We start from the raw sequence: 141,121 nt of genomic DNA, 5'->3' as shown, positions 1-141,121 counted from the left end.
TCTTCTTCTTTACCGCCCGTGTGTCGCTTTCCACGCAAAGCACGTCGGCGGAATGGCTTCGTGTATACGCAATATGTGAGACGACAATGCCAGCGTGTGGGTTCACATCTTTTCCTTCCAGAGTCCAAGAGGTTGTCAGTGGATGCCAGTCACCTGGAGCAGCCGCACAGAGGAATTCCTTCTTCTTTGTGGGCTTGCAGGCCTTGTTGCGTCTTTCAACCCGCAGCTTGGCCAGGATCTCCGAGGAACAGAGCGTCCGTTGACAGCAGCCGCTCCTCCAAAGACATGCTTCTCATGCCCCGCCGAGGCCCCCCGTGTGGGGGAAACGACTCCCCCTGACCCCCCCCTCCACTCCTCCCCAACCATGCTCCCACCCCCCCAGGCAAACAAAGACAGCTTCATCACCTGCCGACTAATTTTTGCTCTACTTCCAGGTAGCGGCGGACCTGCGTGCTTCCTCCCCTGCAACCTCTCATCGTATGTGGAGCCTCAACGTGGCCTTCGCCAGCAGCCCAACAAAGGCTCCTCTGAGGGGCACCGAGAGAAGTGAAGGGGGCGGTGTGGGGGGAGGGGGGGAGCAGAAGATGAGGAGGTGTGGGGGAGTTAAATGTTGGATGGGCTGCAGCAGGAGAGGAGCCAGCGCTGGGACGGGCGGCGGTCACACAGTGTTTTGAATGCGGCCGAGCGGGGACACACCGTCGTGCCTCTCCAATTAAATTATCCCGTCCACAATGGCGAGGCCCCGAGAACTGACACCTCCATTGAGAGTGTGTCAGCCGCTTTTGTGGAGAGCCACAATTTCCATCTCTGCAGAAATAGATTTGCTCCCAAAGGGAAGCAACAATAGCAGGGCAATCCTTCTAATGCGTGATTTTTTTTTTTTTCTTTTTTTGGGTGGTGGTGTTGGGGGGGGGGGGTTATAGGAAAATAGGGGATGAGAGCCAGGGATTTAGAAGGTTTACCTGCGGGGACCGAGGGAATTCTCCTTAGGAGGTGATAATGCATCCCAAAGTGTCTTTGGCAACAACACAAAAAAAAAGCAAAGTGGCAAAATCGTGTCGTTTCGGGTGTAAAAAAGCCGCCAACAAGGGTGGAACACTTAGAGCGACCAATCAGCTGCTGTTCCTGGAGGAGGCAAAGCTGAGATCTGAGCAATTTAGCAGCTTGTTCCCAAAGCAGCAGCAGCGCTGCAGAGATCTGGAGCTTTTATTGTCTTTGTTTCTAGTGCCAGCGAAGACGACGACGACAACTTCAAAATTAGTCTCAAATTGGGATGAATTTTAATTTCAATTTTGAATCTGATCCCTGCTGGACGAGAAGAGAACCACTTTTCTACTCCTGGGTGACAAGCGAGCGACAGCACGTCCACATTTTGTGTATGAAAATGCTGTTGACAGGACATGTCTTCAAAATCAACAACCTGTCCAAGACAAGACCACTCACTCTCTCTCTCTCTCTCTCTCTCTCTCTCACACACACACACACACACACACACACTCACGCACACGCACACACACACACACACGCACACACACACGGCCAATTGAGCAGCTGCCAAATCCCTCCGGTCGACTTTTGAGAAACACATAATCTGACACCTTCAAAGTGAACACAACCCGCCAGATAGTTGCTCACTGTCGCCACCTGCTCGCTGAGAAACAACAGCGAGTTTGATTCTGATGACTGGTCGCCTCCAGGGGGCGTCACACTCCTCGGTAAGACTCCACGTGGTAGCGGCTACGGTAACATTACGCTACAATACATCAGAAATTCGAGAACTTAAAGTTCTGTTTCCCGAAAAAAGAAAAAGAAAAAAACTTTAGCCCATACATGGCACAATATGTCCAGGATTAAATGAATCAAGAAAGTGATTTAGGCCCAGTGAGCCTCAGCTCCCCTCTCTGTTCCCTCTCCGCTGTGATTTATTGCTCTGCAATCTGAGTCATTTGTCAGAATTTCAGTATTTCTGTTTCTCTTCAGACTCTTTGCAGAGAAGTGGCTGAACTTCTTCACTGCCACCGACGGTCAGCAACTCTCGGCAGCGTAAAAGCCTGCTCAAATGTTTAAGGTTTTTTGGGAAATGTAATTTTCAGGGTGTCCAGTTAATCCTAAATCCAGCTATTACCAACAACAACAAAGGTCATGATGAGTCTGCGGCAGGAGAATCGAGTCTGACGCTGCGCCGTCATCAAACCTGCCGTCAACACGACTTTTCATCTCCTCCTCCGTCAACCGGCGGAGGATCCTCGGCCGGCCCTTCGCCTCCCTCCCCACAAAGACTCGCTTGTTCCGTCCGACTCGCTCGCTACAAAGTGAACAAAGTCACGTGGCCGATGAATGTCTGTCTGACTCCCGGGGCACTAAAGTGGATCCTGCTGAAAAGGTGATCCACCGTGTCTGACCCCCAGAGGTCTGTGTGTGTGTGTGTGTGTGTGTGTGTGTAGGCTGCATGACAATCCAGATATTTGCCTCTTGTGAATGGGATTGAAACTCGTGCAAAAACAACAGGAGTTATTTCTATTGTAAACTGTGTTTCTTTGTGTGGAAATAAAACAAATTCAGATTTTTCGCGTGTGTTTAGTCTATTTGCAACATTTAAAAAAAAAACACACACACACACACAACCCCTATATCCCGAGAACAGAACTTTTTTTTTTTCCTTTCTTCTTTTGTTCTCGCTACAGGTCACGTTTTAAAAATAGACGAATGTATAGCAGCGCCGCATGCAAACCATCCCCTTAAAGAGAAACCTCAGAGGATTCTCTCCTGTCCAATCAGAGACACCGTGGGGTCCAAGCAAAGCCACAGAAGAGCCAGAGGAAAGAGAAGAAGAAAATAATTCCATCCCTTTGTCTCGGTTTCTGGGTCAAGGCCTAATTGATTTCCTGATTAGTCGTCCGTCAACCTAAATCACAACCTGCCCACGCACCTGCGACGGGAGTGTGATTTTACAGTTGAGAGAGTCATTAACGTTATTCATCCACTTTACAAGTCAATTGTGGGACTTTCAGGTCTGACATGTAATGAAATGTGCAGCACGGCGAGGATGGAAAAAAAAACGCGTAACGCTAACTCAAAGGTTTAAATTACGGAAATTTAATTAGATGTAAAAGTCTCTCTTTTTTTTCATCCCTTCACAGCAGCTTCGCTAACACAATAATTTGGTTTGTGATTTTTTTTTTTTCCCCCTCCCCTCCCTCGTAATCATCAGGGGAAAATATGCCACAACTTACACAATGTCATATACGAGCGGCGCCGAAAATATACACGTGAGCTCGTTAGTGACACCCATGCGTTTAATTTGCGCGAAGAGGTTGGACCCTCGGCTGAAACGTGTACGGCTTCGACCCCGCAATTATCTTCTCCCCGCGTAACTTGGGCGTCATTTCCCCAGACTGCACAATTAACCGCCAGTTGGATGACAAACCTGTCAGACGAGTTGAAGGAGCGAGTAGGAAGTAGAAGTAGGTTACTTAAGTCAGTGTTTTTCAACCACTGTTCCGCGGCACACTGGCGTGACCGTGAGACAGTGTCAGGCGCGGCGTCGGAAAGTTACGCGTTGAACTGAATTGGTGTAAAAAAAATAAATAAATAACAACAGTGCATTTAAAATGAATGTGAGCTTGTTTTCCTCCCAGGATATCAGCTCTGTGTGCATTTAAACAGGTTTCACACACTGAGTGTATGTCTATAAATTATGAAACTATATTGTCTTTATTAGGCTAAAAAGTGTAATTTTATGATATTTATGGACGGTGGCGTGCGATGGGATTTTTTTTTTTAAATGTAAAAAATGTGCTGTGGCTCCAAAAAAGGTTTGGAAAACACTGACTTAAAGCAACTCGTCACTTCCACTCCGTCAACGGAAGTTTGTTTTAAGCGATGATAGAAGTCGATGATGATGATGAAAAGTCCAGAAAAGTAGTTTAGTTTTTTTTTTTTTGCGAGTGTGTGTTTTTAACTTCTTTTAAATGGCATGTATTGTGACAGTGGGAAGAGCAGTTGTGGTATTTTGACGACCCTTTAATGATTGGATCACACACATGTGGAATTATTAATGTCTGGGCAGAATTTTCCTTTAGCAAAATAAGCAAATATTTTCATTTTCTTGCATTTTCACGTAAAACATTTTCCAGATGACTGAAACATTTGCTATTTTAATGAAATTGCATGGAGCCAAAATGCAGCTCTGAGCAGCCACATTGTAGCATCAGCTTTTGAAAGGGATGTAAGCAATATTGCGAGGGAATGTGGAATTTATTGCAATTTAAAATACATGAAAAAAAAAAATGTATTGGAAATAAAAATTCCCACATGGGCCCTGAGTTTAGCCTTTTTCTAGGTGAAACCCACAAAACAAGGGCATTCAGTCTAGTTGGTGTGTTTCTATGTCGGGACCTTCACAGGTTCGATCGTATTTAAAATATAATATCAGTGGGCTTCTGTTTGATCTGGGCTCAAGTCGACACTGGATCCTCCAGTTAGGTCGTCATTAAGGGAGTATTTTGGTGTGTCCACGGTAACCTGACGCTGTTTGCTCGCCAAAGGGCCTTTCTCTCGCTATCCCTCTCCCTCTCTCCTTCTCCCTCTCTCTCTCTCTCTCTCTCCTTTCTTCTTTTTGCTCCCACAGCAAACGAGACGAGCACAGCAGCCGCAATTATAATACTTAAAATAATTCCACTAAAGTGGAGCCATCATTGAATAATTCAGCCTCCTGGCCTTGTCAACTGATGACATCATCCAGGCTGAATGTCCCCAAGAGCCAGAAAACAATCAAACAAGAAAAAAATCAACTCCATTTTTTAAAAAAAAAAAAAGAAATGTTTGCCTCTCCGTTGAAACGCCGCATGACCCTCCGAGCAGCGGAACTCACTCCCTCTCACTCTTTGCAGACCCCGATCAGGGGGCTTTTTCAACAAAGCCCCTGGAGTGTTTCTGATTAGCGCGGCTGTGTAAACAAATCGTCTTTAATTTTACATGAGTGTTTGCTCGGCGCTCTGAGAGCTCGGCCGCCTCCTTAATAAGGCCGACTCGCTCGTCAGGCCGTAAGTGGCCCTACTTCATGTTTAAAACATTGCAGTTGGCCGCTGCGCTCCCCGGTTCTGCCTGGAGGGGGCGCTGCGTGTATAGCAGGCCGCGGCCCGGGTCACTTTCAGTCGGGCTGTGACCGCAGGAAACGTGCAACCTCGGCGTCCCCACGGATGACAAAACAGGAAAACACTCTGGCGTCGAATTTCAGCGTTAATCGGGAAATATGGGATCTGCGCTGCTTTCTCAGGAAGTGCCACCGAGGCGCGATAACAACCGACAGAGCCGTCGGTCCACGTCGGCCGGCGGGCTGATGGTTTCATTTCGAATCCTGCATCAATACGCAGAACTTGAAAAAAAAAAAACAAAACAGGGCACCAAACATTAATATGTTGCTCAAGTGCTTTTGTTGCTCAGATCGAATCAGCTGCTGTCTAATCAAATCACCGCTTCCTCTACAAATGTAATCATTCCTCTAAATGGAAAGGAGGGGCGGCGGTATGGGTGGGGGGGTTGGAGGGGGTGCATTCGGCAATGAAAACAAAATAACAACTTTTGAAATATGTCCGTGCGACCCGACTGCTGGGAGAGGAAGTCCAGCAGATGCAGGTTTTGGCTGAATTTACACTCTTTGTTTTCCAGTTACGCAGCGGAGTTCGTCGTCCTCCCATGTCGACCTCAGCGTTTACATTACGCCCGCGCGAGATGCAAACAGCAAATGAAAAAAAAAGAACTCTGCACTCTGGCGCTGAGGTCATCCGAGTGTTTACAGCTCGGCGAGGGACGCACACATTACATCATGTGTTTTAAGACGGCGCTGCGTTGATGGTGCATCAGACCGCGTGGCGCCGCCGCGCCGCGCAGCACCTGCGAGTCTGCGCGAGGCCCCACAACACGTCGATACGGCCGGGCGAGGCGGGGGAGGCGCGGGGGAGAGGGCTGGGGGGGACGACTCGATGGCGAAGACTCACAAAGAGTCCGACAACTTTGTTTTCAAAAATAGATTTTCTGATGCTCGCGCAAAAAAACTTTTCAACCGTTTCTTTTGGTCACTGCTGCTGCTGAACGCTGCCTGGTGATGAGGGTGTTTTTTATGTCATGGCTCGCTTCACTTCCACCACGCACGCACACACGCACACACACACACACACACACACACACACACACACACACACACACACACACACACACACACACACACACACACACACAGGCTGCAGAACGCACTACACCCCCTGCGGTTTTGCGTCAAAAATAAATGGAATATCTCGGTACTGGAGCTACTTAATACGTCTGCAGTGTCACGCGACGCCGCTTCGGCCTCCCAGTTAGCACGGCATTAGCACAGCGTTAGTACGGCGCTAGCACAGCGTTAGCACAGCGCCACTCTCACTGGCGTTTAAGACACAAAAAAAAAAGGTGCAACAATAAGAAGTGACTTTTGAGGGGTTGGTTTTCATGCACTTTCCATCCGTCTCTGCTGTCAGGACGTCGTCAGTTCTGCACTTAAGGAGCACGAGTGCAACACTGAACAACACATTCTCTTTGATCCGCGAGGTTTAATCCCATGAATACCTCAGCAAACCTTCATGAATCAAGTTGTAGGGCCAGTTTATGCGTCGGGCACCTCAGATAACCTCGACTCCTCCTCCTGCTCCTCCTTCACCTCTTCCTCCTTTTCCTAGTCCTCATCCTGCTCCTCCTCCTCCTCCTGCTCCTCCTCCGCCTCCTCCTCCTCCTCCTCCTCCTCCTCCGCTGACTTTCCCTTGGTATCGCGGCACCACCGGAGGTGAAATGCACTTAGATAAGAAAAATGAGAGCGGGGCCTCATTGGCTATTCAGGTTGGCTGTGTACGTCATTGGCCGGGAAGATTGAGAGAGTGAGAGGTTGAGAGAGTGCTCATTGTTCTCTGCATTAGTGGGATATTCATTAAGAGTTCACAGAGGACAACTGGGGGGAGAAAGACAGCGCAAGAAAAAAGAATCTACTCTAAACTATCTGAGCCAAGTTTAACAAGAACTTGTGTATAATTCTGTGCAAGCAATGTTGACTTTTGCATTTGTGTGCGCGCGCGTGTGTGTGTGTGTGTGTGTGTGTGTGTGTGTGTGTGTGTGTGTGTGTGTGTGTGTGTGTGTGTGTCACAGTAGTGCACTGCAGCAGCACACAGCCAGAGGGCTCAGTGTTTGATCCCTGGCTGTAAAATGGATTATCTGGTGGCAGGAGGGTGAAAGGATCGCAGTGTGTTATCAGTGTGTGTGTGTGTGTGTGTGTGTGTGTGCGTGCGTGCGTGTGTCCCAGCGGCCCCCCTGAGGACACCTGTCTTAAAAAGCTCTCCGTGGCTCCAGCTAATGCTCACTTTGTCACCCAAACAGGGCGGGAAAGATAATCAATAGCCTTTGATAGCTACTATTAAGGTTTTAACAAGCTTTTCCTCACGCTGGGCTGCTCTACTGAGGGCAGTCGCGCACGGCCAAACAAGCCTTCATCATCCTCCTCATCATCCTCATCATCGTCCTGGCCCTTTAATGCACGCCGCCCACCGCCGCTGCCGCTGCACGCTCCGTTTCATCTGTTCTAGACCTTCCGGAAGAAGAGAGGACGAACAGACGAGGGCGGAGAAACGAACGACTCTCCTGTCCGTGTGAGCGTGAGTCACTTCTGACGCTGTGGTGGTTCTTTGATGGTTTGAGATGAAGACTTTGACTGGATGACTTACAAATGCGTTTGTTTTTTTGTTATTTCATTTGAGCATCTTTCACGGTGTGTTCATTTATGACGTAAAAAAAAAAAAAAAAAACCCACAGAGCCGACTGACGACAATGAAACTGACGACAAATGAACTTTAACAGCCTAAACTTTGAAACAAACTTTTAAGTCCCACAGCATTTTCAGATCTATATTTTATATATAATATATATATTTTTTTTTTTATCATGGACTCGTCCATGATAAAAATTTATCATGGACCCCCCCCTCCCCAAAAAAGAAAAAAAAAAAAAACTTGCGTTTCCATGACAGTCTCGCAAAATAAAAGCGATATTTCTAAAATTTCGACAAAGTACAATTGCGACTTGTAGGTGTTTCCATTGACCGGTCTGAAGCACAGAAGCCGCTATATACCTCTATATCAATACGTCTGAAAAAGGTCTTTCCATGACCAGTTTTTTATTGCGATATTTAGGTTTTGGGACGAATGGAAACGCAGCCATTGTCTGAGAACTTTAGCGTGTTAAACTTCACCAGGACCTTCAGACCAACCGAGCAGCAGCAGCAGAAGCAGCAGCAGCACAAACAGCGAGCGCGTCGCCTCAGCTGACTGATGTGCGAACGCCGCGGCTAAATTAAATCCAATTTGCAACGTCTGCGTCTGTCACACTATTAGAATAATTGTTCCCTCCTCAGATGTTTCATATCAATTTCCCAGCAAACGATCGCCTCCTTTAAAACGCTCCTGTGGGTTCCCTCCTTTGGTTTGATCCCCGCCGCCACATCCTCCCTGTAAATCTGAGCCACTTGTCTGGAAATTACCCCCCCCCCCCCCCCAAACCCCCTCACTTCACCCCCCCCTCACTGAGAACACATCGTCCTAATGGCCGTAATTAACCCAAAATAGGACTTAAATAATTACGGAGCAGGAGGATTGCTCATTCAGGAGGAGAGCAAACTAATCTTCCATTTGAGAGGCTGATCAAGGTGTATTGTGTTCCAGCGCAGGCACACACACACACACACACACACACTTGCTTACACTTAATCTTCATTTAATAACAAGCTACAACAAGTGCAGCCGAGGAGCCGCAGTCACTCCAACAGGTCGTAACAGCAGCAGTGAGGAGCTGCTGGGATGGCCCGTCAACATCACGACTGTACGACAAACACAACAACACAACTACACGAACACACAACTCAAGAGTTGGGATTTTTTTTTTTTTTTTTGCCAGGTTACTAGTGAATCCATTTTCGGACAACATAATTTCAAAGGCATTCTGACGTTGCACTGGAGTGACAATTTAGACACGCATATGTTACATATGCCGGTTATTGATCATTTCAAAAATATATTTTTTTAAAAAAGAGGGTCAGCAACTTTAAAAATAGAAATTGTGTTTTTCCCGTTAAACTTTCCAATTCAGCCCAGCGAACTTGAATAAATGATATTAATAGCAAGTAGGTAATAAAATAGCTGCATTTATTCCAATTTTTCAATGTTTTAAGAATCATTATAAATAAAGAGCTAAATACCAATACATTAAAGCACATGTTTTCGACATATCCCGTAACGCATATTTTCTCTCCAATGAAAAACCGTCCCCCTGTTAAATTTTACAACCCATTCTGGCCCACCAGTCAAAACGTTGACTCCTGCTACAGGGCAACACGCTCATCCATTAGTTCATTCATTTGTCCGCTGAGAAACGGCGTCATGACATTCCTGCGTTCCACTGGCACCCAAACAAAATCACGTCAAGAGTTTTTGTTTGCTTGTTTGGGTTTTTGTTTTCTGCGCCCTGCAGGCCTCCAGCCACAGCCTTGGGAGGGAGTCTGGGTGAGAAAACCCTGCTGACAGGCCGGAGGAGGAGCAGAGGCCCAGCAAATGAAATCTCGCCCCTCCATCTACTGCTGCTGGTTTCCTCTTTATCTCGTCCTGCCACGGAGGGAAGGGGAGAGGCGGCGGCGGCGACGTTGTTGTTGTTTGGGTGTCTGTTTTTGTTTTTTTTCCTGCTCTTTTATGGGCTTTACAGTAATTCTCCGAGGGTGAAATTATTCCTGGAGCCTCCCAGCGTAATTATTTCCTCCCCGTATCAATACAGTCCACCGACCGGCGTAATTTCCGTGTTGATCCGATTAAAGGAATATTACGCTGTGCCAGGGCCTCGGCTAAATTGACTTTGGTGGCAAGGTCTTGACAAGAAGCAGACACGCGGCGTTACGCATCAGCAGCGGCGTAACCGCGTTAGCCGCGTTAGCCGCGCGCTGCTTCCTTCCTTCGGCCGAGGAAGACGCACAGCCTGCAAGGGGCCAGAGGAGGAGAGACAGAGTCGGGAAGAAGAAAGATGGGAGGCACGTGCACGTGCACGTGCACACCTCTGAGAGGTGGCACACAAAAAAAAAAAAAAAACACCTGCGACGTCGCTGCTTATCGACTCGCATTCCAGTTTCAATTTTGTCTCTAAATATGTCGACGACGACCAACAAGTCGTCATAGTTTCCAACAACAGAAAACAAACAAAAAAATTTCCGTCCACTCGAACCCCCGGAGGGGAGGCACTGATGGGCAGAATAATGACTTTCCTTTATTGTGTGGGATTTTTGGGGGTGCTTTTTATAAGGCTGCTGTTTAAAAATTCACCAGAATAAGATATGAATAATGAAAAGGGTTTGTTCTATTTGAACCACTGCTACACTCCAATAAATTACCTCCCTTCCCCCCTGTTTTTTAGAATTACGGCTTGCCAGCACATAAAAGAAAATGTTTGATTTGGTTTCAGTATTTTTTTTCTTAAAAGTACACGCATGCTTTATTCTGCTTTTGCTCTCATTCTCATCACAAGAACTTGTTGGTCTTTTTTTGCCATTTTGTCGGTGCAGCTACATACAGGAGCGCTGACAGAAGAAGAAAACAGACTAGAATCAGAGGGTTGCATGGGAGCGAGTCGGGCAGAGCGCAAGAATGCGAGATGACCATCATGTAGGGCAGTGCCCTCTGGGGGGCGCAGAGTCACGTCTGGGGCGGCGCGAAACACCGGGCGGGAGGGAGACGGGGCGCCCGGGGGAACTAATGTTTGCACATCGGAATTTTTTCCACGGCGCAACAATTAACAAAAAGTGTTCAGTAGGTTGTAGCAAAGAAGAACGCTGCTCAGGTACACAGGATGGACATGAAAAACTTTCTTCCTCCAAGGTGGGGCGTGACAGAGAAAGTTTGAGAACCACTGCCCTAATGCCATGCAAGTCTATGGGGTCAAAAGTCAACTTTGTTCCTAGAGACATGGGACCACTTGCAGGTTCATCGGGATCCCTCAGGACACAGCCACGTCAAATTTGGGGCTTCTAGCCCATGAGGAACCCCGAAACCCTAACCCTAATTCCAGCAGTAACCCTAACCCTAACCCTAATTCCAGCCTTATCGCTAACCCTAATGCCATGCAAGTCTATGGGGTCAAAAGTCAACTTTGTCCAAGAGACATGGGACCACTTGCAGGTTCATCGGGATCCCTCACGACACAGCCACGTCAAATTTGGGGCTTCTAGCCCATGAGGAACCCCAAAACCCTAACCCTAAGGGTGCCCTAACCCGTCAAAGTTGGCGGGGGGGGCATGAAAAACCTTCTTCCTCCAAGATGGGGCGTGACAGAGAAAGTTTGAGAACCACTGATGTAGGGAAACAGGCGGAGAGGGGGAGTTTGGGGTGTATCGGGGGGGCTTCAGGGGGGTTCAGTGGGGTCTGGAGTTGCACCTGCACCTGGAACAGGTGTTTTCCGCCCCACTTGCAGGCGCTCAGATTAGGAGCGGCCACGCTTGCTTGCCTCGCCTCGCCTCGTCAGGGAAACTCATCCGGGATCGGCGGCCGGCCGGCCGGCTGTGGGTGAAGCAGCGCTTCATTAGCCGGCAGAGCCACAGGCGGGAGGAGACCCAGCGTTCCCAGCATTCCCACATTCCCAACGTCCTGCTCCTAAAACACACTGCAGAGAGTTTGAATCCTGACTAACAACTAACATTTTCTGCAGAATCAATACAAAATAATTCTTCTACTTCTTCTTCAAAGCTTTTCTCCTCCTCAATAACGGTGTTGGGTGGATGTTGGGGGATTGGGAGCGTTCCTTTTCTGGGAGTCAAAGTATTTATAGTACACACTGCACTGTTGACAATACTTCATGTTCCCAGTGTGGGATCATGTGCAGCGACTGTATATACTGCACACCAGGAAACACTCAGCGGAGCGGAGCCACGGTAACCACGTGCAGCTGGCTGAGCTCACACAGGCTCCATTAGAGGCCCTAAACACTCTCACCTGCACGGCTGCTGCTGCTGCTGCAGCTTCCAGGACCTCTAAACACTTACACCTGCAAGTGAGCCTCAGTAAATGACTGACAGGAAATGTTTTTTTTTTTTGTTGCTGTTATAAATGTATGTGAAGGAACAAATATATAATAATGTACAGACTGAGCAAAGAAAAAAACGTCCAAATCTGAGAGGTTGGTGCAGGTGGAGGGGGATGATGCTGAGCGTCTGGACTGTGTGTGTGTGTGTGTGTGTGTGTGTGTGTGTGTGTGTGTGTGGTTTGGCATGCAGGTCTCTCTGCGGAGCTCCCGCTGCTCAAACATCAGAGCTCCTCCACCTGCAGGCACGCCATGCAACACACACACATGCAGAGGCCTTGCATACAGACACACACATGCGCGCGCGCACGCACACACACACACACACACACACACACACACACACACACGCTCGCATGCTTACCGTACTTGTCTCCCCTGCAGCCATAAGTACTGCTCTGCAACCTAATTAAGAGAACAATTAAGTTTGAGGCGATGAGGATTGAAAACGAAGGCGGCTCAGCTCACGCACGTGTGTGTGTGTGGGGTGTGTGTGTGTGTACTGAAGACATAAAACCTGCAGCCTGGTAATTGGCTTTGGGATTTGACATCATGCTTTGACTGGAAAATGAGAGACTAAATTTTCTTCTGAATAAAAAGAATCATCACAAGTTCAAGGGAGGCGTGTGCCTGTTTCCTACATCATAAAATAAAAATGAAAAATAAATTCAAGGCTAACATTTTTATATTAAACTCACTCCGTTCCAAACCCCACTTCTTTATCCGTGAAGGAAACTGACGAGTTCTCGAATCTGTTTCATTTAAAAAAAAAAAAAAAACACCTCATAATGTTGTTCCCTCACAGCTTAGCAGGATGGACGAGCCAATCAAGGTGATGAGATCATTTCAAGACTCTAACGGATTAGCTCCCAGTGCTCGAGAATGACTAAGAGGTGCAAGGATAAGCTCGGAAAAATAAAAGAACAGAAGAAAAAATCCTCTCAGCCAGTCGTATACGCCTCAAAATGAAGTATATTATAATAATTCTTCCAAAGCGACAACATAGATGCAGATCCAGTACAGTGAGCTGAACTTTCATGAACCTATTTTTGGGATTCCTGCAAAGAAACATCCAGTTCCAAAAGCAAACCCAGTGTCTGAGCACCACGTGACGTCCTCGGCTCGCACAACACCGTCGGTCTGCGGTCGGCAGCGTGTACGAGCCTCCGCAGCCTCCGCAGCCTCTGCGTGAAGCTGCAGGAAAATATGAAACAAAGGAGGAAGACAGACGCTGAAAAATACCTGCTGGCCCAATAACTGAGGCTCCATATGCCCACTTCCACTCCGACTGCTGGCTGGCCAGCCTGTATGCCCACTCTCTCCCCGGCCCTGAACACACACACACACACACACGCAACACACACACACACACACACACACACACACACACACACACACACACACACACACACACACACACACACACACACACACACACACACGCAACACACGCTTCACTGGGGACAAGCCAGCAAAAGTAATCCCGGCCTACTTTTCTGCCTGGAGCGACTGCATCATCATCCACAGCACCTCCCCAGAACTCCAGGAGGAGGCGGAGGAGGAGGAGGAGGAAGAGGAGGATGAGGAAGAGAAGGAGGAGGGGAACCAGTGGAGTCTTTTTGTTTGGGTTTGGTTTTTTTTTTTTAAAGAATGAAACTGGAGGAAGTGGTTCATAAAAAATATTGGGAGTAAGTGTGATTGAGAGAAAAGATGACCACATAAGAAAAAAAAAACAGAAAAGTGGATGTTTTAAGTGGTTTTGTTGTCATTTCATTTGAAAAAATGCTTAAGAATGAAATGAAAAAATGAGGTTGTTCGTCAAGTAGTTGGAGGGAGGAAGCAGGTTTTAACAGCAGCGCCATGAAATATTGGTGCATTCATTCTTTCAAAACACGCAAATTTTGGGGGGAGATTTGTTTTTTGGTTTTTTTCATTGTGAATCCAAAATTGCACCAAAACAAGCTGATGGAAACTCAACTGATGACACAAAAAGCAGAGGAATGAGGAAAAAAAAAAAAGAAAAAACAGAAAGACAGAAACTGGGTCGCAGAAGGTCAACGACCTCTAGCAGGAACCAGCGCCACGGCTGCAGGAGGCAGCGCTGATTTTTTTTAGCCAATGAGCAGGTGAGTCAGCGCCACTTCCTGTCCGAGGGGCCACAACTGGGACCCCCAGACTCAGGCTGAGGCTGTTTGTTGACAGGATGAAAACTGATACCTGGAACACGTCAAGGAATCATTACAGCACGTCAACAAAATTCTGCCTCTTCGCTTATTCGCTTAAAACGTGTATTTAAAGACAGAAAATCATATTAAAGGTCCTGTTTATTTCTCAGCACGCAGGATTTTCCGTATGTTTGTAAATACGCAGTTGGCCTCCATATGCAGGCGTTCCGGTGATTCATTCGTTCCCTGCAGGGCGGCGCCGCTCTGCAACACCGTGAGCGCTGCGTCCAGGATGGATCGGAGAGCGAGCGCACGTATAGAACCCGCGTGGGAGCGGAGAACTGAAAACACCGTTATTGAATAAAAGAATTTGGTTGTTTCGCCGGCAGACGCAGGCGGGCAGGAGAACGTCTGGAAACAAGGCAGCGGAGGGAAAAAAAAAAAAAAGATGCAGCACCGAGATCAGACGCACTGATCAGATTTTGGAATATTAGCAGACCCCCTCGCTGGTGTTGACCAGAAGAATGGAAAAAATTAAATGACACAGTTTATGATAAGCATCCTGCAGTGCGGGAGCCTCGAAATCAATCCAATCCAAAGGTCGTCCTGTCAGCCGTTTTAGAGGCGTTCATTTTTGTATTAGGGTCTAAACGGGAGAAATGCTTTTTGGGCCCAATGGGATTCTTTTGCTGCAGTACTTCAAGTGGCTACTGGGAAAAATCACCAGCATATTGCCAGTCTGGTACTCGGTTCTTATAATACAGCCAAGCACAGGACAGTGTGATGTTTGCTAGCATGATACTCACATTCACATAGTTAACACGTTGGCCGTGTTTTCGTGTGTGTGTGTTTTATTTGGCGTGCTGTATGAGTCACACTGATGCCAGGACGGGCAGGTGGAGATGGTAAATGACGACTGGAAGCGCGGTTCGGCGCCGGAGCAGCGACAGGTGCGTCTCAGCCCAGCGGGTTTCGTTTCGCTGGCGTGCCGGCGTCTCCACGTCGCTGCTTATTGCAGAGCGCGAGGAGCCTTTCATCTCTCACCCTGACAGGTTGGGGGCGCCGCGGCCGGCGTGACGGATGAGCCGCTGGCGGCCTCCACCAGGAGCGCCGCTGCTCCGCTGCTCCGCTGACCGGCCGCCGCCAGTTTGGAGCCTCAAACAGGTGAGGAGGGGAAGTTGAGAAGGACTCGCGACCGCTAACATGGCGTCGGCGGTTAGAAATGCCACATTTTTCAGACCCTTATTGAACCTTGTTTGCACGTGTGTGCACATGTAACTATCATTTGCACCCTTGGAGGTCGATGACGGAGACGCTAACCACAATTAGCACAATTTTGCTCCAGTGATATTTTTTTGGAATGTCAAAATTAGCGAGAGAGAGAGCGAGAGAGAGCGAGAGAGAGCGAGATCGGAAGTGCTGCAGATCGGGCCTTGCAGCACTTTAACTACAGAGACGAGTTCAGTGAAAATAATCACACGCTGACCTCGCACAGAGCGAGAGAGAAAAAAAAAAAAACAGAGCAGTTAAGTACTTTTGTTTCTCCAGAGTCCCACTGAGCCTCACCTCCTGCTTCCAACACACACGTGTTCAATTTCCTGGAATAATCACCCCAATAATAATCACAGAATCACACAGGCCGAGGATGTAATTATAGAGGGTTTTTCTTTTCTTTCTTTTTTTTTGTTCCTTTTCTCCCATTGTAAACCTTCAGGGCTGCGAGTGACACAATAACCTCTCATGAGTCCGACCCCTCGTTTGGAATTGAAAATTAGACGGGAGACGTGATGGGAAAAGAGGTGGGCGACGGGGAGGGCCGGAGCCGGCGGAGAGAGAGAGAGAGAAAGAAAGAAAAAGTGAAACTTATGAATATGCATATTGATATGTGGAAGCCCGACGCTGTGAGAAAGACAATCGGCCCTCCTCCGCCTGCATTCAGGCGCCGCTCGCCACAAAGGGACGCAAATTTTCCGCTGAGGCCTCGTCAGGGCCGGAGCGCCGGGGGAAGCCGGAGCGCCGCTGAGCGTCCCTCAATCGGCCAGACAGGAAGTGGAGCGGCCAGCGCCCGTCCCCACGGCGATTCCCATGAATTCCCACAATTCCAACGGCCCCCGTTGGCTGGTTACTCCATTCAGAGACGCACCGGCCGCTGCCCGCCCGCCCCCCCCCCTCCCCCCCATCGAACGCAGCCATAAAGGGGATGGTGGGGGGGGGTCGGGGGATGGTGGGGAGTTGAAACAGAGACGGAGGGAAAATAATCATATTTCCTTTGCTGTCGCAACGTGACCCAGATAACAGTAGATTGGCCTTTTCAGCCGCCACAAAATTGCCTTTTGTGTCCCGAGTCACGAGGGCGAGTGAGAAACAAAAAGCCAAGCGGAGTGTGTGTGTGTGTGTGTGTGTGCGCGTGTGTGTGTGTGGACGGGGGGGCACATCAAAGGTTAATCCACTACAAGTCAGATCAGAGTCGTCCCTCCTTTAAGGAACAGAGGAAAATCTATCTCCTCTCTCTCTCTCTCTCTCGCTCTCTCTCCCTCTTTTATGTGCGGCCATAAAGAGTCGGGTTTTTATGTACACTTGAATGGCAGAGCCTCACAGAACATGCATGCGAATGAGAGAGAGACCGCGGGGGAGCGATACATCTCAGCAAACATATATGCGCACGGAAGCGCCGAGAGAGAGAGAGAGAGAGAGAGAGAGAGAGTGAGAGTGAGAGTGAGAGAGAGAGAGATCCAAAAGATGAGAAGAGCGAGAGACTTTCATGGCAGAAGCAGAGGTGAAGGAGGCGGCAGACAGGGGGCGCCATCTAAGAACGATATCGCAGGTCTGGGCTGCGGTGGTGGAAACGCTGCACCTGCATCATCAGCATCTTTAGCATTGTTAGCATTTTTAGCATCTTTATCAAGTGGGGCCACAAAGCAGAGCAGCGCCCTGATTCCCAACACAAGAGATAAAATCCTGCCAGAGAGACATTTGTTCTGATGATGCTCTAATGTTCCTCTTTATTTCTACAATATTCCAACTCCTCCTCCTCCTCCTGTTCCTCCTCTTCTCACCTTCCTCCTCCTAATCCAGACCACACACACAGTTCTGCCTCTTCCACTCTTTCACCTCATTGGTTAAACACTGAAATGTTATTTCTTTTTTTGTCCACGACTTTTCCTTGCTTCTCTGTCCTCCAGATGTTCCACCACCACCATCCTCTTCCTCTTCCTCTTCCTACCCATCATCACACATCACAGTATGAGACCATTGAGCGTGTGCCAACTTACCTGCAGGACTGAGGGTGGGGGGGGGGGGGGGGGGGGGGGGGGGTGGACTGATGGATGGGGGGGGCGCTGGAGGGGGAGCAGGAATCTGGAGTTAAATATTAATCGGCGGTGATTCATCTGCTGCAGGAGCCTCCAGGCTCCTCATGCACAGCCCACTGGCCAGCTGTTGGCCCCTCCCCCTTGGCCCCCACCCACTTGGCCCCGCCCTCTTGCGTCCCCCCCACCCCCTCCTCCTGGCCTGGATGTTGGAGCCTGGGCTGCTGCCCAGAGTGCTGGGCCATGAGAGTCCTTGGCTGTGGGGAGCAGTGAGGCAGCCAGGTGCAGGTGGTGTGTGTGTGTGTGTGTGTGTGTGTGTGTGTGTGTGTGTGTGTGTGTGTGTGTGTGTGTGTGTGTGTAATGCACCCCGTATCACCAGCACAACTCCGGGGTCTCGCCGCCTGGCACTGTGTCCCACCCAGAGGTGGCCAATGAGGCATGAGTGAGGGGTGAGGGGAGGGTGGTGCAGATGCTGCTGCAGTTGAAGGTTTGAGGGGCAGACGGATGGAGGAGGGTCCAGAACATCACACAAGCTCAGATACATCAGACACATGAGAGCTGACCAGAAAAAAAAAAAAATGAGACTAAGATGTCAAATTTAAAGAGATGGAGCACTTTGTAAAGGTTCTTCTGAAAGGAACCAGGAGCTTTCAAAAAGAGCGTCAGTGCAAAACTGCAACTCTTTCATATTGACGCTCCTTCACTTCTATGACCTTGCTCATAGGTGCGACCTTGAGACTCAGCCAGACGCACACACACAGCTGCTACTGCTTGGCTGCTGCTGCTGCTCGGCCATCAGTCAAAAACGCACCTGGGATGATTCCCGCGACAACAGCAAAAGAGGCTCCGCCCATCGAGCACCAAGGCCGCAGGTGGGTGCCAGCAGAGGGAGGCCAACGTGGCGCCAAGCCGAGTCCAACAAATTTAGACGAGGCGCAAAACCGAAGCAGCTGTTTCAAGCGCGACGGTAATCGGAAAGACAAAGCGCAGCGCTTTGTGGGATTTTGATCGGGGAAAATTTCGTATTTCACAGAACAATTAAAACAGCCGGCGCCGCACGATGGCAGCCGCTCAAGGTTTAACGGAGAGAGAAGCTGAGAGGATGTTGAGGAAGAACAGCGAGACAGCGGGGGACTGAGATCCTCCAGCAGCTACAGAGAGAAGGAGTCACAGCAGATGCTGCCGTTTCCTCCACAGGTTTCCTCTGAGCATCAAACCACCTGGTTGACTCGTTCCACTGCACAGCTAAGACCACAAGAGGAGGAGGTGGGGGAGGTGAAGGAGTAGCAGCAGCCTCAGGACGCAGCACCCTGTGTTGCGCTTTTAATGGTTTCTGGTCTTTCTCGAGGGACGTTTACCAGATGATTCATTTTCCATCTGAAAAAGTTGCTTCTCCAAAATACTGCTCATTTTAAAACAAAATAAAAATGACCTTCTTGTTCAATAAACACATTTCCAGAGATTAAAACCAGCATATTTCAGTTGACTTAAGACTTCTGAACTGGCTGAAGTCCAACCGATGCATTCCGATGCCACCGGACCCTCAGCCGGGCGCAACGCTTGTTTTTTTGTTGGGTTTTTCTCCCCCAACCGCAGAATTCCTGGCCGCCAGAGAGACGGAGGAGCCCGCCAGCGCCCCCTACCCTCCCCTCCGTCCGCCGCCTTTGACTTCACTTCAACGCTTTACAACATCTCCAGCCGCTGCCCCTTCCCACTGAGCGGCGCCGCCTTTGATGCCCACCCACTCTAACAAGGAACCATTTGGCGGGGCAAAGGGCCGGTGGGAGGGGGTGGTGTAGGTGGGGTGGGGGTTTGGGGGGTGGGGGCGGGGGGGTGGGGGTGAGGTTACTACGGCATCTTTGGGAAAGAGAGAAAAATCCAAGAGGAGAAGAAAGAGAAAACGCTGGGTCATGAATTATAGAGCAGATCACTTTCGTCTGAGTCCAGGGAGAGAGCGGCGGGGGGAGGAGGGGGAAGGGGGGGGTTGCCTCTTCTTCTGCTGCTGCTGCTGCTGTTGCTGTGCCCTGTCTGGTACGTGGGAAGCCACCGGGGGGGGGCAATTTATGGCCAATTGAAGCGGCGGCGGCGGCGGCGGCTAACATCGGTGGGACGGCGGCGAGCGGCTCCATAGCAACCGACCTGGCGGGGCGAGTTAATCCTGCGGCTCGATGTCGTGTTGTAAGTGTACAATAGTAATCAGCAGCGGAGGAGTCGGGCCGCTCATCATTAAGGGAAAAGGCTATATAAAGAATTCATAATGGGATTAGCCCACGGCGAGCCAAGAGAAACAGGGGAGGGGGGAGAGAGAGAGAGAGAGAGAGAGAGAGAGACAGAGAGTGCGGGTAAGATGGACGGCAGGGAGGGGGATGGATGGCTGGATGGATGGATGGATGGATGGATGGAAGGTGGGAGGGGGTGGGAGAGGGGTGGCGACAGCAGCGGAATTAAATCACCCATCAAATTCTAATTCGCAGGTTAATGTCGCATTGTGTGACTAATCGCAGGCGAGCGTTGGAGGGGCGGGGGGGTTGGTGATGGTGGTGAAGGGGTGGGGTGGTAATGTGGGAGGGGTGGTGGTGGTGAATACGATGCACACAGCGCCTCCAGGTGAAGGCAGAGCCCAGCGACAGGAAGCTCAGCCTGAACGAGGAGTGGACGGTCAGAGAACTGATGTGGCCGAGTGACACTGAACATCACATCATCTTCTGGGTTGGTTCCTCCAAGACGAATGATTGAATGATTGATTGATTTAGAATTAGAACGCATGTGTGTAGTCATCAGGATCATCAACCAGGATCATCAGTGATCCTGGTTTCTATGAACAGCAGTGGGGCCTGCAATGTCCAGGACCTGTTCTCCACCTGTCAGGTGACCTTAAAGGGCTGCCCTGCAAGTCAGGAGGCAACGCAGAGAGTTGGAGCACGTCCCGGGGGAGGGGGAGGAGCTCCGAGGGGGGAGGAGCCCCGAGGGTGCACCCCCGACCCCCCCGAGGGCAAACCCAGAACACGCTGAAGGGCTGAAACTGGCCCCGACCGGCCGGGCGGGAGGGCGATGCCTCGGGAGTTCCCAGTAGCAGGAGGACGTGACTGGGAGAGAGCGAGAAAACCCTGGACTGTGGAGGAGGTGGAGGGGTTGGAGGTGGAGGCGGTGGAAATGGAGGTGGTGATGGTAGTGGAGGAGGTGTAGGGGTTGGAGGTGGAAGTGGTGTCATCACTGGAGCAGAGGACTCACTGGGGTGGTGAGGAGTGAGAGGAACGTCAGAGCTGCTCTGTCTAAATAATCACCCAAAACATCTGAGTCTCGATGAATCAAAGTCTTTGCTCTTTGTTCAGGCTGTAGTTTTATAAATAAGACTCTGTTCTTCGTGGCTTGCCTGGGAGGATAAAGGTGAAATAAAATAAATGAATAATGAATCATTTAACTCATGAGATAAAAATGACGTATTTCGACTCTTCACTCCTTGGAAAACCTCCCCCTGGATGTCCTGCATGTGGCTCACTTCACTGACAGTTGGCTGGAGGCAAACTGGCCTTAAACACAACAGCACAAAAGACAAAAACAGGGGGGGGGGGGGGGGAGAAAAAAAAAGCAGGTTGACCTTTTTCCAGCAGCAGCATCAGTTCCAAAGTAAGTTTGTCTGAAAGCTTCCCAGGACTGATTGTGTGGGGCCTTGGCTCGGCCTCCACCGGGGGGAGCACTTTATTAGAGCCACAGCTCGTTAGTTTGAGTGGTGTTAATGAAGCGCCGTGGTGGCCATCGCACTGAAATCATGCTGCCGAGGCCCTGCGTCATTACGCCGGCCGTTAATTATGATGATCTACGGCCGGGACGGAGCTGCGCGCTGCGGAAAACTGGCCGACTCTCGCCAACGCGGAGGACGAGGTCGTGTGTCTGCGCCGCTTCCACTGTTTGGCACCACGACGCCGGCGTTGCAGCGCCGAGGTTGCGTTCAAAGACGGTTGCACGTGTTGCATTTTGACCCAAATTTCTCCATAAAATCTATGTCAATTAATTTTTATTCCCTTAGAGCAACAATTTAACAGTTCAACTCCTTTAAAGTCACCGCTTAATGAACCAAACCGTAGCCTCGATATCGACACAGCGCCCCCAGCTGGACTGTGGTTGCATGGCCAGCACCACCATGCAACGCTTTGTCTCTGTGGCAACACGACGCACGGACACCAAAACCGACAACTGTTGCCTGGTTGCAAAGTTGCAAAGTCCTAAAAATGACCATTTGACCACATAAACACCACAGAGTTGATTTCATGAGACTAAAACAGCATTTGGACTATTCTTAATTTTTTTATTTTTTTTACTTTGCTTAAGTCGTGATGCGTGAGGTGTGTTTCAGTGCTGTCATGAAATATCTTTCCATACATTCATTCTTATTCTAACAGCCAACTACGACCTCATCTTCTCCACAAACGTCTGTTCTGCTGTACCAACAAGATGGAAATTAAACCGGAACCTGGTCAGCGTGCAGAATATACGGAGAAAGAAAGACTCCTCCACAATAAAAACTTTCCAAATGCTTCTTTTTAAGGAAAATTTGCCCCTTTTTGGCATTCAAACGGCCGTGTGGTCGTCAGCAGCCTCAGTAGCACCATCTGACTTTTACTGCGGCCGCGTGAAACATATTCCACTTTCCTTTCATTGGCCTGGGCGTTCCGCTGGTTATGATAGCTATATTATGCTATGCTTCCCTGCCTCCTTCATTATTCAGAATGAGAAGAAATCCAGTTATATAATAATATGGGAGGGCAGAAGTTCTTATGAGATTTGGAAAGCTCAGCACTCGACGTCTCCACTCGCTGTTAATTGGTTTTGCTTTTGAAAGGCCATCATTTTCTTTCAGGCCCATTAACCATAATGCTCTGGTGTCCAGGATTAGCCGCCGCTCGCTAGGACTGCTGTGTTGTCGTTAAATTCAATTTAACGGGGTAGCCACCAGCGCTAATTACCGCTAGCCTCGCTCGCTGCTGCTGCTGCTGCCCTCTAGAGGACCTTTTGGCTGGGACACTGTTCCCTCGCCTCTGGATCTGCTGCCTCAGGACTGGTCGGTTGTGTGTCGTGCTAAAGGGACAGTTCACCCCTGAGGTGACGGCGGCGCTGGTGACATTTTTAGCTTTAAAAAGTTGACCTTAAAAAAAAGAATGAAAATGTTTCTTGCTGCTGTGACCTTGGACCTCTGCTGGACCTCCAGTATTGACCTTGAAAAAAAATGTAGCCCACACAGCACAAAACTTCCTTTTGTGCTTCTTTGTCGATGACTCTGCGGGCATTTAAACCTCTCACTCGTGGACCGGGATATTGAGGCAGGAAACATAAATGACAAAAATGTTAGCAAACTTTTACCGGCTCAACTCCCAGTAAATCTTAACATGGACCTTTGAAGGCTTTGGAGTTCTAAAGTAAGTGGAAGCAAAAGTTCAACTCTGTTGTTTATCCACTGTCTTTTCACGAGCGATCTTTCTTTCTGTTCTCAGTGGTGCTAAATGTTGTTAGCGAGCTCCTGCTTTTTTAAACATGGCATGTTTCAGGTGTTCTTCTTCTCCTTCTTCCTCTGCCTTCAATGAGTAAACTAGTGGCGCCACACCAGGCCTGGCATAGGTACTACATCATTTTAAGTTGTTTCCAGCATATCCGTGTAAACGGGATTTTTTTTTTTGGAATACGGCTTTGTGTATACGCATTGATTTTTAAGAACGTTTTCGAAAATGTGCGGTTTTAAAAACAAAAATCTGCCTCCATGTAAACGGCCCGTGAGTGTGACTTCAACACGGCGGCAACAACCTTCACCTTCGACCTCGATGTTCCCGAATTTGTCCCGACGGAACGGCGGCTCTGGCGCTCGGCTTTCTCCTCCGTCGACTCGACAGCTGCTTAGAGAAACCGAGCTTTAATATTAACTCGGCCGGCCCATTTGGCCGCCGTGCTTAGGAAACTTTTGCGCAGGACGCAGGTAAAGGATGCATAATTCACCCTCCCTCCCTGGAAGGGGAGGGGGAAGGCGGGGGGGGGGGGGTGCTTTTACCTGACTGGCCCCCTAAAAGCCTCCCCATGAAAAATACCTGCATTACAGAGCCGAGCGGTGGGGTGGGGGGGGTGGGGGGGTGTATTCACTATGGAAGCACTCCCACTACCTGAATAAAAGATGAAATATTGAACACAGACTGTGTGGTTTTAAGTTTATTATTTAGGCCACGCTGGTTTAATTGCCTTAATGCAATGGACGTGACTTTTTTTCTTCTTTTTTTTTTTACCCCCCCCACTCCCGTCCCCCCGCCCCCCCACCACCACCACCACCCTTTGCAAGGTGGTGTTCTTTTGCTTTGTGAGTGGAGAGCACTTTGCGGCGCAACCACTTTCCCAGTGATGATGGAGGTCGGCCGGCCGGCCGGCGCTGTACATTTAAGAGGGAGACATTAATTACTTTTTAATTTCTAAGGAGGGTTTTAAAGACTCTTCAATATTTCAGAGCCCCAGGGCTCTTTACCTGAGGCTGCGAATACTTGGGTGGGGATTGGAGGTAGGGGTGGGTGGAGGACGGGTGGGGGGGGGGGGGTGATGGCGATCTAAATCTAAATGTGGAAGTTTTTTAATGCGGAGACATATCGCACTTGCATTTAATATTAATGAGCCAAAGCAACCGCAGCCTTTAGAAGCAAACAGGCCCCGAGGAGCCGGACAGGGTGAGAGAGTGTCTGGCCTTTGAGTGAAGGGAGGAGGGAAAATGCTTGGACTGTGTGTTTTCAGGGTTAGGTTTTGGGTTTTTTTAAGTCAAAAATGTTCTCCGCGACTCAACAGCAGTTGGAGTTCTGGCCTCGGTTACTTTTTAAAACGTCAAATATTCACTGGGATGTCGCTTTTACGGCCACTGCGTTTATTCAAAGAGGTGATGAAAGTTGCACCAGGACTCAACCACGCCACCAATGTGGAGAAAACGGCTGTGAGGTGTTGGTTTTTCGGCGCAAAACTGCACCCCCTACTGGGGGACATGCTGTCAAATATAGGAGCTCTAAGGTCAAGAGGTCAAGGTCGGCCCTGCCTGACTACCAACTGAACTGACTGCTGGAGGCAGAAGAACCCCGACTTCACCTCCAACACTCCACTCACTTCCACTGCCAACTCAGCTTTCACATTTATTTTTCACTGTCTCCCCGCTCGCCCTGCCTCCCACCCTCCCCTCCGACGACGGGGGCGTCGCCTCCTCCAGCGATGGCGGCGCCCCCGGCTGCCCCCGCGCCCGGGGCCGACCCTCACAATCAGCAGTGTGCCAGGGGGGCCCCTGTGAAATCCAATGGAGGAGCTTTTATCCCCCCCGAGATAAAGTACAAATCATCATTGGTTTTATCTCAGTCGGGGATGTCGATTTATCTAAATGAGCTTAGTCCCTCTAGCCGCCTGTCAGAGTTATTCCTCCGACAGCGGCCCCACCCTAACACCCCTCCGCCCCCCCCAACCCCAACCCCCCCGCCCTCCTTCCTTCCTTCCTGCTGCCCCGAATCCAGGAGGTTTAGAGCTCCTCCGTGTCCCCTTCCCTGCTTTTGTTGCGTTCAAAGGCGGCGGCCACCTAATGGGATTGCTGCTTCGCTCTGCACCCGGTTTGTTTCGGAGGTGCCGCCGCGCCGGCCCCGCCCACAAGCGCGTGTCACTTTGTGCACGAGTGCGTGCGTGTGTGTGTGTGTGTGCGCGTGTGTGTGTGTGTGTGTGTGTGTGTGTGTGTGTGTGTTGGAGTGCGCCCGCGTGCCTGCTGCCTGTGTCACTCTGAGAGCCTTTAGTGTGCAGCGGAATGTACTTAATCTGCCATCATAATGCAAATGAAGCCTCCTGGTCCCAGCGGGGAGATACTGCACTGTGTGTGTGTGTGTGTGTGTGTGTGTGTGTGTGTGTGTGTGTGTGTGAAAAACACTGGTCTGAGGCCAATTGTGTTATTTTGACAGAAGCCTTTGCCCACTCTTTGATGCCCTGTATCTATCCCACTAGACACACACACACACACACGCACACACAAACACACACACACAGTGGTCAGAAAGTACTAAATATATTTTTTATCGCATTATTTGCATTAGATTTTTAAACCAGTGTGTGCGTCAGTGGTGATGAAACGCAACGTGTGTGTGCTGTGCGGCTGAAAGTGGGTTACAAGTTGTGTCGCCCTATTTAGTGCCACTGGGCGAGAGACGGAAACGCCGACAGACTGGGATGAGAGGGGAGACGGATCTCTGTTTGATTTGCCTCCCTCTTTTTTTTTTTCTGGCACCAGTCTCGAGAAACGACTTCCTGCAGCCAGTGAACAACAAAACACACCCAGTCGGCCACCCGACGGACCTCCGACAGAAATAAAACGTCAGCGTCTGACGTATGAAAAAGTTCATTTCCCGTATCAGGTGCGAATGTGAGCAGACGGCGGTGCAGCCAGCGCTGCGAGCGCCAAGGTCTTAAAAAGGCACCGCGTCATCGTGTTGTGAAGACGGAGGGAAATATTGAGGTCATTCGTTATTTCTCTTTGAATTAGTGCGACTTTAATGAACACCCTGTCCTCTTGTCCTCGCACTCTCTCAATTTCACTCTCCTCGCTTCGCAACAGTGAGATCCAGGTCATGGACGACGTTTTTTTTTTTTTTCTCCCAATTGTTTTTTTGTTTTGTTTAAAGTCATGACTTCGAAAGTAAGACGCAAAAATACAACACGTTTGCAAATACAAACGCTGAAATGAGAATCAAGTGTTTTGTCCTGCTGGTGCACGACTGGTGTGCAAACACTTCGAATTTAGCGCCAAACTGAACTGCAAAATTTAAATTGAAATAAAATTTTATAAAACAACAGAAAAAGGGTTGAAAACATGTTGGGAAATGGGTTTGACGGTCCTGCACAGGAGCAGCAAACCACTGCACACCGTGAAATAACGGCCGTTGGAGCCTGAGACGTGCATGCAGTGCTGACGGTAACACAGACGCATTAAAAACAAGTTAAATCTGCAGCGCAGGTGAAAAATAAAAAAGATTAACGCCTCAAACCGCGACTCCTCGCTTGACTGGCAGCCAAAAAGCACGACGACGTGGCCCAACCTATTAATAGCAAGACAGTTAATAATTAGATCCAAAGATTAATTAAGGGCTTATCTCGCCCATCGCCGGGCAAAAGATAAAATAATCTAATTAATCTAATTAATCTAACGCTGCCAGAACAAAATGCAGCACCGCGGCAAACTTTGTCCGAGAAAAGAAGTCTCACACGCACACACACGCACCCACACACACACACGCACGCACGCACGCACGCACGCACGCACGCACGCACGCACACGCACGCGTACACACGCACAGGCCCCGACGTCCATTGATTTGCCAGAGTTCATGAGAGCGGCTTTCATGTCCCGCCTTCTTTGTTTGTGGCTGCAGCTGCGACAATATTGCAAATTGATCCGTCGGCCTTCGCCGGCCTTTCACTGGGCTGTTTGTGAAGTGACCTGCCGTCACATTATCCCGCTCCTCCACCCTGCTCCACTCCACCCGCTGATTAGCGCAGCCTCACGGCTGGCTGGCCGCATCGACAAGCTCCTCCAGGTTTGATGATGTCGCCAATAAACGGACGCTTTTGATTACCCGACCTCTGACCCCTGCTCTCTGTAAAGAAGAAACAAACAGCCTCCTCCTCCTCCTCCTCCTCCTCGTCCTTCACGCCTCCGTCTCTCCGTCTATTGTCCTTCTCAGGTGTCCATATGAGAATGAGGTCGCGCTTGTGTGCACACAAATAATGCAGCGGTGGTGGTGGCGGCAGTGGCGGCAGCAGCGCACCCTGGAGGGCAGCCAAGTCGCTGCACCTCGAACCGCCTGGTGTTTGAGTCCAGATCCAACGGGTTTAAATTTGTTCAGGAAAGCAGGGTTCGAGTTGGACTAAAGTGCTGGAGTCTGGGTCCGACTCAAGCTGTAATACATACATGTGCATACATATATATATTTATACATATAAACACATCCATATATAATATTGTTACCTCGATGCAGAGGTGCTCGACTCTAAACTGTGAACGTTTGTGTTTGCGTTTTTGTGTTTGTTGAGGAGAGGAGAACTTATGCAGCTACGGATGGATGGATGGATGGATGGATGGATGGATGGGCCAACAAAAAAAAACAAAATACAAAAAAAAAAACAACAGCACACCTTGCTGAAAGTTTTTTGCTTTTTTTTTTTTTTTTTGCTTTTTCAAGAAGTTGTGAGAGCCAAAGATGGAAAACTTCTCCACAACTTGTTAGAACTTGTCCCTGTAGGCGTTGGAAGTGAGTGGACCTGTGAGACTGCCATCCAGTAATAAGGTTCTCTCTCCCACTCTCTCTCTCCCTCTCCCTCTCTCTCTCTCTCTCGCCCCAGACAACTTGGCAGGAACTTGGAACCAAGAATTTGAAGAAAGAAAAAAAAACTCCGGCGCTCTTCTGGAGAGGAGCCTGCGGCCTGACTTCCAGTCCTCCGGAGCACCTGAAGTTTGCATCTCTGACGAGACAATAATTGCCAGGTGGTGGTCTTCTCTACACCCCCCACCACCACCACCACCACCACCTCAACTCCCCCTCCCCCACCCTCAGCCTGGAGACTGTAATTAATCCTGGATGCCCCCGGACCGCCGTCACGCCAGGCTGTTGTTGTCATGGAGAGAAGAAGACAGACATCAGAGGAAGAGGAGGCAAATGTTTGCAGAGTTTGTAGCGGTGGTGGTGGTGGGGAGGGGGTTGGGGGGGGGAAGGTTCAGAGGGAGTTGTTTTCAACTGATGAAGGGGAAGTGGTTGGGGGAGGGGGCGGGAAGGGGAGGGGGCGCTAAGGGGACGGGGGACTGCAGCACAATCATCTTGATTTCTTGCGCTGAACGATTACATGCCAGGCTAATTGCCAGCAGAGGGATCTTTAATAAATATTTCATTCGGCGCGGCATCATTACTGCCTAATGTCGTTATTAATCTCCGCCGGTAATTTCCACTCAGGAGGAGCCGCTTTTGTGAGGATGGAAGCAGTGGGGTTTTTTTTTTTTTTTTTTTTTTTCCATCTCTAGCCCCCCCGCCTCCCCGATAGTCTCCGCCTTACCTGCCCCCCCCCACCCCCCCAACCGACACACACACAAGCAAGGAGAGCATGCAGGAAAAGAAGAAGAAGAAGAAAAGAGGGAGAGGAAGAGGAAGAGTGGCTGCAAGAAGTGAAGCACAGTTGCATGAAAGTTCTGAGCTGAGAGTGGAAGCAAATGAAGCGTGTCGAGTCGGGGGGTGGGGGGGGTGAATTAGAGGAGTTTGTGAGGGGTGGTGAAAAACACACACACACACACACACACACACACACACACACACACACACACACACACACACAGCCGGTCAGAATAAAGGAAAACAGAAAGACCACTGGAGTCGAGCTGCAGGAGATGCAGAATACAGAGCCGGCAAATAAAGTTAAAGACATCTAGTCACTTCCTCCCATCAGTGACATCATCACTTCCTCCCATCAGTGACATCATCACTTCCTTTCCATCAGTGACATCATGGCCGCTAATCTGATCTTTGTATGTTGGAAGGGTGTCGGCCGACTTCCTGCGTGGAAACAGATTCATTTAAGAGTCAACAGCTGCCACTCGACCACGATTCCCTAACAGAAAAGTGGCGCAGTAAAAAACAGGAAGTGACCTCACGGATCCCTTTCTTCCTCTCCGACGACACCTCTTCTTTCTCCTAACCATTCTTGGCACGTGTGCAGGTGCACCACACACGCTTCAAACACACAAAAGAGTTCAGAGGACTAAAATTCTAAAGTCAATGCCATTTAAAAAAAATAATAACAACAGCCTATCAGTAAGCAGTCTGCAAGTATGAAATGTTGAAACAGCCCTTTAATGTGACCCACTGCAGCCGCTGCATCGCGCGCTCAACCAGCAGCAAACTGTGCCGCTTGGCTTTCGTCGCTCATGTTGTGCACGACGCCCCCTTTCTTCATGCAATTTAAGACATTAAGAAGGCGTGAAAACAGCAGCGGGCTAAGCCCTGGGCAAATAGCAAATAGCATTAGCCGCCGAGCACACGTTGCATTTCGCTCATTCCAATATCCGCGCGCCCGCAGCCAGCGCTAGCCGGCCGCTATCACGCTGGCTTATTCACACATATTTTCCGCCGCTCTCGTCCCTTTTTAGAGCAGAAATTCAATCTCGGGGCGAATAAGTGAATTTGAGACGGGGGAGGGTGGGAATGGTGCTGGTGGTGGTGGGGGGGGGGGGGGTTTGGGGGGTGGCTGCGAGCGCAAAACTTAAAAAAAGCAAATCCAAATCCGTGTTGGTTTTATCTGACAATGTGTTTCATGGCAGCCGTCCAAACTCTTATGAGAATAGGTTATAAATGATTACCAGGGGCGGGGGGGTCGGAGTTGGGGCGGGGGGGGGGGGGGGGGTAGGAAAAAAAAATATGATATGCTTTGCATGATGTTTCAATAACATATCCATCAGGCCGACAGTGACAGAGGAGTTGAAAGTGGATGGAGGCCTGATTTATTGTCTCGCAATAATCAGAGAAAAAAGAAAAGAGACGGAACCCAAACCATCAATCCAGCCAGTACTTGCTTTCTTCTTCTTCTTCTTCTTCTTCTCCTCCTCCTCTTTCTCTCCACCACACACACACACACACACACACACACATACACACACCAGGGCCACACAAGTGATGGCATTGCCCCCAAAGCAAATAGAGTTGTGTGTACTATCCAATTATCTGTCAGGGGTGAATAATGGGCCCAATAATATATTCACAGCGCAGTTGCCGATCAATTTTTAATCAAGCCGAGAAATATGGAGGAAGCGGAGCTAAAATGACCCACCAGGAACCTTCCCATAATGCCTCAGCAGAGAAGCCCCTCGTTTCTCCACCAATCAAATTACCTCCTCCTCCTCCTCCTCCTCCTCCTCCTCCTCCTCCTCCTCCTCTTCCTCCTCCCAGAAGCCCCCGCCCCAGCCCCCAGTCATCAGTGGGCCTCCCGGTGAGGGCGGACTAATAACGACCACTGACTGGCTCCTGGAGGCCGGGGGTCAGAGGGGCCGTGACCTTATTAAAGGAATTTCCAGTGACGATAAAGTGATTAGCCGTCACTGCTGCGATAATAGAGGCACGACATGAGAAAAGAAAACAAGGCGCTCTGCTCTTTTATCTCCCTGGAACGGCTTCAAGTCAGGAAGCGTTTCCTGTTCCTTCTTTTATTCGATTAGAAATATGGCAGTTTGTTTATTTGTCGTGGGGGGGCAGTTAAAGGTAAAGCAGCAATGAGCAACAATGATCCATCCGCTAGTCGCTTCTTGAAACATTTTAAAGAAGCACTCATCAAGATTTAAAATAATGTAAAAAGGAATGGTGGCATATTGTTCAATGATTTAAGATATATAAACATAATTTTTAATGCCAGCTTCCAGCAGAGCAAAATCTGTATTACCCATCAGAAATCAGAATATTTAGCCCTCTGTTTACAGCCTCACACAAAGATAATAATGCTGGGATTAAAGGGGGCAAAGACAAGGTGGCCTCAGTGGGCGGAGCCAGCAGCTGTTTTGGTGGTGTGGTCACTAACCTGGGAGAGTTATAGGTGGCCCTCTCTGATGTCAGAAAGGGCTTATCGCCAGAACTATGAGTCTGAACATAAAAGCTTCCTATTTTTCTGGTTAAAGTGCAGACTCACATATTGTCATGATTTCTTTTTCCGAAATACTGGACCGCGAAAAGAGTCGGATGTTGTATTATCTGCACAATGTCGCGTTTCAAAAATTCATAGAATAAATAATGACGAAATCCATCCCTGCAGTCCACGAGGTGGGTAGCTGAACATTGGCCGAGCGTTCCGAGTGTAAACCAGCGTCGTTCTGCGGCCGTTAAAACAGACCGACGGCCAAACAGGCGGAAATGTTTCCACCTCTTGCGCCGCTGCCGTCTTCATTACAGCAATCCAGCGCCATCGCGCCCACATCCTCCGTCCACCTCAATGGCTTCAGGATGATTGACACCGCGCCGGCCAACGCGTTTGACTCGCGCATCTCCTCAAACACACACACACACACACACACACCGAAAAACTCTCGGTGTTCACACTCCGAGATTAAATTCAGCTCGGCCGCGAGCCCCACGCTGTGCACACTCGCTCAAGGACGGGGTCAGGTACGTACGTACGTGCGCGCGTACGTACGTGCACGGCTCTGAGGCCAATCTGCAATGAAAGCCTTCCCCCATTAGTAATAAAGCGGCAGCTCTCAGAAGAGCGATCCTTGGGAGGGTCGGACGCAATCGCAGCTGCCCGACAACCACAGCAGCAGCAGCAGCAGCAGCAGCAGCAGCAGCAGCAGCCGGCGTAAAACAAATGAGCGGCCCAGTAATTGCAGACAAACAAAAATTACATTTCCAATAAAGGTTGTGGTCTCCTCGGGGTCTCAGGAGCCTCGGGCTGTTTAACGGCCTTAATATACCCCCTCTCATCAGCCTTCCTGTCCAGGAGGGGCCTTCAGAGAGCAGCAACACAGCCCGGCTAATGTGGACAGGCTGAGGCTTTAGTGGTTCAAGTGTTTTAGGCAATTAAAAGAGGAGGGAGATGGTGGTGGTAGTGGTGGGGAGGTGGGGAGGGGCAACAGCGGTGGAGACGGATGAAGAGCATCAGGCCAAACACTTAGAGTTTACACGGCGTGATGCTCCAAGACCTTTCACGGCGCTGTTATGAAAGTCCAAGAAGAAAAACAACAACAACTTATGGAGGGGCGGGGGGGGAAAGTAAGTGGAAGGCAGCACATGGGAGCATGAAAGCTAATGAAATAGTAGAATTGATTTCTAGAAGGACGGAGGTCTGACGATTCCGTTTAAAAATGGTCTCGTTGAGTTTGGCTGCATCGTTATAGCAGCGACACCTACAGGTATGAAGGTGGACTGCAGGTCTTCCACGCTATACAAGGACACTGCTGGGTTCGAAATCTTTGAGAATCTGGAGGTTTTTGGCATTTGTAGTATATATTTATATAAATATATTAAAGCACTCGGTGGTTGATGCGTATTTTGCAGAATACAACCAACATTGGTTTTGGGCAGATCAAAGACACATTGAGAGCTTTCAATGAATGGGCAAGTTGTGATTGGAATAGACACAGAACGGAAACAACCCCCCCCCACCCCACCCCCACACAGTTATGCACAACTTCAGAGCTTAAAGGAACGACCGAAGGATGAAAAACATGATGAAAAATCACTGCCACAATGAATTCATTTGACACAAATTTCTAAGCAGAAATGCGGCCAGCGTTTCACAAGCACACACCTTCACGCACACGTACAATTACAAAACGCCGTGCTATGACTCTTATAGAGCAGGGTTAGCGCACACATACGCACACACATACACACAGGGGAGGAATTCCAGCGTGTGCAACCTGGTCTCCTGCCTGCAGCAGCGAGATGGAATCAGTGTGTTTATCTGATGGTCAAGCTGACATTAGAGCCACACTAAATGTCCCTGCTCGGCTTCCTCTTATCAAACCCTGCAAACAGTGAACCCCACGGCCTGGCGGAGGGTTTGGGAGGCGGGGGTGGCAGTGGGGGTGTGGGGGGGGGGAGAAATTGATTAAGGCCTCGGGGCAAAGCGGCAAAGTCCTCGGCTCGCTTCATTCCATTAGGAGTCCTGGAGCCGAGGTGGCTGTTAGCTGCAGCTCCTGGATCAGATCCGCAAGATATTATTTGATCTTTTGCGGGTTACAACCGGGGGGGGGCGGGGGGGTGGAGGGATCGGGGGGAGCGAGGCGAAGGGGTGGAGTAATCCGAGCTCGGACGCAGGGTTAAGGGTTGCTATGACCTCAGCGGCGACTAAACAATGGCACTGGGAGCTTTCAACAAGAGGTCTCTGGAGTTCATGTTGCTTTTGACGTCGTTTCATTTCAATGGATGTATTGACTGCAGCTAAATGGGGAACAGCCCCCTTCATTACTCTTCAAGGGGGCCGGCGGCCGGCTAATCCTCACATGTTGTGTGTTTCTTGTTTTTAATGTTCGGGCAGCTTCCTATTTTATAACACAATTTAAGCTATAATGTGCTAAGAGGGCGTTGAGAGGCCGTCCGGAAACCCGCCAGTGTTCTGCTGAGCTCCGTTTCCCTCTGAGGTCTGAATTTGTTCCGACAAAACACATTTCGCATCTACCAATGAATTACACTTGAGTTGACAACCATCCAGTTACAAGCCGGAGAAAGCTGGGAGTCGTTGACGTCGTCGGCGTGAAAGCGTGTCCTGGTTTCAGAATATTTCCAGTCCCACTCTGATGGTCACCATGAAAACAGACAGCAGAAGGTGCAGCAGAACCTTCAGGTTGATGGAGGAGGAGGATGTGTGAGTGGATCGCACTCTTGGACCGCGGTCAAGTTTCCTCTCACATCCTGACCGAAGATTTCCACCTCAAGGGCGGATTTCTGCTGACCAACCTGGAAATTAGGATAATGTGAAGGGCCATTTGCTCACAGGCTCCGCCCACTAGGGCACTGATTGGCTACAACTTCCAAGTGATGGCCAGCCCAAACCGAGCCTACAGCAACTGGATATTTTTTTTATTTGAGAGTACCAATTTCCACGTGAATCTTATAAAGTTGATTACGTTCTTTTGAAACTGTTTGTTTTCCCTCCACAGGGTGGCGCCGCAGTGCGTCACACCTGTCAGGTCTGTATTCAAGCGCCACCGAATCGGCTCACGAGCAGCAGATAAGAAGTCGGAACTCAAGCAACATGGCTGCACACAGTCTAAATAAAGAGATGTACAAAGTTTTCCTCCCCACAAAACTACTATTGCCTTTTGGAATCAGCACATCTGCAGACATATTCAAAGTGCTTCCCGCGGGAGCTCGTCGTCGTGGCCGAGGCGTCGCTGCAGAGCTGCAGCCTACGGACCAATAGCCTGGAGAACCTTTGGGAGGTGCTAAGAGCACGTAACCGTCGCACCTGTAGAGTCAGAGTTGTGGTGTTGTGACGTTTGACCTGAGCTAACATGCATAGAAAATCAGGGGGTGTGATTTTGTGTGTGTGTGTGCGTGTGCGTGTGCGTGTGCGCAAGTGGGAGACGACAAAAAAAAAAAACTTTTATTAAAAAGACTGAGGATCGCTGCTCCTGTGAGATTTCAGTAGAACCTCCAGCCAGAGCAGAAAGTCCTGGAGATGTTTAACTCATAATTCCACAAATAATTTAACTGGTGCCTTCAACACCTCCTCTCTCACTTTGCTCACTTCCTTCCCAAGTTGGCCGCAAACCCTCCCCTTCCCGCTCCTTCTCCTCCTCCTCCTCCTCCTCCTCCTCCTCCTCAGTAGCGGAAGACTCTGGGAATCCGGGGAGATGCAGAGCAAACACGCTTTCCTCTCTTTCCGTCGTCTTCGTCAAAACAAAAAGCAAAAAAAAAAAAAGCTTGTTTGCGAGCCGCCACACACGCACACACGCACACGCACGCACACACACACCCTCCTCAAAGACACCTCCATGGAGGAGACTTTGCCGGAGGCGATTTCATTCTCCAATTAGTGTCGTTGAGGTTCTGACAACATTCAGCTGCTTTCTCCACCAAAGAGGATATTAAAGAGTTTTCAAAGTGCCGTCTTCCAAACCAAGAGTGGGAGTTGGGGGGTGGTGGGGGAGGGGTTGCGGCGGGGGAGGAGTTGCGGCGGGGGGCGGGGGGGGGGGTGCGTCATAAATGCTATCTGGCGCAGAAACACACAGTTGTTTTTCATCAGAACTCATATTGAAAATGTAATTGCGCATAACTAACGAGGTGCTGACGTTTCAACCAGTTTGACGCAGCTTCCTGAGCCAAGACGCTTCACCGCACTGAAAGTTTGACGGCGGCAGCGCTGCGGTGGCGTCAAGAATTCGACTTTCTTTGTTTCATTTTATCGACATTGAGAGCTTTGTTTCTCCTCGGTATGTTTGCAATGTTCCTGCGTGAAATGAGCCAATGGCCATATGGACATGACTATAGGATCACGTATTATAAACTGTATTATGTTTCAGTCAAACCACATCAGTGAGTCTATTTTTATCTCTGCAGCCTTGTTTTGTTCTCTGGACTTGAACACTTTGTTTCATTTCATCAGTTCCGTCGCCTTTAAATCTCCCCAATTCTGCAAAAGTCACTGGATGGGTGTTTTTACAACCATTACATTCCCATCTCCTTCCACTCACACTGCTGTCGGTCCAACAGAGCTCCAGTTTTGACAGGAGGCTGCAAACAGAGGGCTAAATGTGCTGCTGCTTCATGGAGATTTTTCGTGTGTGCGTGTGTGTGTGTGTGTGTGTGTGTGTGTGTGTGTAGTGGATGTGGGGTAATTAATGACACGCTCACTAATTGCAAAGTGAGAAAGTGGGAAGTCTATCGGCCGCATGCCAGTATCTCTACACCCCCCCCTCAGCATCCCCCCGACACACACACACACCAACAACCCCACCCCTCCCCCACCCCCTCCTCTCCTCTGATGTGTTTTCCATGTTAACACTTTGCAGTGCCTCAGGTACATCGTGCGGCTTCCCGCCATACGCCGGCCCACAAAGCCCATTTAGGATGTTTTTATGGGATAACATCGTTTTTATTTTTCAATTAAATTTTTATCCCTTTGTGTTTTTCCCCCCTGCCGCCCGCCAGCCAGCCCAGCCCGCCCATCTTTTCTCCTGTTAAAAGGTTGCTATTTTACCTCATCCAGCTTCTTCTCTGTCTGCTGCTGCTGTTGTTGCTGCTGCTGCTGCTGCTGCTGCTGCTTTGTCTGCAGAGAACAATGGCTGCCAACAGTCTGTTTGGCTCCCCACAAAAAACATCAGACCTTGGTCTCTGAAACAAAGGAAGAGAGCGGAGGGGAGAGAAAAAAACATCAGACAATTGGGTATTCATTTAAAAAGTATAAAACCCATTATGCATTAATAATTGTCTTTTAAAAAAAAAAAAAAAACAGAAAAGAAACTTTGCGCAGGCTGTTGGTTTGGGGGATCTTTTGCGAGATAAAAACTTCATTGAAAATTTGGACTTCAAGGCTTCCGTCCATTGTGTTGTTTTAATTGGAAGTTTGTCTTGGATGAGAGTTTTGTCTTGCTCTTGTTTCCTGTGTTGGATCACTGTGTTTTCGGCGCTCTGAACTGCCGCTGAATGCAGAAGAGAAGTTTAAGACTTGGCACAAAACTATCCTGCAAACTGCTAAAAATCAGTTCAGTCAAGAAAAATGGCATTTTTTTTTTAATTGGAAAAAATAGTTTGTCTCCATGTAATAATAACTACTAGCTGAATTTGAACCAACAGCAATTGTTGGACTGGTGATGTGAACTGTGATAGTTAAGTTCCTCCCTCACTTGCTGCATGCGATTCACTCTTAACATGACATAACTTTAAATTGGCCCCTTCAGGGACAAATCAAGTATTTTTGAGTTGATTTGATTTGAATTGAATTGAATGTGTCACCTTGAGCTTCCTCCTCAGATTTCCTACAAACACACGTTCACACCTTCATCTTCCTCCTCTTCAGCCCAAGACAATATGTGCACCGTCTACAGCAAGGGTGTCAAATGTACAGCCCGCGGGCCTGAACAGGGTTTTTCTGGCCCACAAGACGATTATGCAAAGTATAAAAACGAGCTGCAATTTTACAATTGAAGACACTGCCGTTATAAATGTGTCCACTGGATGTCGCAATAGCGTTTCTGCCACACAAAAACAAACTGTTAATACAAGGGCTGAGCAAGTCGACCCAAGTACAGCCACTCTGAAGCTACGTTGTCTTTCTACCTACAGTGTTACGTCTCCTATTGGCCGCCCACATTGCCCCAAAATGTCTCCTATTGGCCGCCCAACATTGCCCCAAAAGGCCTCCTATTGGCTGCCCTCATTGCGCCAAGAACAAGACCAAAGTAAAAACAAAGAAAACAATCTGAAGTTGTTGTTATTTTGAAGTGATTATTAAACCAAAATTTTACCGGTCCGGCCTGCTTGAGAGGAGATTTTCCTCTATGCGGCCCGTGAGCTCAAATGAGTTTGACACCCATGGTCCGCAGCCTTCAATCACCTGACCTCTGACCTCGGCGTGCGTCAACGTTCAGTGTTTTGATCTCTGATCGGGTCCAGGCTGGCGGCTGCTGTGATTGATTAGGCAGACAAGCTTCATGAATCATCGCCTTGTCGTACGAAATGAAATGACCGGGGGTGACTGTACGGATCAAACCAGCCACCAGACATAATAATAAGAGTTTGGAGTCGAGGTCACGCCCCTCCCCTCCTCTCCCTTGCTTCCCTTCCCTGATCAGAATGTGGATTTGAATGTTTCCCCACCGATGAAAAGAGGATCTGAGGGAGACTCCTTCACGCCGGCCGCCCAAAGTAACACCGCATCTCATCGGACAGCACAAAGCCGGGAGTCATTGATCCCACGGTGAGTCATTGATCCGGCCGGGGGTTTGAACGAGGAGACGGGTCGGCCGCCACCATCTCGTTCCCTTTGTCAGGGCAATCGATGAGCGCTCGCCGCCGGACTGATTAGCACCACCAGGTGACCCGCAGCACGGCGGGAGGTGACACCGGGCGCCACACCGCCCTGTTTTCCCCCTTTAGTCGTCGCTGTTAATCTTAATTACTTGTGCGTTTGTTTGATCTCCACCTGAGTGGCTGGGAAAAGTTGCAGCAGCTGAGTGAAAAGCTGATAGATCAGCGCCTTGTTCCGTTTCAGAGAGGTGTTTGTCACCACCGACTCCAGAGTAACAGCCTGGCGGGATAAACGTCATGCGGAAAACAGCATAGTTAGCCCTCGGTTTGTGGCCGGGGACGGGGTATTAGCTTCCTGCTATTTTGGACCTTCTGCTGGTTTGGAAAGAGGGTAAAATCAAGAAAAACCTCAGAACCTGGCTGGAGGTCTGGCGTCTCCAGCCTGGGAGAGGTATCAGCACCCTTGGTGACATCACAACGGTCATAAAGGTGTTTTTTCAAAAAAAAAAAAAAAAAAGGGGGGGGGGAGTTGCTTCGTTGCTGTGGAGTTTGCAAACTTTGAGAAAATGAGAAAACAGAAAACAGGTGTGAGAGAGTTTTATCGAAGCTCACTGAGAAGTCGTTCATTACATGCGACCATACTGCTTGTGTGTGTGTTTGTGTGTGTGTGTGTGTTTGTGTGTGAGCAGCCGTCGTCCGATAGATCTTCTCCAATTCCATCCCAGCAGAGGTGAGAGCGGCGGCAGCTTCAACTCAGCTGTCCAAACATCCGACTGGACGCTCCAACGCTCTGCACTAATGGCTAATGGCTAATGTGTTAATGTGCCCATGTTTGTCTCCGTGACCTTTTCCCGGGCAATAGAGACACAGAGTCGCTGACGGCCAGACACATTTTCTCCCCCCGAAGATGAAGAAAAATGCAGCTGACATTTGCCTGAAGAAGGGCTGTTTTAAAGCGACGGCACATCCACAGTCGTCTCAGTCCATCCCCGGCACGGGTTGGACAAACAAGCAAACAAGGAGAGAAAAGTAAGATTTTATCAAGTGAGCGCCAAAGAAAGGTGAGACTGAACAACCAGGAGGAAAATGTACAACCTCAGCAGAAGAAAAAGGCAAAAAAAAAAAAGAAAAGGAGAGAGAGAGAGAGAGAGAGAGAGAGAGAGAGAGACGAAGAGAGAGAGAGAGAGAGAGAGAGAGAGAGAGAGAGGGAGGAGAGCCAAGAAGTTGGAGGGGCTGAAGGCTTTGGCAGGGCCAACGCAGGCCACAAGCAAGAGCAGCGCTGAAGGGCCCAGGACAAGTGTTGCCATGTCCCCCTGAAACCACCGAGGGCCGCTGGGTCATGAATAAATAAACATCCCCTCCAACCATCCAGAGCCTTCCTCTTCCTGCTCCCCACGTCTGGCAGCCACACACACACACACACTTTCACATGCATATGCATACACACACACACACACACACACACACACACACACACACACACACACACACACACACACACACACACACAGGGAAACTGGCACATGCACATAAACAATGCACACAAATGCATAAATGCATGATTGCCATGGGCCTGACAGGCCAAATACAGACTCTCAGACGTGCAGGTTTGCTGCTGCAGAGTCTCTGTGATGTCAGTTCCAGCTCCAGCCTGCGTGTGTGTGTGTGTGTGTATGTGAGTGTGTGTGTGTGTGCACCACGGGTGTTCTTTACATCCAGCTCACCGTGTGCCAGACTTATATTTCCCTGCACTGGCTGCCCCTCCTGCTGTTTACTCTGTGTGTGTGCGTGTTTTCGTGCATGTCCCTCCGAAGGCTGCGCCGCCGCCGCCGCCGTGGCCGACACGTCGGGGCTCCTCCCACCGAGGTTCCCCGCACTGGCGTCACGTTGGGGCGCCGACGTCGCGTCAGACCTTTAAGGAGACGAGGGCGGCGAGGCGGCCGAGACGCAGGCTGACAGTCGGCCAGAGGACCGTGAATAATTCAGGCCAGAGGATCGAGAAGCTCTTTAACGTGTGACTTGTTGTGACAAACGCCAAGCGATCCTCACCGCCGGTCCGATGAAATATGGATCCGTTGTTGTCGTTTCTAAGCAGATTAATTTGTCTCTGCCAAACTGTTGCTTCCCCATGACGTCCACTGTCTGTTTTTTGTTTTTTTTTGCTTCCACGTGTGATAAAAAAAAAAATATATTCCACTGCGTTTATTGCATTTGGGTTTTTTTAGGTTCAACTTTTTTTTCTTTTTTTTTTTCAAAGTCGTCCCAGCGGAATGTTTATCCTGCATCCAGACCAAATACAGCGGTGCAACACAAACTTGTCGGGCTTCGAGTTTTGACAAAGGCGAGACAAATGAGGGGAAAAACCTGAAGGCCTGTTGGTCTGCAAACACTGAAGAGGGGAAATAAAAATCTCCTTCATTCACTTGTAATAAAGAAACAAATAAAACTGCACTATACTAAAAAAAAAAAAAAATCTTCCCTGGAAACCTGATGTGATCGGTCGAAGACACGTGGAATCTGAGGTCAGAGTGCAAAGCAAAACACAGTGGAGCAACATGTGAGTGGAACCAGAACCAAAACAGGTCACCAACCTCGATACGATCAAGACAAAACACTCCCGTTAAAATAAGTCAAATATGATCTTTTCTAATGTCTGTCGGAGTTCCCTCAATGAATGGGGGAGTAAATTTGCGTCATCATTAAATATTTGCGAACACACACACACACACACACACACACACACACACACACACACACACACACACACACACACACACACACACACACACAAAAGGATCGAATTTGATGATAAAAATGTCACATGATTCACCTTCAGCATCCGCGTTGATGCACAGAGATGCAAATCAGCATCTGACTGCTTGTACGGATGCATGCAGGCCTTGGGTGTGTGTGTGTGTGTGTGTGTGTGTGTGTGTGTGTGTGTGTGTGTGTGTGTGTGTGTGTGATATCAGCCTGCTCTCCATGCTGCTCGGCTCCCACAGTGCCCCTGGGACCCATCTGCCTCCCTGTTATTAATTCATCAGGCTTAACCATGCAGCGCTTTATGACTCTGTTTGGACTCTCTCCCTTTTTAGACACACACACACACACACACACACACACACACACACACAAAAGTGTGTCAGTCGCCGGATGCTGAAACCCACAGTTGGACCTTGACGTGACCGCCTCGTCTCTAACCGCCGCCCGTGAGCGCGTCTCGCCTCTCGGTTTCCGTGCAGGAAGTCGTGACGCTGATGCTTGAGAGAAATCTCGGCGTCGCTCCCGATGTGAGCTCGGATCGGCTCCTCCGTCCTCGTGTCAAGTTTCTGTTTTTCTTTTTTTGCAACGTCAAAACGCATCTCGCAACTCAAGCGGTAATTCCACAAGTTTTCCCATATTCGCTCAGAAACGATTAGGCTCAATAAAACCTACACAAACGGATTTTTTTATTGCACTTTTAAGGCCTCAATGGGGCCCAAAAAAATAAATCCGGAGAATTTCAACCTTCTTTGGGCAGCCATGAACTCCCTGATAAATTGCCTTTGTCTGTGAAACTTTTTTTTTCTCCCCCAGCTGATTGTGACCATGTTCGAAATAAACCCTTTAAAAGAAAAGAAAAACACAGAGACAGAGACAGAGACACACACACACACACACACACACACACACACACACACACACACACACACACACACACACACACACAAAGTTTGCGTGGAAAAGATAATCTAAGTATCAATCAATGGCTCGGACGTGAATGCGCCCTGATTGCCGTGTCTAAACCTATTTCCCGTCAAAGACGGAGGGGAAGAGATGTGAGATTGCGCCACATCAAAAGAGTTTATCTGGCGAGAATTATGTGGCTGTAAATAGCCGCGGCGGAGATGGGAGACGAGGAGACAAACACGGAGGGGAAATAAAGAAGGACGGAGCGGAGGGGAGCGGAGGGGACGGGAGGTAAAGCCTTTTTCATGCAGGAGAACAGAAATCAGATGATTCATGCATCAGAAAGATGACAAAACACAGCAAGGGGGTGGGGGGGTGGGGAACCTGTCAGCTTTGAAATGACTTTGTTTTTTCTGGCACAAGCGAGTCTTAACGTCCAAGCCTTCTGAGTTAAAAGTTGAAGTAAATTTTGCACAGTTGAAAGCCGGCGCGACACCTGAAAAAAGGGGTCAAAGGATGCACCGACTGAGTCGAAGGAGGTGAAATGAACAGGTCGACGTCTTCATTTCGAGTGTTCTGCACTGCCAGTCCAAACAAAATGGGACTTAATTTGCATAGCTTAAAATCTAAATTCTCACTTTGGAAGGAAAAGGACAATGAATCCGTAATCATCCAAATTGACGCGGGCCTGCTGCGTGGACGGCGCTCTTCACCGAGTCCTTCGAAGCCAAAACACTCAGCCGCTTTCCATCGACGGCCTCGTTGGACCCACCGCCGGGGTTACACTGCCCCCCTGTGGCCGCCACGCAACGCAGCGAGAAACGTCTCCAGTCTCAGTACCGAGGATGTTTATCCTGAGCAGATTTCAGCTGGGACGTCGAGGAAACTCTAGCACCACGTGATCAGGTTCGGAGATAAACAAGGTGGAATGTTAAGTTCAGAGTTTGTCCAGCAGAAATGCTTCCAACTGGGATTTGGAATTTGGAATAATTAGGTCTGACGTTGTCACACAAGTGGAAGTAGAATGTTGACTGGAGCTCTTTCCAGTGTCGGAAAAATAAAATATTTGATAAAAGTAGCGAGGCGAGTTAGTCAAGGTGCTTCTGATCAGACATTTACCACAAATCACCTCAAACTGTGTTGTGTGGTTTTGTTCCGAGCAGGACAAAAACGATCCTACCAGGACATCCCAGTGTGTCTAGAAATTACAGGTTTAAAAAAAAGAAAGAAAGAAAGAAAGAAAATCTATTTGACACATGTGAACACCTGTCAGGGAATAAAAATCCTCCAGTGCTTGAAGTTATTGTCTTGCACACGTGTTGACAGAAGCCTTGGCTTCTTTTTTTTTTTTTTTTTTTTTGAGGGTGGCCAGATTTTTTGACATATTTTCTTGTGCCTGCAGAGCCTCGGAGGAACAAAGCGACTGACAGTGTTTGAAAGTGGCTCCAACAACGTGATTACAGATGTGACAGCCGCTTGCCAGTTGTCAAGTCAATGCAAAGTCCAACCAGTGGGGTTCGGGGAGGGGGGGCAGAGTCTGCTGAGGGGATTTATAAATGTAATAGAAGTTACTCTGATCAGTCTTGTCTTTGTCTAGAGAGCAGCAAGGAATTGATTTATTTACTCCAATTAAACTGAGTTGAATCATTTAGAATCAGTTCAGCTGGGAGTCAAGCGTGCAGTGTGTTTTTCAGGGCATCAGTGATGCTAACTGGTGAACGTCCATTGACAGTTTGTTCCATGAGGGAACAGACGGTGACGGCGGGATTTCAGCTGAAGGAGACGCTTTGAGGTCAATGAAATTCTCACAGTGACAAACGGACCGCGCGGAAAGGCAGAATGTAAATGAAAGCGATAATCTGAGTCTCGTCCTGACGTCTGTGAAGAGAAACTGCTGCTTTTCTGACTGGCAGAAAGTCTGACGGCCCGAGAGAGGGAGAGAGAGAGAGAGAGACTCTGGGATGCGATGAAAATCAATCTGCAGCAAAACTGAAATATTGAACTCGAGCAGAAACCTTTGCACCAGCCGAGTTTGTCTGGGTGAAGCTGGAAACCTGCTGCTTTGAACACAGAGTGAGAGGTCGCCTCAGCTGGAGTCCCCCTTCCTGTCTTCGTCATGTCTCCCTCTTCCCTCTTTCCATCTCCCTCTTCCTGTCTCACCTTCCAGGTGCTGCAGTACACAAGTATGTGGAGAACACCGTGTATGGAGGGAAGAGCAAAGTATTGTTCCACGACGAGGCCAGATTGTCTTTTTCCTTTGTCTTTTCTTTTTCTGTCTGAGTTTTGCCTTGAAAGTGAAACAAAACAACCGGTGTGTTAAAAAAAAACAACAACAACAACAACAACAAGAACCACACCTGGAACACAACGCTGAGGACCCACAACCTGAGAGCCTGATGAGAGGAAATGATCCTCCAGGTCACCTGACCTCTCTGGCTCAGACTTTAGGCGGCTGCCTCTTCACTTCCTCAAATAGGCCGCCCATCCCTCCATCCCTCCATCTCTCCATCCCTCCATCTCTCCAACCTTCCATGCATCCAACTTTCAATCACTCCATCCCTTCTTCCTTCCATCCCTTCATCCATCCATCCATCCCTCCAACCTTCCATCCTTCCAACCCTCCAGCCCTTCATCCCTCCATCCCTCCATCCCTCCCTGTTCGTTTGAGTGCCGCCACTTCGAGCTGCTTCATCTAATTAAACCGTCGCCAAAGTGTTTTGACGAGCAGCTTTTTATTTAACGGTTAATTGTGCCGACGCCGACTGGGGACTGGGAGCTTTTATGCATGCGCTCTGAGGATCCTGGGGATAGAACACAAACACACGCTCACATAAACACACACACACTCTCACACACACACACACACACAGAAGATGGGTTTCTTGCTCAACGCTGGAATGAATTTTAAATAGTCGTGAGTGTCGAGTTAATCAGAGTCAATACTGCCGGGGAAAATCAAGTTGCCTTTCTAACAGGGTCTGTTTTAACTTGTATGACTAACAACCGGCGCCAAACAGGATAATGGACTTGTTTACCACAGGTGTTTTCTCAGTCGGCGGTGGCGGCAGGAATCGCTTGAGGGTCGTCACATTTGAGACGGCGCGTTGTCGTCGACTCACAAGTCGCACTGACGAACCGCCGGGAGCTGGTGAGTGAGGAGCGAGAGGACGAGGAGGAAAAAACAGCCGTTCAAAGTGGACACTCGCACCTTCACACGAGGATCGAGGCAATAAGGCCTCAATTATGAGTTTGCGCTTTTAACTGATTTCAAATCAAGCCAGAAATGAATTACTACTGAGTCAGATTCACCACCTCCACCGCTTGACCGGACGACTGGGAATTCAAGAGGAACAGCCGTCTTGAAAGGCTCCCATCCAAACTGTGACAATCTGAACACTCTGAACAGGAGTCACACTAGCTGCGTTTCCACTTACATTTACCCCTAGAATTGCGCAAAAATGTAAATATCGTAATAAAAAAAAAATGGTCATGGAAACATCTAAACTTTGAAAAACCTCTCAAATATTGCCGGAAGGTTTTTACACTCTCATGAGGTGGTTTTTCAGACGTATCGATATAGGGGTATATCACAAAAGCGTTACGGAAAGACGCATTTACACGTCACCGGACGTGACGCAAATATCAGAACGGCGAGATAATATAGAAATGGTTGGCGTGCAATTAATCTGCGTTTTCCGCGACATTTGAAAGGTTTTTATCGCCAGAGTCGCGATTTGGCCGCTCTGATGGTGTCTCCAGCCGCTCGCTCCTCTCAGACTCCCGTCGAGTCGACTCTTTTATAAAAACAGAGCCACCGCTGCGGCTCCCCGTCGTCTGTAATGAGGCGTTAAAGCGCCTCGGCTGCTCCCGCCGGGTGATTCCGGACGGATGGTGTGAATTTGGTGCAGATATTGAGGCAATAAGGGAGGTGGGGTGGGGGGAGGTGAGGCCGTGGGTTTTTCCTCCGCCTGGCTCGCATTACCTTTTCGCACGTGGGCTCCCCGAGCTGACAGCCTGCTAAAGTGGAGGTATTTTAACAGGCAATTTCGCCGGGTCGGCGGCACAATCAGGTGGAGCCGAGGTGAGAATGAGGACGAGACGGGAGGTACGAGGTGGAGGCTCAACCTGGGAGTGATTCATCTCCTTCTCCTCCTCATCCTCCTTCATCACCTCCTCCACCTCCTCAGACGTTTCTATCCTCTAGTATTTGTCAGACGACTGGGCCGTCTTTTCTGATTTTATTCTTTTGTGTCTGTCATATTTAAAGAGTTTAGAATCCTGCAGATTTTTTTATTCTTCCTTTAAAGCAGTGTTTCTCAAAGTGGGTGGCGCCCCCACCCCCCTTCTTGGTTTTGATATCACAAAAGGTGGTGTGGCAAAGGCATAACATTATTTGCACATTTATGTTGTTTCGGTGAATTTGAAAAAAAAAACTATTCTGTCACCATTTTGGCTTTTGGGGGGGGCATGAAAAATTTTCTTCCTCCAAGGTGGGGCGTGACAGAGAAAGTTTGAGAACCACTGCCCTAATGCCATGCAAGTCTATGGGGTCAAAAGTCAACTTTATCCTAGAGACATGGCACCACTTGCAGGTTCATCGGGATCCCTCAAGACACAAAAATTTTCTTCCTCCAAGATAGGGCGTGAAAGAGATAGTTTGAGAACCACTGCTTTAAAGGCAAAGTAATATGACAGCAGCGCTGATGTTATGGTCCAACTGTGGCGGAGCAGAGTTGTATTTCTCCAAACCATATTTTGCAAAAAAGCCAAATTTCAGATACATTTTTTGCAATATTTACAGCTCCAATAATCTTTTGTTAAAACCTGGAATGTGAGTATTCTTCAGCAGAAAGATTTTGTAGCAAGGCAATTCTGGGAATTCTATCATGTATTTATCAGATCATGTTAAATATTTACATTTACATGATTCATCAAATCATTTAGGGAATACTTAAAAAAAGAAAAACAGGTTGCACTCTCTAATGTGTCTCAGCCAAACACTCTTCTGATTCTTTAATGATTCCTCAATGACCACAAAGCCAAGCTGGTTGGTTTGCAGCACTGCTTGCTACAGGTTCTAACACTGAGACACAACATATTTACACACGCGGACAGCAACGCATTCAGACAAACATTCTTAGAACTCAGCTATTACTTGAGTCTGTTGCAGGACTTCCTGTTGAACAGACGACTCACTTTCCTCTACAGTTAATTGGCTGGGGGGGGGGTCTTCCATGCCAGCGAGCGGCCCAGTGACGCCTGCTATTAAAGTGGCAGTCTCGGATTAAAGCCTGAATGTGTCGCTCTTTTATGGCACTTGAACACTTGATGGTGGAGACGCAGCCTGATCCAACATCGACCTCCATCAACACGCTCTGCTGGAGCCTCCACCACAGAAATAACGCCTCAAGAGAATGGGGGGGGGGGGGAGCGGGGGCTGGTTTGAAGCCACACACACGCACTCATTTACACACACAGTGCAAAGCCACACACACACACACACACACACACACACACTCCTTCCTTCCCTTTTCAAGAAGACTGTTTTTGCCGTTTAACGCTTTGATGGTTGCTGCCAAGAGTTTGATCGCATAAACTTCTGCTTGTTGACAAGCTTACAATTTCAGCATGTTCAATGCGTGCGTGTGTGTGTGTGTGTGTGTGTGTGTGTGCAGGCCAGTCTGCCCGGGTATGTTTGGAAACCTAAGCAGGAGATGAAGTCGGGTCGGTTGATCAGCGGCGGGTTTGTTTACCGACGGCCTGATAAGCTGTTTACGTCGTTTCTGTCATGAATAATTGCGAGTGTTTGGTGCCCAGCGGAGTGTGTGTGTGTCCTGACAGCCTAGTGTGTGTGCCCTGACAGCAGAATGTATGTGGGTTGGCGGGTGGGGGGGAGGTATAGGCTTCTCACTGCAGTCAGTCAGTCAGTGGAATCGCTCAGATTTCGCCTCCTGAAATTCAGCCCGTCCATCTCGTCAAACTCCATCGGAGGGAATTTTGGATTGTCGGCCCAATCAGCTTCAGACGCTGAAAGGCTGAGAGAGTCTATGTTGCCCCATGAAAGGTTTCAATACCAGCGAGGAAGAGCTGGTGGTGGAAGATGCTAGTCACTCAGTCTTTTAGTACGTCTTTGACCCGAGAAGCAGCATAGTTTTGTAATTTTTGGCTCTAAATGTTAAAATGAACCAACATGATTTCATTTATTTTCCCATTAAAGAAACCAAATTGTTGTTTCTGCAGATCAGAGTTCGAGACGAATCGACCTCTAGATCACCAGTGGTGCACCGCTGACCAAGCCAGGGGTCAGAAGATTGATGAGCTGCGAAAATTCCCCACAACTTCCCATCCCATTTAAAACTAATTCCAGGCCACACATTCACTTCCTGGTGCCACTCAGTTGATTTGACAGTTGGACTCAACTTCAAACAAGTTCACTGACTTTAATTTAATCCAGGAAGTGGGCAAATCAATCCAAGGCTGGGAATAACAAAGCATTTCTCCCCCACCAACACCCCCTTTGAATGCTGTACTTTTTGGAATAGCTATTGACTTGTTTTGTGTCTATTAGAAAGTGTTTGTCCATCAATAAGCAGCGGCCCAGTGAGAGTCTAGAAGACCCTGCGCCTCCTCAGTGGGCCTGCTGGCCGTCCGACACGACTGCAGATCACAGTCGCGGATGAGTTTAATTGCAAGTGACTGTTCAGCGTTTCTCAGAAATGGTGTGGCTCCTTATGAGTGTGTGTGCGTGTGCGCGTGTGTGTGAGTGTGTGAGCAGTGCTTTTGCAAGAATAGAAGCAGAGAGGTCGCACTCGCTATGGAGCCGCTGTCTGGCGACGGAGACACAAACGCAGTCTGGCTCCATGACTCACGACTCATGACTCACGAGCCGGACATGAGATGAAACATGTATGTGGGCGTACAGGAAGTTGTGCTCTGCTGCAGACGAGGAGATTTTTTTTTTTTTTGCGCAGGTTTGATTTGGTTTATCACTTCCAAGAATGAGGGAGACATTAGCTGCCTTTGCACAAAACCTAAATATCGCAAATAAAAAAGTGGTAATGGAAACGCCTAAACTTCGAGAAACCTCTCCAATATCGTTTTTTCGGACGTATCGATAGAGGAAAAGTAAGCAAAAAAAAAAAAGCCAAGCAAAAGAGTCATGGAAACACTTTTTTTTCCGCATTTACGCATCACCGGACGTGACATACATAAATTAGCTGAGAATAGTACTAACTCGTGATTTTTTTCAGACTCCTGGGAGTGATCAGATTCCTCTGGCAGCCCACTGAGCCCAAACCAAGGGTCCTTAAAACCCAGAAACTCCTCAGACTTGCTCAACACTGAATCAGCAATCATCCGTCCCACCTTTAACTGGCCCACAACATCAAGCCAAATGTATTCTAAGTTACACCTAAACTGGGCTCGCCGAAGGACGCCATCATGACTTGAGCCAATCAGAGGGATTAAACAAGAACCACCAGAGAATCAGAAGCCGTTCCCATGGATCTCATATGGCAGCACCAGTCAACAAATGAATCCAAAACAAAGTATCACACACACAGCGTAGCGGGGATTTCTTTCTTTCCCCAGGCAGCTCCGTCGCTTGGAGGCAGCCTCTCGCCGACTGAAGCCACACGGCTTTGATTGCAGGAGACAGAAAGATGAAACACGCTGATGAATGCACTTTCTGTACCAGGGCTTTTTAGCACCTCATCAATAAAAGGTCCCGGCTGTAAATCTCTGCAAAGTGACGGAGACCCGCCGTCGCCGCTTTGTCGACAAACAGACTAAACAGCGACGACCCCGAGCGCTGACCTTCCAGGCGGCGCACGCATGGCCACGCACACACAAGCACAGCCGCAGCAAAAAAGCCGCCCCTCAAACACAGTAACACGTGTGATATTTCCATGTCTGAAAATCAGACGCATTTATAATCACTGTTCTCTGCATTCATTAATTCATGCATTTGACAATAATACTGACGTGTACATGTTTATTGGAATGTCTTATACTCATATGTCAATTCAACTTTGATTGGACAAACAAAGCTTTACAAACTTTCAACCACAACCTTAATCAACCCAGTCTCAGTGTCACTTAATTATATAAAACGTATAAAATAAATTCAGACATTTTTTTCTAAACATGAACATACCTCCACCAGTTGTAAAAAAGAGAAGGAAAAAAAAGAAAAACAATAATACATATATATGCATTTTATCTAGCGGTATTAAAAAGGAGGGGGCGTCATGTTAGTCTCTGTCTCCCTCTAGTGGCCAAGACCTGCAGCGGCAGTGCAAGAGGCAAAAAGCAGAGTTCGCTCACGAAGCTAAGCAGCGTCCCCGTGACTTCAGTTTGCCCCCGCAGCCCCACAAGAACTGTTAGGCTGACCTTTGACCTCGCAGCACACACCGGGGCAGCCCCATTTATCACCTGGATGTGGAGTGTTGTGATAGGGGCTTGTGGGGGGGGGTTATGAACTCTGCAAGGGAACATGGGGCGAGCAGAGACAGACCGAGGCTGTCTGGGTTGATACTGATTGGCCTGGGGTTTTTTTTGTTTTTTTTTGGAGAGGGGGCTGCACAGAGGTCATGGGGTCGCAGCTGATGAATGGTTGGTGATACTCCAGAGGGGTCTGTCTGTGTGAGGGGGGCGGGCAGGGGGCGCTGCAAGTGTGGTTTGAATTAGACAAATTGACCAGCATGAAAAACGCAGAGCTGCAGAATGTTTAGCTCACAGAGTGTTAGAGGAGAGAACCAACAACACCAGCAGCAGCACCAGCACCAACTACTACTACTACTACTACATGGCTGAGCAACACTGTGCCAACTGGCTTTTCCACTTGAAGTAGCAGTTAAAGCAAATAAGAACACAAAGGACTCTTGACTATGACACGTTCTCGTTGTGTTTTTACTCATCTGACAAAGTCAAACATCTGCTCTGTCAACAATCACCTCCAGCGTGCAACATTTCCATCATCACTTCCACCCCAGGGTCGGAGAGCAGCGTCACAACTCAAAATGTAAAGTCTGCTATAAGCAAGCTGTGAGTGTTGAAGACATTTGAGACAGTGAGTGTTCAGATTGAAAAACTGAATGTTGAACCTGCACGGGCAAAGCAACTCTCAAAACAGGAAGTCATTGACTCACCGAGTCATTGAGCTCAGAGCCACCTGGTTAGCTGGTTAGCTGCTGCACTGGGAGTGTAAGTCCTTCCTTCACCTGGTGCAGACTGAGGCCTGTGTAGCTCACCTGCAGCTGCACAGGTGGCGCTAACGAGTGGACGTGTCGTGACATCACGCGGCAAATGACTGCATCTTTTAACAGCGGTGATGTCACGTGACCGTTTCTCAAAGGCCCAGTGCAAAAAAAACAAAAGTAACTTTATCCAACTTTTAAAAAAATGTCCATCAGTCATTTCAGTAGGTTGGAGCACAAAAAAAGACTGTCTGTTGGAGGCAGCTGGGGTCAACTGTGTGTGAGGTCATGTGAGGTTGCAGCACTGACATGCAAACTGTACAAACGGGCAGCAGGAAGTGCACACAGCAATGCATGGAGACATTGAGGTTTTCATGTCAACTAACTGACTGCTGTGTACACATGGAAAACACAGATAGGAAGTGAGTTAGTGGATGAAGGTCCAAAAACCTTTAGCTTAATGACCCTTTCAGATGTTGACGGCTCGTTTGTATTGTAGTTTGTATTATAGAATTTTTTTTTTTTTTTCTTAAATCTTCCTTGTCCACATTGTTTAAGATGTATACTTTTGGCTGAAGCATATATAAAAGTCATAGTGTCGTAAAAACAACGCAACATAGAAACATCAGCCAGTCCGTTGGCCATAATCTGAGTCAATTCGGTTTCGAGGCCAGAGAAGCACATTTTCTTTACCACGTGGCTCTTCCACTGACGTGTAGCCTGTCACTCTCATTTTCTACCACAAGGTGGCAGTCGCGTATTACCACAATTGCTAAACTCGGGGTTTGCAGTCACGTCACTGGTTACGAGACATAATAAAAATGCTAAGACAAAAAAAAGAAACTGTAACATTAAATTTGTAGTCCTGATCTTCATGCACCGGAAATGAACATGCAGGATAAAACTCTGGTGAAAAAACTGAAGAAGCAGTATTTTCTCTCTTTAATGCCATGCAAGTCTATGGGGTCAAAAGTCAACTTTGTCCTAGAGACATGGGGCCACTTGCAGGTTCATCAGGATCCCTCAAGACACAGCCACGTCAAATTTGGGGCTTCTAGCCCATGAGGAACCCCGAAACCCTAACCCTAATTCCAGCAGTAACCCTAACCCTAACCCTAACCCTAATTCCAGCCTTATCGCTAACCCTAATGCCATGCAAGTCTATGGGGTGAAAAGTCAACTTAGTCCTAGAGACATGGGACCACTTGCAGGTTCATCGGGATCCCTTAAGACACAGCCATGTCAAATTTGGGGCTTCTAGCCCCACGAAAATTTTTCTTCCACCAAGGTGAAGTGTGACAGAGAAAGTTTGAGCACCACTGCTTTAAGTGTAACCATCACAGCCAGAGGTCCTCTTTTTCATAAGTACGACAAATATTGCAACTGCAAGTCCTCGCTTGATGTGTGGCAATGGCTCCAACCCACCAGCTGAGGACGCTACAGGACCAGCTTTGGGACTCGCTCGGACGTGGAAAAACTTGAAAACAATGCTGGCAAACTGTTGCAAGGGGCAATGGGTGTTAAAAAGCGCAAATCCGCAAAGTCGTTGAGCTCTTTTTCAACAGAGCTAAACGGCTGCAGGTCACCTGGCAGGTAAACTGACAGACTGGTGAAATGTGAACAGGTTTAATCAAATAAAACCTCTTTTAATCCCTGTTGTCATTACGTTTGGATTATGTACATATATATATATATATATATATATATATATATATATATATATATATATATATATATATATATATATATATATATATATATATATGACTGACCTATCTGAACGTTGTGTGTATCCTGTCATTACTAGTATTCTACACAAGACAATCAATAATCATACTGTGTACAGCTCCCATTATTTATAAGATAATTCACTATTATTTTTTTTTACATTCACATTATTTTCATTTTCATTTTTGGATCGTTCACATGATAACAACAGGAACTTTGGGTGACTCTAAAAAAATATATATCAGAGAACAAATGGCTGCAAATGACCATCAGGGGGGAGAAGAAGAGGGGGGGGGTCATTTATCAAGGGCCCCTGCGGCTCGTGGGCCCTCTACCAAAATGTAGACCTACGTCACTGCTTCCGCCCTGCTCGGCCCTCCCTCCTCCCTTCCTCCTCCTCCTCCCCCACCTCCTCCCCCGGCGTCGTCGGAGCAGCTCGGCCGCCCGCCTGCGATCCAACATGGAGTAGGGCGAGACATGGGGCTCTAGCGGGGCCACCCCCTTCGCGCATACAGCGGCGAGGACGCGCACACTCACTCTCTCGCGCTCTCCCTCGCTCTCTCTTTGACGCAAAACTGGCTGCCGGAGGGAACGTGAGCGGCAGCAGGACTTAAAACACGGGCTGGAAAAGAAGAAAGAGAAGGAGGAGGAGAAGGGGAGCGAACGGACTGTGTGCCTTTGCGTGCGTGCGTGCGTGCGTGTGTGTGTGCGAGAGAGAGTGAGTGAGTGAGTGAGTGTGAGTGTGTGTGTGCGTGTGTGTGCGTGTTATTAGGGAAGCGGGAGAGGAGGAGGGGGGGGGGTGCTGGATACGTCTGTCTGTGTGTGTGTGTGTGTGTGTGTGTGTGTGCGTGCGTGCGTGCGTGCGCGCACGCTTTAAGCTGCTCTCCGAACTAGCAGACGATGGTGGATCAAAGTTAAAGCAGCTCCAGGTTGGAGGAGAAGAAGAAGAAGGAGGACGAGGACTGTGTGTGTTTGTTTTCTCCACCGAGGACTCCCGCAGGAGGAGGAGGGGGAGGGGAGGGGGAGGTTGTGGTGGGGGGGGGGGGAGGAGGAGAGGACACCGAGGCAGCCGGGGGAGCCCGAGCTCGAGCTCGAGCCGAGCGAGCGAGCAACAAAGGCGCTGAATTGGGGGGTGGGTGATTTTTTTTTTTTCCTCCCTTTTTTATTTTTTATGCATAACCGGAGGCTCCGCCGCGGCCGACACCATGACGAGCGAGCAGAACGGAACCGCCGCGGCGCCGAACCTGAGCTGAGGGGAGAAAATGATAGAAGAAACACCGCCGAGCGAGTGAGTACTGCCGTGTGTGTGTGTGTGTGTGTGTGTGTGTGTGTGTGTGTGTGTGTGTGTGTGTGTGTGTGTGTGTGTGTGTGTGTGCGCGCGTGCGCGCGCGCGTCGCGGCTACAAGTTGGGAGATGATCGGGGCAACTTCTTGGTGGAATGCGATCGAGCTCCGGATCAGACTCGTTCATTTATTAATTGTGGGGGTAGAGAGGGAGGGTGGTGCTCGTGCTTTTTTTTTGCCATTGAAAATCACTCCATGTTTTAATTTGGCTTATTATTGTTGTTGCCGCACAGTCGCGCAGCTAATATGTTTCTTTCCTCTCGGGACACACATTGGCGTTCAGACTGGTTGCGGAGTGAGCAGGAGTGAGGAGGAGGGGTGAGCGGTGAGGGGAGGGAGGGAGTAAAGCGTGGGTGGATCGGAAACATTTTGTGAAAGGATCCGAGGCGACAGTGCAGGCCCCTGTAGCAGCGCAACTCAGGAACTCACACACGCCCCGCAGTTCCACCTTCTCCAAACACCCAAACACACTCTCTCTCTCTCGCTCGCTCGCTCTCTCGCACACACACACACACACACACACACACACACACACACACACACACACACCTCCTCCCAGATTGTGTCGTCGAGCTCGAAGTTGAGCTCTGTGTGTGTGTGTGTGCGCGCGCGCCCCCCCTTTCCAACCGGAGGGGAAGTCTCGAGTCTCACCGGATGTGAGACATCCGATCCGCCTGCTCCGCCATCTCTTTCTCAATCCGCCTCATTTGCATAGGCTGCTGCCGCGCTCCATTCATAAAAACAACCACACGGACAGACAGCGGCTGCGGACAAGCGGCTCATCCAGGGCGGCTCCTTTATTTCCTCTCGTTATACATACACATACATACACCTGTATATTGCAAAGAAGCACCATAAGAAGAGCAAAAGCAGCGGTCAGCTGGGGTCTACATCCGGGCCATCGGCTCGCGAGAGTCCGCGTGGATCATTGCGAAATGTGGCTAATGAAGGAGCCCGCGCGCACGGACCCGGATGAGCCCATTGACAGAACCGACGCACAGTTTGTTTGTGTGCGTGTTTGTTCGGAGGCCGGAAGTAGCGCCAGTTTAGCGGCTCGGTGTGCGCAGACGGAGCGGAGCTGAGCGGGTCCAACGATCCGCCGCTGCTGTTGTTGGGCATGTTTGCGCTGCGTTGCCGTGACGTCACGTGACGCGAAGCTCCCCTTATCGCCCCCACCCCCATTCATAAAAAAAAAGAAAAAACCGCCACCCTCTAACTTCCGGCGCGTCACTCCATTCATGCTTTAATGGTGCGTTACGCCACCGACCGTCTGTTCTGGCGGCCGGATACGGTCCAGAGGGCAGCGGGTGGGGGGTTGGGGGTGTGGCACGGGGGGGGTCTGACATCCGGCCCCTCCCCTCTTCCCTTCCCCCTCCTCCAGGTCTCCCCTTTCAAGTTGGAGCCCAGTGTCACGCACATGATGCAGCTCTGTCCTCTTTGTGGCAGCGCAGTAGTGGCAGACTGACGGTGTCTGGGAAGGGACTGTGTCCACTTCACACTGAATGATATTGCTTGTTAATAGAATAGAGTAGATGTACTTTATCAATCCCAAATTGGGAATCTACATTGTTGGAGCACTGAAAACAATCTAGAAATAAACTATACTGTAATTGCATGAAACGTTCAAGTCAATCTATATACAAACAAACAAGAGCAGATGTGCAAAAGGGACAGTGTTTGATATTGATGAGCAACACTGCGGGGCCAAATTTGGCCTGCGAGCCAGAGTTTGACACCCATGGTCTAGTTGGATAAAAATCTGCTGCTGCTGCTGCTGCTGCTGCTGCTGCTGCTGCTGCAGGGTCAGCATGTGCAGAGTCAGTGTTGGACAGGAGATGCCCGCTGACGTTCAGCGAAGGTAACGGAATATAATCGTTACGGCTGAACAAAAAGTGCTCATCAGCAGCAGCAGCAGCAGCAGCGGCGGGGGTGCGCAGCACCTCACCTGTGTCCCAGCAGCATTTCCTGTCGCCACGTGGTGGAAATGAAGCGCCCGTATGCGAGAGTTTGGTCGGAGGTTGATGAGTTTCCGTGAGTTTCTTATCAACTGTGTGTTGGGAGGGATTCATAAAAACAATCTAAATAACAAAATAATAAAAAAAATCAGCCAAAGGCACTAGTTGTGCGATTGGGAGGAGTGTGATTTTTTTTTTTCTTTCCCCGTCCCCCTTTATTGTCTCGCAGTTGTGACTCACTGAAATCCGACGTTTCCTGTCGACGTCGAAATGCCCTGAGATTCCAGAGTTTGTGTTGCAGTGTCATTCTCCTTAACTTCATTTCACAAACACCCTTTCCAGCATAGAGTGGTTGCTTATGTTGTTGAAGAGTTTTCTAATTCTTGCCTAAGCATGGTTGCATATTTGATTTATTTTATATATTTTTTTAAGCCTGTTTGAATAAACAAGTGAAATGAAATATATTGGGGGGGGCTTACGGGGGAGGAGGAGGAGGACACGGTTCAATTTGGTTGATTGGTGGTATTGATTTTCACCTTCGTGCTGCACGTCAGGGCCCATACAGGCAAAGTGAGGCATTTTTTAACTGGTGGGCCACAATGGGTTCTAAAATGTGACAGAACAAAAGCGTTTAAAACAAAATATGTGTCTTTAAAGCCCCACGGTATTTAAGCTCTTTATTGAAATGACTCTTAAAATGCTGAAAATTGATAATACTTTTTTTTTTTTTTTTTTTTTTTTTACTGTTCATATAATTACTTCACGTTCGGCAGGCTGGATCAAAAAGCCTAATGGACCACATATGGTTCATGGGCCGTAGTTTGCCCATGCCTGTGCTCGTCGCTAGTTGCTAGCGTTAGCGTGCCAGTTGTTATCCGGAGTCATTATATAATGGCCCTGTGCTGCTGTTTATATCCAGAGACCCAACAATGGACACGGATTGTTTGCCTCTTTTTTTAAATGTCCGCTCATCAGCTGACTGGGTGACCAAGATTTTAATAGCTTGTTTAGTTTTTTTTCCTTCATTCACTCAGGAAGTGGCGGCTCCTTTTTTTTTTTTTTTTTTCCACCCGATAACAAAGTTCAACAGTACGACTCTTCATAATGCAATCAACCTTTAAAACCATGACAGGACAAACTGGCTGTTAAATATTTATGTAATTTGGTGTCGGTTGTTGTTAAAACACAGTTTGGCTCAGACTTCATCTACACAAGTGCTTTTTATTTAACTTTCATTAAGCAGCAAAAACAGCCTCTTCTATGAGGAGTTTTATGGCCGTGATTTGTTTGAAGTTCTTGTATTAAAGAATGAAACATAAATACAATAGATTCCAGATATGCAAAGCCAGCAAATTGCCTTAAGTGGAAATAAAAGGCTCAGCTCCTCCAAATTTGGCTGTGCATTTGGAAAAAAAAATATGTACTGGAACTCTTTCCTTAGCCTGCTATTCACAGTCATTTTACTGTCCAAAGATTAAAGCTCGCAGCACCCATACTGAGATCATGATTCCCTGACGGTGTGATGTCATCGCCGGGACGGGAAAAAAAAAACTCCAACAAACCGTCCGAAAAGGGTTTTGAGACTTCGGACGTGTCTGTTTTGTTGTCTGGCAGATTCTTGTTGTCTGCACAGTCTGCTAGTTCATTGAGGTTTGTACAAATCACAGATCTCTAATCAGTAACGGAGACAAGGTTATCACTGGGTTGCATTCAGGGGCTCTGAAATGTGACGGCAGCATTGAAGCTCCAGTCACTTTCCTCGGGAAATGGACGCGTTAACGTTTTTTACTTTTTAAAGCGTGTATTAAATCTAGAACTAGAATTTCTTTAAAGGAGGACTACGAGCTATTTGTGACTAACCGCAAATAGCAGCAGGAAGTGGCACCGCCTGTCATGGGTGGCGTTAAATATACCAGCATGTTTAGACAAGGATGGCGAGAAGAGAACAGGCTCTTCAGACTCTTCTGTTGGTTCTAGTCCCCGGGCCGGACCTTGGAGGGCCCGACCCGGGGCATCCACGACTCCCAGTCGACCTCATCTGATAGCTGAGAGGCTTTGCATTCATCTCAAAGTAAAAATTCAACTGTGTCTCACTCTGTTGTGCTAATGTTGTTAGCGAGCCGCTACGTCAGTAAACACGCCGTGCTCCAGAGGAACTCTGAGCTTCCGGGATGGATCCACTGGTCCTTCTTTCGGGTCGGAAAATATCCAGGTGAAGCTAGTGTGGCTAGCCTGGTTAGCTAATAGCAGCTACCGCTACGTACACGCTCGCTTGGCTAACGAATGGCTTTTCTGAGTTACATTTCAGAAAACGTCGGGTAGATGATTTAGCTTGTAACTCACAATGAAATGTCCTCGTAAATCCCCGTTTCAGTAGCAAACTTCTTAATAGCGGTGGACGTACGCGCTCCCTCGTTAGCTATTCACCTTTGGGCCTTGTAGTTCTCCAGAATGATACTATTCTAACGTAAACATACTTTGACTAAATTAATTAAGACATAAGCCGAGTTTCCATTACCCCTAGAATTGCACAAAACTTATATATAGCAATAAAAAACTGGTAATGGAAACGCCTAAATTTCGAAAAAACCTTTCAAATATCGCTAAAAGGTTTTTTACGGGAATTACACTTATGCGCTTCACACCACTCAATAGAAACTGGCTTCGCTTTTATTTTGCGAAACACTGTCATGGAAACGCAGCTAGAGACAATTTTACCATTTTTGACATTCAGAATTTTTTTTATGAAAGCTGTCATTTACATCTGACCCCTGAGCAGAGAAGCTTAAACCAACATAAGAGGATATGAAGTGTTTAAGGAGGTTTTGGTCAACTTTCAAAGGCTCCACAATCAGCTTATTTCCAGCTTCTTATTTCCAGCTTGTGTTTTCTGTCCCTGTTAAACAGCCGCAAATTGTTGGGCGTTTCAAACGCAAACTCGCCGCCGCAGCGTCGACCTGTTTCACAACCGAGACGCTCGCGACAATGATCCCCGACCTCTTTATGATTGGTCGGCCGCTCCCACTCACAAAAAAAAGAGGAAGTTATTCATTGACATGGCCGCCAACACCAGTGACCTCCTGTCGCTCACAGCCACCAGAGTGCCGCTCAAACATGTGAGCGTTCCGCTTCAAATCCAGCTGATTGACAGAAAATTGATCCGCCCTACCCTCCCCCCTACACCGCCACCGCAACCCGAGCAGCTTCCTGCCTGTGTCGATAGTTGTGAATGAACCCGTTCACCGCGGACGCTGCTCTTCCTGTTTGTCTCAGTCATGTTCTCCTATTAAAAGGGAAGGGAGAGGGAGGAGGCGAAGGGGGGGAGAAAACAAAGTTAGGGGAACAATCTGCACAATGTTGTCTACTAATTTCTCACGCAACTGAAAAAAAAAAAGTCCCATGCCCTGCGAAATTATAAAATCGATTTATTCCCATAACTTTTTTCTGAGCGAGAGACAGAGAGAGAGAATATATACATATATATGTATACAGATGTGTGTATATCTATATACAGTATATATATATATTTATATATATATATATATATATATATATATATATGTGTGTGTGTGTGTATATATATATATATATATATATGTATATATGTATGTGTGTATATGTATGTATGTGTGTATGTGTATATATATATATATATATATATATATATATATACACAGTACGTGTGTGTGTGTGTGTGTGTGTGTGTGTGTGTGTGTGTGTGTGTGTGTGTGTGTGTGTGTGTGTGAGCCTCAGGGTAACGGCTTCTGGCTCGGTGCCGCTGCGTGTTCATAACTGTTTGGTCTCGTGAGTGAGCAAGAACATCAAGTCAATTTGTACACATGTCGGCTTGGCTGTGATTGAGCTTGTGGCCGACGGTGAGTCACACGGTGTTGGGCTCGACACGCACAGAAGGAGAAGAAGGCGGAGGTGAAGAAGAAAAAGAAACTCTCCTGGTGAAACGTGTGTGTGTGTGTGTGTGTGTGTGTGTGTGTGTGTGGCCAGTGGCTCCTTATCACAGGAAGTCTTGCTGCTCTGATGGCAGCCGGCTGCTGCCCTCACTGGCCTCTTATCGCTGCCACAGGAGCGGGATGCCACACCTGATAACCAGAACCTCACTCCCTCTCCCTCCCCCTTTCCCACCCTGCAGTCCCCGGTACGCACCAAGCAACCCCGTCACCCCCACCCCAGAGAAAACTGCTTTAGGCCTTGTTTACATGAAAACCGATTTCTCTGAAAACGCAGAAATATTTAGTCTGTTCAGTCTTGCGTTCACGCAAAGTTGGCGTTTTCACTGAAACCGCCCTGACCTAAACCGCACCTCTTCGAAAACGCTCCTCAGGGGTGGATAAGTTTGCTTCATGTAAACGCCGAGACCGATCTTTTTTGGAAACACTGACATCACAGCTCTAAACCCCTTCCCCGCCTTGCAACCTGAGCCACCGCGAGGTGCAGACGACCACTCGCAACAATAACAACCACATCGGGCAATGGACTTGTTACTGCTACTAATGATCAGGATGCAGTCTTCCCATTAACTTCCACTACAACAAACCGCAAACGATAGTGAACAATAACACATGGTGCTCATGTATTGTGTGCAAGGTGAAAATAAACACAGCGAGATCGATTTGCAAACCTTTTGATTTTCAGGAAAACCCATATCTGTGTAAACGGCCCCTTAGTTGGGCTCCCTTACAGCTCCTTCAAAGTTGCAGGTCAAAGTTCACCGCTGAGCCAAACAGACGTGGCCCTTCACTGGACAGTGACGCTGCAACTGGTGATAGCGTGCTGGCTACCGGTAGCGCAGTGGCGGTGGTGTTAGCATGCTGGCTAACGTCCTCCGTGCTACGGCAGCACCTTTAAGCCGCTGGGTGCTTTCAGTTTCGATTTGATTAAAATTGTCGCCTTTTCTTGGCTGCCTCTTTATTTTTTTATTTATTTTTTAACAAACACAGAAGTAGCAGTTAGCGAAAGTCAACACAATTAAAGCTTTTTTTTGGTCAAACAGTGACAACTTTTCCTGTTTATTGACATAATTGAGCTTCAGCAGTGCCACTCAGCTCTGTAACAGTTGTTTGTCTCTTTGTTGTGTTTTCACGCAACCAGTTTGTCGTATCTGCATCTTAAATCATCCTCCCATCTGCCGCTAATTATCTGGTTTCTTTTGGTTGGCATCAAATTTGTGATGGCTTTGTGTGTTTGTTGTGTGTGTGTGTGTGTGTGTGTTTACCAGGAAGTGGTTGAATCAGTCGGGTTTCCTGTCTTAAAGTTGTCTGCTGCCACTCATTCTGTCATTCACTGCATTTTTATGAATGCGTGTGTGTGGGTGTGTGTTTGTGTGTGTATGGGTGTGTGTCTGTGTGGATGGAAGTGGCCTAACCAGTTTGGCCACTCGCGCATGTGTGTGTGAGGGACTCGTCTCTGAGCTAATTATGTAACGACGCCTCTTTTCATTCACTGCGTCTCTCCCTCTCTCTCTCTCTCTCCCCGTCTATTTATTTCACTTCTTTCACCCCCCCACACACACACACAAACACACACAGTATGCAAACACGCAGCGCTGCATCAACGGAATACACAGCGGGCACATCCTGTTATTGTCGACTCATTCATGCTCGCTGTGAGCGTTGCGCTAACGGTGGTTATTCGTCGTTACAAATGTTGTGATGTCGTACCTGGTATGCAGTGTGCAGTGATGGCAAAGATATTATTTATTTATTTGCTAAGTAAAAGGCCTAGTGCGTGACATTTCCATCCCTCTGCTGGTCAGAGAGGGTACTCCAGCCAATTGTCGGTTTCAAAAAATGTCGCATATAATATTCTCTCCTCGCCTCCGACATCCAGCATTTACTGCACAGACCCTCCAGTAGCTCAGTCCGCTACCTACGTACAGTACTTGCACCAGTTACTGGTGGGAAAAAAAAGTCCGGCATGCAAATGCAATGTTTCCGTTGCGCTGCTGTTGTCGTCGTCAAGTCAGCTGTTTGCGTCCGCCACCGTGACCGAGTTCAGTTTCACAAACCAAAGATGGAACCGAAACACCCCACACACACGCACACACACAGACCGTCAGAGTCAGTTGGTGGCTGATGTCTGCACATAGTTGGGGAGGAAAAAAAAGTTGCATCTTCAATTTGTGAATTGCTCCTCCGTGGTCTGGGGATTTTTCTATCGTCATAATTCTTCTTCTTATTATTGTCGTTATTAAATCCCGATTTTCACATCGCTGACTGCCCCTTCCCTTAAGAAGTTTTCCTCCTCATGGAGGGGTTGTGGACAGTGGGACCAGTGGGACTCTGGTGCTGGTGTGAAAAAGCTTTTAGACCGGCTGTGTCCTCCATCGCCCCCTACTGTCACTATATGCACTATATGCATTATTATGCACTACATAGTCCACTCAAAGTGTCCCACAATGCATACCGATAGATAGAAAAGGCCAGCATTATTTATTTAATATGGGAATACACTTAGTAAATATGTATATATTTCATTTTGAGAATATTTATGACCACCTGCTGACGGGACTTTTTAATAATACGACCATGATGACGTCATTAACGGCGCCAAGAGAGTCTGAAAGTTTTTTAATTTGTTTGATGAGTCACTATATAGCGGCTCCACAGAACTGCCTATAGAGAAAGCCAGTGGGAGATTTGGGACTGGAACCAAACTAACTCCTCCCCTTCCCCTCCCCAGTGACAGCTACATGGTGCGTGTGAAAGCGGTGGTGATGACGCGGGATGACTCTAGCGGCGGCTGGCTGGCCCAGGACGGAGGCGCCCTCAGCAGGGTGGGGGTCTGCCGCCTGCAGCCCCCCCAGCTGGCCCCCGGACCACCGGCCGGTCTCAACCAGTTCCTCATCCGAGGGGAGCGGCTGCGGGACAAGCAGGTGAGAACATCAGCAGGTCCACTTGACGGCGGGGGGGGTGGGGGATGGTGAGGAGGGGAGGACGGGGAGTAATTTTGTGTGTGTGTGCAGATGATCCTGGACTGCCCCCTCAGGAAGGAGCTGGTCTACACCGTGGCCACGCCCACCTTCCACCACTGGAGGCTGGAGGACAGGAAGTGCGGTCTGTCCTTCCAGAGTCCGGCCGATGGCCGGGCGTTCGACAGGGGGGTGAGGAAGGCCATGGAGGACCTGGCCGAAGGTGACGCAGCCCCGCCCCACCCCACACCACACCCTCCACACTACAATCAGTTGAAGTATTATCAAGCAGGCGTGGGCAAACTACAGCCTGTTAAAGCTTTATAATCTGACCCTTAAACCGACCTTTAAGAAATGATAATAGTCAGTCAGTCATAAACTGCTGTATTTTATTCATTTTTTCAGTGTTTTAAGTCATTTCAATAAAGAGCGTAATAACGTGGGGCTGGAAAGACATATATTTTGTTGCGACTTTGCTTTGGTTCATTTTCAATGAACATTAAAGCCTGTTTTCTACATATCGCGGGATATATTTTGTCCTCCTACAAGGTGGGTCACTCCATCCATCTGTTCCCGTGCGAATCACAAGTTTGTTTTCAATCAGGCTTCTAGTCAGCAGGTGAACGGAGCCTCGATGCAAGTTTAGACTCTTGATGGGACGACTTTCTGCTCGCCATCCGACGTGTGATTTTCTGACTCACTGACTCCTGCTGTTGTCCTCCTGCAGGCTCCACCACCTCCTCCTCCACGGCGCTGCAGAACGAGAGCGAGCTGGGCGACGATGACGTCTTCACGGTGAGAACTGCTACTGCTAATGTTGCTGCTGCTCCTTCTGTTGTTACTGCTGCTGCTGCTGCTGCTGCTGCTCTCCCAGGGCTTCCTGGCCATCATTGTTGTGCCCCACTGATTTTCAAGCAGCAGCAACCCTCTGCCTCAAGCAGCCAAGGTAGAGGGCAGGGGAGGGAGGGAGGGAGAGGAGCCAGGTCACCTGACCTGCCCCTCCCTACGCAGGTCACGCCGACGTCATGGCAACTCGCGACACACATGACGAGTTGGTGAGACTCCCTCTGGTCTCTGTCGCCAAAATATTTCTCTTTTCCTTTCCTCTTTCCCCTCGTCAGGACCCAGTCTTTCCGCCTTGTACCGGCCCCACCAGTCAATGATTTTCACACAAGTTCAAATCCAGCTGCAGCAGTCCATCGCCATTCAAAACTCTGGCTGCATTGCTGCAGTTCCTTTGGCAGCCTTTAGGGGAGCAGCCCCACCCCCCACCCCTCCCCCCCAGACTGGTTGGCTCAGCCCACAGACTCAGACCTCCGGCGCTCTACTTCGGTTGACAGTTTAACCCTGCGGGGGCGTTTTTTATCACTCCAGTTAGTTATAAAGTTGTATAAATGTATGAATCATCCCCTCGTCTTTTTGTCTGGTGCTCTCTGTTGTTTCGAAGCAACCCAAAACTCGACCTGGGTCTATGAGAGAGAGAAAGAAAGAGCAAGTCGCTGCTGTAGAAAACTGCTGCGTTTTCAACCCAGAAAACACAGAATCCAGCGTCTTTTTCTTTTACCTGCTGCAGTTCTGTGTGTGTGTGTGTGTGTGTGTGTGTGTGTGTGTGTGTGTGTGTGTGTGTGTGTGTGTGTGTGTGTGTGCGCGCACTCCCCCCACCCCCAGCTCGCTCTGTAACATGACACCGGGAGCAGCAGGCGGGGTCAGAAGGTCACTTCCTGTATCCCACCACCTCATGCTTTTTCTGCTGACCTCCTCCCTCCCCCTCTCCCACCCTCACCCCCCTCCTCTTCCCTCACCCTCCCTCATTTCACCTCCCCCCCCCTCCCCGCCCACTAGCGGCTAGCAGCTGTTTCCCAGCTTAGCGAGGCGGCTCGTGGTGATTTACGAGAGGAACTTCCTCCTGGTTCATCTGCTGCTGCTGCTGCTGCTGCTGCTGCTGCTGCTGCTACTAGCTGCGTTTCCATTACGGTTTGTCGCAAAGTAAAAGCAGTATTTCTAAAAATTTCGAGAAAGGACAATTGCGATTTGCAGGTGTTGAATAGTGTGAAGCAAATGAGGCGTAATTCTCGTAAAATCTCGTCCCACGAGAGCCCACTTTGAGGAGGATGGAGGTACAAAACATTTTGCAATAAATCTGCATTTCCATGTTGTTTGCGGTCAAGAATGGTTGTTATATTTTTCTCTTTGATTAGTAAAAATAATATATTCCGTCTCCTCCTTCGTCCAAACACAACGCGCCATTTTCACTTGAAGTGAACTCATCATGTGACCCCGTACGTCGCATCCGTTGACGTGTAAATGCGAAAAGAGTGTTTCCACGACACTTTTGCAACATACCTCAATATGGATACGTCTGAAAAACCTCATGAGAGCATAAACATCTAATAGCCATATTTGAGAGGTTTTTCGAAGTTTACGTGTTTCCATTACCAGTTTTCTATTGCGATATTTAGGTTTTGCGCAATCATAGGAGTATTAGAAGCAGCTACTGCTGCTGCTGCTGCTGCTGCTGCTGTTGCTACTGCTGCTGCTGCTGCTGCAGCTGCAGTTAGGGCCGGGTTCGGGTAAGAGTTGCAGTGTTGTTGCAAAACATTTTTTGAGATATTCGAAATATGCAACAACCTGCTGCTTATCACAAACTCAACAGGTCCAAGATGTTGACTGCAGTGTCACTCAAGTGGTTGGTAGGTCTGAAAGGAAAGCCCAGTGTTAACCCACTGTTTGCAACCGCTGACCAAAATTAAATAAAAAGACTGCTGGATTTTAGCGTCCTGACCACCTGGTTGGCCCTGAAGGAAGGGGACAGGAAATTTGGTGAAATGGGGCGGATACATCTCACTAACCTGGGGCGAGGTGGCGGTGCCCTTTGTGACATCACAAACGGCTGATCCCCAGAGCTGGGTGGCGTGATTGTGTCAGAAAATAACAGGAACTGCCCTCCGTCCAGCGCTGGGCTGGGATACATGGAGGGAGAAGGTCCAAAAATAAGCCCCCGCACCCCCCACCCACCTCGCTGCTCGCAGATATTCTGTGTTTTGAATTAGTCGCAGCCATGGAGGCCAGAGTTGTCCCCCCCCCCAACCCCCAGTAATGTCTTCTGCAGGGGGGCGGAGCCGGCAGCCCAGGCAGCGTGTCATGTTATTTTTGGCCGGCTGCTCGCAGGGCTGTAAGACCATGAGGCCATGGGGGAGCACAGGGACAGACAGACAGACAGACAGATAGATAGACGGGTCCGGGTCATGTTACTCCCTCACTCACTTTCATTCATAAGCGTCTGTCATTTTTGTAGGCCCGACTGCTGCTGGCTCATGAAATTAGAAATTAGTTTGTTCACCTTCTTATATTATACACACACACATACACACACATTGCATGCATGGAGTGGTGATGACGGGCAGTGGAGGACAAGGTTTATCTGTTTGCAGAAAAGTCTTGCACGGATATTTTGTCTCCGAATGACTTATTGTCCAGTCCCACCTTAACTTAACACACTGTGCGGCCGCGGAGTCTCGTTTCATCACGGGCATACTGTACATTGCAAGCAGCGCGGCCAGGGGGCGCCGCCGCCGCACGCGCCACGCCGCTCAAGGCCACTCGGACAGGTGGGGCCGGAGCTGCAGCAGGTTTTAAACGGGGGGCGGGGCAGCGCATCAGAGGAGGAGCGCAGTAAATATAGCTCCTCCACCGGGGGGGACGGAGCAGCAGCAGCAGCAGCAGCAGCAGCGCTAAACACACCCAGACATTAGTTGCTGCTGCTGCTGCTCCGCCCCCCCCCCCAGCGCCCCTCCCTGCCCCTGCCCCTGCCCCACCGAGACCGTCTGCATTTGTGCGTCTGCGTGTCTGAGCGCCCGGCGGTGGTGCAGCGTCTGGCCAAGGTTTGAGTTGGAGCCGAGCCTGAGCACCGTCCAGCAGGAAGAGCACAGGATAGGGTTTCCTTGCACGCACGCACACGCGTACACACACACACACAGAGTTGCAGTGGCAGCGAGTTGCAGCAAGGGCAGGGGTGGGCAAACTTTTTGACTGGTGGGACACAATGGGTTCTAAAAATTTGACCGAGGGGCGTATAGATATGTATGAGGGATGAAAACATATCACGTAGCTTTAATGTCAACTGAAAATGAACAAAAGCAAAGTCGCAACAAAATCTGTGCCTTCTGAAGCCACACAGGATTTAGTTCTTCGTTGAAATGACTTGAAACACTGAAAAATGGATGAAATGAAGCTATTTTATGACTTACTGACAATCAATATAATTTCTTCAAGTTGTGCAGGAAGAATTTAGAAGCTTGGCGGGCCGCATATGAGCCCCGGGCCGTAGTTTGCCCATGCCTGAGCTACGGGGAGCAGCTTCTCTCCCAAAGAGCCGCTGATCTGAATCATGTGAAATTTGTCACAGAGTTATTTGAGGTCGGAAACCGTCAGCATGAATGGAGCCACGCACAGAGTTACGCAATATTCCTGACGGCCGCTCTGTCTCCAGTCATTCTCTTTCAATTTAGAGAATTTAAACTGGGACTTTTTTTTTCAAAATTTCGACACTTTCAACAAGAAAACCCGGCATTTTATGTTTTTGTTTTAATTTTCTCATTTGCCTTTTCTTGTGAAGGTCTTTTTCCAGCAAAATAAAAAAAATCCAATTTGAAGATCTTACAGACAGCAGCAGACAGTAACACTCCTCCCCCCAACACACACACACACACACACACACACACACACACACAGTCTTCAATGGCTGATGTTTGCAGCAGAATTCCGACTCCAGCGGCACTGAGCTCACCCTTCCTGTTTTCCCAAATCAGAGCCGCGCCGGCCAAGACTTCCTGTTTTTGTTTGTCCAATCGTAGTGTTCCCCGCGTGCGCTAGCTTGCCAGTTGGCCGCATCCAATCAGAGCGCAGCCTTCGGACCCTCATCCTGTGTTTGTTTGCTGTCCCTCCCGCTCCCGACAGAACGCCACCGACAGCTCGTCCAACTCCTCCCAGAAGATGGAGAGCAGTCTGCCGCCGTTCGAGTCCTCGCCCCTCCCCAGACACAAGTGCATGCTGGGACACCGCCATGACCTCCTCGACCCCAACCGGCTGTCGGACCACTACTTTCTGGACCAGGTGAGACCAAAAAGAGACAAAAAAAAAATTCATAATTACACACATACATACCAATTTCTTTAACAGGAGACTGTAAACACAGGGCTAGTTTTAGCTAGGCTAGTACGAGGTCACGTGACCAGTTCACTTCAAGTGAAAATAGTGTGTTATGTTTGGACGGAGGAGGAGACAGAATATTTTTTTATATAAGTAATCAAAGAGAAAAATGTAACAACCATTCTTGATAGTAAACAAACGTCGTAAAATCTCTCACTGGACAAGATTGTACTTGAAATATATCACTTTTATATTGCGAAAAGCTGTAATGGACATGCAGCTTCTAATACTAAGGGTTTTACCATCTATTTCTTCTTCGCCCTCACCCTCCTCGCCAGCAGCTGTCGCGGCCGACGCGCCACGTCAAGTTCCAGGAGGACGAGGAGATTGTGCGCATCAACCCGCGCGAACGCAGCTGGGAGCGCGCGGCCGAGCGCCACCATCACCACCAGCAGCTGGGGCGCTGCCACCAGCAGCAGCAGCAAGGACGCTACAACCAGCAGGGGCGCCACCAGCACTCGGGCTACGAGGACTACCGCCACGCCGCTGTGCGTGACAGGTTCCTGCAGACGGACGACAGCGACGTAGAGTCATACGTGCACTTTGCCAAGACTGAGGCGCACAAGCACGACTACACCTACCCGCTGGCGCCGCTTTCGGACCCGGATCCCGCCCTCGGACCCTTGGCCAGTAAGGGCAGCGGTGGTCCCTGCCGCCCGCTGGACTTTTCCTCAGTGGTGTCAGCGCAGCCGCGCTCCTCCTTCCGCTCCTCGCCGGCCGCCAACGGGGGGAAGGGCCGGAAGGAGGGGGGCGGCGTTGGGACTGAGCGCGCTCAGTGCGAGCACTGCGGCGAGGCCTTCTACCTGTCGGACAACCGGCGGGGGCGGTGCCAGGATGCCCCCGACCCGGTGGGGGTCTGCATCCGCCGGATCAGCTGCATGTGGCTGGCCGACACCATGCTGTACCACTGCATGTCCGACCCGGAGGGGGAGTACTCGGACCCCTGCTCCTGCGAGGTGGGCGGCGGTGGAGGGGGAGGGGACATTGGAGGCGGGGGAGGGAGGGAAGGGGGAGGGGGAGGAGGAGGAGGAGGAGCTCGGCTGGGCACGCGCTGGCTGGCCCTGCTGGGCCTGTCGCTGGTGGCGCCCTGCCTCTGCCTCTACCCGCCGCTGCACGCCTGCCACCAGGGGGCGACCCGCTGCGGCTGCTGTGGCGGCCGGCACAAGGCGCTCAGCTGAGGCTGAGACCGCCACCGCCGCGGCGGGGGGGACGACGACGAGACAAGGTGCTCGGCTAAGACTTGAGACCGCCGCCGCGGCGAGGACGAGGAGAGAGAATGACTCCCGACGACGAGACGGCAAAACCAAAAAAAAAACAATAAGCCAACAACGCAAGCACAGAGGGGAGGGGTGGGGCATTGGGGGAGGAGTCGGGGAGGGGGTCAAGGTCGCCTCAAATTCTCCGCAAATTCCAGACACTGAAATCAACCAAAAGAAAGAAAGAAAACTAACATTTTGGTGCATTTTTCTTTATTTTTTTGAAACCGCCAGGGAAGATAAGCTCCCCCTACTGGCAGACACTTGGCTCTACAACATGGCCGTTTCAAGCGCTATTGGGAGGGAGAGAGAGCTAGAGAGAGAGAGAGAGAGAGAGCACGCTTTTCAGGGGGGCCTTGATTATTATGATTATTATTGTTGTTGTTATTATTTGTTTTTTTTATAGCTGACCTATACGTCATGTATCACATATGCAGGTACTTTATACGTTGTACACTGACTCGGTGTCAAAGAACTTGAATCCATTCTCTCCTGTTTTTTTTTCCTTTTCTTTATTTTTTTCTTTTATTTTCCCGTCCTGGTCCGACGTGCAAAAAAAATAGTTTTACATTCGACTCCACAATATCAGGCTCAAGACACTACGCCTCTTCTCTCTCTCTCTTTCTGTGTGTGTGTGTGTGTGTGTGTGTGTGTGTGTGTGTGTGTGTGTGTGTGTGTGTGTGTGTGTGTGTCAGTTAAAACCCAGGCGGTCTTCATCTTGTCCTGAGATCCCAAAGATTTCTCTTTCTGTCTATTTCTATTTATTTTCTCACTCTCTGAAATGAATCCAGCAGCCAAAGGTTTTTCTCCCCGACTGGACGAGTCGGTGCTTCGAGTCTGGCGTTTGTCTCTTTTTTTTTTTGTTTGTTTGTTTGTTTGTTTGTTTACTATCAGTGCCTCCAAGCTGCCGTGCAAAGACCAGGAAGCTTCGAGACGTCCGTCAGTGGGAGTTTCTCTCAGCAAGTCAAATGCCTTAAGAGTGTGGACCGTGGCTCGGCGGCGCCACCTCTGTCCATTCTGATGATGTCTGCTATTGTGAAACGGTGCCGAGCCATCAGCCTCAACGCAGAGTCGCAACTATTTTTCTACCTTAAAGTTATTTTTTTTTAAAAACAAACAAACAAATAAACAGTGAGCAAAGAACTCCTGCTGCCCTGCGATGTACAATCAACCTCCTCCTCTTCCTTCTCCTTCTCCTGCTTCTCTTCCACCCTCCTCTTCCTTCTTCCTTCTCCTGCTTCTCTTCCACCCTCCTCCTTCTTGCTCTCCTCCTCCTCCTCGCATAACTGGCTAACTTAACCCGTTGTGTGTGACCTTGAAAGCTTCTTCAGGATTTTTCACGGCTGGTTTGGTTATTCTCTTTAACTTGACCAAAAAATAAAAATAATAATCAAAACTAACCAAACTATCATCATTTTTGGTTTGTGCACGGCTCTTCTTTGCTAAAAGCCTTTTAGTTTCCGTTTTCTCCTTTTCTCACTTCAGTCAGCGGATCTCCATCAACTAAATGAAGAAAGAGAGAGAGTCTAGACGTTCAGGGTCTCGTGCGTGTCGGTGTACAATCACAGGAGAGGAAGAAATATGTGTTAAAAAAAAAAACACGCTGCCGTCCAATCACGTCCTCAAGTGCGTCTGCTCAGGTGCTCGAGAACCACACCTGGATGGAGACTGTTCTACTCTTTGGTTTTTGTTTTATTTTTTTTATTCTGGGAAGGATGTGACCAGGAATACAAAATAAAAAAAATAATAAAATATATACATACATATATATATATATAATTTTTTACAGAGGCAGGACATCAGTGGGATCCTGCTGGAAATGAACCTACATCCCTGATTGTTTTGCCAAGGAAGCATCACCGACTGGAGTTGAAATGCAGAGGATGTCCCCTTTCCTTCCCTCGCCCCTGTGAACCAGCCTGTGTGTGTGTGTGTGTGTGTGTGTGTGTGTGTGTGTGTGTGTGTGTGTGTGTGTGTGTGTGTGTGTGTGTGTGTGTGTGTGTGTGTGTGTGTGTGTGTGTGAGAGAACGTTGACTCTTCATTTTTCTCTCTCAAATCTGGTCTTTTAGACTGTGTTCTCGTGTCGGAGCCATTTTTCAAGTGCCTGAAGTCGTCATTGTCTCTCGCTTCCTTGTGTATTTAAATTGAAAAATTAAAGAAAGACGACTCCCTGTCATGAATTAGACCCATTTTTTTACTCTTAGTATTTTTACCTCTGTAAAAAAGAGCAAAAAGTATATTATATATATATCAAGTGTATGTTGTACATTTTTATTTCTATTTTTTTCTGTTTTTGTTTTTTTTAAATAACTGTTTCTAACATGTACGATGGATGTAGCTCTTGCTTTCGGGAGGAAACAGGAAGTACTTTGTAGATACTGAAGGGCGTTCAGGTCTGTGAGAAAACTACGGTGAAACGTGTGTCTTACCTTCCGCCTCCAATAAAATGAGCAAAAACAGTAACACCGTGTGCCGGCCCCTCCTCAATCTGACTCACAGTAGACCATCTACTTTCGGTACGTGCAAATGGGGCCCTGAGTTCTTTACTTCACATAGTATGAATAATGGGTTTTCTTCTGAGCAACTTCAGACTGGTCAGATAGAACTAAAATATGAGACCACCTTTTATTGAAAAGGTTAAGAGGCCTGACCCTTTAAAATCGCAATCCCCAATATGACAGATAGATAGATAAGACTATTTGGGCTTTAAACCTTTAAAATAAAAAAGTATTTTACAGAGGAAAAATATAAACTATAACCACTGTGCATTTTGTTTTCAGTTTACAACACATATCTCTTTGGGGAAAAAAAAACCAATACAGTTCAAATGGCAACAGTCAACCCAGGGTGCACACGCACGTAAAAGAATCTAGAATCTAATAATTATTTGTAGGTGGATCGTAGAGACCAAAAACCACATTGGTCACTTGACTCTTAATGAAGTAGAAAAATAAAAACTGGTCAATACCTTTTCACGTTTCTTGGAAATGCGGCTGTCTGTCCAGGAGGTGGCGCTAGCAGTAGAACACTCTCACGGTGGAGTTTCATGTTTGGGCGAATCCAACGTAGCCACAGAGGAACTCTGAGCTTTAGCATGGATCTGGTGGCCCTTCTGTTCGGGTCAGAAAGCGTCCAGGCGAAGCTAGTGTGGCTAGCTGTGTTGGCTAACAGCAGCTCCCCGTCCAAGCACTACTTCGTACCCACTCGCTTGGCTAACGAGAGGCTTTCTGAGTTACAGTTCGGAAAACGGCGGACAGGCAATTTAGTTTGTAACTCACAATAAAATGTCCTCGGAAATCCCCCATTTCAGTAGCAAACCTCTCCTCTATTGCAATGGACGTCCACGCCCCCTCGTTAGCTAGTCACCTGTCGTCTTCTTCGTCTTCTTCGTCTTCTTCTTCTTCTTCTTCGCTCAATTATGTACAAGTAAAATGTATAGATTCATTTGTTTGGATTTTTGTAAGACAAACTATGAATGTTTCTTCACTGCTATTTTACAAATAGTGCACGTGAAATAGGAACGAAATCTGTAAACATGTAAAAAAAAAAAATAAAAAAAAAATCGTGTAAGATTTCCGAGTTGGATGTTACACGTCTGTCTGTGGCAAACTTACGGATTCATGCACATTCCCATCTCATCTCAAGCAGGTAACAATTCTAACGCACTCATTACCATTTTCAAGTCAGTTTGTGAACTAACTTGGCCAAGACTTAGCACTAGAACTAAATTTAATTACTCTGCTCCAAGTAAAGAAGATATGAAGTTTTAATGCACTTATTCAGTATCTTTATTAACTTTAAGGTCGGTTAATATGCTGAGTTCAAGTTTTGTGTCTGTAGCCTGTCAGCAAACTCCAACGAAATGAGAAAAGTCAGTCCTTTGCTTCCTGCTTGCTCTCTTACTGGCTCTAAAACAGCCCTTTGTGACATCACAGAAAATTTAGATGAAACAACAACGACAAAACTACGTTTATGAACATGAACGTTTTTTTGTTTTTTTTTGTCTTTCAAAGAAAACAAACGCAGAATCTGCACCGGCCTCAGACCTCATGAGCCTCTTTAATGAAAGGAAACAAAGAAAATGACCTCGGCCAGTTACAGCCTGTGTTACTCTCTTCAAGATGTCTCCACCGCCTCCTGCAGCAGCAGCAGCAGCAGGAACATGTGATAGCCATCGAGGGCCACCGAGCGGCTGGGCTCAGGACGTCTCTGGAAAAGCATGTGGGCGATAATGATGGAGCACAAGGAGGAAGAGGAGGAGGAGGAGAAGAGAGCCGCTCCCTCGGGGCTGGTGGGGGCCTGCTAAGCAGCTCAGCGGCTGCAAACAGCATCACGGCCCACATGTGCAAACATTTAAGATATCTGCTGGTGTAATGGGGTCAGCGTGGCCCCTCTCGGGGTCCAGTCTGGAGGAGCAAAGGACTCGTCCCACACCGCTTCTCTTGGCTCTCCTTCGCCCCCAAAACCTTCGTATTTCTTTCTTTCAGCGCCTCGGATTCGTTCAACATTTGCTCTCGTTTAGCATTCCTCTCTCTTTCTTTTTTCTTTTTTTTGTTAAACACTGAGTGCAGTTTTGTTTGTCTGCGAGTTCCTGAGAAAGCCACAGTGGGCCCACTGTATCCTGAGGAGGTGAAGATTAAAGGGGGCCGCATAATTGTTTAAGCATTGCCTGACTGAGCTCCAGTCCTTCCACCTGAGATAAACCATGAGAGACTGGCGGGAAGGAAGTAAAGGCCTCTCTCTACTACCCCCCTGTGGAAAACATTTTCACAGATTGCATTCAAAGATCCAGTTTTTCATATGATCATCCATCCATCTTCATCACAAGCGTTATTGCTGGGTCTGCTGGGTGAAGGCAGAGACATCCTGGACAATTGGCCACTTCATCCCATGTAAAAGGACTTTCAACCATTCACTCGCACACACACGCACGCACGCACACAGAGAGGGCTGGATTTGAACCCATGACCTTCTGGCTGTGAGCTAACCACTGCACCACCATGTCACCACTGGTTTTTTAAGATAACGAAAGCAAAAATTCAGAAATTAAGATGAGAAGAATAGACAATTAACAATTATGACACATTTTTAGGGCATTTTTAGCACTGTATGGCAAAAAAAAAAAAAAGTTTGCCCTGCTCCCTCCCACCAGAGGGGTGCACTTTAGTCACATGGTCACACGCAGGATTCGAACCAGCACCTTTGCCGACATATTGTCTCCAACATCCCCAACTGACGCCACCGTCACACACTTGGCCACTCAAATAATTTCTGCTGCTGCTGCATTTATCTTCATCAAACCTACTGATTCTCAGAGGAGTCGAAGCAACAACCTCTCGAGTCACAGTCAATCCACCAGCTCCCCGAGCTGTTGCTCCTGATGGACTCCACACGGCAATGTTTCAGTCATTCCTCGACTCTTAAAACCCCAAAGTTGTGAGCAGAGAACTGAACCATCCACCTCGCGAAGGAAGCTGAGCCTCGTGGCTTTAACAGGAGGCTGCAAAGAAAGGGCTAAACACGCAGGGGGACGCAAGTCCATAGGTTTTTGTTTTTCTTCAAATTTTGAATTTAATTATCTCATTTCTTCTACACACTGTGTTTACTTACTGGTGTCCACAGCAATATACTTTTAAAATCTAAAATTTTAATCAAATTCAATTTTCAGCATATGTCCTGCTGTGTATCTTTAAAAAAAGAAAAAAAAAAGAAAAAAGAAAAACATATTTTATTGTGCTATGGGTAGCATTGTCATAATTACCATAGGTTTTATTTTTTTGATAAATAACACGAAGCTGCTTCGCTGAAATCTGGGATGGACAATGAAACAAAGAAGATGGGTAGGAAACAAAAGGCTTCCATACAATTAAAATGGGCATTTTGCGCGCGCACGCACAAAAGAAAATTCTCCCGGTGAGACAACAATGACGAAGCACCACGAGTGGACAACGCTCGCGATGCGCAACTCATTTAAACGTGCTGCAGGTATTTATAGCGGCTATAAAACCCATCAGCAGTCGCTTGCCACAGCGCTCAAGTATGCGGGTGGATGTCCTGAGTTACTCCCACCTGTGGCCGAGCCTGTTTGTGCTCAAACAGAGGGGGAGGGGAGGGGAGGGGAGGTGAGGGGCAGCTTCAGAGGCAACGGCTCAGGGTTAAGAGGGAAGTGTCGAGAGTCGAGGGATTAAAAATGGAACAATGGCGGAAGAGTCTGGCCGAGATCTTTTATTTCAGGCACGGAAAGAGAAGAGCCTCTTCCTCTGGGTGGCGCCAGTCCTCTGTGCCACTCGTCCACTTCCTCTTCCTCCTTCCAGGGTCGGGTTGAAACACTGCAGTCACCTTATCGCGCGTGCCCCCCCCAGACGGACCAGAAATACAGTATTTGCACCAATGAGATCGATCAGTCAAAAAAGACGTCATCGCAACTGGGACGGCAGCGATCGGGGCTTTGTGTATTTTCAATCAATGGAAGGAAGAAAAAGAAAACTTTTTTTTCCAAGCCAAGAAAAAGACAAGAGTCCATGCACGGCACGCACACATCCTTATAAATCACTTTTCTTTATTTAAATCAGCGTGAGGCAGTTATGCTATGAACAATACAGGGGAAAAAAAAAAAAAAAAAAAAAAAAAAAAACACAGACAAAAACGGTGACAAAAAAGCAAGAGAGGTTAAAAGATGAGATCCAGTTAATAGTAACTGCACTTGGCACTGGAGACATTGGTGGAAAGAGGAGGAATAAAATAAAATAAAATAAAATAAAATAAAATACACATTTACGAAAATAGAAGTGCCTCCAGTCATGAAGTCGAGCGTTGGGAGACTGGGGAGCCACCGAGGCTCCGATCAGCGTCTCCACAAACACTAATTAACAGTTAGTTGTTGTTTTTTTTTTTTAAACCTCTAACAGTTTGTTGAAGCTGCGTCTCTTTCCTTTCTTTTATTTCAAACCCAGATTCAAATTTGTCTCATGGTCGACTTGTCGCTGCTCCCACCTCCCGGCCCCCCCTGAAAAGCGAGGGGGGTGGGGGGAGTCGGGGGGGGTCAAACAGCGTCGCCCTCAGCCCTCCGTCCCCACAACACGCAAAAAGAGAAAAAGAAAACCCCTCAAAGTACCGTTGACGCAGGAGGTTCGTGTTTGTAACTCTTAGGCCAAACCATCAGTTCTCTTCAAAATAAAATTTCATAAAAAATAAAAGCACAGAGGAAGGTCTGTTTGCACCACACACACTCCATTCACAATGGCAGCAGTGCACAGCAACACGAGGAGAAAAAAAAAAGTAGTAGAAAGTTAAACATTCAACCCAAAGAAGAAAAAAAGGCCAAACCGAAAAAAGCACAACTCTCCCCCAGGAAACAACCGTCATATCATTATTTTATTTTTTATATTTTTTTTAAAAAAGGAACAAAATAGCTGATGGGTTCTCGCTCAAAGTGGCCCCTGGCCCCCGACAGGAGACCCTCGCCACTCTCCAAGGTTTTGATCAAGTAAAAGGTTGCCGCCCTGTGTAGCTCTAGATCAGACACATCAGCAGATGAGTCGTTCAAAGGCGGCCCCACCTGGCGGAAACCTTCCACAACCTCCATTTCATGCACACTTTGACTCGCGCGGAGGAGTTTCAGTGAGACTCTGCAAAGATCGAAGACCGTTCTGGTGTTTTGTTGGTGGACCGAAACAACAACAAAAGAAAAGTTGGAGCCAAATTGAACACCGGGAGTCGAGACGAGAGAGAGTGGGAGAAAAAGAGAGAGCGAAAGAGAGAGAGGGGGAGAGAGCGAGAGAGAGAGAAATGAAGCCCAAAAGCCACAGAAGAAAAGAAGAAGGATAAATAGATATAAACTCTGCAATGTGAGGGGAGGGGGGGGTCGAATGTGTGAAAAATGCTGTGTGTACGAGTGTCTGTATATGCCTGTGTGTGTGTGTGTGTGTGTGTGTGTGTGTGTGTGTGTGAGAGAGAGAGAGAGTGTGTGTGTATGTGTGTATGTGTGTGCTCTGTCCGTCCAGTGCTTTATCTGACGGTGACGCCGAGCTTCTCCAGCACGCGCACTCCTTTCTCCTGGTACTCCTCCCGGGTCAGCCAGAAGTTGTCCTTGTCCTTCATGATGTCGGCCAGCACGGCGCCGCCCAGGAACACCATGTGCTTCCTCCTGGGAGGATCCTCGATCCGGATTTTGAATTTCTGAGGGGCGGGGGAGGGGGGGAGGGAAAAAAACAACGGTTTTGATCCGTGACACCTTTTCATTGTCTATGTCGTTGGTGCGGCTGCAATCAGATGTTTTGGCAGATTCAAGGTCCGGGGAAACACAGTTGATGCAGGAGCTGCAGGAGCCACTGATCTGCTCCCTTGAAATACATGAAATGGAGTTTGGTAACTCATCTGTTGTGTTATAAAAAGGGTAGAGACGGCTATCAAAGTAGGACTACAGCAGAAATACAGACAGATTTAAAACGCTGATTTGATTTCTGTCTGTGTGTCTAATGTTTGAAATGGTCCGATTTTAACCTGCCGAGAAGAGCGAGACGTCTCAGGCGTCTAAAAGGTCTGACATGGAAACAGACACCCACTGATGTAGGCGTTTGACACCTCTTTCTTTCCTTCTTCTTTAACCCCCCACTGATTGCCTCGACCTGCTGTAAACAATGTGTTCCGCTCCGATTTAAAACAGGGCCAAGTTAACCTCTGGCACCCCCTGGTGGCGGCGTTTAAACACCGCGCCGCACTGAGACCCGGTCGGAAGGAGCCGTCGTGATGACTGACCGAGAGCTTGTCCACGTCCCCCTTCAGCACTCGCTCCAGGTACAGCTGCTTCAGCTCCCGCTCCAGCCGAGAGGGCAGGCCAGGGTACATGGTGGAGCCGCCCGACAGCACAATGTGCTTGTAGAACTCGGGCCTGGAGGACGGAGGGACAGAGACAGACAGACAGACAGAGCGAGAGGTGAGAGCGGAAAACAGGAAGAGACGCCGCAGCTTATAATTAGACGGGATTGGTTCCTGGCCTGACCCCCCCCCCCCCCGGGGGGAGGCGGCACGTGTTGACATTTAACCGTAAACACACGGAGCCACTTTTACACCCTGAATTCAAGGCTGTGTCCTCCATCGCCCCCTACTGTCACTATGTAGTCACTACAGAGGGGCTACGCCATGTAGCGGCGTCTGATTGCTGAGCGAGTGTCAGCATTTGCTACAGGGTCCACTCCATGTATCCCACAATGCATCGCTAAAGTTGGTGTGTGTGTGTGTGTGTGTGTGTGTGTGTGTGTGTGTGTGTGTGTGTGTGTGTGTGTGTGTGTTGTACTGGCCTGGTGTCGATGTCGGCCGCCTGGATGGTGTTGAAGAGGAGCTCGGCCACGCCCACGCCCTCCACGTTGATGAGGTGCGGCTGGAACAGAGCCTCCGGGGCCTCGAAGCGCTCTCCTCCCACCTTGATCACACGGCCGTCTGGCAGCTGCGCATGTGTGGGAGGGAGGCAGGGACGAGTGGAGGAGGGGGGTGGGAGAAGAGAAAGAAAGAAAGAGAAAACATGACACCATCAAACGCAAGAAGAGGATGAAATGAGCGAGTCGACGAAAATCTTTCGTTGAACAAGAAAGAAAAAGGCCAACGACTGTGTTGAGGGTGAGCGCAGTGGAAACGGGAGTCAGGGGCGTCACTGCAACATTAAAGTGTGTGTTCACACCGAGAGAGACCGACAACCTCATAAACGACAAGTAGGAGCGCCGTGTGTGTGTGTGTGTGTGCGCAGAGTGAACGTGCTCGAGCAGAGAAAAGGCTTCATTCAGCCGAGGGCCGTGAGAGGAAGTGGAGGCCAGCCACCGCCGCAGAGTGGCTGCACAGGAAATGATGTCACGCTCAGTTCAGGGCGCCGACCAACCACAGCCACATTGCCCTCCTTGTTTCAGCGCACGCACGTACACACACAGGAAAACCACAATTACACATACACGTTCACACACAGCATGTGTGTGAACGTGTATGTGTCCACCAGCATGTGCGCACACACACACAAACAAGAAAACAACAATTACACACACACACACACACACACACACACACACACACACACACACACACACACACACACACACACACACACACACACACACACACACACACACACACACACGGTCAGCGAGCTCGGAGACTCAACATGGTCTGGCTGAGTCGTGCAGTCACAACTCTGTCCCAGCGTCTGGCTCGTGTGGTTCGAGGGGCCTCGGAAAGAAAAGCAACGACGGAGGAACACGCGGGGGCGGTTTTTCTTTTTTTTGGGAGTCCCAGACAAAACAGTCAGTCAGCAGCGCCAGCCAGCAGAGGTCGGCAGCAGCCACGAGGTGGCGCTCTGCTTCACTCACTGCACACATTCAGAAACCGTCATAAAAATGGAACCCGCTTGTTCCTGAGTGCAGGCACAAGTGGGTGGGTATTGAAGATGGATGGGTGGGTGGATGGATGGGTGGGTGGATGGATGGAAAAAAATCAAACACAGCGTCAGTACCGTGTAGGACTCCACCAGCACGGTGGTCTCCAGCGCCAGCTTCTGCTCCTGCTCGATGTTGTAGCCCACGTAGCACAGCTTCTCCTTCATCATGCGCACCGTCTCGAAGTCGGCCGAGTGGTTGAAGGCGTAGCCCCTCAGCAGCAGCAGCTGCACGGCGGAGGAGACGGAGGAGGGCAAACGGCACAACATAGAAGTCAGTCAAAAAGACACTGAGGTCCACGGTTGATTTGGGAAAGTGACAGGAATAAACGGTCACGAATGAGCGTCTACCTCATAGGTGTCAAACTCTGACACTACAAATCCCAGAATGCTCTGCTCAATCAGGACAGGACGTTCATTGAAGGATATTATTATTATTGTTATACTGTTGATATTTTATTTTTAAATGTAATATCAGACCATGGAAAAAGGTCAGTGTTGAAATTTAAATCAGAGGGCTGAGAATAAAAAAGGAGGCGTTTGATTTTTATTTACATTTTACTTATTTTGAAGAGTTTTTTTTTTAATTCAATATTCGATTTTGCATGTGTGCAATATGAAGTCATTTATTGTATATTGTGATGCTTTTGCTTGTTCCATATTCAGGTTGAAGCAAAACTTGTTTGGGTCATTATGGAAAGGTTCACAGTTCTATTTGGAGGAAGATTTGTTTCAACAAATATCAATGTTGGACCAAGACTTTGTCCAAATTTTAAATTTGGGCCCCACTGTGTATTTGAGTTGGATGTATTTTAGTTATTTTTGCTACGATAAAGGCATATATGCATTTACAATGACAAATGTATTTTACATTTAAATGACCAAATGTAAAGAAGTGGAGGTTGAGCTCATTTGTCTGATGATGTGCGTCGTTGGGAGTGGCGGAGTAACTGTGTACCTTGATGAGGTAGCGCGTGATGTCCCTGCCGGCGATGTCCAGGCGCCTGGTCAGGTGAGGCAGGCTGAAGCCCTCGTACACTGGGCAGATGTGGGTCACGCCGTCGCCAGAGTCCACCACCACCCCAGTCAGCAGGCCTGAAACAGGGAGGATTCTTCACACTGTCCCACCAACAGGTGTGTTTGTTTGTTTGTTTGTTTGTTTGATCGTTTCAGGTGCCATCATACCTTGGGCATAAAGTGTGAGCACAGCTTGAATAGCAATATAGACTCCTGAAAACTGGTAGGTCTCAAACATAACCTGCAGGAGGGGCAGAACACAGCGGGAGTGAGCGGAAAAATGAAGAGGCATCAACACAGAACTGAGATCTCCAAACCCTTGTTTACCAACACAGGAAAATGAAATAAAAGCACCTGTGGCAAACTGAAAAAACAGCCATAAGAATAGAATAGAATAGAATAGAATAGAAGCCTTTATTCAGACAATATTCAGACAATATTTAAGCAGTTATCTACGCTACATTGACAGATAAATGTTTCATTGCACTTTTGCGATCAACCAACCTCAATGATCTTCTCCCGGTTCTTGGTGGGGTTCATGGGCGGCTCCGTCAGCAGGATCTTGCAGTTGCGCGAGTCGATGTTGAGCTTCTCCGGGCCGAAGGTGTAGTCCCACAGGTGCTTCATGTCGTCCCAGTTCCTCACGATGCCGTTCTCCATGGGGTAGTTGACCTCCAGCATGGAGCGCAGCTCGCTGGCCTCGTCGCCCACCATCAGGTCCTGGTTGGAAAGGGTCGAAGGTTAAAGCGAAAGCCAGAGAGCTGCGTTCACCGGAGTGCGACGCATCTGAAGAGGAAGAATTGGGCAACTCGGCTGCGCAGTTTAAGGAAATTGAATCTCTCGTTTTAGCTTGGACGAGCTGGCAAAGCTTTGGCTGCTGATCAACCGGAACTTGAGGGATGAAAGTTGATCAATTGAAAATGAAAGGAATAAATGCAACAACAACAAAAAATATCGCAGCCATATTAAAACTAAAACAATTTAGTGAGGCCGGAACTGGTAAAGTACACAAATCTTCAAGCTTTCAGTACCAACCAGGGACACTAGCAGAAGTTACCGGTCCATAAGAAGCAGAACTACCAGGTTCAACCCCCCCTAATGTCATTTTAGCCCGAATGACAGGAAAGGAATCTTGAATCTTGAATGTGCATTGAATTGCCCCATTTATGAAAAAATAACCATCTCAGACTTAATGCAAAAGTCTATAGACATGGACAAAACAATGAAAAGGTTAAACATTAGGTTAAAGTTAACAGGTGAAATACACTGCATTCCAGTTCTGAGTCAGTTTCCGAGCATGCACGAGCCATTATTGTCCATGCATCTGACGCATACCTGGAAATGCGCATCTTTATTTTATGCTACAGCAAACCACTTGTATTATTAGCGCGCTATTCTTTTAGCTCCGTTTTAGTTTGTCTACCCGTTACTGTGATTAACACTGGGTGCTCGCAGCTGCGCGCGCCTGAGCTCAGTCAGTGTTCAACACAGAGCCAAGAGTCCTTCGTTCTATTCGGAGACTTCAAAGAAGTCTGCAGAAGGCCAGAATTATATTGGTTCACGTTGTGTGCTTTGGAATCAACAGAGAGACCGGGCAGAGGCCAGGCCCCCATGTGGTCTCATGAAAGAAAAAAAAAAATGTAAAAGATAAACAGAAAAACAGATGTGCTCTGGTGCTACCACCTTCTTCAGCTGTGCACCATGTTTCCACCAGTCTGAACGCTTCTGCAGCACTAGCAAAAGGTAAAACTAAAAAAAAAACTAAAAATAGAAAAACAAAAACCCACAAAGTGCGGCAAAGTCTTGTGAATCTTCTGAGAAAATCAAAGAGAAAGAAAGTCTTGTCACATTTTCAGAAATGGGAATGGGAATTCGTTGTGGGCCACTTCAAAAGGAATTGTACCGATGCATTCTGGGCATCCAAGGAGATCAAAGTCTTTGGCGCCGGAACTGCGGGATCCTCTGTGAACATTCCACTCACAACACACGACCGGCAAAGTATTGCAGCCCGTAATTTGTTAATGAAAACGTCCGATCCACACCACCTTCTGACACTCGTCAAGGCCATTAAACTCAATAAACTCAACACTCAAACTCCCAAAAGGACAACCTTGTTGAAATGCAGTTGAACTGAACAAGCGTGAGTAGATAAAGATAAAACAAAAGAAATTGAAAAAGATTGAAGCAGAGACGAGCACAACAGGCATCATTTTTTGGTTTAGTCCAAACCAACGTACACCTCTTCAGAGCAGCGGGCAGCACACAACAACCTCAACTTACCATCTTCTTGGAACTCTACCTCATCAGGTGCAAACAAAACATGGAGAGGAAAAGTAAACATTTTTTAAAATCTTTTTTTAAGAAGAAAAAAACTGAGGCGGAATACAAGCAGACTGCACACTTCAATCATAATCATAATAATAATAATAATAATAATAATAATAATAATAATAATAATAATAATAACATGACAAGATTTTAGACCCAAATACGTGGGTGATTTGATATTTTGGCTCCCTTTTCTCATTTCAGTCATCTCCATCTGTTTGACAACAGGCTCTGTTGTCTCTGAATAAAGCACACGCTCGATCGTGGGTAGAAGCAGACCGACTCATTCTTACCTTGATTTCAATATTTCCAACTTTGGCTGTGGAGCGAATGATGGGCCTCCCAACAAGTGCAGGGAAGATATGCTCTGGGAAGTTGGAGCCTGCATATCCACACTTGACAAACTACATGAGGGGGAAAAGACAAAAAGAGAAGATGAGAAGATGCAAAATAAGGCCCATTGAATCCCTAAAATTTAGATCACAATGCAGCTCGAATATAAAATAACAACACCTGTGGGAGAGTTCCCCCTCCACCTTTTAATCATGGAACTTATCAAAGTGCACGGTCTGAAAATGTCTCCGTTTCAACTTGCAAATACACAAAACACATTTTGCACGAGCCAATAAAATCTGCATATAGAGGCGACGGAAATGAATTGTCGCCGTTGGTGGTGGCTGTGGCAGACAAAAGCAACTTCCTCTTGACTTCTGCATTCAACTCTGACCGAGGGCAAAGATTGACTTTATTAGTTGCACACACAGCTTATGAGGAACCCCTACGTTGGTGGCAAAACAGTCTTAAGTCATCGGCCTTTTGTTAAAAAAAAGAAAAAAAAATACCGGTCACGCAGGTAACTAACGGCTGCGTTACCTGTGTCTATTTCGCAAGAAACCCTTGACACACAGCCACACATTTCCGGGCGTATATCTAGCTAAGCACTGAAAATGTGAGAAGGGGGAAACCGTAAAACGGTACATATACACGCCATGAATACCTGGCGTTCTTTTATTATTTTTTTTTAAAAGGCGAAAGACCTCAGCAGTCGTTAGTTATGTGACATTACTTATCCGGGAAGTGGCTGCTAGCTACTGCACAGGAAAAGGCAACTAGGTAGTTCCCCAATTATCTCATAGGGCCTTGTTTAGATTGCACCTAGCTCACACCGAGAACCCCCACTGACAGATAATAATGCAATGTTTAATCATTCATGCAAAAATACAGTCGTTCACTCTGAAAACTGCAAATTGGTCTGACGAACAACGCCGCTTCTCTACTGTACGAAGCCAGACAGCCAGCTGTTAAATGCTAGCACTAGCACGGTAGCTCGCCGCCTTAATCTTACTAACCACTGGGCGTAAGGGGGTAAAATTGCTCGGATTGATTCATTCGGGCATACGCGGCTACATGAGATGGGACTCCTGAGTTGCGTGTTCAGCCACAGTCTCGATTTGTGACGCCGTTTTATGAGGCGTTTCCGCATTGGGTCTGGATGAATGAACGCTAGCGGGCTAGCTCGCATACCCACCCCACCTAGCTCAGACGCTGACAGCGCCACTTCCTGTTTCGACAAATCGCTCCAAATAACGGCGCGGGGTGAGACAAATGGAAAAATCAACTCGTGCCAAACCGTTGGGTGGACTTACCCCGGTCCCATTGTCACAGACCACCACTTTCCTTCCTTGGCTGTCCATTTTTTAAGAGCCCAGTTGCCGCTGTACCTCCCTCAACTTTCTTCAGCAAGCCGGAAGGAAGACAGAACCAGCCAGGCCGAGAGGAGGAAGGGAAGGGTGTACGACGACATCGTCGTCGTCATCATCATCATCTGCTGACTTAGCCAAAACTTGATGAGGTTACGTTTTAACATACTTGTTTAGCCTAGTTTTGACTTAATGCAACATACAGGATATACGTTTTTACCCACAGGGGACCTCAGAGATGTTTCTGAATTTTCATTCAAATGAAGAGACAAACCAATTTATGGGTGTTGTGTGAAAGCACAGGTAAGGTAAAAATGCGAAAGATTCAACGTGATTTTTTTTTCTTCTCTAAAAGCTAGGTTTCCTCCCCTCAATTTCATTGGTTTTTTAAATTTTATTTTTACCATGACACTCAAAAATTCTACCGTGCAGTTTAGATTTTACACGATTCAAGTATCCACCTCGTTTTAAAAACAGATGATAGACTTATGCAGTTCTTCTAGCTTTACTTACCGCTATCCCAAATGATATAAAAAGACAAATTATGATCAATAAACATGCAAAGGCAAACACCTGTTTAAAAAAAAAAAAAGGCACATCACACCTGTTGAAGCTTTCCAAGATAAGGGAACGTAGAATCAGTTGTAGTTGTAGCAGAGGCAAAAAAAATTAATGAATAAATGATCCGCCCATTATGAGATCTATGAAACAAACAAAAGTGAAGCCAGGAAGATACAATCAGCTGATTTATTTCAGTATTTTACATACACATAAACACTTGATTGCGGACTCTTTTCTTCTTTTTTTTAACTGTTTTTTATTGCAGTGCATTTGGTTTGCATTTGCGCAGTAGCTCTGAGGAACAACAATCAAAAGGAAAACAGGTTTTCGTCACCAAACTATAGGTCCATCTTTTTTTTTTTCCTGATAAAGTACTTTATAGAAAATAACTGCTGGTAGAAAAGGCACAACTCATCCTGTTACAGTGTAACTGCAGTGTGTAAGTGGCTTCTTTTTTTTCTTTTTCTTTTTGGAAACAACTTTCCACCTTCCTACTCAGTAATGAAATACTTTTGAAAAATGAGCTGTAGCCAAAATAAGAAAGGAAAAATAATGTGACCGGTTCAGAGTAATTGTCGATCAATCTCTTGAAGTTACCGATTTGAAACGAGCACCGTGTAGTATTGAATTGTGACCCGTATTTGATTACAAGTGGCATTGTTGGATTTGCAGAGATCGAAGCAGAAAATGGTAACTGATGCAGTTACAGCTGCAGCCTTACAGGTTTGGATGGGTCACTGTTTTTCTGCCGCACATGAGGAGCCACATCTTTGAGGCCAAGACAACAACCCAGCAGACATGTTACACTCAATCACGGAAAGACAAAAGAAAAAAACAGATTAAAAGGGGTTTGCATGAGATGAAAAAAAGGAAGTAAAACCAGCAGTATTTATAGATGTGTAAATGGCTTGCTTGTCTGTGTCCGACTACACAGTGAATTCTCTGCCCATCATGCGGCAAAACGACGTTGCATCACTCGCTGTACTGCGCTCAAAAATGTCCAGAATAAATGTTTTTTTTTAATGTGTTTGACTTGTTGATTTTATAAACGGGTATTGGTGTCACACAACCATTAAGCATCAGACAGCACAGTAGCAGCGAGCACATTTTCTTCACAGTGGTTGTCATAATAACCGTTAGTAGGCCAGCAAAGAACCAACCAACCAACCAAGAATAGAACCCACATAAATTCTTTTATAGTCGTGGAGAATAAAAGGGAAGCAACTGACGTGTTTCCTCTTTTTTTTTTTCAGTGATTGTTGACAAGTCCAGAAGAAGAAGAAGAAGAAGAGGAAGAGGAGGAGGAGGAGGAGGAGGAGGCAGGGTCTGACGATGCCGCCTACTTCCAGCCCCAGAAGTGAGGGGCTCTGCGAGGGGACGTCCCAACCTGAGTGCTGCTGCTAAGGCCACGGCTGCTGCTGCTCCAATCCGGCTGGCTGGAGGAGAGCGCCACCTAGGGCAGAGAACACAGTCACAGCATGAGGGGCTGGCCTGGAACAGGCCCATTCCTTAATCTAAAACAGACACGAGCCAAATCTCATTAAAAAAAAAAAAAAAAAAATCTAAAGGCTTGCCTGCACTGCGTCTGTTGCTGGGGCTGGTGCGTCCCGGCTCTCTGGAGGAGTGTTTGCTGCACGCGCCTTGTGTTCTGGAGAACAGACGGCTGGCATGGAGTCTTTGGTGGCCTCTAGAATACCCTGCCGAATGGAGTTAAAAAAATCAAAAAAAAAATCAGAACACCGTCTTTCATCTGTGATCAGTCTGTAATTAATCTTTAAACGCTGACCTCAACCTGAGGTTCAGACTCACAGTGTTTTCTGCTTCCACTCCGAGGCACCTGAGCAGAGACCTGTTGGACTGGGAACCCCCCCAGTGGAACTTGAGGCCATCTGCACTGTGAGGGTCCTGCTGGAGCCACCACATCCCCTTCTGGATCCTGAATACGGATTGACATGGAAAGACAAACTCAAGATCTTCTATCTAGAACAGGCCCGGGCAAACTACGGCCCGGGGGCCATATGCGGCCCGTTAAGCTCGTTAATCCATCTCTGCCGAACTTGAAGAAATTATATAAATAGTAAGTAAGTCATGGAATAGCTATATTTTTTTTATCCATTTTTCAAAGACAGATATTTTATTTTAACACTTTTGTTAATTTTCAATTAACATCAAAGCACGTTTCTACATATCCCATAAATTTTTTTTTTCCTCCTCCATCTTATCTGCTCCTGCTCCGGCCCCCTCTGTCAAATTCTAGACCCCAGTGTAGCCCTCCCCTGATCTAGAACAAAGGATTAAAGGTAAAGCCGCCACCTCGGCGAGAACAAAAATATCTCCATTAATTAAGCTCCTGCTCACGAGTGGAATGTGGGACGGAGGTGTTGAGTCTCTTCCATCTTCTGGCTGTCGGGCAGGTGACGTCCAAGACTGAGCACCTCTTCCTCCTCCTCCTCCTCCTCCTCTTCCTCCACCTCCACCTTCTTCTCAGAAGAATGCTCTTCCTCTGGGAAACTGTCGAGGAGGAGCTGCTGCACCTGGCAGGAGGGCAAAGCCTGCTCAGAAAAATTTTTTTTTTTTGTTCCTTTTTCAGAAAACGTATTTTGATACATGAGGTAGATTTCAGAATGTTGATTTTACCGTTTGCACCTGAGCCCCCTGGTGGCTGAACTCCGCCCACTGGCCTTCCTCGTTGCCCTGTGTGGGCGCAGTGCAGAAGTCTGCAAAGCTGTCGCTGGGCGGGAGGGTCCCGAGGATTAGAACCGAACCTTCAGCAGCAGCTGCGGAGTGAGACGGCTCGGAGGTAGCGGAGCTTTCCTGAGATGCAGAGCAGCTGCGATAACCTGCCGCGCTGATAAATGAGTCTGAGTAACAGTAGTTCTCCACCTCTCCCCCTTCCTCTTCTTCTTCTTCCTGGTCCGTCTGGTCCCAGTCTGTCTGACTCTCTGAACCCAGAGAAGAAACGTTGGGCTCCCAGTCTGCAGACAGACACTCCACCGACAAGTCGTCGAAGGAGGACGCCAAGTCCTCGGACACAGAGTCGTGCAAGCTGAATGTTTGTGAGAGAGCGGGAAGGCTCTCCTGTTGACCCTTTGACCCCGAGGCGTCCTGATGCCTCCCGCTCCTCTGGCTGTCTGCGCTCCAACGCTCCGCCCCAAACTCCGACTCCTCAGTGTCTTCGGCGTCCTGGCAGCGGCGGTGGTCCTGAGTGGGCGGGGCCAGCGATGAAGCCCTTTTGTCACAGTGCAGGTCCATGGTGAGACCGGGTCTGGGCTCACACCCCTTCGGGTCCAGTTCCTCGACGCCACCCGGAGGAGTGAAGCTGCAGCACCAGGCGTGCGCCGCCTGATCGCTAAACACAGTGAATAAGAATGAGAAGAAATAAGAACGCAAACAAACAATAAAAGCAATACAATAAAACAATAAAATAACACATTTTATATTTAAATTCTTCAAAATAGCTACCTTTCATAAAAAGCATATTTAGAGTTATTTAACTTGTTTTTCTTTGCTGCGTAATTACATATATCTTGCTCGTATTTTTTTAGGTCTTCAGTATGTAGAAAGTACTTTAGACAAAGAAAAAACATTGCATGAGACAGTGTGTCCAAACGTTTGACTCGTAGTGTATACAAATTATTTACATATCTAAATAAGTGTTAAAATAAAAAATAAAATACACTCAGCGAACCCTGTTTCCAACGTGGGGGAGGGTCCCGGCACTGGGCAGGACGTGAGCTTCCCAGACATCTGGCCTCCGTCAGGAAACGAGTTCAGGACGTGCACAAGCACATCAGCGTCACGACCGCCGTCCTGGTGCGGGTGCACGGAGCAGGCGGGTCGGGCCTGTTTGACGGGACGGGCGGAGCTGCAGCCCGGTTGCTGCGTCGCTGCCGAAGATTGTTCGAGGCCCGTCGACGAATCGCAAGAGTCGGCACGAGAGTGTCCGACCTCTTCCCGCTCATCTGCTCCAACCTTCCCATCACCTCCACGGACCGTCCGGGGAGCTGTGGGGCAGTGTGAGGGTGTGGTCTCCGCTGGCTCCATGGGTTGGCCTGGCGCCACCTGAAGGCCTCATGAATCTGAGTGAGGACAGTGAGAGAGCGTTAGCGTGGACAGCAACATTCCCTGACATTAAACGCAGCACAACGGGAGAAAAAAAGACAAGTTTGTGTCATTTTTCTGAGCTGACATGAATCACTGCTGTGCAGAGGTGTGTATCCTTGTTTCATGTTGCGCAACAAAAACAGGATCAAATAGATTACTAAATAAAAATATATATATGTTTTTGTTCTATTTCCAATGCACTTTATATATCCACCCAAATATTCAAAAAGTGTAATATATTGTGAACATAATTTTTTTGATGAAGAGGTGTAATTGAAACTAAATTACAGTTATTTTTGGACTACTTTCACTGAACACATACAACACAGATTATGTGTTGAGCAAACAAACATTACCCTCCTTGACATTAAAAGGATGTTGCTCAAACATAAAAAAGAAAAAAGAAAAAAAAAGTGGGGGACACGTGACTACCCGAGATTGGTGTCTGGCTATTTAAAATACCCGCAGCCTCACCTCATTGTCAAACGTATCCTTTTTTAAACAATAACGAAAAAATTCAACCACATAGTTACTGTGGACTGCTGACCACGGAGTGGCAACACAGTGACCCGGCCTGCCCACCGGTGCAGCCGGCCGGTGACTTACCTGGCACACAGGTAATACTAGCCGTTGCTTTGTCTCCATCGAGCTGCATGTTACCAAAGGGGAAACCCGTCTACAGACGCCGCAGCCTCATAAAGCAGCGCCAACGGCAAACTTTGACGGTGAGATTAAAGACCTGCGACCTTTATCGGATGAATAAAAAAAACGGTGGAAATTGTCAAAATAAGTCCTATTTTTTATTTTTAAGAAGACGACGAAATAAAACCAATTAGTAAATAAATGCTGCTTAACGCTTGCTTTAATCTCCCTGGGTGATTATCAGCACGCAGGGTTCGGTCCTAAATCCGCATTCCGCTATCTTGTCACAACACAGCGGCCGATTAGCATTAGTTAGCCTCGGAGCTAGCTGGTGTTCTACAACAGCTCACAAACAGTGACGCGCTTTATAAATGGGACAGGCCACCAGACACGCATTCGAGGCGTCACGTATAAAAGGAAATTACCAGCACTTATTGTCTTGTCTTCATGTCTGGTTCGTCGGTCAGCAAGCAGCCTTATTAGCTCTCCGCCCCTCCGCTATGGAAGCAGGAAGCAAGTGTGTGTTATATGTGTGCACAAAGCAGAGAGTGCTCATCGCGGATGGCTGTGTATATAGACGATCTTTGACGTTGTTTGGAGGAAACAGCACCCCCAGATGGTGAGAAAGAAACTTACACTGATTCCAAAAATCTATCTAGGAACATTCGTGGTTTAGTTGAAACAGAAATAATAAGCGTAACAACATTTTTCCTGATTTTGTTTTTTGTTTTTGTTTTTTTTAATCAAAAATTACTTTAAACAACTATTAACGAATATCTTCTAGATTCTACCGTTATTTCTACCAATGGAAATGTAGATTTTGGAACTTTTGAAGAGCCACCTTCATCAAATAGTTTTTAGATCTTGACCAAAAAAAGAAGCAGAAAGCAACATCTTGGCAGCAACAACAGAAAAACCCTTGCAAACAATTTCACACCCTTTTTTTAAAAGTGATAATGTCAAATTATCAACTTTTATTTGTTCCAACTCTCAGACCACACTCACACTCATCAACACCAAATTTCACTAAAAAATATTGACAGGTACTTTTCATATCATAATATATTCATGAAGTACATAAGTGTGAACATATCTCTTCACCGATCAACAGTAGGCATGGGCTGACATTAGCTATTACAGAATATCACAACATTTGCCGTCATATGCAATGTTTTTCACAATATCAATCATAGAACAGTTGTTACGGCATCCTCCTACTTTTATTTTTGAAAGGAAACGCAGAGAATGTGCGATGATGGCAAGTTTGGATACGCACACAACGTTTCAATACACAGACATGGAGGAGTTAGTCACAAAGAAGAATGTCGGCTGGAAAGATTGGCAACATTTTGGCCTCAAACCCGGGGGGGGGGGGGGATGGCAAACCGACAAATTCAAACAAACCCATCTGTCGCCATTGCAGCCAACAGGTAAGCAATTATCAGACCTGCTAACCTGTGCGCATTTTGTGTAGCGGGTACGCAATCTGATCACCCAAGGACGTTGGTGTAACTCGCCTCGCTTTTAAACTACGCAAAAAGCTGCAAAGGTGCCACTTCTGTGGGAAAGTGCCTGTGCAGTACTCAGCACAATGCGCAGCTCAGCATCTCCACTGTCTCCCCGTCTGGTCTGGGTCCTGTGTGTCAGCAGACACGCCAGCTTCTGGTAAATCTGAACCTTTAATAACTTCACTTTCAATGTGAAAACATTCAAGCTGAAGTCTTCAGAGGAAAGAAAAATGGACAGATTTGCGGGCCAACGCATCGTTGATGAAAATAAATAAATAAAAGGACATTTAGCAGCAGCAAGTGCATCTGCATGTGCCAATGTTACAGGTTTGTCTGTGTGGGTGTGTGAGTGCATTATATATATATGTATGTATATATATATATATATATATATATATATATATATATATATATATATATATATATATATATACGTATATATAATACACATACATACGTGTATTTATATAGACGATAATATTGCTAACCACAATATCATGCTATCAAATTTCGGATATCGCCCCAGCCTAAACTACAGATGATGTCGTTATTAAACAACGCTCCATGAGTACAATGGTTGGTAGTTGTTGTGTGGGTAGGTATAACGTAACACTGATGCAGACCAATATTTCAAATGAATCTCTTGAAATTGATGAGCAGTTTCTTCAACAGAAGTGCCAACAAGTATCAGAAAAGTATTTATTTATTTATTTTTTGCGGGGGGGTTTCGTCTTCACAGACTCTGCTGTTCTTCCGAGTCACTCTGAGCGTCATTCTCCTCGTTGGGCCGATCCCGCCGTTTCTCACGCACGTGTCGCTTCCACGACTCGTGAACGTCCAAGTGCACCTTTAGCTCCGCGCTGGTGTAAAAGCCTCTGCCGCACGTCGTGCAGCGGTGGGACTTTTTGGCGTCTACGGTCAGTTTCCCCCTGCAGTACTTGGAGTGGTAGCTGCTGACGAACCTCAGGCCGCACTTGGGACACAGGTACGGCCTCTCGCCCGTGTGCCGCCTCATGTGAACGGTGAGGCTGGAGCTCTGGGTGAACGACTTGCTGCAGAGCTTGCAGGTGAAGGGCTTTTCGCCGGTGTGGACCCTCATGTGCAGGATGAGGTTGGGCCTCCTCTTGAACTCCTTGCCGCACTGCAGGCACTCAAAGCGCTTCTCCTCGTCCGGAGACGAGGAAGCCTTTCCCCCGTACGAGCCCGTGCAATATTTAAAGTGTTTGCCCGAGGGGAAGCTTTTGCCACATCTTTTACATAAATACGGTCGCTCGCCGGTGTGCACCCTCTGGTGAACGACACGAGCAGAGTTCTGGGAGAAGGTTTTACCGCAGAAGTCGCAGCTGAACGGCTTTTCGCCCGTGTGGATCCTGACATGCAAAATGAGCTGGTGTCTCTGCTCAAACTCCTTGTTGCACTTCATGCACTTGAACGCCTTTTGCCCTTCGTGACTCTGGTCCACGTGTCTGATGAGGATGGAGTCCTTTTTAAAAATTTTCCCGCAAAAGCGACAGGTCTTCTCTTCTCTGGGAGGCTCCTCCATGTCCACGTAGACTTCAATGCTGTGATACTCACACAGCGACGAACCGTCTTCTTCATTCCAGCCCTCGTTCGCGCGGTCGACGGCATTCGCGTCTTCGTCGGCAGAGGGCGGCGGAAGCTCGCATTCAGTCTTGAGCGCCGGTGCTGGAAATCCCACTTCGGAATTGTAGAACGCATCAGCTGTCTGCGGAGTGACGAACTGATCCAAGGGCTCCTCTTTGATCTGCGGTGGCTCTGGGACGGCGTGCCCCTGGAGAAGTGGAAAATGTGCCACCATCACTCCACAAGGCTGCACTGAAGGGACGAGCACCTCTGGGAGAACCTGCGTGGCTGGAGGACGTAGTGGAAAGGACAGAGGAATGAGACATCTGCAGAAACCTGTATGCACATGTTGCTAAAGTACAATTTCAATGTATTTATTTTTCAAGACGAAATTTGAACTTGCAGATTAAAGACCTGACACTCGATACTTTAACCAGTCCATTAAACTGTGAAGTTCAGCCCACTGTGCGACCAAAAAAAAAAGCTCTAAAATCTCACTTGGGCGAGGCTGCCGACTGTCTACCGACGACTCCAAAGATTTCGGCTCTCTGCCAGTTTCAGCTGCTTGTGATTTTCCCACCGCAGAGCACCTGCTGTCAGCGTGAGATTCATTCCTCAACCTGTTAGAATTTTGCCAAAAGAACATGACAACAACAACAACAAAAAAATAAAAATAAAAACCAAAAACAACTGATGAGAATCCAGTGAAATATTATTGAGGGGGAAAGAGAGAGAGGAAATAAGAAAGAAAATGAAGGTTTACTTACATGTTCATCTTCAGCTGAACTCGCAGACACTCGCTGGGCGTCAACTTGGGGAACACCGAAGGAACGAAGTCTGGGTTTGACGGATCCATCGATACCTTCCCTGTCGTGGGGTTTCATGACTTAGCTTAGCGAGTTGCCAGGTGCACAGCAAGCGTAATAATACAGTGACAGTGACAGGACTTCAGTGAATGTTAGCGCATGCACAACATGATGTCACATCTGAACTTTCTAGGCACGTCTCGGTTTGTTTACATGTAAAGTTATCCATGCTACAGGCTAACTGCTAACGCTGCCCAATGTGTCACTTGTTGTATACCATTTAATATATGCTTATGAGCTCGTAGTGAAGATATGATCTTTGCCGTATTTTTCTTTTTTTTTGTTTTTTTTTTACAATGACAAGATTTCTTTGATAAACAGGGGACATTTCCCCCCCAATGAAGTCCTTGCCTGATATGAAATGAGCGCTGCAGATTCGCGCATTCGCGATGGTGTCTTCATTCCAGTCCGTTCGATTGATAGCCTGCAACCACAAAGCTCTGCGTTCCTCTTCAAAGGGCGTCCTGGTCGACGGTATTCTGTGAAAGTGGATTTCTTTAGACTGTCCGTGTCTGTTCTTGCATCCAATGGCGCAACAAGACATCTTGCATTCCCCGTTCTAGAACGTTTTCGGTCGCGCTCCCAATACAACGTCCCACCGTCCGTTTCCGCTGTCTCAGCCAGGCTCTACTCCGCCGCGCCACGCTGCGTGCGCAACTGTGCCCGACGTCGACGATGAAGACCCACGAAGAAGAAAGGCTGCGTTCAAAACACTCAGGAAAACAGGGAGTCTGCTGCCGCATTACACGCTAGTAATCCAAAATACAATAACCGGCTACTTTCGAGAAAGAGATAGGTTTAACAAACGCAGTATATCAATCTTGATTATGTCATTGCTTATTTTCACATTGTCATTTGTATTTCATACTTTAGAAACACCCCGTGACCCTGAGCTCGGGAATAAGCGGGTATTGAAGATTAATGAATGACTGACTTTATAAACAATTACCAGCCTTACACGAACATTGCAAAAGAACAGTAAATCCAACGCATTAGCTACGTTTAGCAATGTTCAATTCATCGTGATTTTTTTTCCTTAAAATCCACCAAATCCACCTGCTATCAAGTTATTTTCCATATAATGTTATATAATTGTTGCTTAAATTGGATTGAAATCTTTAATTGAAACATATTTCAATTAACAATTATCGTGTGAACATATATTTCACACGATAATCAACAAAGGAATTTAAATAATAAAGCTGAAAATAACAAGCGATCCTAATTCATGGCAGAAACTCTATGCAAGCTGCGCAGCCAGGAGGACGCAGTTGATGTGAATGGGTTGCGCAATGGTATTGCCTGCAGCTACGTAGATTACGGTTTTGAACGCAACCTCTATGGAAACGAACGTGACTTTGCATCCAAAACAAATGTTTGTTCAAGACATCTTAGAAATACGTGACAAACCCCGTCCCGTATCGATTTAAAATGGGACGCATCATTTCATTGTCAAATCCGGGACAATTCGGTATTTTAAGGGACGGTTGGCAACTCTAAAGCGGAGAAAGCAACATTTCAGAATTTCAGTATAATAATAATAATGTGGTGAAGGGGAAAAAAATGGGACAACTTGCTTTAATTTCCACTTTATTCAAAATGTAGATAAACTTGATCCATGGCGTGTGAAACAACCAATACTGTAAGAAAGACACAATAAAACGCTCACTGGAACAGTGGTATTCAAAGCTAAAAATCTGACACGTTGAGCGCAGCAGAAATGTTCACAACAGACAGACGCGTGTGTGTTAGTGTTCCGATCGGAGAGCGACGGCTCTTTCAAAGCAGCGGATTTGAAGTCAAGAGCAGCAGGAGCTGATTTAACAGTTTCGGGTCCTGAAGGCGTCGTCGAGGCCTCCGTGCTCACCATCGCATCATTTTGGTCCCGCAGGAAGCGGCCCAAACGGGGAAAACTACAGTCTGGCAAATGTTCCTGTTGTCTGGAATGTTTATTCGTTTGTGGCGTCGACAGTAAGAAAAAAAAAAAAAACATCTTAACCCACATTTTTGCAGGGAGTAGCGTAAAACCGTAAAAACATCTTTCAGGGAATGCATAACAGCAGTGCATTTTAATATTTGCAGATAACCTTTAACTCATTGACAAAGGTAGATTCAGTGATGTCTTGGCTTACAGACACGCATACACAGACACACACACAGATAGTTGCAGCTCTCGTACAGAAGGCAGTGAACTTGTTAAGTTCTCTGATGACGCACCACGAGTCATCGTTCAGAGTTTGACTGGCAGTTGACCTTAATGTGTCGAAAACACCCATCTTGTTGCATTTTGAAGAGAAAAAAAAGTGAACAACCCAAAATCAAGACTAATAATTTTGTGTGGTAATGAATTTTTTTGTTTTTTGTTGATGCTATTGCTTGTTGTATTTACCATATTTGTGAATTTGCTTTATTTATCTACCTAATGTTCACCACTAATGTGCCAGTGAGAATCAATGCCTGTTACTGACTGTCTTTGGTATGGACCTGTTTTCTCTGCTTCCTGGTATTTAGTCCTGCTAACTGCTGCTAAACTGAATTGCCCCTTGAGAATAAATAAAGTCTGATTGTGGCTGACTGACTGCACCTTGAAACATCTCGATTGTGTGAACCAATGTCGATCAGTCAGCGTGGCGTGGGGTGTCACTAAAACAATACTTCACATTCTAAAATCGTTGCCGGGACGCCACAGTGACACAGAACTCGTGGAGTCACACTTGTATTTACACCACGTAGGTAATTTATCTGCTCTCAGCAAGCCCTTGTTTTTTTGTTTTTTTTCAAAAAGCCTCTAAAAAAAAAAAAAAAAGGTCTGACAAATAAGACACTACCACAAGAGAAAAGGTTGAGAGAATCATCAAGTACACGTCTCCATCTAAAAGGCTTAAATAAGGAACTCCGGTACCGGTTCTGAAGTCGTTTTTAAAGTCAAATCACATTCAACCGACAAAGGCGATGTTATTTTCCGTCGAGCTGATGAAATCAAACTCGATCGATCAACAAAGACGAGACACATTTTGCTCGCACAAATGACATCATATTGTGCCTGACAAAAAAAACCAACAAAAAACCATGACACAAACGCATCGAACGACTGTACTGTGTCACGTTACAGTACAAGGTCATTTGTACTCTCTCTCTCTCTCGCTCTCTCTCTCTCTCTCTCTCTCTCTCTCTCTCTCTCTCTCTCTCACTCACACACACACACACACACACACACACACACACACACACACACACACACACACACACACACACACACACACACACACACACACACAGTATGAAACAAAGTTTAAGAAAAAATAATTCTTATGACCACTAGGGGGGGCACCGTGTACACCTTTCATTTTGTTATTTCATGCGGGGCAGGCTGAGATGACACAGTTCCCCCAGCTCTTTTCGTAGATACTTAAAAATGTACACATCACATAACAATATTTTAGCAGCCATCAATTTTTAAGTGAGTTTTGCTTCATAGATTTTTTTTTTTCCTCATGATTTTGTATTTTGCATTTCTAGAGTCCACAGGGAAGAAAAGTCCCTGCTTATTGGACCCGATATGTAACCTACCCGTCATAAACAAACTACTACTGCGGCGTCGCTGGTGCTCAGCGACGCTCGTGAAACAGCGTGTGTTCATTACAAAAACAACTGCCAGCGTCAAGGCAGCCAAGAAATAGAAAGAAATATTTACAGGCAAAGGCATCGTAGTTTTTGTTCAACATTTTAAGGGTGAAGGCATGCACGATTCTTCTCAAGTCAAAATAGGGGTGGGGGTGGGGGGGGGTCGGGGAGGGGTGTCTAACAGGCCGATCGCACGACTTTTGAACTGACATGGAATGTACTTCCTGCTGGTTACTGAGGGTAAGACTGAGTCACTTCAAATTAAATTACCTATAAAAATATATATATAAATAAAAAGGTGAAGGTATTATGTTGACATAAAAAGCTGCAGCAGCGGTCAACGTTTAGCTGCACCAACAGGAGGAGGCGGGTGGGGGTGGGGGTGGGGTTACTGGGTTGGTGGTGGAGCACCGGAGGAGATGAGGTGGATCCGGCTGCAGAAAGTTCTGAGCGAGACGAAGGTGCAAGTATCGAGGATCCTCCACGACGCACAACATCTTCTGACGTCCAACACTGACCACCGTCTAAGTTCTAGAGCTACAGACAAACCTGGGTTCTATAGTTTGAGAACTTTTTTTTTTGTTTGTTTTTTTGTTTTTAAAAGTAGGAAGAAGAGGCAGCCTGGTTCGAAACCCTCCAGGAGTTTGAGGCCCAAAAATTTCCGTCTTTTCTTTTTTGTTTCTACGAAGAGGCTGGAGCCCGAGCTCTTTGCCCTCAAGAGAGGAACTCCTTCTCCAGCTCGAAGACGGAGGCCCTCACCGGCGAGCTCTGGATGCGGCACAGCGGCACGGTGCAGTCCCGCTTCTGGCCCTCCGTGTCCATGTCCAGGAGGGAGCAGCCCACCTCCGAGGACAGCACCACCTTCAGGTCCTGCGCCGCCCTCTCGCCCGAGTAGTGGCCCAGCGAGTAGCTCTTGTTGCGGCCTCGCAGCAGCGCCCAGGCGTGGGGCTTGGCCCGGAAGGAGACGGGCCGCGACCTGGAGAGGCTCTCGCTGCCGTCGCCGGCCTTCCTCCTCTCTGCTGGAGCTCCGTCCTCCTTCTCCTGCCTCCTCTGCACGGCCGGAGGAGGCAGAGCCGCTGGGCCGCTGGCTGGACAGAGAGAGAGAGAGAGGTGGGGAGGAACGATGGGAAGATTTAGACTTCATTTAAAGGTCCGGTGTCTGAATGAGGACTTTAATGTAAAGCCATCCTGTGAATTATGAAAACAACATTTGACGTGTGATGATTCCCTCCACTGAAAAACTCACTGTTGTGGTTGTTGGTGTATTTTTTCCTGCGGAGTCGTGTCCCGGTGTTGAGGACGCTCTGCTCGGCCGGCTGGCTTTGGGTCTGCGTGGCGTCGATCCTGGGACCGTCGGCGGCCTTGGCGGGGCCTGCGGGCTCGGCCGGCTCGGCCTGCAGGAGGCACCTGGTGGGGTTGCACTCCACGATGGCCGACATGGAGAGCAGGTTGACTGGCGGTGGTAGTGGCGGTGCTGCTGCGGCGGCGGCGGCGGCGGCGCAGTGAGCGGGTGGCGCCTCGTCCCTGCGGGAGCGGCCGGCGGGCGGCGAGGTGCTGCGGCGGAAGCGGGTGGCCCGCTGGAACAGGCCCTCCTTCTTCTTCTTCTCCTTGTCCTCCCGTGGCGGTGGCAGCGGCTCTCCGTCCTCCCCGGGGCCCCTGAACGCCTCCCTGACGTCGCAGCCGAGCGCCACGGCGGCCAGCAGCGAGCCGCAGCCGTACAGCACCCAGTCGGTGCGCCGCCGCGCCGACGCCCTCTTCAGGCTGTTGGTGGGCGTGAGCTGCGGCGTGGTGGAGGCTGACGAGGTGGACGTGGTGGTGTAGGGGTCGTCGGCGAGCTCGCCGCCGGGGCCCCCCGCCCCGCCCCCGGCCTCCCCCGGACCCCCGGGGCTCTGCTGCTGCTGCTGCTGCTGCTGCTGCTGCTGCTGCTGCTCGTCCCTCCACAGAGGTAGGTCGATGTACACCTGGTTGGGGAACTTCAGCTGCTTTGGTTTGGAGCTGCTTTCGGGACTTTCCTGGGAGAAAGCCTCGTCTTTACTGCCCCCTGCTGGAAAAAGTTGAAATGGCACATTATGAAGTAGGAAAAAAAACAACAGTTAAAGGTCCAGTGTGGAGCTTTTGAGGAAGTAACAACGACATCGAGTCGTTACAATTTAGATGGCAATGCTCCCTCCCTCTGCCGAGTTTGCCAGTGAGCTACAGTGGCCTGCGCACCCAAACCTGGATAACTTATTCCTTCTTCCTTGGTATGTTGGAGGACGTGAGTGTTTTTGTCCACACTAGGCTTCCTTAGAAACATATGTGTGTGTAGTTAAATCATTAAATAATTGTGTAGTTTCACAATTTGGGATCAATAAAGTACATCTATTCTATTCTATATATGGCGGTGCAAGATAGCAGCTAACTGGGAGCAAGATAAGTAATAAATAAGAACGCTTGGGTAAGGCTAGGAATTAGCCGGGAAAATAAATTACTTTTATTGTACTGCGATTATACACTTAATTAATGTATTTATTTGCAGTATATTCCGTTTTCACCAGTATAAAAAAAAAAAAAAAAAAATCAAGCCAAATATTGCACACAAAAAAATCAGCAAGGCGTTCTATTTGCTGGAAACATACAGTCGCACAATAAGACTGCGTCCACCTCACCTTGGTCAGCGAACAGGGCGGCCAGAGGGACAGACCTCTGGGACTTGACCAGGCTGGTGGACCAGGGGTTACTGCCGTCTGACAGAGGACGCACTCTGATAGCAAGCAGAGAGAAAATATATGAAGCTGTGGCCAGCTGCTGCTGCTGCTGCTGCTGCTGCTGCTGCTGCGTGTGTCTGTGTACCTCTCTGCAGCAGCAGGCCTCTCCTTGCTCTGCACCGAACTGGGGCCCCACGTTCGTCCTTTTTTCTTGATTCCCTTTTTGACGTCATCAAACTCCTCCGGCCTGAAGAGGGAGCTGCGTCCCCACGTACGGTTGCTCTCATCCTGAGTAACTGTTCACAAGTGATCAACAAAACAGGACGCCATGGGTGATTTGTGGAGGGTGTAAATGAGCCCCAGATTATGGTTATACACAGGTTTATTCACCGTTCATACGGGTAAGTTCTCCAAATAGAAAATGGAAAAGGCCCCCAAACCAAACACCAGGTCGAAAGTATAACAACAGCTTTACGAAATGAGTGTTAGTCAGACAGGTTGTTCCAAGATGAACGCAGGACCCAGGTTAATTTTTTGTGGGCAACATTATTTCAAGTGTCACCAGTGTCGTATGAATACTGCAGTTGTTAAATTCAAGCAGCAATTTCTGGAAAGTTAGCCTAGTTTTGACACCGACAGTTTTCGACATGGAGCCTTGCCGCAGCAGAGAAAGTTTTGCCCGTCGCAGCAGAGAAACACAGCGAGCGCTGCTCGACTCGTCTTTTTCTGCTTCGACGTGCCCAGCAGTCTGCTGGGTGAGCACCACGGTTAGTTCCGCCCCTTTTCAACGCGGGCACGCACGCTTGCCTTTCCTCAGCCCGCAGAAGGCTGCGAGTTCGCTGCTCAGATCGACATCCTGCTGGTACACATGCAAACTATCCTTTCGAACGTGTGACGTCACTGAGGAGGCAAAACACACGTTCAAGTGGAATCTGTGGTGAAAAGATTTACTTAGGGGTCTCAGGCTTGTTTTTGCCATGGCAGTCTTTGAATTGAGGGAAGTTTTATTTGGGATGAGAAGCTCTTTTCTTTTTTAGAAATAAAAATATGTCCTTGCATGGAAAAAATAATGTTTGGAACAATGATGCATTATTCTGATATTAAGAAAAGTTTACAATCTGTTTTCTTAAAAAAAATAAAAATAATAATAATAATAATAACAGTAATAATAATAATAATAATAATAATAATAATAATTTTGAATTAATTAAAATAATGGTGTTTGTCAGATCTTAGAAACGTTTTTTTTCTAAGATTTTCTAATTTTGCACCTTCAATCTGAACATCAGCATCTTTTATGAGACATTCACGAAGAATCTACAGTTGTTGCAGTGGCGCTGGTGCATGACTAACAACCTTATCAAACTGTCCAAACAACTGCCTGCCTGTGTTCTGCCTGTGGAGCTCAGCAGATTTCTTCTTAGTGGGGGAGTAAATGCTGTCTGTCTCTCAAAGCCCCCCACCCACCCACCCACCCACCCCGAACATCCCAGCTTGACGAGAAGGACAGCGAAACGTTCAAAGTGATCATCTTACGCTGGATGGCTCTGAGTCGGGGGATGAGCGTGGGGCTGCTGGGGGGGGAGGAGCTGGTGCTGTGGAGGCTCCTCCGCTTGTCCATGGATGGCGACGCCTGAACCGTGATCTTATGCTGGAAGTCTGCAAAAGTGCATTGATGCGCACAAACGGTTAAGAGTGAGAATCAGTGACGTGCAGTCAGGGAGGTAAAACACCAACGACTACCGGTGAGAATCCACCCAAGAATGCTTGGTTTTCTTTTTAACTTTTCCCAGAAGAAGGGTCTTCAAGACGTGCGTCGCCCTCACCCGATGGGAGGCTGATGCGGTTCCCGTCCTTGAGTTTGAGGCGGGAGCGCTTGAATTTGCCTTTCCTCTTCTTGACGTTGGGCTTGTCCTTGTTGAGCTGGAAGATGAGGATGTTGAGCTCGCGCTCCAGCACGTTGATCTCGCGCTCCGCCAGCTGCTGCTCGCGACGCTTCAGCAGCTCCTCCTGGGACTTCTGCTGCAGGGCGGCGCGAGTCAGCTCCTCTTCCCTGGAACGCAACTCCTAGACGAGGGAACACCGTAGACGCACACACAGCTCTTCAAACTACGATGTTGTAGTTTCATGCAAAATAACCGATTAGAAAAATATAATGGGACGCAATCAATTTAATTCGATTCTTAACCATCTCAAGGTTTCTCAGCAACATCTTAAAGATGCAGGGATGCAAATTATCGATTAATTCATTAATCGTGAGTTCATTGACCTTATTGATCGATTAACGATTAATTGATCAGCAGTGATTTTTCCTGAGAACCTAAATTTCACAAGGAAAAATGACAGCGGACAGACTCGCAAGGACCAAACCGGAGGAGAGAGCGCCGCTCGCAGGCAGGCGCCTGTAACGGCGGCGTGTACAACAAGTTGCTTTCAGGAGATCAGCTCCAGTTTTTCTCTTTAATTGCCCTCAGCTGATTGATAATAATCCTTAGTGGATGACTTCCAGCTTTGCAGTCAAGCTCCGCCAGCCACCCACTGCGAGACGCATTATCGAGGGACGTTTACTGGAAATCTGTTGATAATCTCGGGGAATTTGCAACGGGGGAAAACGGCTAATTCTTGCAACTTGACTTTTAATTCCTCGCAGGGGGAAAAGGTAATCGTACTACGTGAACGGATTAAGTGTTACACAACAGGAGCTTGCGCCTGTTGGAAACTGGTAAATTATAGCAGCAAAAAAACAAAAAAAACAAAAAAACAAAACAAAAAACCAGGAGACACGGAGGATAAACACAGAGGGGAAACTCCTCTCACGGCAGAGTTCATTATTGGTGTCACTCAGTTCGCCATTCATTGACCCAGCTCCGTGCGCTGATCCCCCTGTTTCAACAAACACTAATTAAGCGCCTGCTGTAAGCCAGCGATGGGAGACTCACCCAGGAAGCAGATTAAGGTCTTAACAAGGGGAAGTCCACTAAAGCGCCTCGACGTTTTAGGACTTTGGTTTTGTTAAACGTGCGATTAGCTGGTTCGCCGACAGCAACCAATTAGAGTGCGAAAGCCGTCCCAGAGGGTTTAACACAGAACTCTTCCCCCGCTGTGCGACAGATCATATTCTGGACTTGTTCTGGACTCAATGGCAAATATTGCGCGAAAGGTTTCTAAAACATTGCTTGTTCCTGCCTCTGCACAGTTGACTGTCTTTTGCGCATCTGCTCTTGTTGGTTTGTTGTATATAGATTCACTTGAATGTTTCCTAGCCATTGTCGCCCCCTGCTGCTCTGGAGGCTTCAGTCAGTTTTCTCCGGATTGGACAAAGCGCTTTTGAGACGCCTTTAGCCTTTAGCCGCCGTACAAATAAAAAGTTGATTGACGCCATGATCTCTGGACAACGTTCCATGGCTCGGCCTCCTCTACCTTCTCTTTGGTCCTGAGCTCGTCAAACATCTCCTGGATCTCCACCCGCCAGTCGTCCTGCATGCTGTGGAAGGAGTCCTGAGGCATGGTGGCCATGACCGCCTCCTCGATGGCCGACAGCTGCTCCAGGATGGAGGAGAAGGAGGGACGCACGTGGGGGTCCTGGTCCCAACATTCTGGACAAAACCAACATCAACTTTGTCAGTGACTGTGTTTCCGTGACAGTTTTTCGTATATATATATATATATTATTTATATTTCTAAAATTTCAAAAAAACCCAACATTTTTTCAAAGTCCAATTGCAATTAAAAATCTCGTCCCGCGAGACCCCATTTTGCTTAGAAGCTATCGGGGGTTCTCATGTGTTAATTGGGTCTGCCTCCCCTGGACCTCTGTATTTCACATACTGGACGTAGTAGCGACAACTGCAATTTTAGGGTAAAAAAAGATTTACTTTTTTTTTAACGGAGAACAAGTCTGTAGAATCAGCTGTTTATTTACCTTCCATGAGCCTGGCGAAGGGTTCAGGGCAGGTGGAGGGGATCGGCAGGGTCAGTTTGTTCACTGCGACGCCGTAGGCGACGGCCAGGCCGTCGATGCCGCGGTACGGCACCTCCCCCGTCAGCAGCTCCCACAGCAACACGCCGTACCTGGACGCCGGGTGAAGACAGAGGGAGGGGGACGTTAGCCAAAGGGGCGACCCAGAGCAGCGGTTCTCAACTGGTGGGTCAAGACCAAAAAGTGGGTTGCAGAGTTGTTTTGATTGGGTCCCGGCTTTGTGGGCAGTTTCACTTTTTTATTTTTTATTTTTTTTAAAAAGAATATTGGGCATTTATTTTGCACACAATTCAATTCAATAATTTCAATAATTTATTGACTAGAAATGATAAAAAGTGGGGTTAAATGTGAGCGATGTGGCATAACTTTGGGTGGTGACTTCACGATAAGACAAAATAAATATGGGTCCCGAGACTCCACCACTTGAGAACCACTACTCTCGACAAACATGCGGACACGTGATTCTCGGGTCCGTGCGTGTGTGTGGTTTGCCGCACCCCCAGACGTCGCTTCCTTTGGAGAACAGCGACGACTTGATGACCTCGGGAGCCATCCAGGAGTAGGTGCCCGCGGCCGACATCTTGGTGGTCTTGTGCCACTCCCTGGCCAGGCCGAAGTCGGTGATCTTCAGCGTCTTCCTCCCGATGTCGTCGTTCTCAATCTTTTCAAGTAATAAAACTGAAACGGCAAGAGGCAAGTCGACGGATATGTCAGGAAGTTGAACATATTCTTCAATCAAACAAACTTTATTAATAAAGCACTTTTCATACGAAAGAAAATGCAACACAAAGTGCTGGGCAGGATGCGCGGGGGCTGATATGTCAACAGCAGGTCAGATAAATAAGATGGCCCAAGACCATTAAGACGTATAAAAAACGAATCAAAGCGCCTTAAAATCGATGCTGAAATTTGGAAAAATGAAACCTGGCGAGCAAGGACTGGGAGCAGAGTGGGGGAGTGGGATAGGGGTGAGGAGCGGGGGAGGGGTGGAAGGGCGGGAAAGAAAAAGGAGTGAAAGGGAAGACACAAAAGAGAGTGGAGGCGAGCGTGCAGGTGAGGAGATGATAGGTGATATTTTCCAGGGCCAACGCAGGTATGCAGGTCATTTATTACTGTAGAAACACAAGGCTGACAGGCCCCACAAAGCCACTGTCCTCGGGTCCTAAAACTGTTGGACACATTAAAGACAACCAGAAACCTCCGAACCTGCCTGAAAGGCGACACCTGACCTGAGAGTCCCACCGCGGCGCAGTCACAACCCACTGACGTGTCAGTCGGTGGTTGGGGGTTCGAGTCCGGATCCTGCTGCGTGCCGCCGCCGCCACCGTGTGGTTCCAGCACAAAAAGCTTTTCGCAAAATAAAAGTGATATTTCTAAAACTTCGATAAAAGTACAATAGCTATTTTGCAGGCGTTTCCAGTGAATGGTGTGAAGCGTAATTCTCGCGGGACGAGATTTTACGAAAATTACATTTGCTTCGTTTTGAAGCACGGAGACTTGATACGTCAAAAAGCATAAAAATCAGGCCCCATTTGTAATTTACGCAATCTTAGCCAACCCAGGCCAGAAAAAACAAACATTGGAGTCCAGCAGAAAAACAGAAAGTCAGTCATTTAGAGATTAAAAGAACCACTGCAATTTGGGAAACTGCTACTCGCTGCATTGTCGCTCTTCGTCCTTAGAGTCTCTCGCAAAACAGCTGCTCAATGACCTCCAGGTGGACTTGGCACAAATATTTGATTTTATTCAAAGTTATTATTACAAGAAGAAGCATCAAGATTGGGTAACAGCATTGAAAAAGCCAAATAAACACTGCAAATTGTGTAAAAATTTCCAAACAGCTCTGCAACTAGTACAAAATGTTTGTTTTAGGAGCAAAAACTTCCTGTTTAACGTCTTAGTGCAACCCAAGATGTGACTGGTGATGATCTAATTGAGTTACTCCACTACTGAACCTGACATTTTTAAACATGCTCGCAATAACGCAGAGCTGTGCTTTAAATATAGCGTGACTCCAGTGGGTCTCCACCAATAGAAGAGGGTATTGATGACATAACTAGCCTACGGGGGAAGAGGGGATCCACAAACCTGGCTGCAACAATGGGAATTCCATTACAAACTGGTTTTGCGAAACGGATGATATACACCTACTTCCTGTTGTCAATGACTCTGTGTGTAGATTCCTCTCAGCCTTAGAAAGACTAATGATGGGTTAGTTACACAACCAAAAGTAGTAAGTGGCCTATAGAATATTGTGTGCGACAATGTTTTTTCAATGCAATGTTATTTGAGGGCAAATCATCTCGAAATTTCAAAAATTGTGTCTGAAAATAGCAGACACAAATCTCAGCCTGACGCACCGTACTACTGCAACAATGCACCTGCATCCCCCCAAAAAAATCACATACTTTAATACTTGGAGATCATAAGTGAGCAGAAATGGTCGGAAACATCGATGACATACTAAAAGTGTTGTTTCAGCGGCATTAGTAGTGCGACAATCTGCGGCTGAAGGAGTGAAAAAGATTAGGAGCAAAGAGAAAATGAAGTGCCCTGCTCCATTTGCAGTCTATCGGGTTGATAAATATAGCATCTAAACCTTAAACTTTAATGCCATGCAAGTCTATGGGGTCAAAAGTCAATTTTGTCCTAGAGACATGGGGCCACTTGCAGGTTCATCGGGATCCCTCAAGACACAGCCACGTCAAATTTGGGGCTTCTTGCCCATGAGGAACCCCAAAACCCTAACCCTAATTCCAGCAGAAACCCTAACCCTAACCCTAATTCCAGCAGTAACCCTAACCCTACACTAACCCTAATGCCATGCAAGTCTATGGGGTCAAAAGTCAAGTTTGTCCTAGAGACATGGGGGCACTTGCAGGTTCATCGGGATCCCTCAAGACACAGCCACGTCAAATTTGGGGCTTCCAGCCCATGAGGAACCCCAAAACCCTAACCCTAATTCCAGCAGTAACCATAACCCTAACCCTAATTCCATTATTGCTAAACCTAATGCCATGCAAGTCTATGGGGTCAAAAGTCAAGTTTGTCCTAGAGACATGGGGGCACTTGCAGGTTCATCGGGATCCCTCAAGACACAGCCACGTCAAATTTGGGGCTTCCAGCCCATGAGGAACCCCAAAACCCTAACCCTAATTCCAGCAGTAACCATAACCCTAACCCTAATTCCATTATTGCTAAACCTAATGCCATGCAAGTCTATGGGGTCAAAAGTCAAGTTTGTCCTAGAGACATGGGGGCACTTGCAGGTTCATCGGGATCCCTCAAGACACAGCCACGTCAAATTTGGGGCTTCCAGCCCATGAGGAACCCCAAAACCCTAACCCTAATTCCAGCAGTAACCATAACCCTAACCCTAATTCCATTATTGCTAAACCTAATGCCATGCAAGTCTATGGGGTCAAAAGTCAAGTTTGTCCTAGAGACACGGGGGCACTTGCAGGTTCATCGGGATCCCTCAAGACACAGCCACGTCAAATTTGGGGCTTCCAGCCCATGAGGAACCCCAAAACCCTAACCCTAATTCCAGCAGTAACCATAACCCTAACCCTAATTCCATTATTGCTAAACCTAATGCCATGCAAGTCTATGGGGTCAAAAGTCAAGTTTGTCCTAGAGACACAGGGCCACTTGCAGGTTCATTGGGATCCCTCTCTAGCCCCAAATTTGGGTTGGTGGGTGGGGAATGAAAGATTTTCTTCCTCCAAGGTGGGGCGTGACAGAGAAAGTTTGAGCACCACTGCCTTAAAGTAAGCATTATTTTGGAACTTAAGTTATTAAGAGTTCCCCCTGAATGCAATAGCAGGTGATGGGAAATAACAATGATTTTCATAACGGGTGGCACCAACAGACCCTCTGACTAATGACAGACCGACAACCATGTTATATCACAAGCTCTACTTTGAAGTCCACCACCCGTGACCTCTTGAACCCACTCCAATCTCAGCTGCTACCCCATTAAAGTTATTAAAACCTGCCCTCAAATGACATAGCCGCCTTCCAGGGAGCAGCTAAACGTTAAAGTGAAAACCCGAGATCACTTCTTAGAGAATACCTGCTTTCTTCTGCCGAATAAATATAACATTAAAGCTTTAAACCGTGACATTATAAGGGCAGAAAAGTAGCCCAGTCACTCCGAAATGTGTTTGCCTCCTTTAATGGTGCGCTTGGATCAGACATGTTTGACACAGAGGTTGGGTGGTGGTAACCTAATTCCTACTAGTGCACTTCATAATTGCAATCCTTGGAACACAAAGCCTTTTTGGGAATTTCAACGGCAGCTCGTAAACGCCAAGGCTGTCATTACAGAGAATGCATTATCATTCTCGAAAATTCTATCACCTTGGGTCCCTTCTAGGACCAAAAGACACATTCTTCCTTGTTGAACATAAAGGCTTCAATGAAATATGCAGCAGAACAGCTCAACTTAAAAAGTCTGTCGAAAGCTGAATTATAAATCTGACTTAGAAATTACAGTTTAAAGGGGTTTTCTTTACATTGATCGTGTGTGTAAAGTACATTTTCTATCGTGACACAAAACAAATACAGTTTACAGCTGCAGTCACAGCTAAACTGGTAGAACTGGCCGCACGCTGTTGCCGACTTCTCCCAGTCTAGATGTCAACGCTTTAGAAAAGAAAAATGTTTTGATGCAGACAACAGGCAGCGCAACTGGAGATGAGCATGCCCCCGAGTCAGACCCCACCCTCAGTACAACCCCCCACTTGGTTCCCCTTTCCAACAGGATCTCCAGGCAGACCCATCTCTCACGCTGCAACAGTAGGAAGATCAGAAGCAGAGCTGTTGCCTTCAAAGAAGGTCCCACGCTTCTTCCCATTACTAGTCACCCCCTCCAGGTAAAAGGGAAAAAAATTAGACTTTTGGGGGTAAACATGACCATTACTTATCTCTTAAGAGCACTAAATTTAAGAACTACCACCACAAAGGGATACTAATGGCAATTACGCAAATAATATGGAACCACTGCAGATGAAATATGCACTGCTACTTCTTTATCATGATGTTTCAGGAACATTAAAGGTTTAGTTATCATAAGCTGCGTTACCATTACCCCTACAATTGCGCAAAAAAAAAAACTTTCGTGGAAACGCAGCCATACAAACATTTCTCTTCAGCCACTGGAACAGAAAGCCAATAAATCATAAAGCCTGGTGAACTGCTCCAACCTTCCAACTCTCTAAAAATCAACAGCGTGTGAAAGTGGCCAAACAGATGATCCGTCCAGCGTGGGGTCAACCTCTTCACTTGGTGTGGCAGCAGTTTCGCAACTGTGCCAACAGACGAACCATGGGAGCAAGGGGAGCTTCCTGTCGCAGGCAGAAACGGGGCTGCCTCGACATTCCCCGACTGGTCCGTCTCTCCCTGTTAACATGAGAGTTTCCCCCCCGGGCATTTGTGTCGACGGGAAAAGGATCAAGGCTAATGGCTGGCTAAATCCATCTATCATGGTCACATCTCTCTTTGTGCACCCTCCTCCTCCTCCTCGCCGAGTTCCGAGTCTGTTTTGCCTTAAAACGAGCCAATAAGTAGGCTAATTAAAACATAACAAATGTTAAAGGAGTGCGGCCGGTGTGTTTTCGGCATCCATCAACAAGTTTGGGAGCCACACGGAGAGGGGATTGGTCGACTCAGAAGGCAGCTCTTCTCAGCTGTGAACCCTTCTCCTTTATACCCGGCCGTGCAACAATAGGTGCAGTCAGGGAGAGGTCATAAAAAACACAGTGAAAGCATCTCCACTCCTCCTCTCTCCCCTCTGCCCATTCTCCCGTCGGAGAAAAGACAGGCAGTAACTGTCTGCGTGTCACCAGGGGTAATTGTGGGAAGCCTGAGAAAAGTTGCCCTGCAACACCTAGTCAAGCTTTGTTAACCTTTTCCTCAGCGATTACGCTTATTCCAGGAGGGGGACGGCCGATGAATTACAGAAGGGGGAAAGGGAGGGGATCTTTGGAAATACAGTTTGTGCGACTCGGTTCTTCTCGAGACCAAAAGGGAAAAAATAAATAAATAGATGAAACGCTGCATTTTGCAGAAACGGTTTGGTTAATGTAATTATGGCCACATACCTGACAGTGAATAACAGGAGTCGACCTGTTTGAGTTTTACCACAGTGGGAAAGAGAGCTGATTACAGGGCTAGGGCTGAGTAAATATCTACCTTTGTGGACAATTATATAACTGGAGCAAGACATAATTCCAGCCAAAACCCACCACCAGTATCGCAATTGCCTGCAACATATTAATTTTCTATTTTTGGAGCTGTGCACTTTTCCCCTGCAGGCTCTCTTTTTTTGAACCGTTTGCACACATAATGAAGTTATCTGGGGTGGTCTGCCTAGTTAAACACAGAGTGCGTATTTTGCACAACATTCGAACGAGATTTTTAACCGTCTCTATCGATCTGTCAACGTCCAGTCAGCCTCAGACTTGCACAAACAATGGCTCGAGCTGGGCAGAAAAACAGAGCGGGGGCCTTGTCCGGTATTATGTTCCACTTGTTACTGCACTGGGGTGCGAGTTCATTTTTAATGCAGACCTATTTGTGCCCTTCTGTGGAGCTCCAGGAGCTCCAGGACTCTGCGAGCTGCGGCGGGATTCTTCAGAACGACACAGCTCATCGTCGTGATGACGGCCAGCGCTGTTTGTTTTAACGTGGCGCAGCAACAGTGGCTAAAAGAGAGGGCGTCGTTTAAAACAGCGTTTCTCAACTGGTGGCTCACGACCCACTTCGCGGAGCTTGTTTTGATTGGGTCGCGGCTTTGTGGGCATTTTCCTTTTTTTTTTTTTATTTAAAAAAGGATTTTAAAAACACATATTTAGAGTGAAAATGTTGGGCATTTATTTCTTATTTAAATCTCGTTCTGCGAGATTTTACGAGCATTACGGCTTATGCACTCCACACCGTTCAATGGACACACCAGATCTTCACACATCTACAGCCTGGAGATGGACAGATACAGGAAGCAGGAAGGCGGCAGCGCCATTGTGACCCACAATTGGACGCCGATGCAAGAATGTTGTTGCACGCGTGCAGAATGAAGCGCTGTCAGTTTCAGTGGCATTCAAGCACACATTCCATACATACTGTAACACTCACCAAGGTGTGAAACTGAACATGTGAGCTGTGTATCTTGGCACAAGGCCAGGTTTCACTGTGATTTCTTGTGTTTATAAACCACTCGATAAACAGGATTAATATCTGCTTTGAAAAGACAGATGAGATTTAATAAAGGGTTCCGAAAGCAAAAAAGTAAATTACTTTTTTTTTTTTAAACAACTACAAAAAAACTACTATTAATAGTAACAACAACAACAAGCTTGGCAACACAAATATGTTTGTTGAGGAGTTTGGAATCTCTTGTGAAAAGAGATGAAAATGGCAAGTTGCTTTTTTTTTTTTATAGAGTTACCAACATGTCAAAGAAGTGGATTCTGGCATCTAGTTGAAATAGACCAGCATTTGCAAAAAGTAGGTTTAATGTGACTCTACGCAACAGCTCGCTTGATCTCACATGAAACTAATATTATTTCAAAGAAGAAGTTTTCCATGTGTTAGGTGTTGCTCAAGTTTGGTTGAAATATAAGAGTAATTCCAGTTTCATCTGTTTTTTTTGCGCAAAAACAAACATGATTTCTCCTAAAGTTAGACCTGGGAAATAATCAAGAGCAAGAGTGGGCAGAAAGGAACAATGGAGAGGAGGTAAGTAAGGAGGAAAATAACGAAGCGAGAAGGGAAACCCCCTCGGTTTATAGCAATAAAAGAGTACCGCTGCTCTCTGGGAGATTAAATATGAACGGAACAAAACAAAACGAGGGCTTTGAGACCCTCCGAGTCCTCGCCATTCTTCTGCCCACAGTAGCCTAGCAACCGCTGCTTGACCAGTCCATTGTGCAAACGTATGTTAAGCTTTTATCCCTCATTAGCAACATTCCTCCCTGCAGGCCGGGATTTTACAGATTAGGTTGAAAAACACAAAAGAGATTGGACAAATCTTGCTGACTTCCAACATATTACTTTACAGGCTAATCATTGATCAAATAGCTGTATGTTTGTCTGTCTGGTGCGTGTGTGCACTGCAAGTTGATAAACGACACGCTTGAGTAGTTGAGTTGCGAGAGCGTTCGTCAGTTTAGTTGTATGCATGTGTTTGTATACGGGCAAGTTTGTGAGCAACATGCAACTTGTTAATAACGATAATTGAATACAAGATACAAACTTTTTTCTTCAGTAAGTGATGTGACAGACTGCTATTCAGCCTCTTGCGGTAAATCATCAATTTTCCTTTCACCCCCTGTGTAGATAATTCTCACTTCATTTATCCTTTTGGACGGACCCACACATGCACAACATGCACAGTCGATGGATGGGCCTGCGCGAGCAGATGCAGGACTTCCCTAAGCTGCATTATTCAGGATTTTTATGAGAGAAAAACAACACAAAACACGGCGGGGTGCCGTTTGTATGTTTGTGTGTAGGAGACAGCTCTTTGTGAACCCGCCAGCCTTGCCCTAAGCAAACAAACACTGTCATTCATCCTTTCCTCACTTAGATAAGAGTGAATATTGACCACAAATGAACAGTCTCCTGATTGCATGACAATACCACACAAGCAAATAGTGTTTATATTCTATTCTGCAGGGGTGAACTGCTTCAGAAAAGCAGACAATAGGTTGAGCAGCCTACGGTCTTGCAGTAGCAGCAGTTTGGTTTGGTTGGAGTTTGGAGCAAAGACCTGTTTTCAGAGCACTCTGCCTCGCTGGGGGACTATGTTTGTGCATGTTCACGTCCAATTATCTGATAAGCTGAAACGGTCTCAACAGCAGCTAAATCCTTTCTTTCAATCTGCCCTATAATCAACACACAGATTCCCATCTAAAAAAAGAAAAAAGCAACGGGCTCTTCTTCCACAACCATCAACAAACAATTCACCACATGGCTTTTGAGAAGTGTTTCAAAAAAAAAAAAAAGAAGCTGTGACAAAGAAACATTAGCCACACAAATTAAAGTTCTTTTAGAATCACCACTGAATTCAATTGTGTTTTAATGTGGAAATTAGCTTTGGTGGTTGATTGGATCCCTTCTGCTGACTTACTTAAAACATACAATAAATGCAGGTCATGTCTGAGGCATACAATGGTCAAGATGAATTGACCTACACACACAGCCATGTTATTGCCAGACTTTGCTCCACTGGCAATACGTATGAATCACTGATATGATGACAATAACAGAGGGTTTAGTTTGTGGTTTAGTCATTTGCATTCATGGTGCACTCTCACTGCTGAGCTGCTTTCTACATACAGTTTGTCAGAACGGGAGAAACTATGACGAGGCTTAAAAACATACCAGTAGCCCCCCCCCCCCTCTACTAGCTTAATTTGTTCTTTAACTTAGAGGGACTACTTTATGGACCTGATGTCAGAAATGAAGTCTACTAGTGGACTAGCCCAGCTGTTGACCTGCAAAACAAAGTTCCAGCTACAAAATCCTGCTAAGTCAGTGTGAAACAAACTGAGAACAGCAAACAATCAGATGTGTGAGTGTCAATTATATTTCCAAACAAGAACGCTGAAAAGGAAAACAGATGATTTCCCCCCCCTCTCTAAACGCCAACGTAAACAACTTTGCTATATATTATCGTAACGATCCAAATGAGCACTTTGTCTGACTCCTTTTTACCCTGTGACCTGCGGTATTAGCTCTGCTTAGTTGAGCACATGGCCCGACAGTGTGGGCCGAGTGTGTCTGGCGACGTGTTTGGTAAATCACTGACTTTATTTAAACAGCATTCGAGTGCGGGGGGAGGAGCGGTGACGCTGGCAAGGTGTGTTTGTGAGAGTGTGTGTGCGTGTGTGTTTTAAAAGATGAGGGGTTGAGTGCTGGGGAGTGCAGCCCAGCTGAGCAAACTTGGAATTTACTTCACATCCTCTCGCTGCCACTCTACCCTCCACCCAATCTACCGTCTCCGACCAAACCACCTCATACTCTCACAGACCTTTTTCAAACTATGTTAAATCCATTCTGGCTAAGGGGCATTGGTTTTTACCACAAATATAACAAGTTATGGTGTAAATTCTGAGTCTAAAGCAGGGGAGGGCAAACTTTTTGACTGGAGGTGACCCACCTCATAGGAGGAAAAAATATATTGTGGGATATGTAGAAAACATGCGCTTTAATGTCAACTGAAAATGAACTTTAAATGTGTCTTTGAAGCCCCATTCTACTCAGCTCTTTATTGAAATGACTCTTCAAACGCTGAAAAAAATGCTGAAATACAGCTATTTTATGACTGACTTGCTATTACTAGAATTTCTTCAAGTTCAGCGGGCCGGATTAAAACGCTTAAAGGGCTGCATATGGGCCCCCGGGCCGTAGTTTGGCCATGCCTGGTCTAATACACTTAACATGCAATAAGAGTGTTAAGTTTCTTTCAGTGCAACAGGTTGATGCTTTAGTTGGTGGTGCTCCTAAAAGCTGTTCAATCACTTTCTCCTCATTCTCTCCCTCTCTCTCTCTCACACACACACACACACATATATACACACACACACACACACACACACACACACACACACACACACACACACACACACACACACACACACGACGTTCTTACTGTTGCTCGACTTGAGGTCACGGTGGATGATGGACACCACGGCCTCCTCGTGCAGGTACTGCATGCCGCGTGCGATCTGCACGGCCCAGTTGACCAGGATGTGCGGCGGGATGCGCCTTCCGGTCAGCGCCCGGTTGAGCGTCCCGCCGCGGGCGTACTCCATGACCAGGCACAGGTTGGGCTCCTCCAGGCACACTCCCTCCAGCTTGATGATGTTGGGGTGCTGCAGCATGGAGAAGAGCTTGGCCTCTTGCTTCACACCGCCGGCGGTGGCCGTGATGTCCTCGTCCGGGTCTTGCCGTGCCGCCTTCACGGCCACCTCCTGGTCCTTCCATGTGCCCCGGTAGACTTTGCCGAACCCCCCGACGCCTATGATCTCCTCCAGCACCAGCTCGCTGAAGGGAATCTGCACCGGGGAGCTGGGAACCCGCTCCGCGACACCCACCGGGTGGTAGATAGCCGGCTGGTAGGTGACATAGTTGGAAGGGAAGATCCCCACCCGGTGGTTGATCTTGCCCGTCCACCAGCCCTCGTCCCCGGAGATGGCCGCATCCTTGGACAGCACCTCCACCACGTCCCCTCGCCTCAGGCTGAGCTCGTCCTCGCCGCTCGCCTCGTAGTCGTAGGCGGCCGTCCACAGGGAGCGGGTCGGGCACAGCGGGGCGGAGTGAGCCCAGGACCGCAATGTGGCCGTGTCCGTCCAGACATTCTCCCTGGTCCCACCACCTCCTCCACCACCACCACCACCGCCCGGCCGCCCTTCACCGTTTGGGGAAGCGGCCTGCGAGACATTCATTTCTCGGTGGCCGTGGCGACACCATAGGGTGCAGGGGCTGTTGTTTTTTGTTTGTTTGTTGTTTTGTTTTTGTTTTTTTTTTTTTTTAGAGCAAAGTGACAACTTGGAAACAGCAAGGCGTGACTTCAGGAATCCTCATGCTGCCCCATAAACGGCGGAAAAATACAATAAAATGATTTTTTTTTCTTTCCCCCACCCACGGTGCAAATGCCGCTGGGGTGGTGGAGGAGGGCAAAGAGAAAAAGTCCACACAAGTTCGCAAAGTTATCCACGTCGCCACGACAAAATGATGGGGTCAGGGGACTAGCCAGCGAGGTAGCCGGGGCTAAGGTGAGCACGGCTAGTTCTCCACTAAACTTCCATGGCGACGAACTAGTACAAAAAAACAAAAAAACAAAAACAAAGCACAAGTGGGTGTTATTTAAAAGCGACGAAGATACCTGGGTTCCAAGAGAAACGCTTGAAATAACTTTGCCCACTTGCGCCTCGCTTCCACTCAACCCAGCCGAGCTAAAGTTAGCTCCGTGCCAGGCCAGTTACCAAGTTGTTGCAGGTGCCGCAGGAGGTGCACCTGCGCCGTCCTCTTAGGAGAGGAGGAGAGAGGGGAAAGAGTGAGGAGACGATGCAAAAAAAGGGCTTCTCAGCCAAAAAAACAACCCGGAGAGAAAGTCGTCTCTAAGTCACAGAAACCCGCAGTGTGACGAAAGTCGACCGGTTCGTGGACTTTTGAACAGCTTTCCCGAAGGCTAGCCCCGCTTTAGCTTTTTAGCATGGGGGGGTCGGAGCGCAGCAGGCGACGGGGATGGTAGTAGAGTTGCTCCGTTCTCAGAGTTTTAAAAGTCGCTTCTCCCTCAAAGTTTTGAGTCCGGCTTTTGCTGTGACGTGAAAAAGAAGAACAGCCGACGGTCGTGCGCGTAGTAGTCGTAGTTGTAGCAGTAACTGCGGAAAAGCATGTCGTGCGAGAGGAAGAGAGGAGGCGAAAAAGAAAACGGAGGAAAAAAAAAAAATCCCGTCAACTTTAATCAAAACAACCCCCCATCGCCGCCGCCGTCGTCTCCACCACACGAAGCCGGAGCGAGCAGTGGATGGCTCGGCTGTGACTGTGGGCAGCGGAGCTCCGTGGCTGTCTGCGCTCCCGTCTGATTGGCCGCTTGTGTGACACGTGACTGGCCACAGCAGCGCTGCGGGGAGAGGGGAGGAGGGGCGGAGGGGCGGAGCTAACTATAGGAATGCGTGAGGAGAACGCGCGCCTTCAGGGGGGGACGATGGGAACCGCACCGAGTCCGTGGCGTGGCGTGACACGTACACGCACTTTGTCTGTCGGGGGTGGGGTGGGGGGGGGGGGTTTAATCTTTTTCCGTCAGGATCCCCGCCGTCATGGCGTTATGTTGTAGCGCTATATTAGCGCTAACCTGATAGTGACACTGTTTCCACAAAGACCAAATAGATAATATATATAATAATATATAATGATAATAATAAAAATATTTTTGAACAACCCCAAGATACTCTTTTGACTTAAATCTTTTATGGTTTCTCATTTTACAGACATGTGTTGTTGATTATTTCACATATACATATAATTCTATACTTATAAACCACAGAAGATCAAGGTAAGGAAAGACGTAATGAACTTAATCCATCAAATACTGTTTTTACTGTTGTTGTTGTTGTTGTTGTTGTTGTTGTTGTTGTTTTTTTTTTTTTTTAATAATAAGGCATTACGAACGTGGCTGAATATTTTACGTGTAAAGTCATCTGACATAGGCATCAATGTCGTTAGTGACATAAAGATGGGACATCCGAGATGAAAATAATCTGAATAGCAGCGTAAATACGACTCTATAATATAGACACAAATATGTGGATAGATAGATAGATAGATAGATAGATAGATAGATATTTTTAAAATTACGTTTTGTCACTAATATGTCTGCCAAAGCATTGAGGGGTTGGGCTTAAATTCGGAAATGCATCACATACGAACGAAGGCCATACGTTATGAATACTGGATGCGGGACAACTCGTGGGAATCATTCAGTCTCATTATAAGAATAGGGCAGAGAGGAAGGAGGGAGGTGAGGCGGGTGGGAGGTGGGGAGGAGAGAGTGGGAGGCGGTCGGAGCTGCTGCGCATCTGTACGGGCAGCAGCAGCAGCAGCAGCAGCAGAGCGGAGGAGCAACAGAGACGACCGGGACGAGCTGAGGGGCTGGGCTGCAGGAAGGAAGGAGGAATGAGGACCGCGGGAGCAGCGATGGGAGACTCGACGCAGGGCCGGGAAACGACAGAGGACGAGCGGACGAGGGCAGCCGAGGAGGCGTGATGACGGAGAAGGGAGCAGCCGTTCTGCATCGCCCCCAACATGGAGGCGTAGCGACAAGCGGCATGCGTTAGAGGAGACCCGCTCCATTGTAGCCCCCTCTTTAGCAGCAGCAGCATCATCATCAGCGGCGGCGGCGGCGGCAGCAGCAGCAGCAGCGGTAGGCATCATCCGTCGACAACCTGAGCGGGGACGGAGAGGAAGACGCCGGGGCAGAGATGGGCTCCCAGGTTGTGCAGACCCTGCGCCAGGGAGTGTGGGCATCCCTGACCGGGGGCTGGTACCACGACCCGGACCAGGGCAAATTCAACAACTCATGCCATCTCTATCTGTGGATATTCCTCCTGATGTTGCCCCTGTCTCTTCATCTGGTGAGTGGATTCCCCCCCCCCACTCCTTCATGTGATCGCTTTACGTGACGTTCAAGGCCGCAGCCCCTGGTGTGATGTCCTCAAGACACCCACATTGGAAACATTGTGTTTTTTCCCCATCCTCCCAGTCCCCCTCCCATTTCCCCCCCTCCTGCTTCCATGGAATAAACGTGCAGCGGTGGCTCATCCCTTATTGTCTCCGTGTCACCGAGGGGGATGCATGAGGAGGGGGAAACAACTGTCGCAGTATTCTGTCGGTGACGGAACGCATGGCTGCTCCTGGATGTGGGAGTGGGAGAGAAATACAGGAGGAGAGGAAGTGTGGCTCACACACGTTTGTACGTCAGGGCTACGGACGCGACACAGTCAGCGTTTATTTCATTTTGGAACCTCGTGGTTTTGTGGTAAAAGCACGCGTGGCCGAAAAATAAATAAATAATGCAGACAATTTTACACGTCGTGCATCAGAAAAGAGATTCTAAAGGGCTCTAATGATGTAGGAGTCATTTCTCTATTTTTACACCAGTTAACAAAAACGTCTGCATAATAGGGGGATAAATATACAAAATCTGCATAGCATAACATATCTTTATACTTGAAATGTATCATTGAGAAAGAGCTGTGTGACTCATGAATCACCCCAATGCAGATCTTCTTCAAGCTTCCTGCTCTTTGCTTGTGGGCCACTTGGCGCTTGTGCATAATAAGCCGTTAATCTGAGAAAGGGAGATCTCAAAGGTCACTTATTAAATACCTTTGAAAAATAATGTATACGATCTAAATTTTTATTTATTAAATTTTTTTTTACAGGTGTGGCACCAGGCAATGCCCCCCCCCGCCCTCCCCACCAAAAAAAAAAAAAACCCAACTAAAAACGAGCTGTGATGAAACCCTTCTTCATTCTTCCCTCCTCTCCACAGGCTCTGCCGCCTACCACCATGGCTTTGAGCATCTACTGCACCTCCGTCACCGTGTTCTTCATCCTCATCAAGGCAGCCAACTATCGACTTCACCTGATGTTCGACGAGGGCGAGGCGGTGGTCCGTAGCAGCCTCTCAGACCTCAGCAAGGCTCCGGAGAAGAAGAGCAACGCCTCTGACTCCTGCCTGCCCGCCAACATCAGGTGAGTGACACTCTGTTTGCATGTACTACATAAAGAACTAATTTTTAGATACCAATACAGTCCATTTATTGATTCAATGTGTATTTCACAAATCAGCAATCATTTCAGTGTCACATTGTCATACAGATGGACTGACTGAACAAAACTAATGAGGGCTGCCAGTGATTTTCAGTCAGCCTGACACACTCAGCCTGCAGAGAAACAAAGGAACAAAAAAAAACGTGCATTTCATTTCCTCTCAGAGTGACTTCGTCTCTTCATCTCCATTTTTTTTTGTCTTTGAAGCTCTCATCCAAGAGATGAAACAGCCAAAGTCCAGACACACAATTATATTTAGTTCCTCCTCCCTCAACCTGCTTATTTTAGTCCTCAGAAAACACAGGAGGCTGGATGTGAATGGCAGATGACTCTTCATAAAAATGGTGTATTGATTGGCAGGGTGTTGATGTAAATTCTTTGCGCCCCCACGTCCCCAATCCCATAATTCACCTCATTTATTCCTTGTCTGACGCCTGGCTGCCCGATAGGAAGAGCAGCACCGTCCCCGACAGCGTCGCCATGATGATGCTGGCTCGGAAGCGACCCAGCTCAGTGATCCAGGTGACGGTGAAGCAGACTGAAACCGACCCGGGACTGATCGGCGTGGTGAGTGGCAAATTAACGGCTGGACGCCGGCCAGCGTGAACGTACAGCGACAGTCGACCTACATGGCGCCCTTGTGTTTTAAACGGCGTGTGTTCCTGGATTCTCTTCCATGCAGGACTGCTCAAAGTCAGACGAGGTGGCCAAGACAGCAGAAGGTGATGGCTGTCTCTCGCTCTCTCGGGGTTTGATTGCAATGCAGATGAGCAACTAAATAAAGGGGGAAAATGTGAATATGTCAAAGTAGAAGTACGGAAAGTAAAGAGAGTCTGAAGTAAAGATGTGTTAGTTTTACACTTGTCTGCATCTATCTGAAGGATTGTTGTATGATTCTTCAGCTTGCACCGATGGCAAATTTCAGCTCCACGTTCAGCTTTTTGTATCATAACATGCAATATGTTGTGCTGTTATCAGGAAATGAGGAGAAACCTGCTGACGGAGGACAGCACCTGAGCCCAGAGCCTTCTCCTGACGACTTCTCCAGCCCCAACCCAGACCAGGCCGCTCCCCTGCTGCAGGCCCAGCAGAGGCCCCCGTCGCGGGCTGAGAGAGACGAGACGCGGCCTGGATCTCAAAACAGTGCCAAGAAAACAGACGCAGATGTTACTGAGACTGCTGCTGTGCAAGAAGGATCAGAGAACAAAGACTTGGTGGCTGCGGTGGGCAAAGAGGAGATAGAGGAGGAACCCATGATGGAGAAAGACTTGGAACAGAATGGAGCAGAGGGAGAGAGGGAGCATGAAGATAGAAAGGATGAGGATGACGCTGATGAGGGTCTGCCTCTGTCCAGAGGAAGTGATGTCGAGAATGAGGAGGAGAGCGAGGAGCGTAAAGAGCCTCCTGATGCCAACAACAACTCACTGGACACTCCTCAGGACTTCCAGGATGAGCTCATAGACATCCCAGAACTCCCAGCACAGGTAAGCCTGAAACACAAACGCCAATAGAAGTATTTATGTCAATCTTTGTGAGACGGACGGGCAGAACATCCATCGCTGTGTCCCAGGCCGACGTCGTGGAGGAGACCTACTGTTCCGATGAGATCGAGGTGGTTCTGGTGGACAACTCGGGCCCGGCGCCCACGTCGGCCTGCCTGGACGACAGCGACTCCGTCAAGATCATCATCACCATGAGCTGCGACCCCCAGACTGCCGCTCGGCTGGAGGAGAGCGTCAAGCAGAGCCTTCTGGAGAACGCACAGGTGAGGACCACTGGAGAGTTGGAGTTCAAGGACGCCTGCTTGTGACGCCGAAACTCAAGTGTTTTTATGAATGAAATTTGCAATCAAATGTTTTTTTCACAGAAAATAGTGACAGAAAAGGCTTGAAACGTTGCCCTCATTCACAAGGGGAACTGACATCGAGTGAACAGAGTAGTAAATAACATCCAATTACATTCATTGAATACTCAAACTCTATCAACAACCTTAATCTATTCATCTTCGACACGATATGACTATTCATACTTGTTATATTATAAAACCCTAAGTACTTCTGCGTTTAAATAACATACTGCAGCCCTAGAAGCTGATTAGTGTGTGGGTTTGAACTGGAATCTATATTTTGGTTCTTCTTCTCCAAGGATTTAAATGACTCTGGTTACTGTCTGCATTGTTGCTGTTAATGCAAAAAACAGAAAAAAACAAACTCTTAACTATAGCATTCATCATCTCTCCATCTCCAGGTTGATATTCTAGATGCACTACCTGACATCTGACATCATCTCTTGGCCATGTTGAAACCGATTGACTATTGTTGTTACGTCTTGTCAAGGCCCAGAAAGATGCCGGAGAGTGTCACATCAAGATCCCCGTCATCACCTTCGATTCCCCAGAGGAAGAGAAGCAGCAGGAGGGGGACGACCGAGAGGGAGAGGATGAAGAAGAGGAAGTGGAAATGGCGGAGGAGGCCACGGTCTCGGAGGAAGAGGACGCCACCGTCACCTTGAGGCAGACCACCAGCCACAGCCAGGAGTTCCACCTGTGCCGGGAGACGGTCAGCTCCGAGGACTCGGAGGCCGAGCAGAGGCCCGGCGCGCCGCTCAGCCCTCAGCTGACCAACGACAACAGCTCGTCGGGCATCGACGTCCGCTCCCACCTGGACGACACCGACCCCCTGGAGCCCAACGCAGACGTGCACGGCTTCCTGCGCCTGCCGCTGGCTCTGGCCCGCTACGGGCCCGGAGGGAGGACTCACATCCGCGGCCTGAGCATGGACAGCGGGAAAGACGCCGTGCTGCTCTCGGACCGAGCGCATAACACAGTATGACAGCCGCTTTTCACCCCTGTTTGTTTATTCCGTTCACCTCAACCAGTCAAAGCCGATGACCTCTGACCCTCTGGATGTCATTTAGCGTCATACAAGTAAAAATTAATTGAGTGATTGATTGATTGATTGACTGTTCATCTCCCATCTACACATCCCGTCCCATCCGCTTCCTCTGTGTCTTTGGCAGACCACCATGACAAGTTCCAAGTCAGATCTCGAGGCGAAGGAGGGACAAATTCCCAACGAATCCAATTTCCTGGAGTTTGTGTCCCTGCTGGGCTCCCTCAGCACCCGGGCGGCAGGGTCCAGCACGCAGGAGGACCGGGGGCCGCAGTACGCTGAGCAGGCAGAAGCTGCTGAAGAAGGTGAATCTCAATCTCCTTTATTCAATTGCATCTTTGCGAGATCTACAGGACGTGGAGGAAACACACTTTGGTGCAGCGTCATCAGCTGAGATTTCTACTGAATACTCCACTGCTGTAGATAATGGCTTTGGCACTGCTTCAAGTAGAAGAAATGTATGACTCTGCAACTCCTGTTCATCACTACTTCATTTTGAGACATTTTCTCTTCACTAAAGTTCATTCCTTTGGACAAAATCATCTATAAATCCTGAAGTTGTTTACAAAAAACAGATGAAAACAAACTAAGCACCATTCTATGTATTCATGCACCGGTTTTTCAGCGACTCCAAATGCGACTTCCAGAGCAGATGAGTTGCCAAAAGAAGAAAACAACAGCGACAACAAGCCAGAGAGACCCAAACCACCTAAAAGTCTCCTCACTGACACACTGAAGGCCACACCGGCCCCGCAGATTCCCATCGTCTCCCCCGACAGGTCAATACACACACGTGCGCACAAACATTTACACCATCGATACCCGTGTGTGCAGTTGTAGCCCCGGGTATCTTCTCCGGCTGATGGTGCTATCTGTCCGTGCAGCCCTCAGACGGACAGAGAGAAGGACCCGGATTACGATTCTCTGCCCTCGCAAACCTCTCAGTCGGAGAGCTCCATGCTGCAGGTCATCTGCAGGCCGGAAGCCACCAACAAAGAAGAGGCCTACACCTTCCACACCGTGCACCGTAAGAGAGTCGGCAACGTGCTGCAAAACGCGCATCCTGTGCGGGAGGTTCAGCGGAATAACTGCAAGATGTTGTGTTGTGTCTGTAATGCTTGAAAAAAAAGCACCCCAGCCTACGTAATAACAAGAAAACTTTGTCTCACCAGGGGACAGGCCGAGAAAACTTTACGCAGAGAGAGCTCTCAACCTGCCGCTGGGAGCAGAGCTCATCACAGGGAACATGTGGTAAAACTCCTTTTCACCCCCCTCCCCCACCCCCCATTTCCCCTCTTTATTTAGTATATTTTTACGCTACCTGCAGCGTTTAAGCGCCTCCCATCATCGCTGAGGTTCATACAATCTCCCATCCTAATCCACATAACATTGATACTGTTACTGTCTTGTCTATCCATTGCTGCGTAACACCACAAATTTCCCCCTTATGGGATCTATTAAGTCTATTCTATTCTATTCTATTCTATTCTATTCTATCATGGTCCACACCGATCTGAACCTGCATCTTTGCTCCCCCTTAGCGACCTGCTGTCAACATCTTCCAATTCCGAGTGTCAGGACGGCCTGGGCGGACACACCGACTGCCCGTTCCAGCGTCGCATCATCCCTGCACACCGGCTCCGGCCACGCAGGACGCACCCTGAGATCTTCCAGGTTCCAATCAGATTTTCATCAATGATCATTGATTTGGAAATATTTGCGTCGGAAACAGTCTGCGAAACAGCAACGGAGAAAAATAAATGTTGTTTTTCGCATCAGGAAGAGGACTCGTTGGACGACTCGTCAGACACATCCACTCAGGAGAAGCCGACCAGGAAGATTTATTACAAACTCAGACTTTATCCCGGGAAGTGGATCAACATTTTATACGACAGACTCACACTGCTGGCCCTCTTGGACAGGTGAGACCATTTTTCTTTCAGTGCAGCTAACTTTGTGTGGCATTCGTACTTGTGCAAATATACTGACACTGAAACCCATGTGTGTGCGCGTGTGTGTGTTTCTGTCCAGGAACCAGGAAGTGTTGGAGAACTTGGTTGCGGTTTTTATGGCCTTCCTTGTTTCGTTTCTTGGCTTTGTGCTTCTCAACCACGGCTGCTTCAAAGACTTCTGGGTTTTCCAGTTCTGCCTCGTCATTGCCAGCTGCCAGTATTCCCTACTGAAGGTAAAAAAAAAAGCTAAATATAGAATCTCAGTGGATTGGAGTGAGAATCAGCGGCCGCTTGATTGGCTGCACCCCCTCAACTGCTTCTTTATGTAAATATCTATGAAGACAGTCTTGGAAATTTTGTGTACTACTGCAACTGTTGGTTGAGGAGCTAGAAGGTTCTTCCTTTGTGACTTCTCCTTCTTCTTGCTCCTGGCAATTTATAACTTTTTTCCGTCATCTTTTTTTCTTCAGAGTGTTCAACCAGACGCAGCTTCACCGACACATGTGAGTTTAACTTTTCTGAGGATATCCTGACTTACTTCAATATTGCCTTCTCCAGAATTCTAAAAACAAAAAAAGAAACAAGTAGATGTCTTCATACTTACCACGAGTTGAGAAACTTAGCTGGTCTATGTTGCCTTTGGTATATGGCTCCATTCGTATTCTTATCTCTGCAGTTTGTTGACAGGACAAAGAAATAAATAGTTATAAAACAAGAATAAAGTTACTTTTTATTGTATCTTTGTCTTGTACCGTATCGTACCTTTAAATGTGCCACATCAGAAAGGCTGTGGAAGATATGACCTCTTTGAACCGGAGTTACTTGAGTTGTGCACGTTCACGTGTTTCTCCAGGGTCACAATCAGCTGGTGGCCTACAGCCGAGCGGCCTACTTCTGCATCTTCTGCACCCTGATCTGGTTTCTGGAGCAGCTGCTGAGGAGTAAGGACCTGCCTGTCTCCACCCTGTACGGAGTGACCATCGTCTGCCATGACGCGCTGCACTTCATACGAGACCTGCTCGTGGGTACGGAATGGATCACTTCCCACACACTAGCCTAATGTCATGCAAGTCTATGGGGTCAAAAGTCAACTTTGTCCGAGAGACATGGGACCACTTGCAGGTTCATCGGGATCCCTCAAGACACAGCCACGTCAAATTTGGGGCTTCTAGCTATGAAAAGTTTTCTTCCTCCAAGGTGGGGCGTGACAGAGAAAGTTTGACAACCACTGCACTAAGCCCACTAACTTTTGTTCGGGCAGACCGGGAAACAAAATTTGAGTGACCTTGACAGATGCTGAGAAACTGTCTTACTCTTTGTGAAATCCAACAGGCTTCACCTACTGCTTCCCGCTCACCTTCCTGGTGGGATTTTTCCCTCAGATCAACACCTTCACCATCTACCTGCTGGAGCAGATTGACATGCACTTTTTTGGAGGGACAGGTTAGTCATTTAAGGTGTTGCCTCAGGTTGTGTCTACATGTAATGTATATATGTTTTGACATCTCTTTTCATTCTGAACTCATGTCTCAGCTGCTACGAGTCTCGTCTCGGCGATCTACAGCATCCTACGCAGCCTGATCGCTTTGTCTCTGCTCTACGGTTTCTGCTTTGGAGCTCTGAAGGTACAAATTATCCTCAGGTAACCCCAATAATAGTGACTGTGAATACCTGACTCTGTGTGTGTGTGTGTGTGTTTGCAGGAGCCGTGGGATGAGCAGCACACGCCGGCTCTGTTCTCTGGTTTCTGCGGCCTGCTTGTGGTCTTCTCTTACCACCTCAGCCGGCAGAGCAGTGACCCCTCTGTGCTACTGTGAGTATTGGTGTCCGCATGCGTGCACGTGGCACCATCTAAGCAGCGCTGCTTGTTTAAGATACATTAGAGGTTTAAAGCAACTCTGCAGTTTTTCTATGATTTCTTTTTTTTATTTAATAAAGAGGGACAATGTACATTAATGGACATTTTTCCAAAAAAAAAAAAAAAATATGTAAATGTGCCCAATTCTAGCATAAAGCTAATTTGCGTCAGTATTAAAATTTTCATATGGAGGCTATTAATCCAGCAGCTTCTAATAACTTCTAAGAAGTTTTATTTTCGTCCCTTTTGTTTGCATGGGCTTGTGCCGCAAAAGATTCAATTGCTCATCCAATGAGATGCTCTCGCTACACATGTGACTTCCCTACAGATCCCTGATCAAGTCCAAGGTAATGCCGGCTTTGGGGGAGAGTGAGGAAGAGGAGGAGGAGGAGGATGCTGAGAGTAAAGACCCTCTGCCCGAGAAGCTGCAGAACTCTATGGTGAATTTCACGGCCTTATAACAATGGATAGCTGAGTGGTTAAATTCGAACGAGCTTAGACGCACGCTGTTGCGACTTCCGTCCATCAGGTGCTTCATCACCAGTGGCTTTACGGTTTTGCAGCAGCCGAGAGTCCTGTTTGGGTCTCCGCGAACAGTAATTACAAGCACAGAATCAATTCTCCTGATACGCCGGAGCTGCGAGACTATCACGCGTGCGAACGCCGCGAGAAAACAAGCTTCCCGCTGCCTCTTCCAGTATTAATGGGGATTGTGGAGCTCCCCCCGCTGTTCAGGGGCGGCTCTGCTGAATAATTCTGACAAATGTGTTTGTTTAGTGTGGATTATTCATGACATGATTCATGGAACTCCTTGCAGAAGGAGATCCTGCTGTCGGACGTCATCGTCTGCTCTGTTGCCTACATCCTCACCTTCGCCATCACCGCCAGCACCGTCTTTCTCTCGCTGAAGGTGAGTTCCTCCTTTTTACAATGTGCTGTTTTTCTTCTCCTCCTCCTCTCCCTCTGCTGCTAACCTCGCTGCTTCTGTCATGGAATCGTGACTCTGTCTGCAGCCCTTCGTGACCATCGTGCTGTACGCTCTGGCGGCGACGGTGGGCTTGGTGACGCACTACCTGATCCCCCAGCTGAGGAAGCATCACCCGTGGCTGTGGATCTCCCATCCCGTCCTCAAAACCAAGGAGTACCATCAGTTCGAACCCAGGGGTCGGTGCCCGACGTCATCAAAAGTATCATTTTTGCCTCCCTCACAGAGTTAAAATGAACTGAGAAGAGCATCTTTTCTCTGTCTTTCTTGTCCTTGCTGCAGAGGACGCTGTGCTGATGTGGTTTGAGCGGCTCTACGTGGGCCTGCTGTGCTTCGAGAAATACGTGGTGTATCCGGCCATCGTGCTGAGCGCGCTCACTAACGACGGCTTCGCCCTCAGCCACCGCAAGAAGCTGGGAATCCAGTAGGTGGACTCAAAGACCGGGCAGCATCACCTTCACATTAGTGTGTGTGTGTGTGTGTGTGTGTGTGTGGTTAACGATCATCGCTCCTGTTGCTTCCGCCTCCAGCTGCGACGTCCTGCTGACCACCGTCGCCGGACTGAAACTGCTGCGCTCGTCCTTCTGCGACCCGAGCTTCCAGTTCCTCACCCTGCTCTTCACGCTGGTCTTTTTCCACTTCGACTGTCCACACGCCTCGGAGAGCTTCCTGCTGGACTTCTTCATCATGAGCATCCTCTTTCACAAGGTTGGACAAGAGCGCACGTTCGTGGATGCATGTCTTGATTAGTGTCTCGAAGAACTTAGTCTGACTTTAGCGTTCAAAATGAAATTTCAGTCGAGGAGCATTTCGGACGCTCCCTATGAATTTAATGGCTTTTCTTTCATTCTCATCACTATTGGCGTTGCAGTTTCTCGCTTAAGGTATCAAAACTACATATGAACACGCACGGAACTAAGTAGGAAACAATAAAATGTGTTTTAAACAAAGGTTTTTACCTTTGTTGTAATGCTTTACTATATGTTGTTTCATCTCTGCATGTTTGGAAGCTTATCTTTCTTGCTGTCTGTGTTTGTTTCAGATGCGTGAGCTCCTGCTGAAGCTCCATTTCATCCTGGTCTACATCGCTCCCTGGCAGATCGCCTGGGGAAGTGCCTTCCACGCCTTCGCCCAGCCCTTCGCCGTGCCTCGTATCCTTTCCCGCCCGTCCGCACGGTGTTTGCGTGTGTTTGTGTCCCCCCCAGCCTCCCTCTTGCCGTTATCACATTACCTTGACTGCGTGCCTTCAGACTCAGCCATGCTGCTGCTGCAGACTCTGCTCACCACTGTTTTCTACACTCCGCTGGCTCCCTTCCTGGGCAGCGCCATCTTCATTTCCTCGTACCCGCGGCCCATCAAGTTTTGGGAGCGCAACTACAAGTGAGGCCCAGAGAACAGTGTTGTGTATTATTCTTCACGTGACATACAGCTGTGTCTGACTTTACCGAAGCAAAGAGGCCGCCGGGTGAGACGGAACGCTCGTCACCCTTCCGTGTCACCCTGACATGGCACGACTTTTCTGTTGTGCCTTGCTGATTTATTGATGGGATGGGAGGGAGTGTATTACATCTCGCTGAGAGTTCTCTAAAAATAATCCTCCAGCTCAGCCGTGCAAACTTAATGTGCAGCGCACAGCTGTTATATTTAGGCCGGTCTGCGTCTATAAAAGAACTGAAACAACAGCATTGGTGCTGTGACGAAAATAACAAATTCTGCAGATTTTACAGTGCTCTTAAAATATTGAAGCTTTAAATCTATAAAAATAAAATGAAGGTGAGCATCTTGCCGGGCCTAATATTTTTGTACAGATTAAAATGGATTTGATCTGAGAGACACAAGGTTTGAGCAGTCTGTCCAATGTTTAGCTCACTGTATTTAATCTCTGAAACCACAGCAGAAAATGTTGTGTATTTTCCAGTGTGCCAACTTTTTGTTTAAACAGACTTTTTCTTCCTGCGCAGCACAAAGCGTATTGACAACTCCAACAGCCGGCTGGTGTCCCAAGTGGACAAGGAGACAGGTGAGTCAATATTAGTAAAGCTCCTTTTTCTCTCCCCCACATCCAAGTTTGTTTTAGAGGCAGGATGAAGAAGGCAGACGAAGATCAAATCGCAACGTTTTCTTCTCTGTTCTCCCCTGCAGGCTGTGACGACAGCAACCTGAACTCCATCTTTTACGAGTACCTGACCCGCTCGCTGCAGCACTCCTTGTGCGGCGACCTCATGCTGGGCCGATGGGGGAACTACAGCGCAGGGGACTGTTTCATCCTGGCGTCCGACTACCTCAACGCCCTGGTCCACCTCATCGAGATCGGAAACGGCCTGGTCACTTTCCAGCTGAGGGGTCTGGAGTTCAGAGGTGCCGCCGTCACTCACGTGAACAAAAAGACAGCAGCAAAGCTGATTGGCCGGCTGTCTGATCTGACCTGTCAACTCTCAACTTTCCAGGCACGTACTGTCAGCAGCGAGAGGTGGAGGCCATCACGGAGGGGGTGGAGGAGGACGACGCCTGCTGCTGCTGCGAGCCGGGGCACCTGCCGCACATGCTGTCGTGCAACGCAGCCTTCAACCTGCGCTGGCTGGCCTGGGAGGTGATGGCCACCAAGTACCTGCTGGAGGGCTACAGCATCAGCGAGAACAACGCCGCCACCATGCTGCAGGTGTACGACCTCCGGAAACTGCTCATCACCTACTACCTGAAGGTGTGTGTGCGCGTTTTTTTTTTTAAAGATCCAGTGTGTAATATTTGGCCTGATGACACAATTTCTATATTGGTAAAAGCCCAGTGTGGAGAATCCAGCTGCCTGACGGCACATTTCGTAATTAGGTCAAACACTGGCGTCCTCAAATAAACCAACGAAGAAAAAGGTGGATGAGGGATCTCGGTTTGGGCACGCAGGCCACTGTAGTTCACTGGCGAGCTCAGAGGGGGAATGAGAGTAAAAGATGCTGCAATCTAAAATGTTACCACTTGATGTCATTGTTTCTTCTTCAAAATCTCCAAATATTACACATGTAGCCTTTAATTCGGGTCAACAAATAAAGTTGTGTCTGTATCGGCACGTGTGTATAAAATGAAACCACTTCATGTTTCTTCTCAAATTATCGTATAAATACTCAAATACTCATATTTAAGGAAACATCATTGGTTTTGGTGTATTCATTTCTCATACTTGTCTGTCTTACTGTCCAGCAATGGTACTGTTTCTTAAACTTGAACTGTATTTATTTTGTCTTATGTTAAAATCTTTTTGTCATTTTATTTGAGTTGTATAGTTTTTATTATTGTTTAAAGCAATTGATTTAATTTTGAGTATGACTAGTTCTTAATGAATGGTTTTAGTAAACACACACGTACTGTATTTTGGACTATGTTGCTCATTTGTTGTGCAAAAAGTAAAGGCACTAAATCCCCCAAATCTTTATCAAACTATTTTCAGTTTGTGGTTTCAAGTCAAAATAACTTGCTCCAATTATGAGTCATTGAAATGCAACTTGATTAGTATGTCATGATTTTATATATTCTCCAAGTCAAGTCCCAAAAATTGAATACTCTTCATAGTGCCTGATGCATTAATCATTCTTATGATTGACAGCCGGCCAGCAGAAAGTCCAGCCTCTGAGTTGCAGCGCACGTTACTGCTTTTCCCCTCGCTGAGCATTTGGATGGTGAATCAGTTGTGGTTTTAAAACATTCATAAACTGGTGAAAGGGTCACCAGCGAAACTACAAACTGTTCTTATTCACAGAAACACTCCCACACCCTCCAGCTGACATCAACAGGCAGTAATACTGGAACTGAACAGTTTTAATCGAAAGAGTCTTTTTTTTCCCCCACTTCCCTCTCCGCTCAGAGCATCATCTACTTTCTGATCCACTCACCGAAACTGTCCACCTGGCTCAAGGACGCCACCATCCAGGAGACACTGCAGTCCTACACCAAGTGGCACCACATCGAGCGCGACCCGCAGGTCTTCAGCGTGAAGATCGATGAGGACTACGTGCACTGCCTGCAGGGGGTGACGCGGGCCAGCTTCTGCAACGTCTACCTGGAGTGGATCCAGCACTGCGCCGGGAAGATGGAGACGGTACCGGTCACACTCACACATCTCAACCAAACAAATGTACACTCGGTCAGTGGAATAACACTCTGAAGGCACAAACTGGCTCATGACAAAGGGAAATATAACAGGGAGGCACACGACAAACACTGAACTCAACTTAAAGTCTGTGTTAGACATGACCCATGACCAAATATTACAGAAAATACTTTTTTCATACTGTCAGACCTTTTAAAATGGCCCATTATTGAGATTTACCCATGCCAAAAAAAATCTTTACAATCCCCACATTTTGTTATCAAGCAGGGGTCACCAACAAGCCCCCCAAGAACCAAATGAGTCGCCCCCTGCAGGCCTGTTCTAAATTTAACACAGCTTGTTGAGCTGGGTCTAAAATTCTTGTTTATCCAACCTTGTAAAGTTGGATAAACAAGAGATAGATTAGTATCATTAATTACAATGCATACACTACCAGTCAAAAGTTTGGACACACCCTGTGAATTTAATTTTGTGAATTCTCACGACTGTTGACATTGCACAACTGTTGTGTGTGCTTTGCCCTCGCCCAGCCGGTGGACAGCGACGAGGACTCTCCTCTGGTGACCCTGTGCTACGCTCTCTCCGTCCTGGGCAGGAGGTCTCTGGGCACGGCGTCACACAACATGTCCAACAGGTGAGCCGTGAGCTCACACCGATGGGCAGCGTGTCTCAATGTTATCTTGTTTCATCATACTGTGGTAGAGGTTCCAGTTTCCCTGACAATATAAAATGACTCATTAACTTGTAAAATATAATTGATTCTGCATGTAGGTCTTTTATTGTTGTCTGTATCATTTGCACCACTAGGGGGCAGCAGTAGCTTTATAATGCCATGCAGGTCTATGGGGTCAAAAGTCAAGTTTGTCCTAGAGACATGGGGCCACTTGCAGGTTCATCGGGATCCCTCAAGACACAGCCACGTCAAATTTGGGGCTTCTAGCCCATGAGGAACCCCCGAAACCCTAACCCTAATTCCAGCAGTAACCCTAACCCTAACCCTAATTCCAGACTTATCGCTAACCCTAATGCCATGCAAGTCTATGGGGTCAAAAGTCAAGTTTGTCCTAGAGACATGGGACCACTTGCAGGTTCATCGGGATCCCTCAAGACACAGCCACGTCAAATTTGGGGCTTCTAGCCCATGAGGAACCCCGAAACCCTAACCCTAATTCCAGCAGTAACCCTAACCCTAACCCTAATTCCAGACTTATCGCTAACCCTAATGCCATTCAAGTCTATGGGGTGAAAAGTCAAGTTTGTCCTAGAGACATGGGACCACTTGCAGGTTCATCGGGATCCCTCAAGACACGGCCACGTCAAATTTGGGGCTTCGAAATGGGGGCATGGAAAATTTTCTTCCTCCAAGGTGGGGCGTGACTGCCTTAACCCATGTAGATTGTCCAAAAATGTGTTTCACACTCAAAGGTCCAGTGTGTAAAATTTGTAATTTGTAATTAAAATATTACACACTTAACTTTTAACTTGTCCTCTTTCCGTTTGCCCTCTGGACTGTGTGCTTACTCCCAGCCTGGAATCCTTCCTGTACGGCTTCAACACCCTGTTTAAAGGCGACTTCCGCATCGCCACCAAAGACGAGTGGGTCTTTGCCGACCTGGACCTCCTGCAGAAGGTGGTGGCACCTGCAGTCAGAATGAGCCTCAAACTGCATCAGGTAGGGGAAAGACAGTTGCCTTGTCCCCTTGTCTTTACATTTGTCATGTTTCACATTTTCACTTCAACAGTGAATCACACAGATATTTGTGACACATTTACTACAAAACTCAACTTCCAGGATCACTTCACCTGTCTGGAGGAGACGGAGGAGGCTTCCATCTTGTACGAGGCCATCACCAACTACCGCAGCAGCCTGGTCATCTGCCACGAGAGCGACCCCGCCTGGCGCAAGGCGGTGCTGTCCAGCCGCGACACGCTGCTCACGCTGAGGCACATGATCGACGACGGCACGGACGAGTACAAGATCATCATGCTGTACAAACGCCACCTCAGCTTCAAAGTCATCAAGGTCGGTCGAGCGGATGTCGGGAGGTGGCGGCGGCATGTCCGTGGGTGTCAGATGACAGTGATAGGCGGCAAACTGCAAACCCCAAGCTGGCCACACGCTAGATGGCTATCAAGAGTCTTGGCTTGAGTTTGCAGATTTAGAAAAGCACACACATCAGGAATGTTTCAACAAATTGTTTAAACAGTAACAGTTTGTTCCTGCCCTTATTTCTCTGTGTGTGTAATTGTAAAGGTCACACATTTTTGATCAGAGTTCCAAATTAGTGAGGATCGGACTCATCAGGGGGTGCCGATGTGACGGACTTGCATCTGTTTTGCAGTTTTGCACATGCGCTCCACATCATTACTTAACCCAAACACTTGGATTGTGCATTTCCATTCATCTCTGCTTAATGTTTTGATAGAAATTGGTACGGGATCACAAGATAGAACACAAGGTCGGAATCAATGCAGTACAGTGTTTCCCCTGGAGAGTTGCTGCTGCTGTCTTGCTTTTTATTTTTACATTGCAAGATTAAAAAGGCAGATCTTATCAAGCGTTTGCCCAGAAAAAGAATCACCACAGCTTCCACACAGACCCCCTTTTAAGTTCCTTGGTTGTATTTTGTCCTGCAGATATGATTCATGCCATCTTCTTATATAACCTTCAGAAAGAAATTTATTTATTACATTTATTTTGAACTAGTGCAAGAGGTCACCAGCATGCTCTTTGGAAAAAAAAAAGGGGAAGGTTTAGCAGAACAACGTCACCTGACAGACTCAGGAGACCCTCATAGTTCCTCTCTCATCTCTGTCCATCCTCTCTGCAGATCAATAAGGAGTGTGTGCGAGGTCTGTGGGCCGGCCAGCAGCAGGAGCTGGTCTTCTTACGCAACAGAAACCCGGAACGTGGCAGCATCCAGAACTCCAAGCAGGCGCTGAGGAACATGGTGAACTCGTCCTGCGACCAGCCGCTGGGTTACCCCATGTAGGTGGCGCCGCTCCATCTATTTTCAATACCCGGGTATTCCTGAGCTCAGGGTCACGGGGGTCTGCTGGAGTCCATCCCAGCCGTCATAGGGCAAAGGCAGGGTGACACCCTGGGCAAGTCGCCAGTTCTTCACAGGGACACGTCGAGATAAAACAACCATTCACACTTTCATGCACACCTACGGTCAATTTAGAGTTTCCAATTCACCTCACATGTAAGTGTTTGGACTGTGGGAGGAAGCCGGAGAACCCGGAGAGAACCCACTCAGACACAAGGAGAGCATGCAAACTCCACACCAGTGTTCATTTTGGCAGCACTAACCGCTGCACCACCGTGTTACCCCGCCAATTATTTCAGTCTTTCAAATTAAAAAAATAGCCTATTAAAAAGTAGCTTTCCTTCCTTGAGTCTCCATCTAATTCCTCCCCAGGTATGTGTCACCGCTGACGACGTCCTACGCGGGTACGCACCGCACGCTTCGCGGCATCGGGGGAGGAGCGCTGAGCCTGGACGTCATCCGCTCCTGGCTGTGCTCCAAGTGGCTCCGGTCAGTCCTGCATGAATGGACCAAAATCTCTCGTACTAGTAGACAATCGCGATATTTAAAAATGTCACACAGACGCGGCATCCTTGAAACAAAAAAACTGATGATGTGCTGAGCAGAGAGAGGAGGGATGATGTGCTGTGTGAAGTTGCTGAGAGGGACGGCATGTTATCACTAGGGATGACAGTATCCGATATCTGGTACAGTATCCGATATCGGTACCGATACCAGTATCCGATATTGGTACCGATACCAGTATCTGATATCGATACCAATACCAGTATCTGACACTGATACTGATACCAGTATCCGATATCGGTACCGATACCAGTGTCTGATATTGGTACCAAGACCAGGGTTGAGTACTCTGCTTATACTCGTAGAATACGTGCCGATACCACAACACCGATACCAGTTGTATATGTATGTATATGACAATTTTATTACATTTCCGTTTGTACTGCAGTGAAACTTGTTCTAGAAAAACACGAGAATTGTCTGTGTAAAAAAATCTTAGTAATTCTACAATGTGTAATGGCCTTAATAAGTACTCGGTATCAGTATCGGTGAGTGCTGAAAAGCAAGTGCTCGTACTCTACTAGTTCTATAAAGAAAAGTGGTATTGGTGCATCCCTAGTTATTATTATTATTTTGTTTTTAGATGTTAAGTGACATTGAGGGTGCACACTGAGCAGACGGCGTTCCCTCCCTCCCTCCCTCCTCCCCTGCATCACTCCTGTCCACCCCTGTGTCCTCTCTCACCCGCTCTGCTTTACATGACCGTACACTCTCATGCATATCTCATCACACAGCCTCCAGCATTAACCTCTGCAGGGCAGCTAAAAGCCTTTCAGGTGACTCCTGTTTAATTTCACATTAGATTAGACTCAAATCCTGCTCAGTCTTCCCGGAGCCCGAGGTGTCGCTCGTAATTTCACTAAGTAGCGGGAGAGCCCGGAGGAGCGGCGCTTCCCTCGTCAGCCGGGGAACACTTAACTAATTTAGAGGGTGAGACACCACCGAAGTGTCACTACATGCAAACCGCAGTTATGCAACAATCTCACTCTTCATTCTTTCCCCCCGCCCCTTCAACCAGTGTTAATGCATGAATCTTTAAAGGTCCAGTGCGTAACATTTTTTAAGGAAGCCCGTCTGACGGTGCGTTTCATATTTAGTTCAATGTCAGTCGGCTTCCTTAAAAAATTGTGGTGCAAGATGACAGCCAACTGCGAGCGAGACCAGTTGGCTGTCATCTATGTATATTCTTATGTGTATCATATGGTAGAAAAACCAAATCACTTTATAACTTTAATGTTTTATTGAACTGCGAGTATACACGTTTCTTAATGTACTTATGGGCTGTATGTTCAGCTTTTACCATTTTAAAAATCATAAATCAAGCCAAATTTTCCACACTGGACTTTTTAATGGCTCGATGCCAGTTTGTGCACTTACTCAGAGAGTAAATGGATGAATTTGAGCATTTTTTTGTTATGATTGTTATGATTATTATTTCTATATTTCAATGCTCCTAGGGTGCGTAAGGACAACTTGACCAGCTGCAACAGCGGCGTCAACATGGAGGACGTGGACTGCGGCGCCGGCGGCTCGTCCTCGCTGAGCCACAACCGGCCGTCGTCGGTCACGTCCAACAGCCTGAGTCTCTACCAGCACCGGGCAAGGACCACGCACAGCCACCGGCACCACAACGCAGGTGCGCACACAGCAATGGGCAAAGCCTCCTTCACTCCTAATCCTGTGCAGCATCACAAACAGTGTATTTCTGCTCCACTTGTGTGCCCCTGCAGCCAGGAGGGAATACCGGAGTCGATCAGTGCAGCCTCAGAGCCAGCGTCCTCCCGTCAGCAGCCAATCAGGACCCATTCTGGACTCGGGCTCCGCCCACGGCCTCGTCCAACGTCTGTCAAACAGTCAGCTGTCCTTTAACACATCCATTGCCTCTATTTTCTCCCAGGTACACACACGCACACACACACACACACACACACACACACACACACACACACACACGCCGACACAGCCACAACTTTCTATGTCGACCGTGTGTAATATTTGGAGATTCTGAAGAAGAAACCGTGACATCAATCATTTTAGATTCACTCTTCCTCCCCCTCTGAGCTTGCCAGTGAACTATGGTGGCTTGTGCACCCATCCTAAATACGAATCGTGCTGTCAGGCAGCTGGATTGTCCACACTGAGCTTCCTCAGAAATATGGCAGTGCAAGCTGGCAGCTTGATCTATGTACATTCTTATATATATGTATATTTTATGTAAATTTATATATATATAAATATATAAGAACTGTTCAAAGGGTAGAAAACCAAATTTTACATTTAAATGAATGTATAAATGGGCAGTATATTAAGCTTGCACCAAAACAAAAATCAGAAATAAAGCCAAAACAAGATTAATATGTTAATAATATTTATATAATTTTCCTTCATTTGCACTATATAGTTACTATAATTATGCAAATGAGGATCCTAAATGTGGGATTAATGAAGGCTTCTATGCTGTTCTATTGTAAATATTACACACTGGACCCTTTACCTGATGAGAGGATCCTTCTGTCTGGTGTCCTCAGGTCCCCAGACACTCTGGAGCCGGTGGGATCAACTCGCAGCACCAAACAGCACAGCATCAGCAGCGCTCTAGTCAGGTACGATTTCATCGTCACCTCCCGACGAGAGAAAAACGCAAACGTCTGCGCGTGAGCATGAAGCAGGAAGTGCTTTTCTTCTTCCCCGCAGGTCTCGTCGTCTTCGTCCACGCTGAGCCTTTTGTTTGGGAAGCGGAGTTTCTCCAGCGGTCTGGTCATCTCAGGGCTGTCGGCCGCCGAGGGGGGAAACACCACAGACACGCAGTCCTCGTCCAGCGTCAACATCGCCGTGGGGCCCTCGCACAGGTCCAGCAGCAGAGCCACGCAGGTGATGGGGAAAAAAATAATTTAAAAATAAAATTTGAAGGCCTGTTTAATTTAATAAAACCCTACCCAACTTACTTTCACTAAATGTATTATTTATTATATACTGAAATATGAAGCGCGCTGTCAGGTGAGCTTCTTTCAATACCGGGCTGCTTTAAAAATTCTAATATTGACTATGATATAGGTTGATTCTTGTTTTGGGTGTCTTATGAAATGCCTGGATGACTAAATTACCCTGTTTTAATTTTATTATCATTTTTATTGTATTTTTTTTTTATTTATTTCTTTTACAAACAGGAACTCTGGTTGGTTATTTCTATGTGCATGTGGTTCGTGAACGGGATGTCATCTTCATGAAGATGAACCAGCTTATCGTCATGAAAAACAACCCCACTGATCCTTCCCCCTCTCGCCTGCCTTGTCTTCCAGTGGACATCGGAGCCTTACGAGAGCATCGACGGCAGCAATTCCAACGGCGCCATCACTGTAAAGGGCGGCAGTGGCGGGCAGTCAGGTGACCAGACGAGCAGTCAGGGACCAGACCAGAACCAGGAGCAGGAGTCAGCGTCGGCCTGCACGGCCCCGGAGGCCAGCGACCAGAAGACGGTCTGAGAAGAGAGAGACAGTGAAAGACAGACGGTCTACAGAGAGGGACTGTAGCCAGAGTTACACACACCAACACACACACACTTCCATACATATGATTGTATGAGTGAGCACCTGTGCACACCGACCTGCCTCCTCTCCTGTCTCACGTGGTCTGAATGTAAACGAGCCTGAAAAAAAACAAAAAAAAAACGTGATGTGGGATCCAGCCGGTGGAATAAAGGTGTTTTAAGTAAAAATGCATCTCTGGTGTTTCCATTGAATGGTGTGAAGCGCATAAACCGTAATTCTCGTCAAATCCCGCGAGACCCCAAGGTACGAAACATTCTGCGATAAATCTGCATTTCAATGCTGTTTGCGCTCAAGAGTGGTTGTTATATTTTTCTCTTTGATTACTTGTAAAAAAAAAATATTCTATATAAGTCTATGGGGTCAAAAGTCAAGTTTGTCCTAGAGACATGGGGCCACTTGCAGGTTCATCGGGATCCCTCAAGACACAGCCACGTCAAATTTGGGGCTTCTAGCCCATGAGGAACCCCCGAAACCCTAACCCCAATTGCAGCAGTAACCCTAACCCTAACCCTAATTCCAGCCTTATCGCTAACCCTAATGCCATGCAAGTCTATGGGGTCAAAAGTCAAGTTTGTCATAGAGACATGGGACCACTTGCAGGTTCACCGGGATCCCTCAAGACACAGCCACGTCAAATTTTGTTTGAGAACCACTGGTCTATATCAATACATCTTTCCATGACCACTTTTTTATTGCGATATTTAGGTATTTGTGTTAATGGAAATGCAACAATAGAGAGCATGCAAACTCCACACAGAAAGGCTCCAGGCCCGGAATCAAATCAGCAACCTTCTTGCCGTTTTGCCCCAATACTATGTCAATGAGGGAAATCTTTGATCCACATAACCACTCTGGAGTTTCACAGAGCAAAGAACTTCACCCAAGTCCAATACAGCAAAACTTCGACACTGGTGTCCCTGAACTGACCATTTAACTTTTGCATTTCTCTTGTTTATTTGAATAATATACAAGGATTCAGTTTATTTCCACGAATTAACACAAACCTTGTGCACCTGTTTGGGTACATTGTTATACTTTGATTTCCCCCCCCCCCCCCCCCCCCAGTGTGTACTTAAAAAGCTGCATATGTCCAGTTGTCCTGACCAGCCTCTTGCAAAAATGAAGACACAATCACAGTGAGAAAAATCTATTAAGTATTTATTGTAGTTGTTACATTTAGATTTCTTTCTCTAGCAGCACTATTTAAATTACAGATATCCAAGGGCAGTTACCATATCAGAGTATTCTCGTAATGTGAGATGCCATTGTGTAAACAAAGACTGACCGAACTGCAGATCGAAACATACCACAACGGAGACACGCTGCTGAAATGATAACTCGTTTTGAAGTTAAAGGCTACAGAAGGAACCTTTCGCACCCCTTAATGCGAAAACAAACCCAACGAAAAAACAAACGACTCAGATAAAATTAACCTCCGTTAAAATAAATTAAAACAGCACAGAACAGATCAATAATCGCAAACAGCTTTCTGTTCAAGATGTGATACAAGGTTGCTCCACGCGCACCATCGGTCAGAATAGTCGCCGTCTGTTGGTTGTACGTCAGTGAAGTGAGGTCGTGGACGAGGCAGCAAGACGGTACAAAGCCGCAACGTCAATGTGAAATTAACAAAAAAAATAAAAGAAGTCACTGACATAATGTTCACATTTCGACATTTGATTTGTATGTATCCAGCTCTCAATTGGACCCCGTTGGCACAAAAACAAAACAAAAAAGCAGACTTGGGTAACATTGTTGGCACGTCTCCACTTCAGTTGCGTTGAGCGTCGTAGTCGAAGGAAATTCAGCCGTTTTTGTTTTTGTATTTCGAGGAAAGACACCCATTTGTCTGAACTTCTTGCTGAGAATTAAAGCGGACACTGTTGAGTCGCAGCGAGCCAAGCACCAGCTTCTGTAGGGTCACAAACACGATGCCAAAGACGTAAAAAATAACTTTGTGATACTTAGGTACTGTGTAAATTAAACAGGCTACATCATGTTTAGAAGCTGATAAACCCAGTTGTTCGGCTCAGCTTACGTCAGCGAGCTGAAGTTGGCTAAACTGGCTTCACGCTGCAGACATTCTTGTGGTGTTGCTCTTCTTTAACTCTCAGAAGGAAAACAGTAAATGGGTATCGTGACAATGTTGGAAATCTTTACCAATCTTAAAACTATTTACATTTTGAATAATTAGCACCCCACCCCTGAAAAAAAATAAATAAATAAAAAAAAAAAATTATCCAACACTGAAAAACGTACATTCTCTAAATGAGTTACATTTTTTTTTGCAGTCACATTACTATCATGCAGAGAAATGCCAACACAACCTACAATGAACAAACCCCCTAATTCTCAGTACTGTGTCTGGTATTAGCAGCGCTGCTCCGGAAGGGGGAGGGGGGCGGGGGCCTCACACGAGTCCCTCCTGCACCACTGGAACACAGAAGACGGTAGT

General features: G+C 47.7%; 6 protein-coding genes across 14 annotated transcripts; 2 read left to right on the top strand and 4 right to left on the bottom strand.

Annotated features, from left to right (window-relative positions):
* The first annotated feature begins 53,488 nt into the window (after window positions 1-53,488).
* LOC142880286 (sprouty-related, EVH1 domain-containing protein 2-like) lies at window positions 53,489-71,823 on the top strand. 3 transcript variants are annotated; one of them, XM_076014088.1, is made up of 7 exons: window positions 53,489-53,961; window positions 62,668-62,860; window positions 62,951-63,119; window positions 63,624-63,691; window positions 67,853-68,008; window positions 68,386-71,305; window positions 71,387-71,823. In XM_076014088.1, the coding sequence occupies exons 1-6, from the start codon at window positions 53,936-53,938 to the stop codon at window positions 69,280-69,282; spliced, it is 1,509 nt and encodes a 502-aa protein (XP_075870203.1). In that variant the 5' UTR covers window positions 53,489-53,935; the 3' UTR covers window positions 69,283-71,305; window positions 71,387-71,823. The 3 variants fall into 3 exon arrangements, with proteins under 3 accessions (XP_075870203.1, XP_075870202.1, XP_075870201.1); XM_076014087.1 differs by having other exon boundaries at window positions 68,383-71,299; XM_076014086.1 differs by having other exon boundaries at window positions 68,383-71,305.
* A 4,079-nt stretch (window positions 71,824-75,902) lies between these two features.
* Window positions 75,903-84,931, bottom strand: LOC142880304 (actin-related protein 2-A). Its single transcript, XM_076014116.1, has 9 exons — window positions 84,769-84,931; window positions 83,416-83,526; window positions 81,299-81,514; window positions 80,963-81,035; window positions 80,736-80,872; window positions 79,856-80,005; window positions 78,660-78,805; window positions 78,118-78,250; window positions 75,903-77,538 (listed from the first exon to the last, which is right to left on the bottom strand). The coding sequence occupies exons 1-9, from the start codon at window positions 84,814-84,816 to the stop codon at window positions 77,368-77,370; spliced, it is 1,185 nt and encodes a 394-aa protein (XP_075870231.1). The 5' UTR covers window positions 84,817-84,931; the 3' UTR covers window positions 75,903-77,367.
* Window positions 84,932-85,614: 683 nt separating this feature from the next.
* On the bottom strand, window positions 85,615-90,718 carry LOC142880301 (uncharacterized). 3 transcript variants are annotated; one of them, XM_076014112.1, is made up of 8 exons: window positions 90,555-90,700; window positions 90,094-90,233; window positions 89,072-89,462; window positions 88,021-88,732; window positions 87,742-87,935; window positions 87,193-87,319; window positions 86,958-87,080; window positions 85,615-86,836 (listed from the first exon to the last, which is right to left on the bottom strand). In XM_076014112.1, the coding sequence occupies exons 3-8, from the start codon at window positions 89,425-89,427 to the stop codon at window positions 86,723-86,725; spliced, it is 1,626 nt and encodes a 541-aa protein (XP_075870227.1). In that variant the 5' UTR covers window positions 89,428-89,462; window positions 90,094-90,233; window positions 90,555-90,700; the 3' UTR covers window positions 85,615-86,722. The 3 variants fall into 3 exon arrangements, with proteins under 3 accessions (XP_075870227.1, XP_075870226.1, XP_075870228.1); XM_076014111.1 differs by lacking the exon at window positions 90,094-90,233 and having other exon boundaries at window positions 90,555-90,718; XM_076014113.1 differs by lacking the exon at window positions 90,094-90,233 and having other exon boundaries at window positions 87,742-87,917; window positions 90,555-90,718.
* A 365-nt stretch (window positions 90,719-91,083) lies between these two features.
* Window positions 91,084-94,737, bottom strand: LOC142880302 (uncharacterized). 2 transcript variants are annotated; one of them, XM_076014115.1, is made up of 4 exons: window positions 94,439-94,737; window positions 93,989-94,088; window positions 93,720-93,814; window positions 91,084-93,509 (listed from the first exon to the last, which is right to left on the bottom strand). In XM_076014115.1, the coding sequence occupies exons 1-4, from the start codon at window positions 94,629-94,631 to the stop codon at window positions 92,371-92,373; spliced, it is 1,527 nt and encodes a 508-aa protein (XP_075870230.1). In that variant the 5' UTR covers window positions 94,632-94,737; the 3' UTR covers window positions 91,084-92,370. The 2 variants fall into 2 exon arrangements, with proteins under 2 accessions (XP_075870230.1, XP_075870229.1); XM_076014114.1 differs by having other exon boundaries at window positions 93,720-93,841; window positions 94,439-94,736.
* A 927-nt stretch (window positions 94,738-95,664) lies between these two features.
* On the bottom strand, window positions 95,665-116,952 carry map3k21 (mitogen-activated protein kinase kinase kinase 21). 4 transcript variants are annotated; one of them, XM_076014079.1, is made up of 11 exons: window positions 115,032-116,952; window positions 104,875-105,055; window positions 104,321-104,469; window positions 103,819-103,994; window positions 102,225-102,465; window positions 101,935-102,057; window positions 101,200-101,298; window positions 100,544-100,694; window positions 100,360-100,454; window positions 98,958-99,752; window positions 95,665-98,799 (listed from the first exon to the last, which is right to left on the bottom strand). In XM_076014079.1, exons 1-11 carry the CDS (start codon window positions 115,825-115,827, stop codon window positions 98,426-98,428), a joined length of 3,180 nt encoding a protein of 1,059 aa, XP_075870194.1. In that variant the 5' UTR covers window positions 115,828-116,952; the 3' UTR covers window positions 95,665-98,425. The 4 variants fall into 4 exon arrangements, with proteins under 4 accessions (XP_075870194.1, XP_075870193.1, XP_075870195.1 ...); XM_076014078.1 differs by having other exon boundaries at window positions 98,958-99,755; window positions 115,032-116,951; XM_076014080.1 differs by having other exon boundaries at window positions 98,958-99,755; window positions 101,206-101,298; window positions 115,032-116,951.
* A 1,041-nt stretch (window positions 116,953-117,993) lies between these two features.
* pcnx2 (pecanex 2) lies at window positions 117,994-138,833 on the top strand. The gene is made up of 40 exons (XM_076014100.1): window positions 117,994-118,518; window positions 119,439-119,641; window positions 120,169-120,286; window positions 120,402-120,441; window positions 120,698-121,203; window positions 121,290-121,484; window positions 122,056-122,544; window positions 122,738-122,915; window positions 123,236-123,389; window positions 123,495-123,637; window positions 123,783-123,861; window positions 124,152-124,284; window positions 124,390-124,532; window positions 124,642-124,795; window positions 125,033-125,065; window positions 125,416-125,587; window positions 125,895-126,005; window positions 126,096-126,187; window positions 126,266-126,375; window positions 126,749-126,860; window positions 127,238-127,330; window positions 127,434-127,584; window positions 127,688-127,829; window positions 127,936-128,113; window positions 128,448-128,556; window positions 128,656-128,785; window positions 129,367-129,425; window positions 129,548-129,763; window positions 129,853-130,106; window positions 131,259-131,492; window positions 132,035-132,138; window positions 133,032-133,176; window positions 133,297-133,527; window positions 134,336-134,493; window positions 134,927-135,043; window positions 136,576-136,754; window positions 136,849-137,015; window positions 137,647-137,721; window positions 137,813-137,989; window positions 138,418-138,833. The coding sequence occupies exons 1-40, from the start codon at window positions 118,366-118,368 to the stop codon at window positions 138,598-138,600; spliced, it is 6,420 nt and encodes a 2,139-aa protein (XP_075870215.1). The 5' UTR covers window positions 117,994-118,365; the 3' UTR covers window positions 138,601-138,833.
* Window positions 138,834-141,121: the final 2,288 nt, after the last annotated feature.

This window comes from Nelusetta ayraudi, unplaced genomic scaffold, assembly GCF_046127955.1.
Source record: "Nelusetta ayraudi isolate G7.1 ecotype Tasmania unplaced genomic scaffold, CSIRO-AGI_Nayr_v1 ptg000165l, whole genome shotgun sequence".
Lineage (NCBI taxonomy): Eukaryota > Metazoa > Chordata > Actinopteri > Tetraodontiformes > Monacanthidae > Nelusetta > Nelusetta ayraudi.
The sequence above is the reverse complement of the archived record's forward strand: the minus strand, read 5'-3'. Positions and strand labels throughout refer to the sequence as shown.

Coding starts and splice junctions, on each gene's coding strand:
- LOC142880286 (XM_076014087.1), top strand. CDS start 53,936: ATGATAGAAGAAACACCGCCGAGCGA. Junction 63,692..67,852: donor GCGACGATGACGTCTTCACG/GTGAGAACTGCT, acceptor CGCTCCCGACAG/AACGCCACCGACAGCTCGTC. Junction 68,009..68,382: donor ACCACTACTTTCTGGACCAG/GTGAGACCAAAA, acceptor CCTCCTCGCCAG/CAGCTGTCGCGGCCGACGCG.
- LOC142880304 (XM_076014116.1), bottom strand. CDS start 84,816: ATGGACAGCCAAGGAAGGAAAGTGGTGGTCTGTGACAATGGGACCGGG. Junction 80,006..80,735: donor TCACGCGCTACCTCATCAAG/GTACACAGTTAC, acceptor TCCGCCGTGCAG/CTGCTGCTGCTGAGGGGCTA. Junction 77,539..78,117: donor GGGACGTGGACAAGCTCTCG/GTCAGTCATCAC, acceptor CCCGCCCCTCAG/AAATTCAAAATCCGGATCGA.
- LOC142880301 (XM_076014111.1), bottom strand. CDS start 89,427: ATGGAGCCAGCGGAGACCACACCCTCACACTGCCCCACAGCTCCCCGG. Junction 88,733..89,071: donor TCCCCCACGTTGGAAACAGG/GTTCGCTGAGTG, acceptor CACTGTGTTTAG/CGATCAGGCGGCGCACGCCT. Junction 87,320..87,741: donor CTCCGTCCCACATTCCACTC/GTGAGCAGGAGC, acceptor ATCCGTATTCAG/GATCCAGAAGGGGATGTGGT.
- LOC142880302 (XM_076014114.1), bottom strand. CDS start 94,631: ATGTCTTGTTGCGCCATTGGATGCAAGAACAGACACGGACAGTCTAAA. Junction 94,089..94,438: donor CAGCGCTCATTTCATATCAG/GCAAGGACTTCA, acceptor ACCCCACGACAG/GGAAGGTATCGATGGATCCG. Junction 93,842..93,988: donor GTTCAGCTGAAGATGAACAT/GTAAGTAAACCT, acceptor AAATTCTAACAG/GTTGAGGAATGAATCTCACG.
- map3k21 (XM_076014078.1), bottom strand. CDS start 115,827: ATGAATGTCTCGCAGGCCGCTTCCCCAAACGGTGAAGGGCGGCCGGGC. Junction 102,058..102,224: donor CCGCATCAGCCTCCCATCGG/GTGAGGGCGACG, acceptor GCACTTTTGCAG/ACTTCCAGCATAAGATCACG. Junction 100,695..101,199: donor CGGGCTGAGGAAAGGCAAGC/GTGCGTGCCCGC, acceptor ACTTGTGAACAG/TTACTCAGGATGAGAGCAAC.
- pcnx2 (XM_076014100.1), top strand. CDS start 118,366: ATGGGCTCCCAGGTTGTGCAGACCCTGCGCCAGGGAGTGTGGGCATCC. Junction 119,642..120,168: donor TGCCTGCCCGCCAACATCAG/GTGAGTGACACT, acceptor GCTGCCCGATAG/GAAGAGCAGCACCGTCCCCG. Junction 127,585..127,687: donor CCATCAGTTCGAACCCAGGG/GTCGGTGCCCGA, acceptor TCCTTGCTGCAG/AGGACGCTGTGCTGATGTGG.